At 39.2% G+C, this 121,439-nt stretch overlaps 2 protein-coding genes across 2 annotated transcripts; one reads left to right on the top strand and one right to left on the bottom strand.

Moving 5' to 3' along the window:
* The first annotated feature begins 8,888 nt into the window (after positions 1-8,888).
* Positions 8,889-77,261, top strand: CSTF3 (cleavage stimulation factor subunit 3). The gene is made up of 21 exons (XM_080816664.1): positions 8,889-9,093; positions 24,096-24,197; positions 24,320-24,415; positions 59,243-59,275; positions 59,666-59,763; positions 61,268-61,334; positions 61,417-61,451; positions 61,541-61,667; positions 62,802-62,879; positions 63,629-63,791; positions 65,957-66,066; positions 66,437-66,553; positions 66,811-66,885; positions 68,882-69,025; positions 69,666-69,768; positions 71,527-71,596; positions 72,802-72,997; positions 74,470-74,623; positions 75,291-75,385; positions 75,527-75,587; positions 76,015-77,261. The coding sequence occupies exons 1-21, from the start codon at positions 9,067-9,069 to the stop codon at positions 76,215-76,217; spliced, it is 2,154 nt and encodes a 717-aa protein (XP_080672790.1). The 5' UTR covers positions 8,889-9,066; the 3' UTR covers positions 76,218-77,261.
* A 5,244-nt stretch (positions 77,262-82,505) lies between these two features.
* TCP11L1 (t-complex 11 like 1) lies at positions 82,506-119,338 on the bottom strand. The gene is made up of 10 exons (XM_080815833.1): positions 119,136-119,338; positions 115,465-115,652; positions 103,645-103,777; positions 102,206-102,326; positions 100,894-101,114; positions 95,157-95,293; positions 92,359-92,555; positions 88,725-88,906; positions 86,993-87,165; positions 82,506-83,830 (listed from the first exon to the last, which is right to left on the bottom strand). Exons 2-10 carry the CDS (start codon positions 115,625-115,627, stop codon positions 83,628-83,630), a joined length of 1,530 nt encoding a protein of 509 aa, XP_080671959.1. The 5' UTR covers positions 115,628-115,652; positions 119,136-119,338; the 3' UTR covers positions 82,506-83,627.
* Positions 119,339-121,439: the final 2,101 nt, after the last annotated feature.

Genomic DNA, 121,439 nt, shown 5'->3' on the forward strand with positions numbered 1-121,439 from the left:
CTCAGCTGGTGATCATGCTTCCTACTTCACCAGAAAATGGAAGTAATTGCAAGGGAACTTCCCAAGACTCTCACCAACACACCTAACCATGTCTCAAGATCCACACTCACATACTCAACTTTTCCATCTGTTGAGTTATTTATGCTTCTTCTATCTCAAGACAGTCCTTCCATGTGTAGCATTCAAATTCCCTTCACCTCTCTTACCCCCACAACTCTCCCTTTTATCTCTTAGGTTTACTTGCTACTGTATCAATCCCACCACTATACAATTTTGCTGTTAACTCTCCCACTATAACAGAAGATAAATATTACACTTGGTATAAACTTCTAGTTATAAGATAAACGGCAGGGAAGTAATGTACAGCATGGCAACTACAGTTAACAATACTATATTGTACATTTGAAAGTTGCTAAGAGAGTAAATTTTAAAAGTTCTCATTGCAAGAAAAAAATTTGTAATTATGTGTGTTGATGGATGTTAACTAGACTTATCGTGGTAATCATTTCACAATATAATACACGTAGCCATCATTATGTCATATGTCTATAATACAATATAATATGTGAATTACATCTCAGTACATTAAAAAAAAAAGAAGCATCAGAAAGAAATATCCTTTTGGAGGGGCTTTAAAAGAAGGGGAAGTGGTTACTAATGGAATGGCAGTGAAGATAAAGAAAATGAGGTAGACAGAAGTAGTCTCTCGTAGGGAGGCAGCCTGATGAGACTCCTGACAGAAACTGACTTTTTAAAAAATTCTTATGGGCTCTTTTCTTCACAAGGCAGATTGTACAAACAAAGCAAGATGCAGAGGATGGACCCTTTCCCCCCCAGTGAATTCTGTCTACTTACTAAAAACTATCCATAGTAAACAAACAAAACAAATGAAAATTTCTTTCTCGACTGATTGTTCTAGTAACTACTGTTCTCCCTTCCCTTTCCTTGCTTTATTTTGCAGGAAAATCCCTTCAAAGCTGCTCTTCGATTCCTCTCTTCTGTCTTTCTTAAACCTACTTCATCAGGTACTTGCCCCCATAACTCTTTCAAAACTGTTGTGGTCAAGGTCATCAATAATCTCTACATTGCTAAGTCCAGTGGAGAATTCCCAATCTTTATTTTACTTGACTTAGCGCCTGGCTCATGGTTGATCACTTCCTTTCTTTTTTTTTTTAAGATTTTATTTATTTGACAGACAGAGATCACAAGCAGGCAGAGAGGCAGGCAGAGAGAGAGGAAGGGAAGCAAGCTCCCCGTCGAGCAGAGAGCCCAATGCGGAGCTCGATCCCAAGACCCTGGGATCATGACCCGAGCCGAAGGCAGAGACTTTATTAACCCACTGAGCCACCCAGGTGCCCCTTTAACCTGCTTTCTAAGTAGGCTCAGTAGATAAGGGAAAACTCTTCATAAGAATGCTAGTAAATAAGGGTGCCTGGGTGGCTCAGTGGATTAAGCCTCTGCCTTCGGCTCAAGTCATGATCTCAGGGTCCTGGGATTGAGCCCCACATCGGGCTCTCTGCCCAGCAGGGAGCTTGCTTCCACCTCTTTCTCTGCCTGCCTCTCTGTCTACTTGTGATCTCTGTCTCTGTCAAATAAATAAATAAAATATTTTTTAAAAAAAAGAATGCTAGTAAATATGTAAAACTAATCATATAATTAGAAAATGATAATAAAATAACCTTAAATTAGCAAGTCAAAAATTATCAATTAGTGTAAGAACCATGAGGTGAATAATTGATGAAGAACCTGACATCTATGTGGTTCCAAAGAATTACTTTCTAGTTGTAAGAAGACTATGATAGAATCAGACTGTCTCCACCTAATCCAGTATAAAGGTTTATGTTATTTAACGGATTTAACCACACCTGCAACAGGAAACTCATGGGATAACTTCATAAGGAAGCAAGGACACAAATGCATAGGTGGAACATGCATTCTAAGACAACTAACTGGGACACCTGGGTGGCTGAGTCAGTTGAGCATCCAGCTCTTGGTTTCAGCTCAGATCATGACCTCAGGGTCCTGGGATTGAGCCTGGCATTGGGCTCCATGCTCAGTGGGAAGTCTAATTGAGGATTCTCTCTCTCTCCCCTCCTCTGCTTCTGTCCTTGCTCACAATTGTGCATGCTCTCCTTCAAATAAATAAATGAATCTTAAAAAAAAAAAAAAGACAACTAACTGGCTTAATCTCTTCAACAAATCAGTGTTATGATCAAAGGAACTGTCCTAAACTAAAAGATGTAAGAAACAGAAAAACCAAACATAATGTGTTGTCCTAAATTGGCTCTTGTTTTAGGTAAACGAAATGTGAAGAAGGTTTTGGGACAATTGGAAAATCTGAATATGTACTAGGTATTAGATGACATCAAGGAATTATTAATTTAATTAGATGTGATGATATTCTGCTGGCTAGATAGGAAAATTTCCTTAATTTTTGAAAGATGCAAAACACAGCATTGATGGGTAAAATATCATATTGCCACTAATTTATTTAAGACTAGTCCTTCATTAAAAATTACTCTTTGAGGGGTGCCTGGGTGGCTCAGTGGGTTAAAGCCTCTACCTTCGGCTCAGGTCATGGTCTCAGGGTCCTGGGATCGAGCCCCGCATCGGGCTTTCTGCTCAGCAGGGAGCCTGCTTCCTCCTCCTCTCTCTCTGCCTGCACCTCTGCCTACTTGTGATCGCTCTCTGTCAAATAAATAAATAAAATCTTTTTAAAAAATAAATAAATAAATAAAAATTACTCTTTGAAAATGGAATTTGTATTTGGGACAAGGATAAGATTGGACTCATGCTGCCTAATGTACACCAGAATAAACTCTAAATGGATCATAAATCCAAATGTAGGGTTGCCAGTTAAGATATAGAGTTGCCTACATTTGCTCCTTGATACATACTTATACAAAAAATTATTGTTTATATGAAATTCAAATTTAACTGATTGTGCTGTATTTTTATTTGCCAATTCTAGCAACATTATCTAAATGGAAAGAATGAAATCATAGGAATACTATAACCATGAATGAATTTATTACCTGGGAATGGGGAAAGCCCTTCTATCTTTGTCCCCAAATCCAGGGCAACAGGATTGATGAATTCCAATACATAACAATTAAACCGATTTTTTTACATAACAAAAAAACAAAAACAAACAAACAAAAACCCCCACCCAACCTCCTGTCACTCCACCAAAAAAAATCCTTAAAAGCACAATTAAAAGAAAAACAAGAAATGAAGATGAAATATTTGCAACCTATACAACACTCAAAGAGTGAATCTCTATAACATAGAGAGCACTTTTTTTTTTTTTAAAGATTTTCATTTATTTATTTGACAGAGGGGAGAGGGAGAAGGAGTGGGAGAAGCAGATTCCCTGCTGAGCAGAGCCTGACATGGGGCTGGATCCCAGGACCCTGGGATCATGACCTGAGCTGAAGGCAGATACTTAACCAACTGAGCCACCCAGGTGCTCTCAGAGAGCACTTTAAAAAACCAAGACAATAAAGACCAAAAATAAAGAGAAAAATGGGCAAAAACATGAACAGACAGATCTGAGTAAGAGGAAATGATCCTTACACATATGAAAAGATTATAGTCTCACTTCTTAAGAAAAAAAAAAAAAAAGGAATGCGAATAAAACTGTACTGAGATACCACTTCTTACTGATCAGATTGGCAAAAGTCCAAATTTGCAACACACTGTTGAAGGAGCTATGGGAAAAATAAATACAGGGACCTGGCACAATTCCGGTGGAAGGGGGTATGGTTAGATCTAATAAAATTACATGTCTATTTACCCTTTGACTTAGCAATCTCGCTTTAGGAATGTACCCCTAAGATACATATCCAGAAATATAAAAAAATATATGTACAAGATTACTTGCTGAAGCATTATTTGTAGAGCAAAAGAATGGGAACAACACAGATTTCCATCAATAAGGTTGGGTAAAGTTTATGGTAATCCACACAATGGAGTACTATTCAAATGTTAAATAAACAAAAAAGAATGATGAAAATCTTTACTGGTAAAGTAGGGAGTGACCTCCACAACACATTAAGTAAAAAAAAGCAAATGTATACTTGGAGACCTTTTGTGTAAGAAAAAAGGCAAAATATAAACCTGCTTATGTTTGTAATAAGAAACACTGGAAACTAATAAAAATGATTACCTATAGAGAATGGGAATGGGTTTGGGTGGGTAGAGGGTCTAGAGATTGAAGTGAAATTACTCTGAAAATAACTCTTTACATAGTTTTGGTTTTTTTGTTTTTTTTTTTAATTTTTTTTTAAGATTTTGTTTATTTATTTGACAGGCAGAGATCACAAGTAGGTAGAGAGGCAGGCATAGAGAGAGGAAGGGAAGCAGGCTCCCCGCCGAGCAGAGAGCCCAATGCAGGGCTCGATCCCAGGACCCTGGGATCATGACCTGAGCCGAAGGCAGAGGCTTTAACCCACTGAGCCACCCAGGCGCCCCTTTACATAGTTTTGATTCTTGAATCATGTGATGGGGTTTTTATACTTAAAAATAAAATTACAGATAAAAAGATCCAACATTAAAATTGAAACAAATGAAACAGTTGAAACTAACTGTATGTCAAATTGCTCACATAAACTCAGAGAGACAAGAATTATTTCAAGTGACTTTTGTACTAGGCACCCTGACTGAACATCCTTAATATGACACAATATAAGGACAAAAAGAATTTTAAAGAAGACTTAAACATCACTCAGAAAATGTATTGATACTGATATTTTAGTATTAGTATTTTACACTAGAAACTTTTAATTTTTTGTTTTTTAGTGATCAACAATTTTATATATTACTCAGTGCTCATCAAGATACGTATACTCTTAATCCCCTTCACCTATTTCATCCATCCCACCACCCACTTTCTTGTAACCATGTGTTTGTTCTCTGTAATTAAGTGTCTCTTTTTTAAGTTGTTCCTTTTTTTCCCTTTGTTCATTTATTTTCTTTCCTAAATTCCACATATAAGTGAAATCATATGGTATTTGTTTTTCTCTACTGATTTATTTTGTTTAGCATTATGCTCTCTAGATCCATTCATGTTATTGCAAATGGACAGGTTTCGTTCTTTTTTTATGGTTGAATACTATTCCATTGTGTGTGTGTGGGTGGGTACCACATCTTCTTTATCCATTCATCTATTGATGAACACTTCAGCTGCTTCCATAATTTGGCCATTGTAAATAATACTGCAATAAACATGAGGGTGTATATATCCTTTAGAATTAGTGTTTTCATAAATACCCAATAGTGGAATTACTAGATCATATCATAATTCTATTTTGAAATTTTTGAGGACCCTCCATACCATTTTCACAGGTGACTACTTCAGTTTGCATTTCCACCAACAGTGCCTGAGGGTTCCTTTTTCTCTACATCCTTAACAACACTTGTTGTTTCCGGTGCTCTTGATTTTAGCCATTCTGACAGGTGTGAGGTGATATCTCATTGCAGTTTTGATTTGCATTTCCTTGATGATAAGGGATGTTGAGCATCTTTTTGTGTGTCTGTTGGACATCTCTGTCTTCTTTGGAGAATTGCCTGTTCATGTCTTCTGCCCATTTTTAAATTGGATTATTTGTTTTTTTGGTGTTGAGTTATATAATTTCTGTATATATTTTGGATACTAACCCTTTATCAGGAGGTTGTCTTTTAGTTTTATTGATAGTTTCCTTTGCTGTGCAGAAGCTTTTTATTTTGAGGTAATCTAAAAACTTTTTAATATATTTTGTAAGGACCAAGAGTAAGAGAAATGAGATACAAATGTAGAATCAACACAGAAAAAAAGATAATCTGTTAAATTTGAATTGGAAATCAATAAATGAACTCATAATTTAAAAAATACATTTACTATCTCTGAACTCTGAAAAGGCCTAGAAACAATGGCACCCAGGAGCAAAGAACATCTATTGCCCACATTTTGTTTCTATTACCATTTCCAAAATAAAGGAACCAACGTACCTGGGAGAAATAACTGAGTCTAGGTCTGTGACAGGGAGGGTACAATTCTGTAACAGGGAAGTGAATCTAAGATATTTTGTACCAGTAAGTCAGGAAGTTTTCCAAAACTAATGGCAACATGTCAAAAAGACATGGGATCCAGTCACCCAGTATAAAGGGACTAGTACTGGCCCCAGAAGAATAATGATTACAATTGATTGAAATAACTTAAGTCTTAAAAAACTCATAAATCCACAATGATACTCAAAGAGAAAAATCCAGAAAAAAAAATTCATTTTCTACTACTTGAAGGAGGTATTAAATCAAAACCTTTGCTTTGAAAATTTGTCATTAAAGGGAAAAAATTAAGCAGTTACCCAGTTTTTACATGTTAATGAGGAAGAGTTCTTTTTCACAGAACTTTCTATTAATGTAGAAGGAATAATAGAATAAAAAAATTTTATTTAATCACCAAGTATTTCATTATTAATTCAAGAAAGATTTATTAGTAGATGACCAAACCATGGTGAAAATTTGTTGGGGAACAGGAAATTAGCATGTGCCAACACCTTACTCTGCAATTACCTGCTCCTTAACTACAAAGGGTGAAATGTACCTAAAGGAGACAACTGATAGTCACCACCCAAACAAGTGATCAAACTTTGCACCAAATTAGTAGTTTGATGTATCTCCTGACATAATACAAAATGAAGTACATAGCTATACCGTGACATAGTCTCGACAAAAAAAATTTTTTTTAAGATTTTCTTTATTTATTAGAAAGAGGGCACAGAGGAGAGTGAGAAGGAGAAGCAGACTCCCTGCTGAGCAGGGAGCCTGACATGGGACTTGAGGTGGGGCTGGATCCCTGGATGCCTAGGTCATGGGGCTGGATCCCAGGACCCTGAGATCATGACCAGAGCCAAAGCAGCCGTTTAACTGACTTAGCCACGCAGGTGCCCCTTCTTGCCAGAATGTTTAACCTGAATCTTATCATTCTTTTAGGGCATACTTTGGGATATATCCAGAATATGGGACATTCCTAGAGAAAACCAGTAAGGTCTCATAAAAAGCTCAAAAAATAAAGAGATGAGAAGACTATTTCTAGAATAAAAGCAACTGAAAAAACAAAACTACTAAATGCAATGCTTGAAACTTTATTGGATCCTGATTTGTAAAAAACAAAAACAAAAACAAAAACCTCCAAAAAGACATTTTTGGGATACTTGGGAAAATTTGACTATAAACTGAATCGTAAATAATGTTAGGAAATAATTATTTTCTTAGGTGTGATAATGATATTGTAGTTATGAAGGAGAATGTCTCATTCTCAGAAAACATAAACTGACTTATTTTTGGATGAAGTGTCATGATGTTTGTATTTGCTTTCAATTATTTTGCAAAAAGCGTATTATACATGTAAATACATACATATAAAGCAAACGTCAAAATGTTAGTCACTGGATCAAGGTGTTGGGGATATAGGCATTCATTGGATTATTCTTTGAACTTTTACCTCTTTGAAGTTTTTCATAAAAATATTAGGAAAAAACAGCATTTGAGTCCAACTTTGAAGAATAGAACACAAATGCTATTCTTTGGTGTGTTTGTGAATATTATTCTTAAAGATTTATTCTTGCATTAATCAATCATGGGCAAACTCAGAAAACAGATAAAAAGGAAAATTATGTGACACCTGATCTGGAGATAACTGCTTTTCATCTTTAATATTTTAAGGTAATGTGTGTGTGTGTATGTGTGTCTCCTATATAATGTGCATTATTTTTGCATTCTTTTTCAGGTAACAATATCATGGATTATCTGTCAGTCTTTGTACATTAGCATCAGTTTACTGGCCCCATAACATTCCATTGTAGAGATGTTTCCTAATATATTTAATATCTTCTATTGCTGGGTGGTGCAATAAACATTTACATCTTTGTGTTAACATACATCTATTATTCTTCATGTGCCTGATTACTTGGAAGGGTAAGAATTCAGGCTGTGGAAAGGGTGGTGGAAATACATATGCAGAAGCACGGAGACAGAAAAGAATAAGGTGTGTATGGGAAAAGTTTAGGTTTACTTTGGCATGCAGGCCACTATCCGCGAGAGAATGAAAGCAGACAGTATGACGAACTTGCACTGGAAATTAGTTTGAGAAGAGACCTGTTCTCACTTAATCTTGGGCTATGCTACACACGCTCTGAGCACTTTTACGTGCACACCTTATTTAAATTGCGGGTACTACTGTTATTCCTATCTATTGGCAAAGAAACTGAGGCACGGGCAAAGTTAAATTGCCCATGGTTACAGATCAAGTGAGAGACGTAGCCAGGATTCAAACGAATGGAGTCTGGCTTCAGAGTCTGACTGCTTTTACCTCCACTTTGCATACGAAGAATCATGGTGAGATGCTGAGCTTAAAACCCAGTACTTACAGAGGTTAAAACCTTAAGACACAATAGGAGGTAGTGGCAGTACATATTAATATGGGCTCGATCTGTTCTCTTATCCCTAAGAAGCACAGAAAGCATTAGCTTAGACCACAGAAAACCTCGATATATTCCCTATCTCTAAAATATAGAAGGCATTTAAACTTAGCATTGCCCTAAAACGGCCAGTTTGCCTGAACTAAACTGATTGGCAGTCAGGCTTCAACAGCGAAACACCAGGGTCCACAGCTTGATAATTAAACTCCAAAAGGCGCGCGAGCCTCCAGGCTAAACAGTTTCCCGCCTCCCAGCCGGTTATAGCCAGCTCAGCAACAGCGCCCCTAGCCCAGGGTCGTGACGTCAGCACAGGCTTTGGGCCCGCTTCTGGGTTCTCTCTGCATCTGCGCGGCCGAGCAACTGGCGAGTTGCGACCTTAGCTCCGCCCACTGCCCCGGAAGTTAATGCGGAAGCCACACCTCTCTTCTCATCCGGCTGGGGCGCAGCCATTTTAATTCATATCTGAGTGGGCGGTGGCGTTTCGTGTTGGCGGTCTGGCTCCGCTGGGCAGGGGGTAACTTTACTGGTTTGGGGTGGTTTTTAGTTTAATTTCTCTTTTCTAGCTTCGCATCGCGGGCCAGTTCTCCCTTTCTAGTCAGCTGAGGCCATGTCAGGAGACGGCGCCCCGGAGCAGGTGAGGAAAGAGAGTGGTGGGGCCTCGTGGCGACCTCTTCTCTTCAAGTCTGTGTTCGTCCGAGTACTCCAGCCATGTTCGCCTGAGGAAGGAATCGGGGTCTAATGGACCCGGAGAACCGGGTATAGGACAACGTGGGACTGGGGAGCAGGGGCTGACTGAGATCTGAGATCTGAAGTTATTTTTTTGGCTTCTCTGCCTTAGGCGTTAATAAGAACAAATATTTAATTTACACAATAGCCAGGAAGCTGCTTCGTCCTGTTTAGTTAGGTTCATGGGACTACTCCTGTGAGATACCTTCCTTTGATACCATTTTGTTTTGTTACTAGGGTGGTTAGGAATTGATTACTTTAACGTGTAGTTGCTGTTTTCGGAAAAACTTGACAGTGTTTCCTCTGCCATTTCTCCGATATACCAAGAAAGAGGTTACCACTTAGAGAAATAATCGGAGATGAAACTCATCTGGGGAAATAGTCTCTTGCCAGTGCGAATGAAGAAGGAAGCAGTGTAGGGGAAGAGCATGGTTTTGCCGAGATTCAGGAATTGTGTGGCTTTCTTCTGCTTCCTTCTTTTTCTCTTTATTCTGTACGCATTTCATTTTCGTTTTTAAAGCGACACAAATATTGCAGAATTTGATAAATCGGAAATGAGAAATTGGTTTTGGCCACTGTAAATAAAAGCGTCTGCTTTAGTACTGGATGTAAGTGACTTATAAATACTGTAAAAATCAGATATTTAGCAAAGTGATTTGTTTCTTTTGCTTTTTGTTCAGAATTTGGGTAAATACTACCTTTTAGTTTGAAAGAGGAAACCGATACCTTATGAGAGATGTCATTCCATTTGTTTTTCCGATTTAAGTCCTGGTATGTTTAGGTAAATAGTTTTTAAAATGGAGGCTAGCTAGACCTGCAGAGCCTCAATTTCCTGAAATTTCCCGTTGCCGTGGTAACGAACTACACTTAGGTTTTTGTTTTTTAAATTCCCAGCTTAGAAGGTAGAGGCTGTTTTGGAGGTTGACAGAGATGAGGCAAAGTTGGAGTTCCTCTTGAATGGTCTGGGTGACTGTAAATGTCATTATGTCGGGAAGCTTGCTAAATTAAATTTTGTGTTTGCTCGTTGACTGATTTCAGTACTGAAAGCCCGTTTACATTTTACATGCTGTCACAATGCCCCAAAATGCAAAGCCTCAGGTCTCAAGATTATTTTACCAAATCTGTTTATGTATACCTACCGTTTTTCTGAGATGGGCTCATATTTTGTCACTTGAAAGCTGAGGAGTAGTGATGTCCTAAGATTTTATTGAAAGTTTCCAGAACTTGTTAATTCTTAAATTTATCTAAAATTATAAAGACACTGAAATGTCGTGACCTTGAATATTTCAGAACTGTGGTGTTTTATTTATTTTTTTTTTTTAAATATTTTATTTATTTATTTGACAGAGAGAGAGAGATCACAAGTAGGCAGAGAGGCAGGCAGAGAGAGAGGGGAGGGAAGCAGGCTCCCTCCTGAGCAGAGAGCCCGATGCGGGGCTTGATCCCAGGACCCTGAGATCATGACCTGAGCCAAAGGCAGAGGCTTTAACCCACTGAGCCACCCAGGCGCCCTGAACTGTGGTGTTTTAAATGGAAGAGGTGGTGGTGAAAATTTACAGGAAGAGAAATTAACGTAAAAGTTTTACCGTGCAAAGTTTAGTACATAGAGAAAAGTTGGAAGTGCAGTGAATGCTAGCAATGCAATTCTTCACCTAGAATCAGCAGTTGTTAACCGTTTTTTCCCTACTTGTTTTTTCTCTGCATACATACTTATTTGAAAGTAAGTTGACACATTTCAGCCCCTTAAATTTCATCATTCTTTTTTATAAGGACATTGATGCAATTATATAACCATACCGTTTTCTCACCTAAGAAAATTAATAGTAATAACGTATCATTTCTGAATCCCAGTTTCTGTTCACATTTCCCCAGTTATCCCAGAAATAGGATTCATTGGATTTTCTTTCTTTTTTCTATATTTTCTTTTACTTTATTTTATTAGAATTTAACCTGGGTTTACATGCATCATTTTGTTGTATCTCTTGAACAGTCCCCCCACCCTCCTTTTCTCCCGGGGTTATTGTTTGTCTGAAGAATCCAGGACAATTTTCTAGTAAAAACTTCTCATTTTCTGGGTTGATTTGATTTTTGGGTGTGTGGTATCATTTAACCTTGTCCCTTTATCTTTTGTTATTTCCTGAAAGCTTTGTGGTTGCTTAGGTCTAAACTGAGAGCTCTGATAATATTTGTCTTAAATATTTTTGAGTAGAATGGTATAATGTTACATCAAAAGGCACTTCATGCCAAGTGGTTAGGTTGTTCCACTATTAGTGATGGTTAAGTTTGATTATTTGGGTAGGGTGATGACTCTGGGTTTTTTCATTGTGAAGGATTATTTTCTCTTTTGCAGTTAGTAATCTGTGGCTTGATTTTGTGTTCCTCAATAACCTTTTAACTAGTTATTTGTCAATTAATAATTCTTGAATAAATCAGTTATTACATTGGAGGTGGTGAATGGTGGTGTTCTAAAAATTCTACTTGGTCTTTCTGACTGGCTCGTATTTTTCTGTAAAGAATTTTTTTCCTTTTTTTTTTTAAAGATTTTATTTATTTTGGAGAGAGAGGATTATTTTTCCCTTTGCAGTTAGTATTCTGTAGGTTGATGATGTGTTCCTCAATAACCTTTTAACTAATTGGTGACTGTTTAGAGGAAAGAGCTCCTAAAATGAGCTGAAATGATAGACAAAAAGAGACTAAATACAACTGAAGAATCATAAAAAAAATCAAAGCCACTCTGAATGGGGCGTTTGCTTTGGAAAGATGCCAAAGAATGTTATGGACAAAGAATATGGCAGGATAGTTGTAGATTTCTTTTATTTAGCGTCATAACATTGAAGCTCAAAAAAAAAATTTTGGTTGAACAAACCTGCTGGTATCTTTGTATTCAAAAACGGATGGTCATTACTTTCTTGGTACTGAATCTATAAATTTGTGCCCTCTGAAATGGGGAAATGATTGTAAACAAGCAGGATGGCTTGCTAAGATTTATTGTAGTCTTTTTTTTTTTTTTAACTCTTGTGAGGAAGTTCCATTTTTGTATAGAGAGCTATTTAATTTACCTTGGCATTTTTCATCAGTATTTTTTGATTACTGTTTTTGCCAGTTCGGTGATGACAAAACTATGTGCTTGTAGGTTCCTCTCTACTTACTAATGAAAACACATCTGGTTCATGTGTGGAATTATGGCTATATTTTTGTCTTGTGTGTGTGTCTGTGGATATATTATCTGTATACACACACGTTAGTGCTTGGTTCAACTTTTTTTTTTTTTTTTAAGATTTTATTTATTTATTTGACAGAGATCACAAGTAGGCAGAGAGAGAGAGAGGAGGAAGCAGGCTCCTGCTGAGCAGAGAGCCCGGTGCAGGGCTTGATCCCAGATCCCAGGACTCTGAGATCATGACCTGAGCTGCAGGCAGAGGCTTTAACCCACTGAGCCACCCAGGCGCCCCGCTTGGTTCAACTTTCGATCGTGTTCTTTTTTAGCTCCATTTTACCTTGTGCAGTACCCCTACAGCATTTAGCTGTTGTGTGGAGTTCCTCCACTGGGTTTGTATGTGAGTTGAAAGGACTGCTTTATTTATTCATCCTTGCATCTAGGAATTTAGGAAATTCTGTTTTGATACTTAAAGGTGTTCAGTAAATTAATGGATGAATTTTGCATTTAGGCTATATGAGATACATTAGAAATTCCCATAGAATTTAATTTTGGGAGGACAGGTGCATAAATAAGAAAAAAATAATTTGGGCTTAAGAGTGGGTTTTTTTTAAAGTTTTAAAGAAGAGGGAGAGTAATGTGTTCAGCCAGGCCAATTCATATGAACCTTTAAATCCCTAAAATTGTTTCTGCTCTCATCTTTTAGAAATAAGACTTCATTTTTAAAACAACTTATAACCGACCTAGGATTAGGAAGGCCTATGTTGTAAACAGTGATCCTCACTTTGGAAAATTTGCATAACCTGAAGAAGCATAATTATCAGTAGTTCTTAATGAGGGGAACTTGGGACCATAAATCATTGTTGTCTTTTGGTGAAAGATAAGTTTGGGACAATGTGGAAAATAATGAAAAATGTTCCCTGCTATATACTTACTAAGATGAAAGATGAACGCATACAGTGTTGAAACACAAAACCTGGTTTAAGGTTTGGTTGGGTAACCATTCCTACTTACTAGCAGTTAAAAGATAATGGTATTATCAAAACAGTTTTTTAAAAAATATTTTACTTGTTTATTTGAGAAAGTGCATAAGAGAGAGCATGAGAGGGGAGAAAGTCAGAGGGAGAAGCAGACTCCCCGCGGAGCTGGGAGCCCGATACGGGACACGATCCCAGGATCCCAGGACTCAGGGATCATGACCTGAGCCGAAGGCAGTCGCTTAACTGACTGAGCCACCCAGGCGCCCATCAAAAACAGTTTTAAACCCAAAGTGGAGGGGTGCCTGGGTGGCTCAGGTGGTTAAGTGTTTGCCTTCAGCTCAGTTCATGATCTCCAGGTCCTGGAATCAGCACCATGTTAGGCCCCCAGCTTGGTGAGGAGTCGTCTTCTCTCTCTGCCTTTCCCCCTGCTTGTGCTGCCTCTCTCTTTCTCTCCCTCTCTCAAATGAATAAATAAAATCTTTTTTTTTTTTTTTTAAGATTTTATTTATGTACTTGACAGATCACAAGTAGGCAGAGAGGCAGGCAGAGAGAGGAGGAGGAAGCAAGCTCCCTGGGGAGCAGAGAACCCAATGTGGGGCTTGATCCGAGGACCCTGGGATCATGACCTCAGCCGAAGGCTTTAACCCACTGAGCCACCCAGGGGCCCCTGAATAAATAAAATCTTAAAAAAAAAAAAAAGCCAAAGTGGATTGGGTGGGGGTGGTAAGGGAGAGGGCCAGGTATATATATTAGACGATGTGTTGTTATTTGGGCCCAATTAGTTTTATCAGTTTTTAACAATCTTTCTGTAATAGCCTTTCCTACTTTTCCTCCTCCTCTATGTTACTCGGTATAACAGTTTGGGGCAGCCAAAATTGAGTTCATCTTTTTTGTTAATATTTCGACCATGTAGAATACTCTAGTTGGTAATAGTTGTTCCTAAGAGAGACTGATCTGTGTTTATATAAGTATTGATTTTCCTTAGAAGTACAGTAGAAAGTTGCTGTGTTAAGAGAGATTGCATTCCTTCAGCATTAAGAATGTAGGAGTTTCAGGAATACAGCTTACATCCCAGATAGACTTTCCAGATTTGCAAAATCTGTGTTGAGGTGTTTGTACCTATTAAGTGGATAATTGCCAAAAACAGTTCATAGTTGTAAACTTTTCTGCCATTGTCTCTAAATCTTTTCTCTGTAGATAAGACCTGCCTGTGAATTTGAGTCTTTTTGTTTTGTTTTGCTGGGCAGTTAGTAATGGAGTGAGAATTGATGTAAAAATGGATTTGAGTTAACAGATTTTTAGATTAATGTATAGTTTATAATCAGTATATACTGAATAAAGCCAGGAGGACAAAACTATGTCCTAACTGATGATTTGCTAATGTTTTATTTAGTTTATCTAGTGAATTAATATCTTGGCTACTTTTGGTCTAAAGCCACATTTTTTGGATTCTAAAAGATTCAGATTTTTATTTGTAGTTGCAGCTGTTTGTTTCCTAGGGAATTAATAAGCAGATTTAATAAGTACATATGATAAGTATCATTATTTGGGCCAATAATCTTTAGCCTGTTTTTTCTTGAGTTTTGAATTGTTTACATGTTTAGTAGATTTTTAGTCTCTGGAAGGGCTGAAGGGATGATATGCAGAATACATAATCAGATTCATTTACCAAAAACAATCTGGTAGAGTTCTGTTGCACTGGTAAAGGAACACACATAGGACTAAACTGGCATTCAGTCCTAATGTCACCTGTCACATAAACTGCTTTATTCTCTAGGCATATGAATCATCTCAGTTACTACTTGCAGATAATCTTGCAAAGTGCCACTCTCGTCTATTTTTAATTTTGAATAAAGGTTAACTACCAAGGGAGACTAAAGACTTCACATAGATAGTATAATTTATGCAGCTTTATTAATGTTTTAGGGAAAACATGGAATGACTTAGGTCTGATGCTACTTTATTTTTAAAGAAACAACTTTTGGAAAATGTATGTAGAGAACAGATTAGTTAGTGTCTGTCCAAATGGAGTCTGTGGCCCATTGTATCATAATCACTTAGGTGCTTTTATACAACTATAGGTGTGTACATCTTAATTTCAGACTTATTATGACAGATTCTGTAAGTGAGACTTGAGAATCTTCACTTGAAAGAAGTACCACGGGTGATTTTTATGTAAAACGTGCAAACCACGTAGAGGTTGAAGATATCTGAACCTTAAAAGTTGTTTTTGAATACATTCTTGATAAAATAAGTGGAGGAAAAACTGCAGATTATTTGAGGATGGTTAGGCTTTTGATAGTATTTTGTGGTTTTCCTCCCTGGAGTATATTTAGTCAGTCATTACCCTTAATAGTGGGAAATATTCATTACAAAACCGTGTTAGAGATTCATCCTCTAGTTCTGTTGGCCCTGGTCAAGAACTATTTATATAGGTTTAAATCTTTTAATTTACCATCTTCTCCCCTGTACTTTTGTTTATCCCTTGGATTAAATTTTCACTGATTTTTAATTTAGGTATGACCTCTAGCATCACACCCTCCCCATTTACCACAAAAATAGCTATATTCGGAGGAGAACTACCTTTTTTTTTTTTTTTTTTTTTCCTGTGAAAGTTGCACTTCCCTGGTGGGGATGGGAAAAATAAATTAGATTATTTTATTCTTTCAATCATTAATCATTTTTATCATTTCCCCCCCTCACACCTGAGTTAACTCACCTCCTAATGTTAGTTAAGCTGCCATATAGAAACTGGTATGCAGTTTCAGTAAAGTTTAACTTAGAGTTTTTCGGAGGCTACATGAGCTATCCACAATTAAATGAAAAGTGCTTTTCCTTTCCCATATAACTAGAGTTATGAAGTATAGTCATATACTTCATAATAAGTATAGTCATATACATTAAGTATATGACTATACTTCATAACTCTAGTTATATAGTCATACTTCATCCGAACAATATACTGCAGTAGCTTGAAAGCCGAAGCAGATAATGTCTTCTATTCAGCCAGACATTTAAGTGTCACAAAAACATAAAGCTGCCGTTGTGTTCACTAACTATTTTTTTGTTTTGGAAAATATTCTTAAATAAAGTTATTTTTAAATGAACTAAAATTTTTTTCTCAATTTTACTATCTCATATGATAGTATTGATAGATACAGCCACATTTTAAATTTTTGTTTGGTTCTTCAGTTTTTAAGAATGTAGAGTAATTTTTTTACAAAAAGTTTGAGAACCATTGAAATGCTGTGTAGTGTATGTGAGGCCCTTGTCAAATTCTGTTTCTCTGGCTGGCTTCATATAACAAAAGATTAATCATAAAAAGTGAAAAAACCCACCTAATGGGAGGAACTTTTTTTTTTTTTTTTTAACTTATTTGACGACAGAGATCACAAGTAGGCAGAGAGGCAGGTAGAGGGTGGGGGGAGCAGGCTCCCTGCTGAGTAGAGAGCAGGAAGCTGGTCTCTATCCCAGGACCTTGAGACCACGACCTGAGCCAAAGGCAGAGGCTTAACCCACTGAGCCACCCAGGCGCCCCTGGGAGAAACTTTTTATAAATCTGGTAACAAGGGACTTGTATCCATAATACAAAAGACTCTTGCAATTCGGCAATGAAAAGATAACCCAATTAAAAATGGGCAAAGAATCTGAAAAGACATTTCTCCAAAGACAAATGGCCTATAAGAACATCAAAAAAATGCTGAACTTCATTAATGATCAGAGAAATGTAAATCAAAACCACTTTATACCCAGTAGGATGATCAGAATCATCAAAAGACAAGTGTTGGTGAAGATCTGAAGAAATTGGAACCCTCTTAACACTGTTGCTCGGAATGTAAAATGGTTCAGTCACTTTGGAAAACAGTCTGACAGTTCCTCAGTGTTAAAAATAGAATTATCGGGGCGTCTGGGTGACTCAGTGGGTTAAGGCCTCTGCCTTCAGCTCAGGTCATGATCCCAGGGTCCTGGGATTGAGCCCCTTATCGGGCTCTCTGCTCAGCAGGGAGCCTGCTTCTCCCTCTCTCTGTCTCTGCCTGCCTCTCTGCCTACTTGTGATCTCTGTCAAATAAATAAATAAAATCTTAAAAAAAAATAGAATTATCATATGACCTATCAGTTTCACCTGTAGGGAGGGGTGTGTGTGTGTGTGTGTGTGTGTAAAAAACACAAAATGAACTCCACTCAAAAACTGGGAAACAATCCAAATAGCCATTAGTAGATAAATAAAATGTAGGATTTGTGGGATTATCCGTATAGTGGAATTTTACTTGGCATTAGAGAGGAAAATACTGATACATGATGAAACATGAACTTTGGAAACACTCAAAAGCTAGAAACAATAAAATCTAGAAACAATAACATATTGTACAATACCATTTACATGGAATACCTGCACATCTATGGAGACTGAAAGTAGTTTGGTCGTTGGGTAGGGCTAGGGCTTTGGGAAAGGTAATGGCTGTTAGGGTGGTTCTTGTCGGATGATAAGATGTTTTTAAAAAAATTACTGTGAATTGTATACTTTAAATGAGTGGCTTGTATATTATTATGTCTTTTTTTAAAAAGCCATTATAAAAAAGAAAATTTTAAAAGGTCAGCATGTAATGGATTTACCCTTCCTTCATACTTTTAGCCAGTTTTACACTTGTTACTGTTCACAGAGAAAAAAATTAGTTGTCATGTTAGCAGTACCCTACTACTAGAAAAACAATTCTTAGAACAGATGCTAGAGATAGGTACTAAGTAACATTGTGTCTCTGTACAAAAAAAAAAGTACATCATCTATTCAAAATTTTTCTGGGTTTTGTACCCATTTGAAATAGTGTATATTGGTATGTATCTTTGTATACGCCATACAGTTGTGTTATTTTTCTGGGTTTTAAAATTATGCAAATCAAAGACATTCCCACAGTTCACCTGATACCATTGGTAATGCATGCCTTGGGAACTAGTCCAGCTTTTGTTCTGGTCATTTGGTTTGGAGTTCCAACCTACTCCCCATTAACATTCCCTAAAGAATGATAGTGGGATGATAGTTTATTCCAAAGACAAAAGCTGGATTTTTATAGACTTTCTTTTTGAAATAAGTTTTTTGGGGATCTGTAACCATGGGACAGCTGTTCTTTGGCTATACTAAGCAGAGTTCTGACCTCATTCCATTTCAAATGAATACTGGAAACTTGTCCTAAATTTTCTTAAACTGACCTATTCCTCTGATCCAGCAGTAAATTTAGGAAATAGTAATATAATTCCATTCCTTTTTTCTTTTTTTAAGGAATTTATTTATTTATTTATTTGACAGAGAGAGAAATCACAAGTGGGCGGAGAGAGACGGGGAAGCAGGCTCCCCGCTGAGCGGAGAGCCCAATGTGGGCTTCGCTCCCAGGACCCTGGGATCATGACCCGAGCCGAAGGCAGAGGCTCAACCCACTAGCCATCCAGGGACCCCTACTATTCCATTCTTTATGGAGGGCCAGTCCCCTTGTGGAATACTGGAAAACTGCTCAGATTTCCTTTGCCCTATAGAAATATGCCCAGGCAAGAGAGCAAAAGAGTTAATGCTGTTGGCTACCCAATTGGTTCATGATGATAAATGACTTTTTGTTGTAGGAATTAAATGTGGCCATAACTACCAGAGTATATTCTGGGCCACTTTGGTTAGCTTCCTTGTTAATTAATGCACTTGATTGAGAATTATCTATATAGTTTGTTTTACGAACATTTAATTACATCCTTGGTAGGGGAAAATAATTTAGGAGTGTAACAGATGTTAAAAAGAGCTGAGCCGTGGTTCTTTCAGATTCTAACTGGATTTTGGGTAGAATTATGTAATTTAATTATATTTCTTATTATGAATTGGGGTTATTATTTAATGAGTGATTAATGCATTTTTTTAACATCTGCTATCCAGCATCCTTTGCCTGGGTTCATAGGTCCATTGTAATCCCATCCCCCAGGTGTCTGGTTAGAATTTTAGGGGTTCTGTGAAGTTGGATGGAGGAAAATATTTTTACTAATCTTTAACTGAAATCGAAACTTTCCGTCTATTAGGAAGGTAGGCAAGAAACCACACTGGCAGTGTTAGCAATAACTAACTAGACATAAATATTCCAAATATCATTGTCCTCATCACTAGACTCATTACTAGATCGTGTTATTTAATGTTAAGTATCTATTACTGTGTAAAATTTTGTTTAAAAATATTTCAGTAATTTTATTTCAATATAATTGGTTTCCTTTGAAGTCTCTCACAGTTCTTTTTGTGTATTTAAGAACAGTATTCTGAGAGGGGTCCCTGGTTGGCCCCATCAAGAGCATGTGACTCTTGGTCTTGGGATTGTGAGCTCAAGCCCAACATTGGGTGTAGAGCCTACTTTAAAAAAAAGAAAAAAAGAAAGAGGCTCTACACCCAACATTGGGTGTAGAGCCTACTTAAAAAAAAGCAAAAAAAAAGCCTATGGGCTTTTTCTGAGAAAGAGCCCATAGGCTTCAATAGACTATTGGAAAGTTCTAAGGCAAACAAGAAGGATTAGGAAGCCCTTGGAGAGCTGTGGTTTTCACCTGAGGCTGCACATTAGAACCATCTAGGGAGTTTAAAAAAATACATAGTGATAAAAAAGTAAAAGTAGTGATGGTTCACCTTGTTCCAGAGATTCTCATTTAATTGATTACATAGTGGGGCTTGAGCATCTTTAAAATCCCCTTAGCCCCAGGCGATTGTAATGTGCTGCTGGGGTTGACAGTCACTAAAGCAGTGGCTTTAGCAAGGAGACATTTATACTTCTTGCTGTGATTTTGCTGGTTGAATATTAGACACTGTCTTTTGAGTTTTCTCTCTTCTTTTACAGATTGTGGTATACGTTACCTAATTTGATAGGTTAATTTTCAGCAGATGGATCTTGAGTGTATAAGACCTCCCATCAAACTGCTTTGAAACACTAGTTGTTAGCATTGATTAACTAAAGCAATTCAAGTATAGCTTAGCTCTTTTTTAGTTCCTGACTTAAAGTTCCTGTATCACACTTCTTATTTTATCATTAACATTTCATACTTGGTATCTTATAAACTAAGATCCTGGTTTTATTTTAAAATATTTTCTTAAGTTTGTTTTTTTAAGAAGTGAGTAAACTCTTTGGAAGGAGAAGACTTTGTTGTTGTATCCCAAAGTGTCCCTTCAAGAATGTGTGGCACATACTAAGCATTGAGCAAATATTTCTTGGGTGAATAGTAAAAATTAAAACAGTAGAAGAGTATATACATTGTGAAGGGAGTGTTTCCATGAGTCTGTCTCTGTCTCTTCCCAGCTCATCTCCCAGTTGTTTTTTTTTTTACACCCAGTATTATGGAGATAGTTCCATGTTGCTATCTATAGACCTTCCCTGCTCTGTTCTTTTTCGTGACTACAAATCCCTCAATTTATTTAGTCAGTTCTTTTATATGTGATTATTTTAATTATTTTTAGTTTTATGCAACAGCAAACAGCTGAGTAGTAGTTCTTCAGTATACATCTTTGTGCATGTGTACAGTGGAAGCTGCCAAAAGTGGAATTCAGGGTCAATGTTCATGTTAAGTTTTGATCACATTACTATTTGCCCCCACCAACAGTGTGAGAATGTCTTGCCAGTGTAATGTTGATTATAAAACACTTTGGATCTCTGTCTTATGGCTTACATTTCTATTTCTTTTTCTGTGAACTGTTCCAGTACATTGCCCATTTTGTGAGTTGCTGATCTTTTATTGACTGTACATGAATAAATTTTGTACTCTGCCAAATATGTTGGCTATTTTTTAGGTTTGTTTTTTGACTTTGATAATTTTTCATGCACAATTTAAACAGAATTAAGTGTACTCTCTTCAGAGGCTTCTGAAAAGCCTTAGATCCACTTCAATACGTTTTCCTCTAGTTCTTTTTTGTTGTTAGTGTTTAAATCTCTGACCCATGTGAAATTTACTTCGGTAGAAAGGGTTAAATAGGAATTCAACTTTATTTTGGTAACGTTGACTGTAGTTACTCTAATAGACGGTTATACAGTTATTCTAACCCCGTACATTGAATAAGCCACTATTCTGATTTGAAATATCACCTTTATTTGTTCATTTTCCATATATCATTCTCTTTTTCAACTGTATGAACCAGTGATTCATGAACCATTAGCACACCATTTTGCCATGTCATTTTGTGTTTTAATGTGTGGTTGGGACCAATAGTCCTCCTTTATTAAACTTTTCCAGTTTTAGTTTCTTGAGCTAGCCTACTTATAGAGCTCTTTTTTTTTTTAAAGATTTTATTTATTTTATTTGACAGAGATCACAAGTAGGCAGAGAGGAAGGCAGAGAGAGAGAGGAGGAAGCAGGCTCCCCGCTGAGCAGAGAGCCCAATGTGGGCTTCCCTCCCAGGACCCTGGGATCATGACCCGAGCTGAAGGCAGAGGCTCAACCCACTAGCCATCCAGGGACCCCTACTATTCCATTCTTTATGGAGGGCCAGTCCCCTGTGGAATACTGGAAAACTGCTCAGATTTCCTTTGCCCTATAGAAATATGCCCAGGCAAGAGAGCAAAAGAGTTAACGCTGTTGGCTACCCAATTGGTTCATGATGATAAATGACTTTTTGTTGTAGGAATTAAATGTGGCCATAACTACCAGAGTATATTCTGGGCCATTTTGGTTAGCTTCCTTGTTAGCTTGATCCCAGATCCCAGGACCCTGGGATCATGACCTGAGCCAAAGGCAGAGGCTTTAACCCACTGAGCCACCCAGGCGCCCCTAGAGCTCTTATATATTAGTAAAATATGAGTTTCATACAAAATTACATTGGTCTTTTTTTTTTTTTTAAGATTTATTTATTTGTTTGTTTGACAGAGATCACAAGTAGGTGGAGAGGCAGGCAGAGAGAGAGAGGAGGAAGCGAGCAGAGAGCCCCATGCGATCCCAGGACTCTGGGATCATGACCTGAGCCGAAGGCAGAGGCTTTAAACCACTGAGCCACCCAGGTGCCCCTACATTGGTCTTTTAAAACGTGTTTTTCTTTCTAAATAGTATGTATACTTATCAGTGGTAGACACTGATTTATTCCAAAGAAGAGTGTACTTCTCCCAGGTATATTTTTTTCCCTAAACCCACGACTAAAATTTTTTCCCATCTGGAGTTTTGACATTTTTTTTTTTTTTAAGATTTTTTTATTTATTGATTTGACAGAGACCGTGAGAGAGGGAACACAGCAGGTGGAGTGGGACAGGGAGAAGCAGGCTTCCCGCTGGGCAGGGAGCTTCAGGCCTGCTGCTTCATCCCAGGACCCGCAGGATCATGATCTGAGAGAAAGGCAGAAATGTTAAAGACTGAGCCACCCAGGTGCCCCTTGACATTATGTTTCTATGAGTTGTTAATTGCCACTGAAAAAAATAAAGCTGTTAGGGGCAGTGCTTCCCTCTCTGTCTCCTCTTAAATACTATTCTGTATTGCCATATAGATTTCAAGAAGTCCTGTAAAAAGACAAAACACAACTTTAAAAATTAACATTTATCTGACTTAGTTGAATATCCCTTTTTTTTCTGGCACATAGTGGTATTCTTTTTTTTTTTTTTTTAAGATTTTTTTTAATTTATTTGACAGAGAGACAGCCAGAGAGTGAACACAAGCATGGAAGTGGGAGAGGGAGAAGCAGGCTTCCCGCTGAGCAGGGAGCCCCGTGGGGGAGCTCAATCTCAGGACCCTGGGATCATGACCTAAGCTGAAGACAGATGCTTAATGACTGAGCCACCCAGGTGGTATTCTGAACAACAGTTTGAGTAGTACTTATATTTTTGCCTCAGGTGCTGGCTATTTTAGGCATTACTCTTTTTTAAGATTATATTTTTATAATAAAAATGAAACTCACCCACGCGTGACCACTAAACATTTTAGTACGATCTTATAATGTAAATTTCTTTTTAATAGTTGTAGTGATGCTGTACATACAATTTGTGAATCATGTTTTGAAAACCTTTACATTAAAATACAATTTCCATGTCATTTCATGCTTTTTCTTTTGTGGCTCAGGATGAATGCTCTATAGCAGTGTTTCTCAAAATTGGTCCAGGGACCTGGGAGGTTCCTAAGACTTTCAGAGGATCTGTGAGTTCATAGTTTGATAATAAACTTAAGATAATTATTTTTGCCCTTTCACTCTTAATCTCTTATGAGAGTTCAGTGGAATTTTTACATGATGTGATATCACAGCAGATTGAATGCAGAAGCAGACAGAAAAATCCAGCTACCTACCTTTAAAAAAATCAGACACTAAACAGATTTGCAAATATATAAAATAGGGTATTCTCACTGAATTTTAAAATTTTTTTGCATAAAAGTATGTTAACATGTAAATAATTTTTTATTGTGCATGGATAAATATTTAACATTTTTGTCAGTTTTAATTTCTGATGTAGTAAATATTGAAGTAATCACATAGACAAAAGCTTTTCGGCATACTCAGTAATTTTTAAGAGTATAAAGGGGGTCCTGAGACCACAGTGTTTGAGAATGGCTGCTTTATGTTTAATGTAAAAGATGGGTTTGCTTAAATTTAATAATGGCTTTAAAAGTATGTGATCACTGAATTTTGTTTTTATGCAGGTGACTTATAGCATAGTATATATAGATTGTAGAAAATGCAGGCCTCTTTTGTAAAAGGACATTTTTATGCTTTGTATTGGGGACTGATAACTGTGCTTGGATTAAATTAGGCATGAAACTTTTAAAACAGTAACATCAGTTCCTTATTTTTCTTTCCTCCAGGCAGCTGAGTATGTCCCAGAGAAGGTGAAGAAAGCGGAAAAGAAATTAGAAGAGAATCCATATGACCTTGACGCTTGGAGCATTCTCATTCGAGAGGCACAGGTTTAGTGATATAGGATTACATTTCCTTCTCTATGGGTCCAATCACACTACTTGGTTCTGCAGTAAATAATATTTTCATAATCTTAACATTGTAAATGCTGTTTATTGGTTTTCAATTTTAGAATCAACCTATAGACAAAGCACGGAAGACTTATGAACGCCTTGTTGCCCAGTTCCCCAGTTCTGGCAGATTCTGGAAACTATACATTGAAGCAGAGGTTAATATTTTATTTTATTTTTTCTTATATAGCATCTGATGGGAATTGCAGCATACACTAGAGTGATAGAAAACAAGTTAGGAACATAGATAGCACGACTAGGACAAGGAGGATTTAAATGTCTCTTGCCTTTATTTTGTAAAATAGGTTTGAAGGAGTAATTAAAATGAATTTTTGAAATTTGGGTCTTTACAAGCTGATGATTGTTGCATTTTGGAGTTGCAACAACATTAAAACAGTTTCAATGGTATTGGAGTGCTTTAGCCTTTTATTTACTTGTCATGTGTCAATTTATTGCCTCCTGTGTCATTTATTTAGAACTCATTTCTTTTTATTCCTACTTACAAACTAATATGAATGGTATTATGAGAAAATACAGAAATATTAACTTAGTTTCATAGGGTATATTGAGTGGTGAAATGAAACATGTTAGGTGAAAAATTATCTCAGGTTTTAATTTTGTGAAAATGCATGGTTTGTCAATAAATGTAAGCATTTCGGTAATTTAAAGATAAGGTTTTTTAATAGGATAAAGTTTACATTATTCAGGAATAAGCTAATGTGATTCAAATATGTGTAATCATAATTTACCCAGTGATACTTCTTTTTCTTGCTTTCTAACTGTCTTAAAATTTTACATCAGGCATGTTTATTTTAAAGAGTAAGGTCCTCATTCTTGATTATGATTAGAAGGGAAATGTTCATTTTTGACAACTGGAATTAGCAGTCAAGATGATAATAAAGCGTTAATGTATTGATGCCAGTGGCACCAAGTATTCATCTTTCAGGTTATAATTTATTGGGATGGCAGGGGTGAGATGGGAGTAGTATCCACATTACAGTGAAAATTCTATCCATTTCTCTTTATAACTTATACTATGAAGTATTCTTATTTTGAATGTTAATTTTATAATCTAAATTCTCAACATTATCAAATACACTGCAGCCTCATAACATTTTCCATAATGTCTAAAATTTGGTAATATATGGGTCTGTTTTGGACCTATTCAGAGCACGTTAGTCACCAGTAGTACTAAACAGACTTCGCAACACAGTGCCGCCTGTGATGTGTTTCTCATAATGGACCCAACCAACACCCAGTTTAAACTGAGGCTACAGTGTACTTACTGTATTTGTGCTGTAGTTTATAGTGTATTACTTTGGGAGTGGGAGGGAATTACTGGACAATAGCAGGAACATTGTGTGTGTGTGTTAAATTTTTTGTGTGTGGTTGTGTATGTGGTGTGTGTGTTTGTATGTGTGAGAGATTGTACCTTACATGGAGTTTGGTTGTGGTTTTGGCCCAAGACCATATCCTTAAGGTTTCATCACTTATCCTTTGGGACCATTTCTTTCCTTAATATATTTAATCATCAGAGTAGACTGGCGTGGAATTCACCAGGTGAGTGAGTAGGCCTGTCTGAAGTATGCTGAACCCAGTGCTGCTTTGTAATACTCATTAAAGCAAGGAACCTGGATCACCTGTACTTGGTCTGCATTCCAGTTTGATTTCACAAACACATTAGCTTATATGCAAACTCATCAGAAATGAACATAATTGATACATAATAGTTTTTATATAATGAAACAGTACTTCCTTTAGTTTTAGATATTTCTCAAATGTTCAGGTATTTATTCATGCATTTTATTATAGCATAAGTTAAACTGAAATAGGCAGTTAGATACTCCATTCTGTGAGTATGAACACAGTATGTTTCTCCCATTTCCTAGCTAAAATACCAACTGCATTCGAAAAAAGAATCCTAAGACCAGATGTTATTTCAGGGGGCTGAAAATTGTCTACATAACAAGCTCATTCCATTTACTGTTTCAGAGCTGCTAGCAGTTGCCCAATTTATTTAATTGGTAATATTTGCAGTTATTTCACACACATACACACACAAATATGAATGTATGTATAAAACATCTTTTGAGAAAAATGGTAAAGAATATATATTAATGTGTGTTTTGTAAAATTGACATTTTTGGTTTAGGAATTAAAATGTTAAATTGCTGATTCAGAAATGCATATCCTGAGCTGTGTTTTTCTCTTTCCTGATTTGCTCTTTATCTTTTTATTTTCACATTTTGTACTTTGTTTAGCCTGTAAGAGGCTAAAATTTTCTTTGGTCATAACACCCATTGTGGCCTTTAATGTTTCTGGAGACACATGACCTATTTATAAAACATTAAAATCTGAAGTAATAAGAAATGTTTCACATTAAAGGTAATACTAACAGCGTTTACATAACTTCTTTGTATGCACTCTCAAGAAAATAAAGTTTTTTTAATACATTCGTTGTAACTCGGTACTTCGTGGCGGGAGAAATATGTTTCATTTATTTATGGTCAGCCAAACCACTGCATATGAGTCCTAATACATTTAGTTCTTTTCAAATGAAAATACATACATCACTGATTACAAGAGATAATTTTGCTTCTGCTAAGAAATTTGTAAATCTTCAGAACAAAGTAGCAAAAAGTGGTTTTTTGGGTTTTTTGCTTTTAAATTTGAAACCTCAGCATCAGTTGCAAATGAGAGTATAATATAAACAATTTTTAGTGAAGAAGCTAATGACACTAATCTGATATTTTTTATATTTGCCAGTGTATCAGCTTTTCTCTTCAGTGGCATCTGCAGGACCTTGCTACTTGTGTAAAATTAAAAGGATAGCTCATTACCTACTTTTAGTTTTTTTGCTAAAGCATAGAAATTGTTGGAGATGAAATTCTCTGATGAAAGGACATTTAGGACCAACATCTTTGTACTTATTATAATTACATAAATTCAGAATTAGGCCAGATTACTTTCGTGTTTCATATGTTAATTGTATAGAAACATCAGATACAAGTGGAATACCCAGTCAGAGCCTCAATGCTTTTTGGAGTAGTCAGAAGGGTTACTAAATGTCACAAAATTGAGAACATTTATGGCTTTGCCATATTCTTTTTGAAGTTCTTTTTTCCCCTTGTGGTTTCTGTAGCTTTTCATGTAGCTAGGTAATCAGTGTGACAACACGTAAGATACAATATTTTACTGGTAGAAGTAATTTGTTTTGAATTGGGCCACATTCATAAGAAATTTTCCTACAAAAGGATGATGATTTTTATTGGTAGCTGAAGGAGAAATGAAGAAGGTAATGCTGCTGGTAATAGCAACAATGTATTTTGCTATCTGTGAAAGCTGTAATTCTTTAATAAAAGTATGTAGAGAATTGATTGCTTTTTATTTAAAAGATTTTGAAAACTTGAATCCTTATAAAATGGGTTGTAAAGTATACATTTCAGTTTCTCAAAATAACCTTTCTACTTGGGAAAAAATGACTCTTAAAAATACCTTTCCTCTTGGAAAATGGAAGTGAACTCAGCATGGAACATGAGTGACCTAAATTGAAATAAACTTCTCCACTGTCAATACTGTTTTAATTCCTCTAAGTAGCAGTTCAAACTACTGTTATAATGTTTTGTATATACTGAGCAATGTGATTTTTTAAATGCAGATAAAATTATTGCATTATCATATAGATTATAATTTCTTTTCTTTACTTCAGCTTGCAATCTCTTTTTTAAAAAACCTGTACTCTTTTCTTATAGATCTGCTCTTTTCCTGTTTGTAATAAATGTTGGTCCATGTCTGTGTGATTATTCAGATTGTACTCTAAACCACAACGTGATCTTTAACCTTTAGTTTCTCAAATGCATGTATAAATGTAGTGTAGGGGTGTAAAAAAAAACAGGAATGATTTGCAAACACAGAACTGAGTAGTCATATATCCGAAAGTACTTTGAATAATTATACTATTTTTAAAACAAAGAAGATATTTGTGTGTTTACTATTAAAAGTAGCAAACTTTTATTTCGGGTTTTATTGAACTACCTCGTCCATATTCCCTTCCATTATTGTAGCATAGATGTTTAGGTTTCTCGCTGATACTAACTTGATCTATACATTTTTTTTTTTCCCTTGAGGCCTTTTCTCTTTACCCAGGCAATGTATAATAAAACTACTTTGCAGAAAGATATAGTTAATTTAGATAATATTTCTTTTCTTAAAAATCTTATTTTCTATTCTTTATCTTCTAGATAGTTTAGTATCTTGTGTGAAATGTAGTGATTTATTTTCGAGCAAAACCTTGTACTAATCAACCTAATTGCTTGTATATTTCTATTTCTCCACTTCATAAAGCAAAATTATAATCTTTGTAGTCACTGATAAACATTGAAAATGCAATGTTCATCTTTTTTCCTCTGGAAAAGACTCAAGTTTTTAACCCAGCTTCTTTATATTCTACTTTATTTTGTGTAATAAGACTTATGGTATATTCTGAAAATGTGGAAAAGGCATCTCTATCCAGATTTTAATAAAAAGCACACATACTCTAAAATTTATGGAACAAAAAGGGCTCTTTGGTCATGCAGTTGTAGTTTCCCTGTGGATAATGCTCTAACCTAAATTTCTTGGGCATTTGTGGAATAACAATACTTAATATATAATACCTAATAGTGTTATTTTTTTTCAAGTGTGGGGCATCGTACAAGATCTTAGGGGACTATTTTGGTATATGACCCACTTCCCCTATTCCAAGAGGTATTAATTAAAATTATGCTGCAGCATGGCATCCATGAATAAACACACATAAGCCCTTTCTAATATTATAGAGTAAAATCTCCATAATTGGAAGTACAACTAATCCTAACAGAAAAGCCTTTTGAGGGTGCTCTGCATTTTTGGTTCTAACTTGAGCATAAGGAAACCAGGTGGCAATTAATTGACTTTCTCTTAAAAAACAAGCAAAAAGACTTCTTAAAGTCAAAGGCTCAGATATTTTCTAATGGGTTCATTGTTTTTGTTTGTTTAGTTTGTGCTTTCAACTTGCAAACAGCTCTTCCTTTTTGAATGAGTCTGGTTCAAGGCACTTCCAAGAACTGAAGATTTCTAAAATATACTGGTGATATCTATTAAAAAGCTGTATTTTAAAATGTGGACAAGAATGCATGTATTTGCTTGTAAATAATTAAATTTTTAAACTTTAATTTTTATTACTAAACAGTTGTGCTCTTAGCAACTTTGGAACAAAAAACAGTTGGTTAATGTAATGGCATAAATTGAAGTCTGTGTAAATTTTTTCCCCCACATATTCAGAATCCACAGCAATTTCAACAAAATTGTGAATATTTGCTTTGAATACAACTTGTTGAGAAACTAAACGACTTTTCTAAGGCTCAGGGAAGCATAACCTGGGGTAAGTTTTACCAACTTGTATGCTAGGAGACCCATGTGACCCCCTCACCCCACAAGGAAAATTTTTCAATTTGGTAATACTAAGTGATCTAAATCAAAACAAAAATCTAATGTCAAAGACAGGATTGAAATGTAGTTTTGAAATAATGCTTTGAAATGTATTAAGGCCAATGGAATAGTCCCAAACCTTTTTTTAAGCTTTCTAATACTTTTATTTATGTGATAGAATGTGTTCAATTATGACCTTTTTTTAATACAAAATTTTAGTTTTGGCATATACAGATAATATTATTGTTAGTCTTTACATATGTCTATATGGGGAATAGTTTTTCTCTTCTAGTTGTGTGGAGATATAATTGGCATATAATACTGCATAAGTTTAAGGTATGCAACATAAAGATTCAGTACATACATAATATTGTAAAATGATACCCACAGTATTAATACCCATCACCTCACATTGTACCAAGGGAAAGAATCTGGTAATGGGAACATTTTCTGTAACTTTTTCATGTTGAATTTTAAGAAAAAAAGAGTATTGACCCTTTTGCGATAATGATTTTCTTGGAAATTTTTTTTATTCAACAAACTGAATATGCAAGTATTGGATATTTAAACCCCAAGAGGACATTAAGTTTAAATTCATAATTCATAGCTGAAAGATAAGATGAGTTAGTTTAGCCAACTCATATGTGAGTGAAATAAATCAAGATATTCCTTAGAAGAAAAGTGTAGAAACTAAAGTACTATAGGATCACCTGGGAAACTTTTAAACCCTGCACGTTTGACAATTAGCGTACCATTAATGCTGACTCAGTCACCACAGGATGGGCAGGTGGAAACTCAGGTGTTCTGGCATCTAGTTTGGGGAGTTTTAGGCTTAAAAAGGCAATAATTGAATCTTAACTGCTCTGAGTGTGTTTCATACCTCACAGAATACTACCTATATTTGAACTATAATGTGATTCATTAGTCTCCTGGCTTGCTCTTTTGACGACACTGTGATAGATCACTCAATATATAATCAAACTAGAAGTAATCTTCGAAGTGTCTGTTGGTGTACGTGGTAGTATTCCCGACAGTATGGTGACTATTTTTTTAGATCTGCAGGCAGCGTTGTGTTTGTTTATTAATGAACTTCGACAGTTTTGTAGTTGCTGACTTTATTTGTGGGTTTGAAACCCAATTTTCTAACTCTGTAAACTTGTTTAAAACAGTATAATCATCGAAGTAACAAACTCTTGAATCCCATGTGTTCAGGGAGGACCACTTTAGCTGGAGAGTATGGCTTTAAATCACTGCAGGGTGGTGTTTTGTTTTTTGGGGTTTTTTGGGGGGTTTTTTTGTTTTTTTTATAAGTAACCCTTAACCCTTCAGAGTCTTTTAAACAAGAACACTACCACATCTTACTATTTTCAGATTATTAGCCAATATCCATGCATTTAATTAGTACTTGACTATATATACTACTCACTCATTCTTTGGGGGGGTTGGGAAATGGAGTGTTCCAACAAAGAACTGGTCATTATTTCTAGCTATTTTTGTAGTAAGGTTTCTGAATTTTTCACCACATAGAGGAGTGTATTATTTCTTAACCATTTTTAACTGTTTCCTTATTTTAAAAAATATTTTTTCCCTCAGTGGCTTTTGGCAGCTTTTAAATCAAATAAGACTTTTTTTGAAATACTAATTTTATTATTTCCAGTCCATAGCTGTCCTTAGGAGAGTTGGCTCTTTTCATCTTAAAATTGAAAATTTTTGCATCAATGATACTTGTGGAAGAGCTGGAGTAATACCTAAATTTCATTAAACTTAAATGTCAAAATCTCATTACCTTAACAAACTATCTCATGAAAGTGTAGACAGTATTGTAGGAGGGAGCTTAAAAGTATTTGGGGGAAGATTGTCAACAAAAAACGTTTTCTGTACTATACATTTATTTTAACTTCTTCATCTACCATTTTTTAAACTATTATTTAACTCATTTAATAAGTGATTTGGGGTTTTGTTTTCTTAATTAGGATATGTTAGTAGGTGAGAAAATGCATAAACATCACTATTTAGATTATCATTTAGAGTGGAAGATTCAAATTGCATGCCAGTCACTGGGATTTCGTGATTTAATCAGCTTTATTGTGGGTTGAATAGTAAGAGCTTTGCTTTTATCGGTTATAAACTGCCATTTTGCTTTTTAAACTTGTCTTTTGAAAATATTTTAAACTTAAAGGAGAGTTTAAGGACAATACAAGAACTCTTAACATGCTTTGCCCTGATTGGCCAGTTTTTAATATTTGACATGCTTTATCAATCCTGTTTTTCCCTGAACCATAGGAGGTTGGGTTGCATACATCACAACCTTTAATACTTCAGTGTATTTTCTTTTCTCCCCCCCTTTTTTTTAAGAGGCAGGGAGGAGCAGACAGAGAGGGAGAGAAAGAATCTCAAGGAGGCTCCATGCTGGGCCTGACATGACTTGAGCCAAAATCAAGAATTGGTTGCTTGACCCACCCAGGTGCCCCATTTCGGTGTATTTTCTAATAACAGATCTTCTCATATATAAACATTTAAAAATTCTGGGATCCTATCATTAATCAAACTTTAATCTATAGTCCATATTCTACTTTTATTATTATTCTAATCATGCCCTTTATAGCAATTTCCTAGTAAGATTAGCATCTTTGAAGTTACTATATATAATTGTCATTCCTCTTTAGTCTCTTTTGATGTTGAACTGTTCTTCAACTTTAGCTTTCGTATTTCCTCATCAGATTCAGGTTATATACATTATAGCTGAGAAGCTGTAAATGATTGTGTGTCCTCACTATCTCATCCAGAGGCACATGATGTTCTTACTGGTGATGTCCATGCTGACCATTTTCTCCATTGAATAGTCACTATTTCTCCTTTTGTCATTAATAAAATAATGGGGATATACTACGACTGTAAAACTCCTGTTTCTCATTCAGCAACCACCCACTTCATTTTGAAATTTTAAACAATTTTGTCAGGAATCATTGATGTTTTTCTTCTGATAGATTATCTAGTTTTGTGTGTGTGTGTGTGTGTGTGTGTTTATTGTTGAGTGTAAGTAGGTACTCTATTCAATAGACTCAAACTTCAAGTTTATTTGAGAACTATTGGAAAGTACCAGCTTTTCTTTACTTGCTTCCACATTTTTTTTTAAAATAGTAACTGGTTTTAATTTTTAAAGATTTTGTTATTTGAGAAAGAGACATGAGCTGTCAGAGGGAGAGGGAGAAACAGGCTCCCGACTAAGCAGGGAGCCTGATGCAGGGCTGGACCCCAGGAAGCTGGGATCTGAGCTGAAGGCAGACGCTTAACCGAGGCTCCTCTCCACATTTTTTCTTTTAAACAGTAGTTAGTGAGTTAGAAAAATGATGATTCACAAGATTTCAGTGGTTTATGATTGTAGCAAGTTTTCCAAATCTCATATCTCATACTCTATCAGTAATGCCTTTAAATTCTGTCATAAATCACATGGGGAAGATAACATTTGCTCCTCAACTCATAGGTTTATAAAAACTTAACTAGTTTTATGAGAATCACTGTAGGCCACAGAAAATTAGTATCTTACTGATTTATTAGCCAAGTGGCAAGTTATTTCAAATAAGTATATATCTATATCTATATATATATATATTTTTTTTTTAAGTCATCAGGTCTTCGGCTTTAAAATAGGTTAGGAAGTGAGATTAAAAAGTTGTCTAGAGGGGTGCCTGGGTGGCTCAGTGGGTTAAAGCCTCTGCCTTCGACTCAGGTCGTGATCCCGGGGTCCTGGGATCGAGCTTCGCGTCGGGCTTTCTGCTCGGTGGGGAGCCTGCTTCTCCCTCTCTCTCTGCCTGCCTTTCTGCCTACTTGTGATCTCTCCCTGTCAAATAAATAAAATCTTTAAAAAAAAAAAGTCTAGAAAAGTTATCTAGATAAGTTTTTCATTGTGTTTGCAAATGCTATATTTTTAAAGTACTTAAATAATTTCTTTGCTGCTTGAGGCACAAATTTGAAAGCTAACACTTTAAAGGAAATAATTTCTCTATTAGCAATTAAAGATTACTTAAACCATAGAAGTGGTATTTTCCTAAAAGCCGGCTGTTTGATTGTAAATTTGAATTGGTGAGTTCACAGTATAGTGAGATTTACATTTAAAGAACAGACATTCCAAGTCAAAAGAACATATTTACAGGTGTCTGCAACACAGTCCTTTAATTGTAGGGGTGGTTATTTGCTTTGTGTCTCAACTGCAGTAGTACATTTATCCCTGATTATCTGTTACTGCAACAGTGGCATTGTCAATTTTTGGTAGTGCAGAAAAGATGTTTGAAGAATTGGTCATTTCTTGAAAGAAATGTGGGAGATTTGTAGGTTATAAAGGGTAGTATGGAGAAATAGAAGTGGCACAGAATTTGAAATCCGGTGACCTAGGATTTTGTACTTTAAGCTCTAATAATTGTTTGTTCATAAGAAGGTTCAGGTTATTTATTTATTTATTTTTAAAGATTTTATTTATTTATTTGACAGACGGAGATCACAAGTATGCTGAGAGGCAGGCAGAGAGAGAGGAAGGGAAGCAGGCTCCCTGCTGAGCAGAGAGCCGAGCAGAGAGCCGGATGCGGATGCGGGGCTGGATCCCAGGACGCTGGGATCATGATCTGAGCCGAAGGCAGAGGCTTTAACCCTCAGAGCCACCCAGCTGCCCCAGGTTATTTATTTATTTTTAAGTAGGTACATTCCATGCCCAATGTGGGACTCAACCCCATGACTCTGAGATCAAGAGTTGACAGAACCAGCTGGGTATTCTCCCCTTTTCAGATTTTTATTATGAAAATTCTAAAATAGAAAAACTGAAAGAATAACATGAATATTAAATACCTATAGACCTTCTACCTTGACTGGATGTTATGTTTTGGCATACATGCTTTATCTTTCTCTGTTTATATAAAAAATATTTTACTGCATAACCACAATACCATTATCACACTGAAAAAGAACAGTGGTGTTCTAATATAAGTTAATATGCAGCTCATGTTTACATTTTTCAGCTGTCCCAGGTTTTGTTTTCTCTAAAATTTCCTGTTTCTGTGATAAGATTATTTGAATTTACCCCTTATAGTGTTCCAATTTTTAAACTTTCTTTTTTATTTCTTAAGGGAGAACATGCATGTGAAAAGGGGGTGGGGAAAACGAGGGAGAGAGAGAATCTCAAGCAGGCTCCATGGTCATTGTGGAGTCAACGTGGGGCTTGTTCTCACAACCCTTGAGATCATGACCTGAACTGAAATCAAGAGTCTGTTGCTTAACCGACTGAGCCATCCAGCTGCCCCGATAATGGTCCTTTTTCTCCTGTGCTTTGTGTTTAAGTTAAATTTACCACACGGTTTTTCCATTTCTCAGTTTCATCTCTTGCGTATCTGAATAGGAAAAACTAATGTGAATTCAAGTATTGTTTCCAGTAATCTATATAAAAATGGAAAAGTCCCATTAACTCTTCTAGACAAAAGTTGTTTTTAGAAATGTAATGTTAGTAAGGTGGGAGTTTTTTATATTTTTACCAAGAGGCGACTTATTTTCTAAATTTAAATACATTTGTAATAACAAAGTTTTTGCGATTCTTACCTAAAATATGCATGGAATTGAACTGGAGTTCTTAAGTGAAGCAATGTTTTTCCATTTACATTTTCATTGTAGATCTACAAAACTACTTTTATGGAAAACAAAAATCTGTGGACATTACCTAATGAAGATATTTTTGGAGGTGAAAGATTTTTCTAGAACAAATTTTTATAAGTGAAGAGTTCAAGTTACATTTTAAAAATTCATAGTTGATTTTCAGTTGTATCTTACTATAGTGATTTTTCCTTTATTCTGATTACTGGCCTCAATGGTAATAGCTCAAATTTAATATATTCTGGCATTGTGTTTAGTACTTTATATGGGATATTTGATTAACCAGTTTACCTTTTGAGGTATGTGTGTATTACCCCTCCTTTTTTTTTCAGATGACCACCTTTTCTGAGATTTAGATTATTTAAACAACTTTGTTAGCATCAACAAAACTCATGTTTAAAGTGGGAAAGAGGTTTATAGTCAAGTGTTCTAATTCTTGGGTATGAGCATCTAGTTCTTTGAAAAATAGATTATGTATAGCCACTCAACAACCACATAAATTTGTTAAAAGTGTTTTAGAAGTTGGCATGGTACCGTAACTTCCATGCAGCTTCATCTTACGGTTTGTAACATCTTCTAAAATTCTACTTTGTTATTCCATGTATTTTTACCTTTCACAGTTTTTAAAAAGTTTAACCTTATGGATTTTGATATAATTTCAGATAACAAAGGAATTCTGAACACTAACAGAAATCTTACTATTTCTGGACTTTTAATTTGTAAGGACACAGTCTTTAAAACTATATTCAACATTAATATGAGAATAGTACATTTTACTTTCTATTTAATGAGCAGTGAGTTTTATTAGGATGGAATTTTCTTAAATCAAGACCAGAATTTAGGATTTAGTGAAGAATATTAGCCTTTGAATATCTGCTTACTATACAGTTAACCTTTTCTTTCCATAGAAGTGTGGAAGTCTTGCAAAATAAGTCTTTCTGGTAGGATAGACTATTTTATTAGAGAGAGAGAGAGAGTGTGTGTGTGTGTGTGTGTGTGTGTGTGTGTGTGTTTGGGTTTTTTTGGAGGGGAAATCTTTAAAGTACTTGAAATTATGGGGGGAAAAAACCATGAAAACTTGAAGTCAGAGGGGCACAACATGTAGTGCTCTTTTTTAAAGTTACGAAACTTTCTTTAACTTTATTTTTAAAAGGTTTTATTTGACAGAGACAGAGGAAACACAAGCAAGGGGAGTAGGAGAGAGAGAAGCAGGCTTCCTGCTGAGCAGGGAGTCGGATGCAGGGCTCAATCCCGGGACCCTGGGATCTTGACCAGAGCCCAAGGCAGATGCTTAATGACTGAGCCACCCAGGGACGCCAAGAATCTTAACTTCTGTAGTTAATGGGAAAGTCATAGTTACTGAAATTGAGCCAAAATTTCCTGTTATTGGTAATTTATAGTTTATCAGACTTAGAAGGTTAAATATTTTTTTTATAAAGATTTTATTTATTTATTTGACGGACAGAGATTACAAGTAGTCAGAAAGGCAGGCAGAGAGAGAGGAGGAAGCAGGCTCCCTGCTGAGCAGAGAGCCCAATGCGGGGCTGGATCCCAGGACCCTGAGATCATGACCTGAGCCGAAGGCAGAGGCTTTAACCCACTGAGCCACCCAGGCGACCCTAGAAGGTTAAATATTTTTGAGTACATCTCCAGTCTACGTCACTGAATACTGTAATATCTTGTTTTTCATCTTCCTAATACTCAATTGACCCTAAATAAATCTATGAAATGTAAAAATTCAAATTATTTGCCTATAAAATAATTTTGCAGTTTTAAATTTCTCATAATTGAAGAACTGTAGAAATTCACTTCAGTGTATACAGTGATGTTTATTCTAATCCTTTTGAATAGGGAGAAAAGTATAACTGTAGCTTAACTTCTAGGAAATTATGTGCAGATTAAAATATGCAGAATTTTATTAGCAAACCCTTTGGCAAGTATTTTTATATGTGGGTTCTTTAAAAGTACCCTGAATTAGTGGATATTTACTAGAATGAAGACTTAACAGATGTCTGTTGATGTATTTGCCTGGGTTATATTCATTAAAATTTCCCAAAGTTTTATACTCTTTTTCTGTAGTACAATAGACTATTGAATTTACAGATTCTCAGAAAGTCACTGGGTATATTTTCATAGGTTTTTATGTGGCCTTCGGCAAAATACATGAAAATATCTTATTTCAGGTAGGTCCTGCTTTCACTTCATGTATCAGGAGAAGATGGGGGAATTAACTTTCAAGTTAATTCTAGCATAAATGCATGCTAGATACCAAGATGCTATGAACATCTCAGTGAACAAGTTTATAGTTTGCTGTAGTAGAGAAGCTACAATATGGCTGATAGGTGCTATGATAGAGAAAACAATATGGGAGGTTGGTCCAGGAAATGTAGAACAGCAAGATTTCTAAACAGGCCTGAAATTTGTGAATCCCTGCAAAGGGAACCACTAGTGCTGAGGCCTCAACAGAGGCAAGAAAAAAAGAACATTGCTTTATTTGAGCAGTTGAAACAGCTTGATAGTTGGTAAGCTGAATTTCACTTCTAGTCCTTCCCACTATTTCAAACAGATGACCAGATGACTTATGACTATTACTTGAAATATTTCTTAGTTACAAAAACATATGAGCTCTATAGTTAATAATTGCACCCAAGCTGTTAGAAAATAGAACTAGAGAAAAAGCCTAAATATCTAAAACTTTAATGGCTAAAATAGTAAGGTGAATGTAATTTTGCTCTAGGAAAACAGCAAGTTGAGAGAACATAATTCTGGGTTCTTGTTTTAAGTCACACCTACATAAATTTAGATGTTAACTGAGTGGAAGTTTCCTTTTCACTTTTCAAAGAAAGATACACGCTGGTTAGAAATTCTCTTTTGGTTTCATTAATTTTTACTTGGCATTTCAGACTTAAGAGAATTTAAGAAGCTATGAGACCTTTTATTCCCTGAAATAGTCTTCAAATAGCTTGAAAATGTAACAATTGGCCAAATGTTCTTTTGGGGGGAGAAAAAAGCCTTTTCAAAGGTAGAAACTAGTTATTTTTTTTTTTTTTTAAGATTTTATTTATTTATTTGACAGACGGAGATCACAAGTAGGCAGAGAGAGGAGGAAGCAGGCTCGCTGCTGAGCAGAGAACCCGATGTGGGGGCTGGATCCCAGGACCCTGGGATTATGACCTGAGCCGAAAGCAGAGGCTTTAACCCACTGAGCCACCCAGACACCCCTGAGTGCTTGCTTTAAACAGTTTGGTTTCTAGAAAAGTTTTCACCATAAGTAAAGTGTTTTTACTAAATGCCAGTCCTAGGACACCACATACCAGTGTCTAGCTTATTCAGTAACATAGAGTTTCTAGATTGACTTATGTGCAGGAAAAAAGATTGCTCATTTGTTTTATGAACTCTATTAATGAAAGAAATTTGAGACTTTACTACCTCAGTTTGGTTAAACATGGAGTTTAATGTGCAAGTGTGCACATCAAGGGACAGTTGAACCAAAGGGACATTTAACCAAGATTTTTAAATGCCACTTACACTTAACTGAAACTTACTTTGAGGAAAACCCTGGAACTCATGTCCTGAGGTCTTGTGAATATTTTTGGAATACATAGACTGGCTAAAATGAAGAAAAAAAGCACAACAGCTGGTTTCCAAACATATTTTTGGTAAATCTGTACCAGTTTCTAAGCTTTCAAATTTTCGTAAAGTCCAAAAATTATTAGGGTGGGAGTATTGTCTACTTAACAGCAGTATGTTAAGTTAATAAGGAGGGGAGTATTAATAATTATATTGATGTGATAATTATCTATATATATTTTAAAGATATTTATTTATTAGAGAGCAAGAGAGGGAACACAAGCACAGGGAGTGGGAGAGGGAGAAGCAGGCTTCCCGCTGAGCAGGGAGCCTGATGCGGGGCTCAATCCTAGGACCCTGGGATCATGACCCGAGCCAAAGGCGGCTGCTTAACGACTGAGCCACCCAGGCGCCCCGTTTTAGAATGGTATTACATGAAATAGTGTTTTTATAACTGTAAGAGTAATTGAGGATTATACTGCAACTTTGATCACTGAATTAATGAGTTTTGGTTCTTGATTGGGTTTGGCTGCTTTCTGGAACCTTCAAAACCATTACAATAACCAGGGTTCTCTTCCAAGTGGAATTTGGTATAGCAATAACAAAATTCATACATTTTAACTGAGTTCATACCTGTAAATTTTATGTATAAACATCAGTTATTAGTCAAATGCAGGTAGGTTGATTAGTTTTTAATTAGTCTGAGGGATAAATACTGGGATACCAGATTCAGTATAAAATTTTGTGCTTGATAACTGGTAGATAATTCATGTAGTAAAGTCTCTTCGTCACACTGGCCTCCTTAAATGTTCTAGACATATTCCCACCTCCAGGCTTTTCTTTACAAATTAGCTCTGATGTCTGCTCTAAAGATATAGCTGCTTAAGTAAATCTTTTGCTTTCTTCAAATCTGCAAGAAAAAGTGTTATCTTCACTGAGAGATCGGCTATGGCTACTGAATGAAAACTTGCCACCCCATTCCCAACTCATCAAAACTCAAATCTTTCCTCTATTTTTTTCACCTATAATACTGTGTTTATAATTTCTCTTTTGTACTCTGTTAGGTTTCTGGAACTGAGAATGATGCTTGACATACAGTGGTACTCTAAATATTTGTTGGATGAAAAATTACAGTGGGAAGTAAAATTGAGATTATATTGTTTTACAACTTGAATTTCAATTTTTTAAGAGATTTTACTTATTAGAGGGAGCACAAGTTTGGGGGGAAGGGGCAGAGAGAGAGGGAGAAGCAGACTCTCCTGAGCAGGGAGCCCAATGTGGGCCTGATCCCAGGAGTCCAGGATCATGACCTGAGCTGAAGGCAGATACTTTAACCAACTGAACCACCCAGGTGCCCCTTGAATTTTAATTTCTAAGAATCAGAGTATAGTACCAATTTATGACAAAATGTATTCTTTTTTATAAAATTAAACATCTAATAGCTTTTACTGTTAACAGGTTAAAAAAGGTGTTCTTATAGTTTATCTAAGAATGCAAAGGAAATGTTTTTGTCGGATAGCCTGAGATGATTAGGTATCATAGATTAAGCTTTATTGCTATTTAGAATTATCTTGATGTATGACACAAAAGTGTTTTTAAAGAATTACTCAAAGGGTATTACTAATTTACCTACCATTTTGAAGTAACTTAAAAAAATTGCTTGTGATTCTGAAATAGTTGCAGATAAAACTTTAAAACTTGGTATAAAACAAATTCCTGGCAAGTTATAATAAAGTTTTGGCAGTATTATATTGGAGTGAAGTTTCTGAGACATTTGTATGTGTATATATATGATTAAAACTTGAGTTTTCACATGTTGATTTATGAAATTTCACAGGTGGTTTGTCAAATTAGTAAAGCATAGACATTCTAACTCCCCATCCCCTTTCACAACTTTGACTAAGAAATGTGTACACAATGCCAACATCTGATTGATGAGTGGGAATTCTTTTTGCAAAAACAAATACTGTAGTAAAATATTAAATATTGAAATATATAAAGGCCTTTTTAATCCATAAACAACTTTATATAGATTTATTTTTAAAGACAAATAAATATAAAAGATTAACTACCTTAGCTTTCATCTTTAAAAAAAAAAGCTGTAGAATTCTGTGTTAAATACTAGTTACCATTTTACTTTTTGTTCTTGTGATTTTCACCCAAGCTTCACTTACTTGGGCATAGCAAACATTAAACTCAAATTGCTGGATTCGTGAAGTGTTTCAGAGAACTGAATTACACTTACTTGGGAATTCTGTAATATATGGTTTGTTTAATTCTATATATATTTTTTTAAACTTTGGGATTCAGTGTTTCCGTGAACATTGGATTTTAAAGTTTTAAGTTACTTTTCAAGATAGTTTGTATGCAATTTTTTTCCCCAAGTTTTTTGAAAGCTAGATGGTATGCAGCATATTGAAGATTTGGGTAGTATGGTGAACTTCATTACTCAGATCAGCTCTCACTGAAAGCAACTAAGACTGCTGGACTGAATTTGATAAAAGCCTGATGGAAGAACTGATAGTAAGGATTTGCCAGGCCAAAACTAATTGGGAAACAAACACAGAAAAACAAAAATAGGAACATTGGGAGATAAGCAGAATACCTCAGTTGTTTTTATCCTGAGAGTCTTTGCCACACTAGGAGAACACAAGCTGCAACTGTTAATGCTTCCAAGAGCTCAGGCAACAAAAATCGGAGCCCAAGTCTGCTCAAGATATTCTTCCCCTTTAAAACTGTGTAGGTAATACTCAGGATGACAGTGAACCAGAAAAAACTCTGTGCTATCAGCCTAACTTGAGGAGACTGAGGACATTTACTATGATCCTGACCAGAGTGGAATGGGGAAGTCCTGATACGATACAGCAGAATTGGCCCTTGAATGGATTTGTGGTTAAAATAAACAGCACTTGGGTGGTTCAAAACCAAAACAAAACCCCATTAATGTAGGGTGGACTCAGTCTGAGTTTAGGATCTTAATAAACCAGTAAGTTTACTCAAACCCTTTCTGGAAGAATGTACTTTATCAAAAGCCATAAAAAAAATCTCCGCAAATATTTTTCCAAGGAGAAGGGTTTCAATGATTAAAAACAGCATGTAAGGAAACCACATACAGCAGAAAAAGATCAGCAAAGACTTCAGTTAAGGTTGAATTGAGTTAAAACAGATTAGGCACACTGAAGAGAGACTTGAAGAAATCCAGATTAGAGCTTAAGAGACCATGAGATAGAAAATATGAAAGAGATTAAGAACCACAAAGCATAGAGTGAAAATGTGTCTAATTGAAGTTTCAGAAGTAGAAGAGAGATTGGGCAGAAGCACAATTTGAAGAGCTAAATACTAATTTTCCAGAATTCAGGATGCTCAATGGATCCCAAATAATATTTAAAAGAAAAAATTTCCACCTAGATACATGAAAATGCAACCATAGAAAACAAGACCAAAAAAATCACAGCAACAGCTATCTACAAAAAGACAAATGAGCAAAAGATTGGCAGGTTGATCAACAACTTACCAACAGCAGCAATGGAAGCCAGAAGACATTGGAATTGGCACTTCAATTTGCTAAGAGAAAATAGTTGTCAAAGCTCTATATCCAGAAAAAAATCTTTATGGAGATGAAAGAAATTCTAGGCAAGATCAATAAAACAACATCAGCATCGTCAAAGATACATACTTTTGGACATTTCCAATTACATAGAGAGTTTCCTCAAGCTTAAAAAAATACATATTAAAGAATTTTAAGTAAGTATCCATGAGGTTACCCTGAATATTTGTTTTCTTGATAAGTTTTCTCCCCCAAATTCATTCTGTTGTAATGAAAGTTCTCTTGAGTGGGCCTTTATTAGAATTGTAGTTAATATTTATTTTTAGTTTCATTTTTTAAGAAGAAAGCAATTATGAATTTTATGTTTATCTCATAAATTTGGTAAATCTTATTTGATTGCTTTAGTGCCAAAGCTTATAAAGTTTGTGTAGAACAGTGTTAAGTGTTGACTTTCAGTCATATTTTTATCCATTTCTAATCATTTAAATAGTAGTTAAGTATTATTAGTACCTGATAAAACACTCTAAATAATCTTGAATTATACCAGTATTTTATTTCATTAGTTAATACCATTTTTATGTTTGAAAATTAGGAGTTAAATTTTTATGGTAATACTTCTGTACTTTATCAGTTTGTGATAGATTTCTTTTTAAAATGCTTAAATTCTAATAAGTGTTTGGAAGTTGAAAAAGTAATTCTTTGCCTTAAAATATATTGTTAGTTAAATAGTTAAACAGTATTATACATCTAATTTCTGTCTGACTGGCTCAGTTGGTAGAGCATCCAGTTCATGTTCTCAGGGTCATGAGTTCAAGTCCCATGTTGGGTGAAGGGCTTACTTAATTTAAAAAATGAGTGAAATAGGGAGACTAATTTCTGTGTGCATAATACATATCCCATGTCTTTTGTACATTTTTAGAGTATTTGGAGGGTTTGTTTAGGGGTTTAAAGTACATATATTTTGTAAAAATATGGTTCAAAAATCCAAGTTACCAACAAGGCCTACAGTAAAAGGTTTTTCATCTGCCTGTCCTTGAGCCACCCATCTTCTCAGTGAAATATGTTCAGCCTATGTTTTTCTCCTGTACTTTTACATGAATAATTGCCTCTTATGTTTTGTACTTGCTTTTTTAAAATTATTTAAAATGAATTTTAAAAGTAATTTTTTTTTTACAAATGCTTTTTTTGCTTAACCCATCTTCTACTAAGGGATATTTAGGTTCTTCCCAGACTTGTTGTAATATGAACATTACTGCATTGAACGTTGAATGTCTTTTTTTTTTTTTTTTAAGATTTTACTTATTTATTTGACAGAGAGATCACAAGTAGGCAGTGAAGCAGGCAGAGGGAAGCAGGCTCTCTGCAGAGAGCCTGATGTGGGGCTCGAACCCAGGACCCTGAGATCATGACTTGAGCCGAAGGCAGAGGCTTTAACCCACTGAGCCACCCAGGCGCCCCCGTTGAATGTCTTTCTATATGTCATTTCCATTTGTGTGAATATTTTGTAGGTTAAGTTTCTAAATGAGGCGTTGCTGAATCAAAGAGTATGTGGGATTTTTTTGAATTTTCTATATCCAAATTCCCTTTCGCAGAGGTGGTAGCAATTTAAAATCCCATTGATAATCCTTGGAAAACTTCACTTACTCACATCCTCTTAATACAATATATTATTAGACTTTAAAACTTTCGCCAGTATTTATAGGTAAATAATCTCTGTGTGGTTAATTTGCATTTCTCTTATGAATGAGATTGAGCATGTTTGCATGTTTAAAGACTTTGGATTTCTTTTTCTGATATGATACCCTTACCACATTTTTCTGTTTTGCTTTTTCTTATTTGCAGAAACATTATATATTAGGGGAGTTAAGGGATTCTTCACCATTTGCTATTTAAAAGTTGAAGTAATTTTGACATAATAGTTAAATAGTATATTCTCTTGATTGCTTATGTTTTTCTCAGGGACAAATTGGAAGAAATGATAAATATGCTCTGAGATGAAAAGCCAATATTTTTCTTTGTTATTTTGGTGTTCTTGACTTGCTCTCAATACTTTTCTTTCAAATACATGTTTTGTGCTTAGCTTTTCATTTAGTTGATCAACCCTGTAATTTCCCATTTAAATCTTACATTTACAAGTTATTTTTCTCACATGTCTTGAGCTTTCTATGTTCTTGCAACTCAACATTAGAAAGACATGAGAAAACTCAAATACCCGAATGTAATGATAATAGTTTTAAATAGATTTTTTATTTTGTTTTAATTTATTTATTTGACGCAGAGAGCGCGAGCATACAAGTAGGCAGAATAGCAGCTAGAGGTTGTTGAAAAAGGAGTCTGACGAGAGGTTCCAACCCAGGACCCCAGGATCATAGCCTGAGCCGAAGGCAGATGCTTAATGACTGAGCTACCCAGGTGCCTCTTTAGGAAGATTTTGTAAGGGTATACTTCTTTTGCTAGTTACTTGCTTTTTTCCCTTAAATTGATTTTACTATAAAATATTTGTGAAGAACAGTCTTGATTCACAGTATAAGTTTTCTTGAGCTACTAATTAAAAACAAACATCAAAACCATGAAGGCACTTTTAAGAATCATGGAAATCATTTTGAAGTGAATTTTATATTACATAGATTATATTAGTACTATTTAACGTAAAACTTGTTGATTTATTTAATATTAAACATTTTAAAATTAGTTTTCCCAGTTGTTGAGGTAACTAAACACTTATAAAGTCTGGGTTTCCAACATGCCTCCCCTCCTATCTAACAGTGTATCTCAAATATAGCAATTTGGAAGTCCATCCCGACATTATTTTATGCCTTGTCTGTGTGCATTTTGTTGGATGAGGGCATAGGGGTGGGACAGGAATGGTCCTGTCCCAGGCTTCTGTCCTCCCTTAGGTTTAGGTAGTGGTTAGAAAAGGGCTGTCAGCTCAGCTTCTTAGAGACTCTGAGCAGTAGGAAACTTACTTTCCTGTTACTTCTTATGTGTCACAAACTTTGATAATCTGACAGCTGCACTAACTTGTCACGTAAAGCCCAGACAAAAATAGACCTGTATTAGAATCCACTGGGAAAAATGGCCATCTGTTTGTTAGATGACAGGAGCCTCCAGACTTCATTTATAAGCTAAAATATTATCTTGATCCAGAGCTTCCTATTTAGCTTTTTTCCCCCTTCAGCTTTCTTTACATTTAAGTGAGCACAGTGGGGGTCTATTTTGTATAACAAGAATGCCACTATAATCCTTTGTTCTTATCGCCTGAAACCTTAATGGCAGCGTTCCATGTAGAACTTGAGCTTAATTTTTTACTTTTGGTGGTATCACTTTGGAAAATGTCCTCACAAACATGTATTTGGAGGAGATAAAATGTAAAATATAAGCCGAACATTTCAAACTATATAAATTGCAGGAAAATAGGGCATACTTCTCTTAAGCCTTTATAGGCTTGCTTAGAGAAAGTCACTTAGGAACTTATGAAGTAAGGAAAAAAGTTTTCAAATTTAAGTACCTATTAGGTTATTTCATAAACATTTTGGAGATAATAAATACTTAAAATTTTAAAGTAGGACTTAACTCATAAACATAGAACCAGAATTTGAATTTTGGAACATATCCATCATAGAAGAAGTTGATTCAGGTCTCAATCTTATTTCTTTATAATTGGTCAGTTATGTCTACTTATTTAAACCTCACGTCGGAGCCCCAATTTCTCATCTTTCAGGTGGTTATTTGAAGCAGTGTTACATTGGAAATAAAAACTTTTAAGAGAATTAATGAAAAAATTGATTTGGGTATTTGCATGGAATTGTCTAAGCCATGTGAAAAATCTACTTTCAAAATCCATATTAGCATTTTAGTCCTTAATCTATTTTATAAAATTGTTACTCTAAATTGATAGTATAATATTCTTTCTAAACCATTTTATGGAGGTTGGGTTTTTCAGTTCAAGTTTTAACAAGAATTATAGAGCTCATAGCTTTTTGTAAAAGTTACACGTTTACATTTTTACAGTTCCATAGATATTTAAGTTAGTGTAATATTAGTTCCACAAGTAACTTCAATTTAGCAACTGTTTATTGACTGTTCTATGTTGGGAACTACTCTAGGTGCTGCACAATAAACTAGTGAAAGTCAGTGCCTTTGTGGGATTTTTTTTAATGATGACTCATTTTCATATGAGCCAGTGAAATACTGAAAAAATACAGTTCTTATAGCAGGCTTTCGTATACAGTTTTCACAAAAGCTAAATATGTGGGTGAATAAAAATTTTGGAATGAAATGGTTCAATTTTAAAGGTCAAGTATAATGAAGTGGCATCAAATAAATGGAAGTTAAGAGGAAAGAGATGAGAGGAATAGTGAATTTGTCATTATTTAAAAGGGAAAATAAAACCTATATTTTTCTTTTTTAAAAGGGTAACACAATACATGTTTATTACAGAAAAGCTAGAAAAGTTTAAAGGGAAAAAATCGTATTGCTATTACCTTACTCCACTGTTGGCTTCTCTATATGTACCTATGTGTAAAATCTTAAGACTTTTTATAACTTAGGTTTTCTACATGTGTTACTTACACCAAATTGCTTTTAAGCCAAAGTAGTCCATTCTAGATAATGTGTTATGTAACCAGTCCTTTATTGTACATTATATCATTTTCCGTTTTTTTGCTTTATAAGAAACTTAACAAATACGATTTTACCTTTACGCATTTATAACAATTTCTTCAGATTGACTATTTAGAATTGCTATTTCACTATCAAAAGTTGCTGCCATGATCTTTCAAATGAGCCAGGTAAGGGCCTTTTAAATCGCTTCCAAATTTTAGTAATAATGGCCACTGTATAGTTTGCCCAGGAATAGAGAGGAAAAGATTAGATAAATGTACAAATTTGGTGGAAAAGATGATTGGGAGATTATTTGGTTAGCACATATTTAAATGCAATATGGAATTAGGTCATTTTAATAACTATGCATGTAGGATTGAGAAAGCTAGAATTGAGTCATACAAATGTTGATTTGGGTGTTTTTTTAATGAGAAGGATATGAAGGGCAGAGTTGCAGAACTTAATTATAATTTCTGATCTAAAATTAAAAGTGTTTGGGGGCGCCTGGGTGGCTCAGTGGGTTAAGGCCTCTGCCTTCGGCTCAGGTCATGATCCCAGGGTCCTGGGATCGAGCCCCACATCCAGGGAGCCTGCTTCCCCTTCTCTCTCTCTGCCTGCCTCTCTGCCTACTGTGATCTCTGTCTGTCAAATAAATAAAATCTTTAAAAAAAAATTAAAAGTGTTTGAATAAAAGCACTGATTTAAAAAATGTAATATTTTAGGCTGAGGCATGCAGTGTAAGTTTTGTAGAAACGGGATTTTTTTCTACGTTCATGAATCTGTTGATAAGGAAATTGAAGAGTAGGCAAGTTACTCCAAAACTAGAGAAATGTAATCCACTAAATTTATTCCACTTTTTTATGGAAGCATAATCTTGTTTTCCAGAAATGATTTTAGGGAAGTCCAGATGATGCATTACCCATGATACTACATATCTAGTATCAGTGTTATACTTGATTTAGCAATGAAAAGCATATATAAAATGAATGGAAAAATGGAAATGAATGGAAAAAATTATGATGTCATTGAAAATTGGCAAGCAAAATGGTATACTGTTATGAGTTTATCAAAATGGGAAGGAAATTGATTAGTGAAACTAGAATGATTCACAGTAAGGAGTGACTACGGCTTTTATCCTATGATAATTATTTTTAAAATAGCAATTCTCAATTTGTGAAATTGCATATGTAGTGAGAAATACATTAAGAGAAGAAAGAATTGTAAAGAGTTTTAAGTAAATGGTTTTCCACTTCAAAAATTTTCCCCTTTAGAGGCACCTGACTTGGTCAGAAGAGCATGTGACTTTTGATCTTGGGTCCTGAATTTGAGCCCCATGTTGGGTGTAGAGATTACTGGAAAAAAAAATTACACTCCACATGTTTTTTAAAAAGTTGTATAACTATACTCATGGAAGATTAACTCAGCAAATGAATGGAGTAAGATACTTTCTAAGGTGATACATAAAGTTCTTGTAATAATGCTAGAGAAATTATATTACTGAATAGTATTTTTAAGTTAGCCTGGAAGGGTTTTCGTTTTATTAAGAGGGCAATTCATAAAAGTTGAAAACTAAGGTAGCATAGAAAACAGTATAAATAGATTGGAAAGAAACTTAGATGTTTGAGGGAAGCAAATCAGTACTTCTGTTTAAGCATTACTCAGGGTGCATATTTTGGAATCGATACTGTTTTTGCGATCAGTAGCTTATAAAATTGGTTTTTTGACATTCCTACTAGCTGAAAGATCTCAAACGATTGTACATATTTCTCTTTCTCAGTTTTAATGTACTGGGGTTTTTGAGGGGGAGGGTTAGAGTGAGAGTGAGTGGGGGAGGGACCAAGGGAAGGGGGAGAGAGACAGAGACAGAGAATCTCAAGCAGGCTCCACACCCAGCATGGAGCGCAGGGCTCAGTCTCACAACCCTGAGATCATGACCTGAGCAGAAATCACGAGTGGATGCTCAATTGCCTAAGCCACCCAGGTGCCCCTAATGTAAGAATTTCTGTCCCACAAGGCAGATTTGAAAGAATGATGGAGAGGTGGCATAATGGTGCTGGAGTAGCAAAACCATTTGAGCCCATTGATAATAAGTGATTTTTGATACTTAAGACCAAATTACTTTTCTCAAAAAGTAAAATATCCTGCTGTATTTTCCTTACTCAAAATTTGAAGGATATTCTTGAAAAATAATGTTTGGCATAGTGTTGACAAAATATTTTTTCCTGGGAGCAAAGAATTTATAGACATTAAGTAAAACAGAGTGTGTCTATAGATGTCAAGTGAGGGTTGTTGACAAATGCCCTGTATGTGGGGCAAAATCAAATTTAGTTGAGGGGCGCCTGGGTGGCTCAGTGGGTTAAAGCCTCTGCCTTCAGCTCAGGTTATGATCCCAGGGTCCTGGGATCGAGCCCCTCATCAGGCTCTCTGCTCTGCGGGAAGCCTGCTTTCTCCTCTCTCTCTGCCTGCCTCTCTGCCTGCTTGTGATCTCTGTCTGTCAAATAAATAAATAAAATCTTAAAAAAAAAAATAGTTGAAAGTTTTAGCTTTGGTCGTTTTGGTTGAAGTCAATTTTGCCTGATTTACCTATCACTTATTTAACTTTTTTAACTTTGTAGGCCTGGCTGAGAATTTCAGAGCATTTAAAAATGAATCTAAAATAGAGATGTTTATAACCAGAGAAAAATACCAGCAAATTACTCAGAAGAATTCACTGCCCCAAATCAACTATGATTTTCTCTCCAACTCTTTACCGCAGTAAAATTGTGTTATAGAAAATGTGTTATGGAAATACGTAACTGAGACAACTCTCAATTCTCCCACTGATAACAGTGTTGTGTGCATTTCTCCTTAGTTTATGTTTCTTGCACTCTAGAGTTAGGGGTGGTGGTGAGGAGGATAAGTAAATGGGTAAACATACCAAATGTGTGTGTATTTTTTAAATTCCACTTTTAAACTAGTATATTGAAGATATTTCTATTTAGTATTATAATTCTACATCATTGCTTTTGAATTTTATGTATATATGTATACACCATTCCATTGTTTAGACAAAGCATAATTTAGTCATTCTGTCTTTGGTCATTTAAGGTTCCAAATTTGTGTATTAGAAGCAGTCTTTTCAGTGAACATCCTCATACATAATATCTTGCTAAAGAGCAATATAGAGTGTAGTTGTTAAGAGCTCAGTTGTGCAGTCATGGGCAATTACTGAACCTTCTCGGTTTTCTCATCTTTAAGAATAAAAATAGTACTTTATTTACTTGAGTGGTGTTTTAGGATTAAATGAGTTAATATGTCTAGATACTCTTACTAGAATAGTGCTTAACATACATTAAATATTTAATAAATGCTGCTAGTTTTAGCAGTATTTTGTATTGATTTCAACTTCCAACAAGTTTAATTCTTTCAACTTTTAAATTTAAATTTGTAATAGATAAGCTACAAATTTTATTACCACATCCATTGATCTTTTTTACTCCCACATTCCTTTTGACCTGTGGCATATCCTACCGTTCACCAGTTCCCTTTCTTAGAATATTAACTACCTAGATGGGATTTTGTCCTTTTTCTCTTATCTTATGTACTCGTTAGACTTCTGTTCTTTTTCTCTGCTTTAGGGAATATACCTGATGTCTTAGGCATTATACACTCTGGTATATATATGTAAGTTCTTTTAAAACAAATGACTAGAATACAGATTCCTTATCCCCAGTCTAATTTGAAAACAAATACCTTATCTCCTAAGTTGTTTCTAGTCAGGTACCTTTGTATGGTCATCTCATATTAAATCTAATAAAAAGTAAACTTTACAACACCTACCATAACATTTTTTATTTTTATTCTCATGAAAAAATACTTCTGTTGCTCTTCCCTCTATATTACTGGTTTTCTCTTCCTATTTCCCCTCCCCCAAATTCAGGCTACTTAAGGATGACAGCAACAGCCTCTTAGCTATTATTCTGTCAGCTAGGGCCTGCTTGCTTCATCCCATAGCATTAACGCCGCCACAGTCTTCCTCACCTGCACCTCCCACCCTACTCCTGATGAGCCATTGTTTATGTTCCTTATTGGTGACATCCAATTTTTTGTGCATCAGATTTAAACGCTGCTTAGCTTTTTAGGCCTTTTGTAGTGGACCTCTACTACAGTTAGCCATGCTGCTTTCCTAGTACATGTTCTTTCTCCTGTGGATTGTCTTCACTGTTCCACAGAAAATTCCACAAACTCATGTCATTGATTTATACAAACCTTTTCTCTCATTAATGGCCTGGATTTCACCTGCTCAGTGAAACTTTCCTTGCTAACTCCAATTTGCATAGAATTCATTTTCCTCTGAATTTTATAGGACATGGAACATATACAAAATAAAGTTAGTCCTCTGTTCTTTCCAGTAATTACTTTTATATGTCCAAGTAGATTATAAGCTCCTTAATAGAGCTCAGTTTCCTGTTCTCATATCCACTTCATAAATTCTATGCACACACTGGATGCTCTTTTTTTTTTTTTTTTTTTGACTTGAGAGAGAGCACGTGCACGAGCAGGTGAGGGGAGACGGAGAAGCAAGCTCCCTGCTGATCAGGGAGCCTGACAAAGGCAGGGCCGGAACCCAGGACTCTGGGATCATCACCTGAGTTGAAGGCTGATGCTTAGTCAGCTGAGCCACCCAGGTGCCCCGAGGATACTTTTTAGTTAGTTCAGAAAAGTGGAAGGTCAATTAATACTTAATTTGGTTAGTATGAAGTATTGAGATGAATGTAAACTTGATCTAGAACTGAAGATAATCATATTTTTGCTTAGCATATTTCTTTTAAAGATTTTATTCATTTATTTGACAGAGTACACACAGCAAAGCTGCAGGCAGAGGGAGAGGGAGAAGCAGGCCTGGATGCAGGGCTTGATCCCAAAACTCTGGCATCATGACCTGAGCCGAAGGCAGACACTTAACTGACTGAGCAACCCAGGTGCCCCTGTTTAGCACATTTTAATTTCAATCCTAATGAGACTATAACAGTGGTCTATACTCTCCACTCAGGTTTAACATATTTCTGCGACACATTTTAAGTGCTTGGAGAACTGAAATTTATGGGACATAAACAGGTTTATTTAAATCTATATATGTGTATGTTGGCATACATTTGTAACTACATTTAATAGAAAAGTTATGTTATAGGGGTGCCTGGGTGGCTCAGTGGGTTAAGCCTCTGCCTTCGGCTCAGGTCATGATCCCAGGGTCCTGGGATCGAGCCCCGCATCAGGCTCTCTGCTCAGCGGGGAGCCTGCTTCCCCCTCTCTCTCTGCCTGCCTCTCTGCCTACTTGTGATCTCTGTCTGTCAAATAAATAAATCTTTAAAAAAAAAAAAAAAGAAAAGTTATGTTATAGAAATAATACCCTATAATATAGGGAAAAATAGAAGTATAGATGAACAAAAATTTAACTACCTAGTTTCTTTATTTACCTGGCTCCTTCACTAAAATAGAACTCCATGGGTTATAAAACTTAATCTACCACTATCTCCAGTGCTAGAAAAGAGCCTGCCTCATAGGCATGCCATTATTTGTTAAATAAAAATGAATTTATTTGAAGACAGCCCTTCGCTGATATTGGGACTGGGTGGTGGAAAGGAGAATGTTTTGCAGCTACTCCAACAACTTGAAAACTGTTGGTCTATCTTAAAGTGTCATTCTTCGATATTTCCCACATTCCTTAAAAACTACTTTTATTCTGTAATCTTCCAAGACTTTTTCTCAGGATATAAGATTGGAGAGCAGTGGGAAAGAGTAAAGGATTGGAAGATAGGGTTTATAATTAGGATGCCATTTGCTTTCAACTTTCAGGTTTAGAGCCCCAAACTTTGGATAATTAAGACAAGCAGGATGAGGCAAATTCTGTAGCTCAAACTCAGTTTATATTGTCTTAAATTCCACAAAAGTGCATGTGTTTTACTTTGAAAAAGATGTGGGGAACAAATTAGGAATGCAGGTTTATAATTAATTCATTTATTCATCACATTTATTATAAGCAACTGCCATGTAAATTCACTTGAGATGAGGCCTAGCCCTGCCTCTGCTGGGTAGCCCCGTAGTGTCTTAACACAAGCACTGGGCGCTGGGCTGGCTCAGTTGGTAGAGCATGAGACTCCTGATTTCAGGTTGTAATTTTGAGACCCACGTTGGGTGTAGAGAAAAGTAAAATCTTAAAAAACCAAACCTAAGCACTGACTTTTCTTAATTGGTTACTATGTAAAAACCTAAAAAAATTATGTAAAGATTTCCTTTTAGATTTTTTTGCTTATTCATAGTTACCCTGTCAGTTGGGTTTATTTGTTAGATATGTTTTTGAACCATTTAAAATTAATTTTACAATTATTAATTCTTATAATTGACAATTTTGCAAATAATGTTTTTTTAAATATTCTGAAGTTATGAGATCTCTTCTTTTCCCAAGGTATAAGAAAAAAAGTGAATTTGATGAAATAGGTCAAAATGCTATTGATATATACAGGTTTATTTGATAAGAAAAATGTTAGTTTTATAGGCATTTACTCCAAACTTTTATAAAATGTTCAGTGAAATATGAAAAATTTTCCAACATTGGCCAGAAAAAACTAATTTAATTTTGAACAGCTAAATATTGGAGCTCCTTTAGATTTCCATATAAAAATGTTCCAGGTAGGGGCATAGTTAATCTAACCTGTTAAAAATGTATGTTACCACAGTTAGTCAAAGGTTTATTAAACTTTTTTTCTCTTCTGACCCAGTTTATATTTTGCAAAATTAAATAATCTGCTATAAGTCATCATTGTGTCCAATAATTACCCAGAGGATAGTTTTAGTTCCAAAAGACAACATTCAATAAATGCTTGGGAAATAACTGCGGAAATTAAGAAATGACTAGAAATGGGAAATGTTCAAAAGTGTTAGGGATAGATCTGTGTTTATTCACTGTTATACTTGTTTTACCCTGCCCCAAATAACCAGTAACCCCAATAACCCCAAATTCAATTAAATTTAAAGTTTAATTAATCTTGATAGTATTCCACTTATCTCTCTTCCCCCCTTTATAAAATAAAAATGATTCCTAGGAAGTTGACACTTAGAAAATTTTTATTCCTGGGACACCTGGGTGGCTCAGTTGGTTAAGTGTCTGCCTTTGGCTGGGGCCATGATCTGAGAGTCCTGGGATGGAATCCCACATGAGGCTCCTTGCTCAGTGGGGAGCCTACTTCTCCCTCTGCCTGCCACTTTCCCTGCTTGAGTGCGCTCTCTTGTCTCTGACAAACAAATAAATAAAATTTAAAAAAAAATTTTTTTACTCATGTCCTTCCACAGCAACTTTTCATGTATTGGTAAAATTCAAATGATTTATCAAAAAAAGTAATACTGTAATTATATGATAAACAGTAGATATGTCAGAGGAATATGTATTAGAAATTATCCTTAATTTTTTCGGGGCACCTGGGTGGCTCAGTGGGTTAAAGCCTCTGCCTCCGGCTCAGGTCGAGATCCCAGGGTCCTGGGATCGAGCCCCGCATCGGGCTCTCTGCTCTTTGGGGAGTCTGCTTCTTCCTCTCTCTCTGCCTGCTTCTCTGCCTACTTGTGATCTCCGCCTGTCAAATAAATAAATAAAATCTTAAAAAAAAAAAAAGAAAAAGAAATTATCCTTAATTTTTTCTTATAATAACCCTTTAAATTATAAAAATAATATAAACACGTTAGAAATTTTGAAAAAATCATCATTTCATCACACTGACACATAAGTTATTCATATTTTGGTATAAATCCGTGCACTTTAAAACATCTTTGCATTAGGATAACTTGGGATTCCTGTTAAAAAACATAAGTCACACTTCCTTTTTTTTTTTTAATAATATTTATTCATTTGAGAGAGCGAGAGCACAAGCGGGGAGGAGGGTGAGGGAGGAGGAGAAGCAGATTCCCCAGTGGACAGGGAGCCCAATGGGGGGCTGGATTCCAGGACCCCGGGATCATGATCTGAGTAGAAAGCAGACAACCAACTGAGCCACCCAGGCCCCAGAAGTTCACATTACTCAGGTGATTGCACATTAAATTTGAGAGTTGGAAACAAAAGAAAGGTAATTTTTTAAGAGCCCCTGTTAGTTTCATTTTAAAATTACATAATGTTACTTTTATTATTTATTTTTAAGTAAACTTTACTCCCCAATGTGGCACTCAGACTCATGACCCCAAGATCAAGAGTTCCATGCTCTACCACCTGAACCAGCCAGGTGCCCCCATAACATTACTTTTAATAGATATGAGCAAGTTCTAGTGAGCTTTGTAAAATTATGTGTATGTATATAATGGGCTTATTAAATGGAGGCATTTTCCATTGGTAAATGACAGATGCAAGAGTCTTTGATGTAAAATTTAAGGCAGTATCTAGAATTTACATTATTTTCTTTTTTCTTTCATTATTTTAAAAATTTAAACCAAGATTATGTTATGAGGTAGATTCCTGTACAAGCCTATATAACTGCTAAATATTAAGAATATTTAACTTCTAGGTAAGATGTTTTCATGCAAATACTAGTTAGTAACACCTAGGATAATAATGTTTTAAAGAAAAATGGACTAGTAAGCAGGTTGTTCACATGTTCTTGTGCTGGTTTTTCACCAATGTGGAATTTTTTACCAAAATGGAATTTGAGTATGATCTGCAGCATAACCTTTGCTTTTCTCTCAAATGGGGTCGATTATAACAACATTGCTTTTTTGGTTATTTGGTTTATATAGCTCTATTTAAAGAATATGTAATGAAAAGTTTATACTCCTTTAGATCACAATTTTGTTAACTGGTATGATTTATACATCTGGAATATCTAAATGCTTTCTTTTCAATCCTTGGAAAGTGTTTATAGGACATGTTATTATCATTCCTGTTTTATAAGTGGGAACACTGATGCTGTGAGAAATTCAGTATTTGATACAAAGTGATGAAATTCTTTTCATTTTTATCACACTGCTTTACCAAAGCAGGTTGACGCTTTTAAAATTTGAATGTTTAAAAAGTAAGATTATAGCTGCTATGTATTAACATTATAGCCATCAGTATAGGCTCTAGAGAGGGGCTGTTGAATATTTATTGGTTGAATTAATAAATGATAACCAGTGACCAGGTATTCAAGACCAGAGAATTCTACAGTTTTTCTACAAACATATTGAATGTAATACCAATTGAAGCAATAAATAATGAATCCAAGGTAGAGGACCCATTCATGTAGAAAAAAAAAACAACAACAGATTTTTTGGCTTATATTCTTACACAAAAATAGACTTTTTAAATTTAAGTCCATAAATGAAATCATATATGTACAGTCTCTTTTTTCTTGTCTCTATTCTTCTTTCTACCCTTAGAACTCTGCCTGCTATAACCATTATCAATTTTGTGTGTATACCATGTTATCTCCACACCCATAAAATCATCTACAAACATAGATATGTATAAGTAGATTTATTTTTGATCATTGTTTTGTAAAAATGAATTCTACATGCATATTTTAATCATTTTTCATTCTGTAAAATCATAGGGAAACTCTCCCAAGTTACCTGTTACATATAGCTTTAATTCATTTTATATGGATATATAATATTCCATGATGTGGATGCACCATAATTTCTTAAACCATTTTCCTACTGTTGGACATTTACTTTGTTAACTGTTTCTGCTGCTGCGAAGTTAGCATAAATAACTGTGTATAACATCATTGTATCCTGCGTGCTTTTGTTTCTGTGGGGTAAATCTGAGAACAGAATGGCTAGGTCAAAAAGTATACTTTTTATTTGAATAGATTTTGGCAAAGGCTTTCCATAAAGGTTATAACAATTCATATTTTCTTGAGCAGTGGATGAATTCCCTTTCCTCATACCACTTCAGTAGTGTTAATACCCTTTTTAAGCTTTTACCATACTGATTGGTATAAAGTGATATCTATTATTTTGTTTTTCCCATTTTGGAAGTTTGTATGTATTGCCACATTATTTTTAACCATTTGCATTTTCTCTTCTGGGAATTGCCTATTCATATTCTTTGCCAGTTTTCTCTATGAGTGTTGGTTGTCCTGGCCAATTGTGAGAACTGTATATAATTTGTCATCTGCATTTGGGAAACTGATCACTTGAACTTAACTTTGCTCCCACTTTCAACTCAGCCTGTTCACCTCTACTGAGTCAAGCAGGGGAATGCAAGGAAACCTCAGGTTTTATGGCAGCCTCAAAGAAGATGGCTGGTGGAGAACTTAAGGCAAAAAGTAAGAAACGGACCCATGAAATTATTTGGAATGCCTCAACTACCTTTCTACCCCCAGAGGGATGTTGACATCAGCGTGGCTCCAAGAAACCGAAAAGGAGGAAAACCAGCAGGCTGAATCCTCCTCCTCTTGAGCAAAGATTTCTTTTCGGTTCTATTCCCAAGGACTATGAACAGCCTATTTGCTGTCTACACCTGCTACATAGCTGTCATGGTAGAGAAAGGGTCAGCTACCCAGGTCTGCCAACACTGAGCTTCAGTGAATAGAAAAAATAGCTACACCTCTAAGGATCCAGCAACAAGAAAGTGCTAACTGAAACTGTTGGGACAGGCCCCTAACAAAGCAGAGGACTGACAATAACTTCAACAAAATGCTATGAACACAGCAATATTGAAAGTGTAGTATTTAAAAAAAAAAAACCAAAACCCCATTATTTTTGAACTACTATAGCAATAAGTCAAATGGAAGAAAACGGTAACATGGAGACCTAAATTATTGGCCTGGAAAATATAGTGGAAGAAATAGTTTTAAACCTGGACCAAAATTCAAAGACAGGGTAAAAATAATAGATTTTGAGAATAGAACAACGAGATCCAGTGCGTATAAAAGGAGTTCTAAAAGGAAAAAAAAAAAAAAAGAACAAATGGAAAAAAGGCAGTAATTTTTTAAAAAAATTCTTGAGCCGGAAGATACCTGTTTCTGTAACTTGAAAGGGCAAGCTGAATTCCAGGCAGAATTTATGCTAATAGAATAATAAATGGCAATTACTATGTCCTCACTTTACCAGGCAGCATTCTAATGGCTTCACATTAACTCAGAATCCTTATTAATGGCCTTGCAAAATAGGCACTATCATTCCCATTATTCAGATAAGGAAAAAAGAGGTTAAGTGGGTAGTCAATGTAAACCCAAGAGGTCTGACGCCAAAGCCTGACTGAGCTGGCTCAAAGTGCAAAACTTAGGCATATTCTCTTAAAATTTATGAACTCTGAAGATCAAGAGGAAATTTACAAGTTATGAAGAGAAAGAGCAAGTCGTCTGCAAAAGAAAGAAAGTAAAATTTTCATCTGCATCACCTTAAGGCAGGAAAGAGAAAAGGACCACAAGCCAAGATGTCTCAAACCAATCAAATTATCCACCTACCATCTGATGAAAATACTCAGAGAAAGGGATAGCTAATAATATTTAACCTTGGTCTTTGCACATGTTATTCCTCCTACCTGGAATAACTCCTCCCTTTCTTTACTAGACTAACCCCTCATCCTTAACATCTTCACCTTTTCCAGGACATTTTTTGCACGTCCCCAAGTCTGAGTATTATACTCCCCCTAAGTGTACCCATAGCATCCCGTATTTCCCCCATTTTGGCACTACTTTTCTCCATAAAATTCTAAGTCCTCTGAGGACACAGACACTATGCATGTTTTGTTCACTGTGGTAGCCACAGTTCCTACCACAGTACCTAGAATATAGTAAGTTGACTGGGTGACTAAAATGTAATTGTAGTCAAAGTTAGCAAATCTTTTTGCTCCCATACTCAGATTGTTCTAGCTATTCAAGGAAAATAAAGCTTTAAGTAAAGTTTGTCTTTAGTAGATATATGAGGCTTTATTCAAGGATGCCTTGTATATATTTCTGTATCTACCTTGTGACTATAATTTTACAAATTCTGAAATAAAATTTCAACAACTAATTGTATAAAAAGCTGTATGTGTAGACTCAGTTTATATAAGGCATATTTATAATGCATAATTAATCCATGTCATGCTCAAAATTCTCTTATTTGTTATTTTGTAAAGCAGAATTAGTCGGAAAGTGTAGGGATGAATTTGCAAGATTAGTCAAACTCTGGCATGGTGTTTTAATACTCTAGAAACAATAATGTTAATTCTGTATTTTTCTCTATTTCTCTTTAGATAAAAGCTAAAAATTATGACAAGGTTGAAAAGGTGAGTCCTCATAAACATATTTTCAATTTTATGCAGAAGTGTAACTTAAGACTTCACACACATAGGCAAATAAAGTAAAATCGTAACAATTGTTGAATCTAGGTAGTGATTATATAGGAGTTCATTGTACTTATTCAACTTTTTTTGTATGCTTGAAAATGTTCATAATAAAAATTTTGGAAAAGAAAATGTACTCCACTGGCAAAAGTCATCAGAATGATTTTGATTATCTAAACTGAAAATAGGAGGGATTTGTTAAATTTGCCATTTATCTGTAAGAAGATAAATTCATGAAAAGAGCTGAATTTATTTTTTTAATATTCCATTTTGCCCATGTACATGTGGAATTTTTTAATAGTGGATTCTGATAATATTTTCTTGTATTTATAGCTATTTCAGAGATGCCTTATGAAGGTTTTGCACATTGATTTATGGAAGTGTTATCTTTCATATGTTCGAGAAACCAAGGGTAAACTGCCAAGTTACAAGTAAGTTAAAAAAAGATCTTAAGAAAACAAGTCCTCTCTGGGCACACAGTCAGTCCCACATAAACTCACACCTTCTTTTAACTCTGGGGCAACTTCAGAAATTCAGGGTTCTCTGAGAAGTCAGTAAAACTTAGAACAAGTGCTTCAAAGAAAGTCTTATCCTGGAGAATTGAATCACCCAAGCCCTTCTATTACAAAACACTACATTTGCAACACCAAGTCACTTTGTTGGCAGGCTTGTTGTCAAACTCCACAGAAAGCATCTTACTACTATGCAGTGTGCTGCCTACATATTCAGAGGTGTCTTTGACAGTTCTCTTGTAGCGTAACTCCCCGTGATGACACACCCACCTATCCATCCTCATGAAAACTCAGTAATGGACTTTCTTAAATAGTTCATCTTTTGTATTACAAACAGGAAAGTTATTTCTGTAACTAGAATTCTATATTTCCTTTTCCTCATTATCTTTTATTATCTTATATTGAAGAGGAAGTTCTTTCTTCCTAAATTTTACTTCAAAGCTAATACATCTTCAGACATAACTTACCTCCTTAATCAGAGAACCAGATATTTCCACATTTGAATCTGCTACATGCAAGATTAGGCAGTTTAAAGGATACAAGGTTAAGTGAAACGTGGGCTTTATCTTTGATAAGCTCACAAACAGTAGGCAAAAGAAAGTACATAAATTAATGACATCGACAAACTAAACATAAAAGAACTGCTTTATGTACTTACAAAGATATCTTTATATTTTTGCTTATACAGAGGTCCAAATGCTGTTTTGATCATATGATCAGAAGTTATAATTTTTTTTTAAGTTTTTATTTTTAAGTGATCTCTACATCCAGCATGGGTCTCAAACTCACAACCCCAAGATCAAGAGTCAATACTCTACCAACTGAGCCAGCCAGTTGGTGTTAGATATATTTTTTAGTTGTAGATAAATTTTAGATTTAGTTTTAGTTTTAGTTTTGTTTTAGTTGTAGATATATTTTAGTAACAAATACTTGTTTTTAAAAAAACATGTCTTTCTGGGTGCCTGGCTGGCTCATTCAGTAGAGCGTATGACTCTTGATCTTAGGGTTATAAGTTTGAAACCCATGATGGGTGTAGACATCACTTAAATATAGAATCTTTAGGAGGGTGGCTTGCTGGCTCAGTTGGTAGAGCATGTGACTTTTTTTTTTTAAGATTTTATTTATTTGGCAGAGAGAGAGACAGTGAGAGGGGGAATACAAGCAGGGGAGTGGGAGAGGGAGAAGCAGGCTTCCTGCTGAACAGGGAGTCTGATGTGGGACTGGATCCCAGGATCCTGGGATCATGACCTGAGCTGAAGGCAAATGCTTAAGGACTAAGCCACCCAGGCGCCCCGAGCATGTGACTTTTGATCTTGGGGTCATGAGTTCAAGCTGCACGTTGGATGTAGGGATTGTTTAAAAATAAAATCTTAAAAAAATAATTAAATCTTAAAAATAAACATGTCTTTCACATTTATTTCAGAGAAAAAATGGCTCAAGCATATGACTTTGCACTAGATAAAATTGGAATGGAAATTATGTCTTATCAGGTAGAGTTAAATTATTTCCATATTTACACTTAATATATTGAAAATATCAAGAAAGATACTGACATTTTACTTTATTTCTTAGATTTGGGTGGATTACATCAATTTCTTAAAAGGCGTGTAAGTATTTTTATAGGTTTTTTTTCCTTCCATGTGAACAGTTGCTTTAGCTACAATATAATTGTGGGCATTTTTTTATCCAATGCCAGGGAAGCTGTTGGGTCTTACGCAGAAAATCAGAGAATAACAGCTGTCCGAAGAGTTTATCAACGAGGTTGTGTTAATCCAATGATCAACATTGAACAACTCTGGAGAGACTATAACAAGTACGAAGAGGTAAATTAGCCAGAGTAGTTCATTATTATAACTAAGCCATTTTTAATTTTTATGTACTTGGATTTATGGATTCTAGCCTCTCTAGTATAAGGTACCTGGTTATTGGTGCTACACAGGTCTGTTTTTATATTGATTGTAATCAGAGAACTACTTCTAATGTTTTTGTAAGGTTTTCTAATATTACTGAATTATTTCTCAGAGAATACCCTGGGAGAAATTATAATTCTTACAAAACCACTTATATTCAATGCTTAACTGTATCCAAACAGTCATACATACACATTGTCATTCATCGCTTATGAAATGGGACCTTATTAGAATTGTTTCCAGTAGGCATGTTTAGTTGCATTGCAAGTCTTTCATGTAGTTACAGTGCTGTGATTTATCGGCTTGCAGTGGAGCTGTAGTCCAAGATCTTTGTCTCACTGGCATATTTTTAACTAGCTGAGCTAATCAGCTTATATATAGGAACATACATGCCAAATAAGCTGTATCATTACAAGTTTCTTTTATATCTCTTGTGATGAGGAAGAACTATGTAGGGTGTTGAAACTGTTCTCTTGGGGTGCCTGTGTGGCTCAGTCCTTTGGGCGTCTGTCTTCAGCTCAGGTCATGATTGCAGGGTTCTGGGATTGAGTCCCGAATCAGGGCTCCCTGCTCAGCGAGCAGTCTTCTCCCTCTCCCTCTGCTCCTCCCCCTCACACATGCTCTCTCTCTTCTCTCTCAAATGAATAAGTAAAATCTTTAAAAAAAAAAGTTACACAGACCTAGTTAGAAAAGGGATTTTAAAGCAAAGTGCTGGCTATTCAATCTGATGAATCTGTATAGCATTTTTTTATTAATAGAATTTTATATGAAATAATAGACCCTTTCCAAATCATTCCTTATCTTTAGAAATTCCTGACGCATGGAGACTTACTACACCCTCCTAACAGATATAAGCAGATCCTCCTTGATCCCTGAAGCATGTAATGTGATTGACCTTTATTTTATTAACAAAATGTTTTAAAATATAGAGTTTTAAAATGTTTTAAAATATAGAGTGATTTAGTAAATGCACAAATTAACTGTATTGTACTAATTTTAAAACATACTTAATTTTTAAATAATATACATTTCTCTTTGTTTTCCTAGGGTATCAATATTCATTTAGCTAAAAAAATGATTGAAGATCGGAGTCGAGATTACATGAATGCTAGACGTGTAGCAAAGGTATGGAATTCCAACAGATTACTTCTTTTAATGAGTATGTTTAATGTTTAATGTTGCTCTTGGCATTTTCAATTATTAGCAGTCTTAACCAATGACAATTTCATCATCTGAGCAGATATATTTGAAATGAAATGCCTCTTTACACACATGTTAAAGGATAAAAATAGAACAAATCACGTTTGGAAGAAACTTTTTAAAATACTTGACCAGGACATGGAGATAAGGTTCTACCTGCAATTGATGAAAAGTTCTGTGCTTTCCTTCTATCTGCTCATACATACTTGAATACTGTAATACTTTGTGGTCTCATAGCTCTTAGGACCAGATTTTTGTCTTATGTGCATACCTTTCCATTCATTGACACTATTAAGAGGCAGGAAAGATAGCCTAGTAATACAAACTATTGAAATTTTAAAAGACAATTTCTCCAAAGATGGCAGTAGTGATGCCACCAGATCATCAGTCATGTTGATCTGTCAACTCCTCTGTCCTGGAGAGTGACCTCCTAGATCACCTGTAGAAAGGGCCCAGAGGTGTTCTGTTCACTCAGGCCTGGGGAACCTGTTCTTGGGTAAGTCATCCTCTGTTATCTTTCTCTCTGTTCTTTAGTAGTTTTTAGATTATATTAACAAAGTGGTATTTGGGGAAAATAGGCATTTTGAACAAAGTAATCCAAACTGATCAATTCCATTCCATATATCTGAGTTGTTCCGAGGCTAACCACAGAATTCTAAATGCTTGTTATCTAGGAATATGAGACAGTAATGAAAGGTTTGGACCGCAATGCTCCCTCAGTGCCTCCTCAGAATACTCCCCAAGAAGCCCAGCAAGTGGATATGTGGAAGAAATACATACAGTGGGAAAAGAGCAATCCTCTTCGTACAGAAGATCAGACGCTTATCACAAAAAGAGGTAACAGGATTAACCCTCCTAGGATTCCAATTACATATATGTTCAGCCACTTGATATTATCCCATAGACTATTTTTTGCCTCCAGTCTTTTTTTTCTCTTATGTTCTTCAGATTCAGTAAGTTCTATAGATCTTTCTTCATTGATGTTCACTGACCTTTGTTTTATCATATCCAATCTGCTGTTAGATCCATCCAGTGAAGTCTTCATCTCAGATATACTTTTCAGTTCTCTATATTTCCATTCTAGAAATTTTGGAGAGTGCATGAGTGGCTCAGTAGGTTAAGCATCCAACATCTCAGCTCAGGTCTTGATCTCAGGGTCTTGAGTTCAAACCCCCATTGGGCTCCACACCCAACATGGAGTCTACTTAAAAATATATATTGCATTTTTTTATAGTTTCTTTTTTATAGTTTCCATTTCTCTGTTGAGATTCTGTGTTTATTAACACCTTTTTCTTTATATCCTTGAACATATTTATAAGAGTAGTTCTGAAGTTCTAGATGTCATCATGGAACTGGTTCCTTTATCTCTTGACTGTGGGCCACATCTTCCTATTTTGTCAGAGTCTAGATGTTTAAAATTTTTCTTTTGGAAATTATACAGATGTACAAATGATAAATTGTGAAGACTGGGTTCTCTCATCTTCCTCTGAAAAATATTGAGTTTTATTTTAGCAGGGAGTTCAATTATTGACAGATCACCTAGACCTTGTTAGGATGGATCTATTTTAGTTTTGCCTTTAATTTTATGGTAAATCTCTTTGTCCTGGGACAAAGTCTTTACTCCTTAAACAGAGTGGGAAGTTCAAGGTGTTTGCCCAGAACTTCTAACTTGATGAGACTCAAATTCTAAACTTGATCTCCATTACAGAGGGCAGCTGCTAAGAAACCTATTCAGCTCTTTTAGCCTTCCAGCTTTGCTTTCCACTTGAGCTCTTTGTATTCTTCTGTGTGTAAGTATATTTTAGAGGCCAACTAAAGATTTGAGGGCATTTATGCTCAGATGTTCAGGCACCATTCTTTGCTGGGAATTTTCCCCCTTAACTTTCTACCTATTCTCATAGCTCAGAATGCCATGTTACTTCCCTCAAGCTAATAAGACTTCAGTATTTGACTTGAGATCTAGCTATCCCAGAACTGTACACACAGCGATGTGTCCCTGAGGGGAAAAGTCATATTAAATATGGATCTTACCCTGTGTGGTTCTGATTTTTTAAGGGTTCAATGTTTTTTGGTTTCTGTCTTGGCCATAAGTTTCTTTTGATCAATCTCCCATGCCTTGAAATAGTTTTGGGGTTTTTTTGTTTTGTTTTGTTTTGTTATTTTGGTTTATGATTTTTATTTTCAGGAGAGTTAGTCTGATAGAAACAACTCTGCTACTGTCAGAGCTAGAATTTGGAACTTTAAACAACTCCTCAGTCTTGTCTTACTCTTATCTGTAAGCCTTTGCAGATAGTTTCCTTTGCCTACACTATCCCCTGTTCCTTTCTGAGCTCCACTTACTCTCTGATCTGACCAGATTCTTTTTCTTCCTCAGGTTTTGCTTTAGATGTCAGTTCCTTAGGGAAGCCTTTCTTGAGTCCCTAAACTATGCAAAGTTCTGTTGCTGCAGGGTCAAGAGTACACTGTACTTTCCTCATCATAATAGTTATTACATTTTATAATTGTCTTCATGATATCTTCCCAACACAGGGCAGACTCCCTGAATATAGAAAGTCTTTTTTTTTTTTTTAAGATTTTATTTATTTGTTTGACAGAGAGAGAGCACAGCAGGGGGAGCAGCAGCCAGAGGGAGAGGAAGAAGCAGGCTCATCCAGCAGGGAGCCCAATGCAGGACTCTGGGATCATGACCTGAGCCGAAGGCAGATGCCTAGTGATTGAGCCACCCAGGCACCCCTTGAGTATAAGAAGTCTTAGTCACGGATACATTCAGTATCTCTCACATTCCCTAGCATATAGTTTGTGCTCAATAAGTACTAATTTGATAAATGATGGATGAATGGATGGGGCTTGTGTAGATAATGATGCCAGAAATCATTACAGCTTTTATTTCTAATCATTCATAATCGAGGGCTATTTTAGCCTACTAAGTTAGTAATGATGCTTGTACTGATAGTTTCATAAATAATATTTTTTAAATTAAATGTTGTGAATGTCTTCCCTAGTTATGTTTGCTTATGAACAGTGCCTGCTTGTACTCGGCCATCACCCTGATATTTGGTATGAAGCTGCCCAGTATCTTGAGCAGTCAAGTAAACTGCTTGCAGAAAAGGGGGTACGTATTCCTTTCCCCATCTTTGGCCTTTTCATAGTTTTAATAGAGCAATAATTTGCTAAAAATACACTAAATTTTGGTAATGAAGTATAGGTATTGAAAATGTTAATCTTACAATATAAAGCTTAGTGACATTGTTATATGTGGCTACCTTAGTCCGAATTAAAATATAGGAACTGTTTTTAATCTATTAAAATGATGAGCCTTTTAGAATACTTGAATGATTCTTCTGTGTGTTAAGAAGTCTTTGGAATTTTTTTAGAATCCAGAAGAGCATATGTATCCATATGTATATATGTGAGTGTCTGTTTCATTCTCTTTCAGCTCTATGAAAATTATTGAAGAGTGAACTTTCTATTTTTTCTCCTAGGATATGAATAATGCCAAATTATTTAGTGATGAAGCTGCTAATATATATGAAAGAGCTATAAGCACTTTATTAAAGAAGAATATGCTTCTTTATTTTGCATATGCAGATTATGAAGAGGTAAGTAACAATATTTAGAACTTTCTTATAATTGGATTTTTTACTGCAGGACTAAATTTTTTTCTGGCTGCTTCTTTGCCAGGCATATTGCTTTTGGTAGAGATGATGCAAAATGAACAGTTATTAGTCCTCAGCTCATTACATATTTATGTTCAAAGCAGGTGCCATTGTGGGGTACAGCCTCTAAATTCCTCAGAGCTCGAATCCGGCTTGTTTATGACTGTCTTCTTATATCCACTTCTTCTCTACCACCCTAGAGTCGCATGAAGTATGAGAAAGTTCACAGTATATATAACAGACTTCTGGCAATTGAGGATATTGACCCAACCTTGGTGAGTAACATTATGTCTCTTTACCATCTTTGCAGGCAGCTTTAATAAAAATTTTTACTTTACATATATTAAAACTCACTGGTTTTTTGGTATAGTTTTATGAATCTAGACCAGTAACATTGAAGTCATGGGACCACCATCACAATGAAGATACAAAACACTTATATCACCTCACAGAAATTCTCTCAAGTGACTCCTTCTTAGTCAATTACTGATCTCTTCTCTTCTTTCTTTATTTCCTTATTTTCTTTAATTTATTTTTAAAGATTTTATTTATTTATTTGACAGAGAGAGAGAGACAGAGATCACAAGTAGGCAGAGAGGCAGGCAGAGAGAGAGGGAAGCAGGCTCCCTGCTGAGCAGAGAGCCTGATGCAGGACTTGATCCCAAGACCCTGAGATCATGACCTGAGCTGAAGGCAGAAGCAGCTTAATCCACTGAGCCACTCTTAAGTAGGCTGCACACCCAGTGTGGGTCTTGGACTTTCAGCCCTGAGATCAAGAGTCGCATGCTTTACCAACTGAGCCAGCTAAGCACCCCCTCAAGTTTTTTTTTAATGCAGCCATAATAAGCAGCTATATCCTGAATTCTGCTCCATAACAGTGGTTTTCAAAGCCCTGAGTTTCTGTAAGAATGCAGTGAAGCTCTTTGATCCAGAGGGCAAGGCACCAGCGGGTGTGCGCAGCTTTAGAGTCTCTTCCTGAAGTCAGATCTGTTCTGCTTTTTGGTTTATTTGTATTGGGATTCCATTGTTTTGATTGCTTGCATTTATTCATTATTTTAAAATTCACTTAGGGGGGCGCCTGGGTGGCTCAGTGGGTTAAAGCCTCTGTCTTCGGCTCAGGTCATGATCCCAGGGTCCTGGTATCGAGCCTTGCATCGGGCTCTCTGCTCGGCAGAGAGCCTGCTTCCCCCCCCCCTCTCTCTGCCTACTTGTGATCCCTGTCTCAAATAAATAAATAAAATATTTTTTTAAAAATTCATTTAGCGGAGTCTGGTTGGCTCAGTCATTGTCTGCCTGCCTTTGGCTCAGTCATGATCCCAGGGTCCTGGGCTCGAGCCCCACATCGGGCTCCCTACTCAGTGGGAAGCTTGCTTCTCCCTCATCCATTCCCTCTGCCTGTGTTCTCTCGCTGTGTCTCTCTCTGCCAAATAAATAAATAAAATTAAAATAAATAAATATAAATAAAATTCATTTAGTGAACCGTTCTGTGCACCATGCTAGATTCCAGAAGTACAGTGACAAATTAGAGAAAATCCCTCTCCTTAAGGAACTCATAGTTCATTCATCTACTCATCCATACATCTATCAAAACTGGGTAACATAGTTTGACATCATGAAAACTGGGTAAATCAGGACTCTACTCTTAGTCCAGAAACATTTGTTCATTGAACAAATACTACATATTTATCATGTATTGTGCACTCTTTGGTGCTTAGTATAAAATGACTAATAGTTTATCAGTAAAGTTACATTATATCATCTTTGGAAAAATAGAGCTAGTGGGCTTTTAAAGCAATACACCAAGAAAATGTAAAGTTAAACATATACTATTAAACATGCTTTTATTAGATTAAATCTTGAGTTTCTAGGTGTTGGCATTTATTAATGGAATGTTTTCTAATGGTTTTACTTTTATTACCTCCTTAAAATTTAATTGCATACTCAGGAATTAGTAGTGATGATTGTACAACCTCATGCATATACTAAAAACCATTGTGCACTCTAAAGGGTGAATTTTGTGGTATGTGAATTATGTATCAATCTTTAAAAATTTATTTTCATTAAAAAATTTAATTTGCATGCATCTTTAATACCAGAAAAAAATTGCTTGTGGACTTAAAGAGAGCACTATTTATAAGCTTACTTCCTGATATCTTGGGTATTCAATACAGGAAACATACTAGTATAAGAATAAGGTGAGATTGTTTTGGATGCTACAGGGATCACATTCTGCCTAATCTGTAGAAAAGAAATTCCTTTCTTTTTGCATAGGTATATATCCAATATATGAAATTTGCAAGAAGAGCAGAAGGTATCAAATCTGGAAGAATGATATTTAAAAAAGCAAGAGAAGATACCAGAACCCGCCACCACGTCTATGTTACTGCAGCACTCATGGAGTATTACTGTAGTAAGGTAAGTGATGAAATAAAATAGAAAGGTAAAATAGTGGGGCGCCTGGGTGGCTCAGTGGGTTAAAGCCTCTGCCTTCGGCTCAGGTCATGATCCCAGGGTCCTGGGATCAAGCCCCACATCGGGCTCTCTGCTCAGCAGGGAGCCTGCTTCCTCCTCTCTCTCTGCCTGCTTCTCTGCCTACTTGTGAACTGTCTGTCAAATAAATAAAATCTTTAAAAAAAAAAAAGAAAGGTAAAATAGTTTCTTTCATCTGAGATACATTAAAAGAAAAAGAAAGGTAGTCTTAGTTTCTGTCCTTAAGTTTTAATTGCTCTGTATCATAAAGGAAGTCTAAGTGTATCTGTGTAAAATTATATGGAGTATCATCCAAATCCCCACTGTCTCCTAATTGATGCCTTATTAAACACCTTGGTTTTGAACACAGCAGTTTTTGCTTAATATGATTTTAATTTCCATTTTTTTTTTAAATTTTATTTAATTGAGCTGAAGGCAGAGGCTTTAACCCACTGAGCCACCCAGGCGCCCCTTAATTTCCATTTTAATACTTTATGTAACTTGCTTAGGTGTCATAGTTTTAATATTGTTTTGAGTATCTTGTCGGACATTTCATAGAAATCAGTACATTCCTTTCTACTTCCAGGACAAATCTGTTGCCTTTAAGATTTTTGAGCTGGGTCTAAAGAAATATGGAGACATTCCAGAATATGTCTTGGCCTATATTGACTATCTTTCCCACCTGAATGGTAAGTCAGTTTTAGATCTATAATGGCTATGTAATTAATACTAAACCCTCAGTATCATTCTCTGAAAATATGTTGCTGGGTTTCTTTTTTCTTTTTCTTTTTTTTTTAAGATTTTATTTATTTGACGGAGAGAGATCACAAGTAGGTGCAGAGAGAGAGAGAGAGAGGAGGAGGAAGCAGGCTCTGTGCCGAGCAGAGAACCCGATGCGGGACTCAATCCCAGAACTCTGAGATCATGACCTGAGCTGAAGGCAGAGGCTTAACCTACTGAGCCACCCAGGCACCCTGGGTTTCTTTTTTTCTTAAATGTATTATAATTCTGTCATCACACTGGAACCAGGCACTTACTAGGCACTCAGGAAATATTTGTGGCCTAACAACCATAAATTTGTATTTGAGTAATGGTAGATGCTTTTGACTCTGCAGAATGGTCTTTAATACCTCATCAGTGAAGTCCCATCACCAGTAGGATAAAGCCACAAATTCAGACTTGGGAAAAAGAGTTGTTCATGCTCATCTCTTATTTCCTGGGTCGGGGGTGGAGGAACAGACAACAAATATTTAGCCACCAAAACTCAAAGATGCCCAAATAGGAAAGTGAAATGCTTGGAGGCTATTAGGGAAGAGATTTCAAAAAGAAACATTACGTTTATTACCATCTTTATTTCTCTACCCTGTTGTAATATTAAGATCCGACCTTATACCCAGCACAGGGCTGAGGGATTCATATAATGAATACATATGTATATGTCTCATTTAGTCTAGTTACCCACAGTCCAGTACATGTAATTTCTTGACTAGAATGATCTGGTGTAAAAGTTGGTTTAAGAAAGAAATGTACAATTATGTGCCATTTAAATGAGTTAGATATCACAGCTATCTATCAATGCTTTGATATTTTTAAAATATACAGCATTCTTTATACCTATATAGTAAAAAAGAACAAAACTTAAAAACAATTTGGTATTTTAGCTGAGTGATTTTATACTCTGGAAAAGGACTTTAACTCCAAAAAATGAGAGTGGAGCATTTAATTAAAAATAAATTTTCTCTTATAGAATTAATGTTCATTGGCTGCCTGTGTGACTCAGTAGGCTAAGCATCTGCCTTTGGCTCAGGTCATGATCTCAGAGTCCTGGGACTGAGTCCCGCATTGGGCTACCTGCTCAGCGGGAGTCTGCTTCTTCTTCTATTCCTCACTCTACTCATACTCTCTCTTTTTCTCTCACAAAAAAATAAAAACTTAAAAAAAATAAAAAGATAAAAGGCCAGTGGGATACCTCACACAGATACCAGTTATAAATCGTCTGTCATAAATGCAGTACATATAGGAGGGCCATACTACAGGTAAATAAAGACCTGGCTTCTAGTTCCAGCTGTTACTAACAGTAAGCCAGATCAACTCAATTGTTTTTTAAGATTTTATTTGTCAGAGCGTGCTCATAAGCATGGGGAGCAGTAGGCAGAGGGAGGCAGAGGCACAGGTTCCCCACTGCGCAAGGAGCCTGATGCAGGACGGGATCCCAGGACCCTGGGATCATGACCTGAGCCAAAGGCAGCCACTTAATGGACTGAGACACCCAGGCATCCCCAACTCAGTCGTTTTGAACCCCAGGTTAACTCATCTACAAAAACTGGGGAAATAGTTACCTTTTTGCAGAGGATTTTGTGAGAATTAAACGAGATGAAGCATGTGTAAATACACTGTTCATTGTAAAATGTAATTTTTCAATATTTAAAATCTTTTTTGTATCCTAGAGGACAATAATACCCGAGTTTTGTTTGAACGAGTCTTAACCTCTGGAAGCCTTCCTCCTGAGAAGTCTGGGTAAGCTGTTGGGAAAACTTGTTGGTTGGGTTCTAATGGCAGTTATAATACTTGAATTGTGATGTGTGGATGAATGTTTGTTTAGAAGTTTCAGAAGAAATTTCCCTTCTCTCTTGAAGCTTAATTTACAAATACCTGCCTGTTTGATTTTTTTTAAATGTTTATATACTGAGTAGAATTGAGAGAGGTGTTAGCCATTTATTATTAAATATTTTAATATTCTTCCTAGTTTACTATGCCCTAGAAATTGATATAAACAAATAAAATTTCTGAAAATTTTACCATAGTTGAGGGCAAAAACTCTTACATATTGAAAGTTTGTTTGATATATTACATCCCTGGTTTATGCTTTTGACTGTCAGTTTTATCAGACAGGAATATGGTATAGTGGTACAGTGGAAATAATAAGGCTTTGGAGTCTTGGGTTCAAATTCCAGCTTAGCCGATGATACCCTAGATACATTTCATAACCTTTCCAAACCTTAGCTCATCAAATAATAATGTCTGCCAACACAGGCTTTTTATAGTAGTCCCGTTCCTGGTATGCAATAGGCAGTCCGTGTGTTACTTGAGTACAAACATGTTTAGTGACATTTGAGTCTCAGAAAATTAATTCTGGCTGTTAACAACAGTTCTGAGATACAAATATGTCCCAAATAATCCATGTTAATGAGAAAACAAAAGGAAGCGTGTTAGATTTTAGAATATATTTTTATTCATACATTGAGTGAAGACTGTATTCCACATAATAATTCATGCCACTAAACAAAATGGTGAAGCCACATTACCTAGGAGAAATTGGAAGTCTGTATATGTTCCTTTTTCAGCTCTTCCACCAAGAGTTTACCCTCTTTAAGGTAAATGTGTCTCTTACCACAAGGGGATAGGAAGATGTGCTAAATAAATCTAATAAGAAAGCTTAAACACACAAATGTGCAGGATGAAGTGTTATCTATAACTTAGTTCTAAGTACTTAAGCAAAAGCAAGGTGAAACCAATATGGGCAAAATAGTAACAATGATTAAATCTAGGTAATGATGATGGTCTGTTGGTATTTGTTATACTGTCCTTAAGTTTGGAAATCTTAATTTAAAAAAGAGCTTTTTATAATTAAAAAAAGGGATGAGCGAACTTCAGGCTTTTTTTGTGAATGGACTCCCTATTCCAAACCTAGAATAATTAAGTACTGATTATATTTATTACAGAGAAATCTGGGCCCGATTTCTAGCTTTTGAAAGTAACATTGGTGATCTAGCTAGCATACTCAAAGTGGAGAAAAGACGGTTTACAGCATTCAAAGAAGAGTATGAAGGCAAAGAAACAGCTTTACTGGTGGATAGATATAAGTTCATGGACTTATATCCTTGCTCAGCAAGTGAACTAAAAGCACTTGGTTATAAGGTACGTACTTGGGATCAAGAGATATGTAGTAGCCCTACTTGCCCCATGTTTTAGAATAGTTTATGGATACACATCCATTTAAAGCAAATTCTGAACTAGAAATTAGTTTTAGAATAGATTTTCAGGAAATGGGAAAAAAGTTCAGGGCTTTTCCTTGAGTTTTTGAAACATTAAGTATCAAAAGTACTGAACAAAATAAAAGTTAGAGTGAGGTTTAACAATTTCAGTCTTCCCCTGAAATCACCAGTGCCCTGTATCTTTCTGCTGGGCACATGAAGGTATCGTGGAAGGAAAAAAAAATGTCATTTTGGGTATTACGTTTTTTTCTAATAGTTCTTAAAACTGATGAACGTGTTTTGACAGATCTTAAACCAAATGTAGCTTCTGTAGGTATAATGAAGAAACCTCACAGCTTGTTAATAAGTCCATAAAGTTCCCAAGGGGATTTTTGTATTTTAACATAGTACTTCAGAGGGTTCTGGGGGAAATAAGCTTATCTGGGAATGGAACTCATCTATATGGACAACAGAATCATAAGAAATCTCGCCCTCGAACCTGTTCAGGCTAAGATTAATGTTTATGTAGCTCCAGAAATAGCCCTTGCTGAGAAAAACATTATTCTATTGTTTCTTGATTTTTCCTGTGTCATGAAAACAAAGACCAAGATGGAAGTCTAAAGGGAAGCTATAGCCACAGATCCTAGATTGGGTCCCTTTAAGCCAACCAGCATTAGGATACTCTTGACCATCATTCTCCTCAGGAGCCTCTTCTGGCCTGCGTCTCGCTGGTTTGGTGTGTGAACCAGATTTAAATGGGGAAAATGACCCATAATTGAAGCTTCAGACCTTTTCATTGATGGAAGCCCTAGTTCTGTGCCAGTCCCAGCTTCCTGTTCTGTAACTACTCTGACTGCTCAGGGATCAGGAAATTTAGCTTCTAGTTTAACTTCTCAATGAAAAGCAAAAGACCTTTAAGACCACCTATTAGCAAGGACTATTTCAACTTTGCCAAGATGAAAATGGAAATTAATGAAAATAGAGCTCTATTTCCAAGTTGAACTACTTCTTAAATATGAATTCTCCATCTTCTATTTCTATTTCAACTCTTTTTATTTGGGGGGAGAATTAAATATATTCCCATGTGTATAAAATGTGAGGGGGAAAAGGAAAAAAGCCATCTGCAGTGGGCCTACTTATTGAGATTTGCCACCATGAGGTGGCATATGAGCAGATTCTGAGAAAGTGAGATGTTCTTCTACCTCTGTGATGGCAAAAGGGTCTCTTTTGGTTCTGGACAGGCTGACTGACACCAGTGCTTGCAGCAGAGGAACTTCTCTGTTCTCTGTTCCCTCTCAGTTCTCTTTCTGTGGTTTGAACCCAGTTATTCTCAGTGTATCCTCAAGATTGTAGAGTTGCACAATTATATTCAAGTCCCTTTTTCAGGTTTAGGATTCTTCTGTTCTGCATTTTCAGGATGTCTCCCGTGCTAAGCTAGCAGCTATCATTCCAGACCCAGTGGTAGCTCCTTCTATAGTGCCTGTTCTGAAAGATGAAGTGGATAGAAAACCAGAATACCCTAAACCAGACACTCAGCAGATGATTCCATTTCAGCCACGACATTTAGCACGTAAGCCATGACTTTTAGACCCAGTACTGAGACCTCTGTGTGTTGGTTCAAATCCAGAGGTGGGGGGGACTGATGTGACCTTTCCATTGCAGGTTAATTATTAGACTCAGGGTCATTATGACAAGTGACTTGGCTGTAATCTTTGCCACAAACTGAGTTAAGAATGTCCTTAAAAACAAAAATACCCTCAACGATTCAGATTCCAGCAACCAGTTTGGGCAGAAATGCTGCTCCCTACAAATTACCCGTACAACTGGACACTCACTCTGGCGATGCTGTCTGGTATTACTTACACTTACTAATGGGTAGTAGCGCCTCTCAATCCTATTTGAACAAGGCCCTTATGATTAAACATGCTGTTGAGTAACCGACTTTAAACAGGATTGCCGCACACATGACTTACGAGGCTTAGAAATGGTCTTTGACAAAAACTGACTGACATCCCACCCCTGGATTGTTTACTTTTCTGCCTCCCAGCGGCCGTGGGGGTGAGAGGGCGCTCTCCCTCCACTTTAGCTGGTCAAACATGTGAAGCACAAAAGGCAATTTAAAATGTTCAGAACAAAGCATCACAGACCTAGAACTCTCTATATAGATTACTTGTGATTTATTTTAGCCCTGTGTAGAAATTCTGCCATCCTGATTCCCCCTTCTCCTTGTGTCACAGCACCCGGCTTGCACCCTGTTCCCGGAGGTGTTTTCCCAGTGCCGCCTGCAGCCGTCGTTCTAATGAAACTTCTCCCTCCTCCCATCTGCTTCCAGGTTTGTTTACTATTATTTTCTTGATAATACTTGCTCTGTGGCTTATAATACTTGTGTGCTTTTTCTTGTCTTACAGAAAATGTAAAGTGTGATTTTAACTTGTCAATTATTGGGGATTAAAATTTATTTGTGTCAAAATAGGGTCCTTTTGTACAAGTGGATGAACTGATGGAAATTTTCCGAAGATGCAAGATACCAAATAGTAAGTGATGAAGGCTCCGCTTTAGGGCCGAATTCACTCCATCTTCTAGGCAGGAGATCGTTATTCTTTGCCCCTGAAGTTTCCAAATCCAGCTAGCCATCTTGCTGTACCCTGAAGCCTCAGAGCGATCAAACCCTCTTTGGTACAGAGAGGCTCCTTCACATCTAATCCCACTGAGTAAAACATCCCCAAAGCGGGTCTTTTCTATTCATGGGAACACGCACAAGGACACTGGGCTTCTGAAAGTCCTTGTAAGAGCCGCTGTTGTCTTTTCCTCTAATTATGTAGCATCCCTACTCTCCTCCCTTGCTCTGCCAGTAGCAGGTTCTGAAACCAACCGCAAATGTCTCAGGTAGGGCCTGCAGAGTCTCTCCCCAGAGCGGACTCTGCAGCGCCCCCAACAGGCCTTTCCGTGTGGTTTGCGCAGCTGTTGAGGAAGCCGTGCGGATCATTACGGGCGGCGCCCCGGAGCTGGCGGTGGAGGGGAACGGCCCGGTGGAGAGCAACGCCGTACTCACCAAAGCGGTCAAGAGGCCCAACGAGGATTCCGACGACGATGAAGAAAAGGGAGCCGTCGTCCCCCCCGTGCATGACATCTACAGAGCGCGGCAGCAGAAGCGAATTCGGTGAGGCGGGCTCCAACCAGCCTCTGGAAGAAAACTCCAGGATTCCGTTTTTGCCTCTTAAGTCGTATGTTTAAAAGAGACAATGCTTTGTTACAAGGTTCTTGGAGACAGTGCTTTGTTACAAGGTTCTTGGAAACAAAGTTGTATTGTCATTGGTGCCTCTATCATATGGTTCTTGAGAAAACAACCAACCAACCTGTGTGAATTTTAGAATATGGAACAGATCTGTGCTCTAAGCAAAACTGGGTTTTCAAAAATGTGAGAACAGCACAAAATGGCAGAACCACATTTTGTTCCCTCTTCAAGGGTGTCTTGTGTGTGCCGCTTGAAGATTTGTGAGTTTTCAACAGTTTTATTTTAAAAACTGGATGGCTTATGATTGTAAAGCATTTTATCACATTTTCTGAAAACAGTTCTGTTTGCTTATGTAGAGTCCTGCCTTATTGTTTGTTTTTATTTATGGCAGAATGTATGGAACCGGTTTTGTAGTTTAAAATTTTAAAACAATCCTTTAAAAAAAATAAAAGGATCTCAAAAATGTCATGCCTCCTGCTGCTTCCATTCAGAATTTATTTAAAATAGCTACTTATTCAGCCAATAGCTTTTAAAAATAAATGCCAATACAAAGAAAAGTCATCTTATATTTACTCTATGTACACTTACCTACTTGTCCTCTCCTGGCCTCAGTGCTAACTGTAAATAGAGGGATCTGATTTTAAGAGACAAATTAAACATTTTAGAAATCCTCAAATATGAATGTTCTTTCCCCCAGTCTGAGGCAGATATATTACCTTTCATGTCTCTTAAAAGCAATGTGTGGGAATTCCTTTCACCACCCACTGTCTTGTTCTCACAAATGTATTTCAGAAGGTACTCCATGCTCAAGAACATGTTCTTCAGGAGATACGCGCAGATAGCATTAAATTCTAGTCCCAAGAATTCGGTTTCATGCTTTGTTAGCAACATTACCTCCTCTTGACTCATTTCTAGAAAAACTACTAGACACAGAACTAGTTGAGCCTAAGGGCTGTGATTCAGAATAAAAGCTAAAAGGAAGGGGGAAAAAAAGGAAAAGTATTACAGTTATAAAGAAACGTACAAATTGGGTATGCAATTTAGAATTTGAATTCAAAAGTGATTAAATACATTTTAAAATCAGCTTCAAATACTTCTACAAAACTCTTGCTTTTAATGGAAAAGACGTTATCTTTAATCTTTTTCTTGCATAAGCTTATATGTAGCCAGGTAATTCTGACAATTCAAAGCATGTGTCTCCTGTATTTTTCCCATTAAGGCTAAAATTTTATCCTATAAACAAAGTCAGCTGGCTCTAATTCAGATTGTATTATCCTCTCAAGTATTGCTTTTAAGCTATGTAGCTTTTTCTTAATATGATTGTCATCAAAACAATCTGAAAGGCACAAGTAGTACCAAATAACTTCCCAGGAATTAAAATACAGAGGTGCAGACTCTCTGAAGTGTTATCTTTGGGTAGTGTTTCTGGGTTTTCTTTGTTTTGTTTCTAATTATTATTAACATATAATGTATTATTTCTTTTGGGGCAGAGGTCTGATTCATCAGTCTTAGACAATTCACAGCGCTCACCATAGCACATACCCTCCCCATTGTCCATCACCCAGCTACTTTGGGCAGTGTTTTAAAGACAAATGGCTTCAAATGCCTGTAATATCTGAATGAACGACAAAACAAAGCTATGTGAATGCATGAAAAATGATTTTTTTTTAGCATCGTAATAAAGAGAAAACACATGCACACCGACCTTGATGAAAAGTGCCACTGAGCAGCCGTTGGGGCATTATAATTGTTCCTACTCCATTTATTTCTAAGATTTTTTCCCCCTGAATGTCGTTTGATCTTTAAACACAAAAGGATTATTTGTTAGGAGAAACCATTTTCTAATGTTCTGCTATACATATATGAATGTTCAGATTTTAACACGATTCTGCGTATTTGATCATTCCTTTTGTAGACACAGTCGATCAAGCAGCATGGTGTTAGAAATCTGCACTTACTTTTGGAACTCTAATGTGCGGATGCTCGTACAGCCAGTCCCACTTGTCCAGGAACTCTCCTGTGTCCATAGTGCTAGACCCAGAAATTTCCAAAAGATATCCATATTTTTCCTTTTTATAAAAGCAAAAGCAAGGACATTTTCTAGAGAATTCTAGAACTCAGTAAGATGAAAAGACTCTTAAAAGTTTTAAAAGTTTTTTAAAGTCCTTTCTGAACAGAATCAGTCAAACTCTAGCCTTTAGCACTGAATTTCACATGAGAGGTTTTATCTGTGTTGCTACTCCTAGTAAAGTAAAAGGTAGTAGCTACTAAGTAAATGTAAAACTCAACAACCAAATTTGTACCATTAGAAAAGAATGAAAAGATATGCTTTTGTCAGCATATTAACCTTGACAGTAATTATAAATTTATTTGGTAATTTTATAACCCTCTATTGGCCTGTGCTTAGCATGTAAAACCAAGAGTTCATTTACACAACAGTAAAAGCATAGTTACCATGTTCATAAATTTTTTACAATATTTCAGTTCCCAAAGCAAACTTCCTTAATGTCGGTAGTCCTCTTACCTGACACTCAGCAAGTGAAGTTCTACTTACTATTTTTTTAAGTGAAGTTCTATTTAATAAAAATTTCAGAAGTCCTGACAGATCATTTATACGAAGTAACAAAACCCCAGTACCATGTTCCTGATCTAAGTAAAATCTTACATATTTGACAAAAGGGTCAGCTTACCAAGCTTTGGGAATGAAAGACAAGAAAAACAATTCATCCATTTTCTAAATTTTCCTCCCTGAACCCTGACCAGAGTTCTGCTTTGAGCACGACGAAGACAGTACTTCAGAAAGCGGAGGCGACAGGAATGAAAACAACAGAAATGAAGGTGCTTCTTCAGTTTCTGGGGTTGCTCTTTAAGTCAGGAGTTACTCTTAAACCATTCTTGGTGTTTAGTTCAGAAAAAAACTTAAAAATGGTGAAATGTGGCTGGTGCTACTAACATCAGACACATCTGATTTCAAACCTAAACCAGGCCTACACATGAGTCCTAGTTCTTAGGTTCTGAAGGCAATAGAAACAGAAACCCCCAGTGGGGCTGGGAACAACTAAATCCTGCCTGTTTAGGTTCCAGACACTTACTTTCCAGGGCTCTAGCTCTTTCAGAAGGGATCAGTGAGCATTTGACAAATTAAAAGAGCTTATTGAGCTTACAGACTAACTCCTCCTCCATCCCATCAAGCTGTCTTGAGCACTACGAACGAAATAGTTCTAGAATACAAAATCCAGTATTAAGACACAATTGCAAACATCATTGTGGTTCTTTATTTAGATTATGTTTTCAGTGAGATAAATGCCTTTAAATAGGAGTTTCATAGCCAATCATCTGCCATCCTTCATTTGTTCACTCATGCAATCGTTTAGTTCAAATAATACAGAGGTGAGAGTGGGGAGGAATCGGTGGGTGGCGATGGAAGTAGGGAGAGGAGCAGCGGGAAGACCAGCTTTAGTACAGAAGAGATGACAGAAGAAAGCACAAATCCCAGGACAGAAGGAAACCCTTCTGTCCAGCCTGCAAAATGCACTGACTGGAGGGAAGCGAGGCACAGACACAGGTACACCTACGCGGAGAGGGTTATATGCTCTCCTCAGTTGTTAACAAGGCAATTCATAGTCCTTTCCCTGTACAAAGCATTCTAATATCCATTCTCAAATGTAATCCTCACAAGAAGTATGAGTGAGTTGTTTCCCCGTTTTACACATGAAAATGCAGGAGCCCGAGGGACAATGGCCCACACAACTAGTATCTATCACACAACTAGTAAGAAGGCAACAGAGGAGGGACTCCAACCCAGACGGTCCCCTCAATCAGGAGCTTTGTGCACGATCCTACTGCAGTGTACTTAATCACTCCACTGAGACACATCACAGAACGTCAGGACTGGAAAGTGGTTTAACGATCAAGTCTATTCCTTTCATTTTACATGTGTTGGAAATAGGTCCTGATTTGCTCTAGTTAGTATGTAACAGAAATGGGGTCAGAACTCTGGTTTCCTGGCAGCTCCCAGTCTCTGCACTCTACCACCCGGCCTCAAAATGAAAATTAATGCAAACGTTCTACACAGAAAGCAGAGCATGCCAAAAATCCCTGGACATCAAAGAGCAAATATCTCTTCCCTTTGTAACTCAGCAGGAAAGGTGGTGCACCAACACCTCTTGATTCCTGGGAATCGTGCGGTTTTAGAGAAATGAACATAAGCACCTCCCCAAAAACAGAACTGCTAAATAACCCATCAATCGTCAGCCAGTATCTGCACGTTATAAGCCTGCTGTGTCAGACTTATTCATGACTTTTCTTCCAAGAAAAAAGCTCTTATGCACCTGCTTACTGCGTTCAATCAGTAAGACATCCTTAGCTGAAGTATACTTTCAGTCGGGTTATATGGTTACATAAACAATCGCGTTGTACAGCTTGCTTTAAATGTAATGAGATTTTCAGGGGCGCCTGGGTGGTTCAGTGGGTTAAGCCTCTGTCTTCGGCTCAGGTCATGATCTCAAGGTCCTGGAATCGAGCCCTGTATCGGGCTCTTTGCTCAGCAGGGAGCCTGCTTCCCCACCCCACCTCCCCACCCCACCCCCGCCTGCCTCTCTATTTGTGATCTCTGTCAAATAAAATAAATAAATAAATCTTTAAAAAAATAAATAAAATAAATGTAATGAGATTTTCAAAAAACACCTAGGCTGAGAATCCATCCACCCAACCAAGAGCTGACAAAGTAGCAGTTACTGCTCTAGACGTTCATTCATCCGTGAGACCATCAGATCAATCGAACACAGCTGCGATGATGGACCGGCCTCTCAAGGCGCTCAGTTCTATCCACAGTAAAGCACTACCGCCAAATAAACCCAGCACTTTCCTAAAACACGCTTCTTTCCACAAACCTGTTAGGTAGAAAATCATGTCAAATCCAATCAGAATGCATTATATAGAACCAGTTCAATTCTGAAGGATAATTTCTGCTCCAAAGGATAGGTATCTTGGAGGGAGAGCTGGGGGGTGGGGCATGGATTACAAGGAGATGCTCAACAAACATTTCCTGAGGGACTAAATGAAGTTTCCTGGCCCTTAGTGATAATCCTATGAGATTCCAGGAAGTGGCTCACTTATCTTCAAAGAACAACAAAATTCAATATGAATATTGTGATTCTGAACTTTGCCTCCTTCATTCTTGGCCCACCTGGAGAACTCGGCCAGTGAACACTGAGGTAGGGGTGGGGGGATGCGGGGAGAGGAGAGTCTGTGCGGGTCCCTGTAAAATATGCATCAAGATTTCAAATGGTACAAACTTAACTCTATGAATTTAGGAACCCATGGTGGGGGGTGGGAAATCTGGTAAAAAGCAAACCCTTAGAAAAGGCAGCAAAAAAAAGAACTTTAAAGATTTAGGAAGAATGACTACAGGAAGTGGTCATCCACCCCTTCACCCAAGGAAGAAGGGTAAAGCTCCTCCCCTTCATCCTTGGCTGAGGCAGGACAAGACCCCAAACACTCAGAGGCTGAGGCAGGCAAGAGAGTGAAAGAGTGCTAGGGGGGAGGGCTGCCACAGGCTGGAGGCTCAGTCAGTAGAGCATGTGATTCCTGAACCCCGGGTTGTGAGTTCAAGCCCCATGTTGGGCGCGGAACCTACTTAAAGCGCACTTGGGCTTCTCAGCCTGGGGGGGTGGGGGGCCCACATGACCAACAAGCATGGCTGCCACAGAGCAACCTCAGCTCCAGAAACAATTCCAGAAGCGACCTCATTTGAGGACATACTATAAAAGATGTGATTTTGTCCTTTTAAAGTTCTACTTAATGAACTTCTATTCGCTTCCAATGAAACCAAGGAAGATTTGTCCTTGAGTATAAATTTCATAGGACTTCTGACCACATAACACAGCATACTTTTCTGACTGCAAGTAGAAAACACTATTAGAACATAGTTTGTAGCATAGATTTGGAGAAATCACAGCCCCCCCCACCCCAGCACAAGCGTACCCTCTCCTGAAGCGCGGTACCACTCGATAGTCACAGAGCAAACGTTCCTCTGGCGGGAGGCCACCACGCCTGGCTCCGGCCCCACCGCAGCCCCCACCGCTTTAAGGGATTCCCTGCATTATTTTGCCTTGTGCTGTTCCTGCACTTGGAGTTCACACCCAACTTCATGGCTCTGCTTCTGATAGAGTGTCCCTGTCTAAAACACGCACGTACACACACTCACACGCACACACACTTTTTACTTTTTATTCTAACAGAGTGGGTCATCTGTGAGAACCCAGCCACCCTTTCAGCCACAGGATAGGTATGTCAGGAATTCCAGTCGCTGAAGTTCCTCAAAAAATACTGCTCCCAAACCAGGGATTTTCTAGGACTTCCTTTACCCCCAGAAATAAGTGAGCTTACACTATACTGTTTTATCTGAAAACACTTTAAATCTATTTCTGAAATTCAAATCTAATCAATACATCTGTGTATTGTATCAGCAAATTTTTCAGTAAAAACTCCAGACACTTGTCTTTTAAATTACACCAACATATATATGGTTTAAAAAAATATTTCTCCTTAACTTTCAAAGCTTAAAAGTCAAAGAATTTCCTTTCTCTAGATCCCAGAAATCATAACTGCTATCATCCAGGCTCAGAAACAATTCTGTATAAAAGAATAAGCTTTTTAAAATCAATTAACTCCCCTCTAGAACAAAAGGGCTCTGGAGCTCTGGCTAGGCCAGGCAGGGAGAAAGCAATCAAAGGGGTACAGGGAGGCAATAAGCCTTGGTATAGCCCTTCCAACACAAAACAGCTGGTGGGGGGGATGGGGTGAGCGAGGGTCGGAGCCAGGCATGGAGGGAAGAGTGAGGGTCGGTGCCAGGCAGGGGGGAAGAGTGAGGGTCGGTGCCAGGCAGGGGGCAAAGTCTCAACACGGTCATGGCTTGGTCTCTCATTCGCGGGTGGCGGGCAGATCCTCTTGGGTGTCTGAAAGGAAAACTACCCAGATGGTGGAAGAGAGGCCCCAACCCCCCGGGAAAGACAAGGCAACTGTAATCAGGACAGAGTCGGGTGCAGACACATGGCTGTCAACCGTTTAAAAGCGGAGTGCCACCTCAAACGTAAGAGAACAAGAAGCTTCTTGATTTGTAAACTTGCACTCATAAATACAAACCTTCAAACTGGAATTCAGGGCCTTTTTCAACAACCCTTCTCAAGAGTGATACACAGTATTCTTCCCTTTGGAATCAGGGCTGTTACACAGAAATGTACTAAATAGCCATTTTCCAAAGCAACAGTAGAGTCGAGAATAGGTATTCTGTATCGAGAGGCTAATACCGCCGCTGCCGCCGGAGAGCGCAGGCGCGTCAGGATCGCACAAGGATCTTACTGAGGATGGCATCGTAGTAGGGACTGAAGACCATCTTGTTATAGTTGACCAGGCGGACAAATTTAATAGCAACTTCCTCCAGCTCTTTCTGAACTGGACCCAATCCCCCAGGCACTGTGGGCAGTGGCTTCTGATGGCCTGAGGCAAGGTAGCTTTCTAAGAAGATCAGGATTCGGGAATCTGTGATAGAAAAGAAGGCAGCTGGTTGCTTCTGGTTCAGGGTGACTTTGGAAACTTCTGGTTATGCTTCGGTGTTTAGCTTAGACATGCCTTTTCCGGGGAAGTCTTCCCTGCCCACCCTGTGGACCAGGTAGCCACAGCGTGGGCTCTTCCAACACTCAGCCCCTTTAGAACATTTCCCTTCCTGCTCTAGACCACTAGGGTAAAAGCACGCCCCCCCCACCGCACCCCCACCGCACCCCGCACCCCACAGCGCAAAGCCTGGCAGGAGACCTGGCCCCAGGAGAAGCTCAAAATCCATTCGGAAAGGAAGAATAAATGTATGAATCAATAAAAGGAGACTGCGGTGTTGACAGGCTGAGGAGAAAGACGGCCGGAGACCACCACGAGCCCCTGCTGAAGAGCACATAAGAAATGGGGCAGGGGGGAGGTGGGAGGTAAAGCAGGAATTACAAGTTCAAAAATGAAAAGAGAAAAAAAGATTCCAGCATCATGGGCTTGTGAGCTTTTCCCACCAAGCCCACATGCAAGCGGCGTGAACCTCCCTCTGTAATGCCTCCAGGGGCAGGCCATGGAGCTGCAGGCATCTGCGAACATGTACTACTCTGAGGAACGATACAGGCCGATGCTTTGTAAGGCCCTCCTCTCCAGGCCGCTTCTGCACTGTCCTCATCAGCCGAGAGAGCACCAAGCCACACTTCTAGCAGATTTTCTCAGAAAAGCAACAGGGGCGTCTATATTAATCAGGTTCTTTCAAACTGCACGCCCTCCACTTGCCCTGTGGGACCCTCCCTGGTGCACATGGCCTTTGCTCTTCGGACCCCAATGCACAGTGACAGAGCAACTGCAGACCGGATGGGTCCCCTCACCTGTGTCCCCAAGTTAGTTTGGTTTTCTAAGGTTCTCAGAGCTGGAAGCCTCACGCAGAACTGGAGATGCTCACAGCATCCCTACGACCCAGGGCTGGTTTTTAGCCCCAGGTCTGTGATCAGCTGTTACTCAAGCCCAGCACTGCAGGACACGGAGCCCCTGGTTAGCCCGCGGGCTGTTCACCGCCTTCCGTGCCTCTCTACCGCGGTCACTAACACTAATCCGGACGGTCCTTCTCTCTGCAAGAGCCTCCTCCTGAGTGACCCACAGATGACACTGGGAGTGATGTAGGGCTGGGGGGAAGTAATTTGGAAAAAAACGTCGATCCCTGGAACTTTTTCCGTAAAATATTACTTAAGGATAGAAAGGAAGTCACTGAGTTAGAAGGAGACTCAGGTCACTGGTTCAGCCTCTGTCCAACCTGAAATCCAGTAACCGCAGATTATTCAGCTTTAGCTTGAAGCCTGCTAACTATTCACTACTGCTATGCTGCACGCCTACTCACTTTCATAAAGTAGCTAAAGAATGACTTCAAATTTAAGTTATACTAAAGAGAAATAGGAGTTCTTAAAATTAGATGAAAAAAATGTTTTAGAGATTTATTTGAAATGTTTTAGAGATGTATTTGAGAGAGCGAGTGAGCAAGTGCAAGGGGGGGGGAGGCAGAGGGAGAGGACAGATAGCATCTCAAGCAATCTTCCGTGTTGGGCACGGGGCCCAACTCGGGGCTCGACCCCACAACCCTGAGATCATGACCTGAGCTGAAATCAAGAGTCTGACATTTAACAGACTGAGCCACCCAGGCACCCCAGAGGAAAAAAAATTTTTTTTAATTTTTAAGTAATCTCTCTACCCAACGCGGGGCTTGAACTCACAACCCCAAGATCAAGAGTCACGTGCTCTGAGCCAGCCAGGCGCCCCCAAATTAGGAACACCGTATTCCTCAATCAACCAGTGAACAGAATTTTCCCTAGTGCTATGGCTGGGATGAGGAAGAGTAACAGCCAGCACAGAAAGCTATTTACCAGCAGCTCCTCTCTAGAGAGTACTTGCAAGGGGCTGGGGTTATTCTGATAAGTGCTTTATGCACCTAATGCCCTGTGGCCCTCCCAGCAACCGCACAGGGCTGTCGGTATTATGTCTTTTAGAGATGAGGAGCCTCACACATCGGGTCACGCGCTCTGGCCACAGCACCAGTGCTCTTGAGGAAAAGCCCTGCACTCCTCCCCTCTCATGGAACATCCCCAGCACATCCGAGCTCATCAGGGCAGTGCGCCAAGGGCAGGGGCTTCCCCCAACCAGCGATACTCTGCAACAGCAGCAGAGTGTCCCACTGCTGTACTCCGTTCTGACACTACGTGGAGGGAGTGTCACACCCCAGGGGCCAGGGGCTCAGTCCCAGGAGGCTACACCCTGCCCCCATTTCAGAAGCTAACCAACCGCAACCAGTAGGTCCCCAGGAACCCCCCAGCTACAAATTGGAGGGTCCCATGACCTCCTCCCCTTTGGATATTAATTATTGGCTAGAATAGCTCACAGCACTCAGGGAAACATCTCTGTTTACTCGCTTATTACACAATAAAGGATTTGGATACACATGAAAACCAGAACAAAACACACAGAATCCTGAGGGCAGGCGCTTTTGTGGAGGTGTGGGTACATTACCCTCCTATTACGTGCAGAACCCAGACGCCCCCCGAACCCTGTACTTCTGGGATGTTTATGGCAGCTTCAGCATGGGCATTTCCAGTGCTTCTCTCCTCTCTTGGAGGGGGGTGGAGGAGGCTGAAAATTCCAGGCTTCTAATCCTGGCTTGGTCTTTCAGAGCCCACGCAGAGTTGCCTCATTAAAACAAAAGACACTCCTATCACCCAGGAAATTCCAAAGGATTTAAGGGTTCTATGTCAGGATCCAGGTCAAAGACCAATCTTAGAACAAAAGATGCTCTTAAGTGCTCTTATCACTTAGGAAACTACAAGAATTTTAGGAGCTCTGAGCTAGGAAGGGGGGGGTGGTGTGCAGAGACCAATACTTCTATTTTTTATTACCTCACAGTGCTGGAGCAGGGTTCTGAACAAAGCCTGTGATTCCAAAGTCAGAGTCCTCAGAACAATGACAGCTGCCCCGTCACTTGTCCAGAACTCTGGGTTGCCCTCACCGTGGTGATTACTCACTCTCTCCTCACTCATCAGCACTCATAAGCTACCAAAACCTAGGTTTCTTCAGAGGGGCCGGCCCGCCAGTCCCTCCAAGGGCACATCCCTGCTGCCCGTCTTCCCCCCACAAACGTACCCATGATCCTGCGAATGGGGTCGTCAGGACTGGCGACAGCCTGGATCTGGCCCTTGAGCACGGCCTCCTTTTCCGTGGTGAAGGGGGTGAGCCCACACAGGGCCAGGCAGCTGCTCACCTCCAGGCAGACCTTCTCCCCAATGGTAGTCAGGGCATCCTTCAGATGGAAGGAGCTTGAGTACAGAAGAGAAGGGAGGGAGGATAGGGCCGGTAAGCAAAGTGCGCATCCACCCAGCTCAGGCCAAGTAAGAGCCCGAGCCCTGGTAAGAGTCATGATCTGAGTCAGTGCACGGACTGTCGTCTTCAAAGAGAAAGTCTAGGACTCTCTTCCCTGCCGTCAGCCTTCCAGGCTGCGGACACCTGACTAAGGAGTCCCTCTCTCTCTCTACTAGAAAGGACAATGGAAGGGAAGGGCTCAGACTATACCAGCGCTAACAACCCCAAACCCAACTTCTTGCTAGCATCTGTGTGCTGAAACAATCCTGAAACTGCCTTACGAGTATCCTGAATCCCACTGGAGTACCACGCAAGATCCCAGAATCAGGGAGCTGTGGGACAGAACGGGAAGAGAAACTTTTCATTAGATATCCTTCTGTCCCTTTTGATTTGTGAAATATGGGAAGGTATTAACTACTTTAAAAGAATAACACTGAAATCCCGAAGTTAAAAAAATGAGCACCTTGATTTTCCAGAGCCCTTTGGGCTCTCCTGGAGTATCTGTGGGGAGTCCTCTTGCTGGTGGGTTTCCTGTGAGGCCTTTGTTCTGGGCCTAAACCCTCTGTACAGCAGGAGTCATGGGCACAAATGAGTGAGCCCAGGGACTCACTGCTGGTACCAACTCTGAGAGTACCAACCCGAGAGCCAGGGTGGACACCGCAGGGCTGGACCCCTGTATGGAAGCCCCACACAGGGCCCCTCATCGGAAGCTCTAAACAGTAGACAACCAGGTCTGCTGGGGGGTGGGGAGGGATGGATGATGGGGGACAGACCTCAGTGACGTGCCAGGGCCTCAGCTCAGCAAACCCCTCCCGGCCTCAGCCAGCCCGTGCACGCACCCCCTCAACACACCCAGCGCAGGCAAGCTCTGTGCGAACTCAGCAGGAAAAGGCCTCCGTTTTGTAAGGATGAGAATGTCTGGGGACATCCTCCTCAAGGAATCCTCTGAACTGGGCCTGTCAGAGGCAGTATTTACTTCGAACCAGTAAAACATACCCTGTGGGCCGTGAACCCCATGGACCTGACGGGCAGGAGCAGAAATTGCTTGTGGCCTGGGGACTTGGGGGGACGCTGCCCACTTCTTAGAGGACCTTTCCCAGGGCTGTGCCACCCAAACTCTTAGGGGGCTGTGAGAGCAATTCAGTGGGCAGCAAGCAGTATTTTTTTTTTTTTAATGTTACAAGAATTTGTACTAAGCATGGTTTGGGTTAAATTTCACTTTGTGAAGTTTTTACTCCGGTTACAGGTGCGCTTGAAGTGTGTACTAGGTCACAGCAGAAAATGAATTTCTTACTGTGGGTCTTGGTCCTAAACACATGAAAGCCACCCTCCTAGAGCCTCGCAGACCCCAGAATCGACGCTAACGCCGTACCTAGGAACCCAAATCAGTTCTGCTGGGGGGAGTTTCCTCTCTGGCCCTAGAGCGGCCCCAGGGACCCCCCCAGCACCGGGAGACCCCGCTGCCGTCTGCTCTCCGCCACGGCTGCCTCCCAGCCGTCCCACAGGGGCCACTTACGGCAGATGCGTATCTGTTAGCAGAATCTTCACGATCATCTTGAGTTTCTCAGCAAAGTCGGCCTGGCTGGAGATTCCTGGGGCTGCCATGCTGAATGTGACCAGCAACACGGCTCCCAGGACAGTGAGGTGCTCCAGCTGCAGCTGGAGCTCTTGGAAGCGAGCCTGGTCCATCAAAACGGTCTGTAAGGGATGCGACAGAAATCATCCCTGAGCGGGAAATGCAGGCCGGCCAGCAGGGGGCGGTGGGGCCACAGCCCCACATGTGCCTCCACAGGTTCCCTCAGAATTTTCCAGTCCTTTGAGAGCTTAAGGGAGTCAGGCGTGAGTCATCCCTCCCCTCAGAGCCGCTTTCTCCCTAGGAAGGCTGCCCTAGAGCCCACTGAGAACCAGAGGCAGACCGCCACTGAAACGCAGGATAACCTCACACCAGTTTCTTCAGCTGCCTGAGCCCTGTGCAGACCAGGGATTCCTGCCTCGCAGGAATGTCCTAAAGATGGAAGGCCATGGATCTAAAGTGGGCTGGCGGAGCCAACACTCAGTAACTAGGAGTTCTATCGTTAGACAGGAAAGAGTAATGAGATACGGGGCTAGGGTGACCAACTCACCCCGGTTTGTCCAGGGCCGCCCCAGCTTTAAAACTGGAACTCCCAAGTCCTGTGACCACTCTCCCTGCCAACACCAGTCCAGAGCAAACCAGGCAGCTAGGCAACCCAGCCAGAGCCCCGGAGGGAAGGAGGGGAGAAGCTGCTGGAAGGGAGAGCCTACGTGATTCACCTTGGTGTCCCCCTCACTATCTAGCACAAAGGAGGCCCCTCAGAGTCAGCAAGTGAGTGAAGAAAACAAAAAAGAAACTGAAAGTAGAAAAAGGAGGAATGACAGAAAACGAACCAAAGCCACCCAGAAAGCAGTGAGTGAGTTTCTCCGACTGCATCCCCCATGGCAGACACCCGTGAGTCCTACCAGGTCAAAGTGCCCTGAGTGGGATGAGGGAAAGAACACTGGAAAGGCTGACGAGATAGCCCTTCTGATGGGAGTTTCTACAGGTAACCCAAATAAATGGGAAGGGCCAGTCTTGCTATAAGAAACTGGCACACCAAATCAAGACATTAACAATTTAGGGTCTTAGCCTAGAGTTCTTCTCAAGCACTGAAAACTATCTTTAAGATTCAGGATCCTGGGGGTGCCCCGGTGGCTTGGTCGTTAAGCGTCCGCCTTCCGCTCAGGTCATGATTCCGGGGTCTCCCTGCTCAGCGGGGAGCCTGCGTCTCCCTCTCCAGCTCCCCAGTGCGTGTGTGCTTGTGTTCCCTCTCTCGCTGTGTCTCTCTCTGTCAAATAAATAAATAAAATTTAAAAATCTTTTTAAAAAAAAGAGTCAGGATCCTCTGTTAAACAAAGATGCTTCCTCAGACTCAGCCTCTTCCCTGACTTCACCATGTTACATAGCAGCATCCTGGCTTTGTGTGGGACTGGGGTTTAGGGTACAAAACATTTCCAACGATCAATCCTGAGGGTAGACATTGGTGTCCAACGAAAACACCATCCTCCCCACAGCAGTATTTTAAAAGAAATGTCAGGCTGTGAACTGCCCTCCAGGAGAGAACATGTCACCATTCGGAAAGGGGCTTCCCCTGCCCCCTCAATACCACACCCTCTTTAAAGCCTCCTTTGGCACGAAACAGGGAACTCACTGGCAAGAGTGAAGCCGTGGGCTTACAGCGTCTTCAAAGGAAAAATAAGGAACTTAGAGGAGAAAGATTTAGAGAAGTAGCAGTTTCTGAGGCTAGAGATAAAAAGCCCGAATGCTCTCAAAAATGAGGTAGTCTACACACCAAACCAGCAGGTTACAGACAAAAATGGGGGAAATCCCTTGTTTATCATTTTCTTAGTAAGAAGTACTTATTGTGAAAAACCTTTATGGTTGGTTTGTTTGTTTTTATCCTGCACATGGAACGGGAAGTAGTATTTTTTACATAAAACTGAAAAGCGACATCACTGTTACGGTTTTAATCAAGTCGTGTAAAAACAGGACAGCAGCTCAGCGGCACACACTGGCAGGCCCGTGCACCGCTGGGGGATGGGAAAGTGGTGCGGCTGCTTGGGATGCGGGGGTGGGGGTAGACAGTTCTCGGGGAAAACTCGGTTCCTCCGAGTGTGAAACTTCAAGTCACCACGTGACCCAGCAATTCTCATCCTAGGTATTCACCCAAGAGTACTGCAAACACATGCCCCCCTGCTAAAACCTGTACACAAACGTTCAGGGCAGCACAGTTCACAGTAGCCAAAAAGCAGAAACAACCCAAACATCTGTCAACTGATGAATGACTCAACAAAATGTGGGACATACGGTGGAGTGTTGTTCGGACTTAAAAAGAAAACGCTGACCCACACCACAACACAGGTGAAGCCTGAAGACAATCTGCTGAGTGAAAGAAGCCAGACACAAAAGGACAAACACTGTAGGATTCCATTCATATGAGGCACCAGGAGTCGTCAGACCCAGAGACATGAAGAAGAACGGTGGTTGCCAGGGGCAAGGCGGAGGCATGAGGTGTGTTTAAAGGTATTTAAAGAGTTTGAGCGACGCCTGGGTGGCTCAGTGGGTTAAGCCTCTGCCTTCGGCTCAGGTCATGATCTCAGGGTCCTGGGATCGAGTCCCGAATTGGGCTATCTGCTCAGCTGGGAGCCTGCTTCCCCCTCTCTCTCTGCCTGCCTCTCTGCCTACTTGTGATCTCTGTCTGTCAAATAAATAAATAAAATCTTAAAAAAAAAAAAAAAAAAGAGTTTGAATTTGTGAAGACGGGAAAGTTCTGGAGAGGACAGTGGTGATGGTGGCCCAATGGTGAGAATGTCCTTTATGTCCTGAACTGTACACATAATGATGGTAAATCTTGGGGTGCCTGGCTGGCTCAGTTGGTGGAGTGCACAACCCCTGATCTGGGGTTTGTGAGTACTAGCCCCACACTGGGTGTAGAGCTTACTTAGAAAACTAAAAAGGGGCACCTGGGTGGCTCAGTGGGTTAAAGCCTCTGCCTTCGGCTCTGGTCATGATCCCAGGGTCCTGGGATCGAGCCCCGCATCGGGCTCTCTGCTCAGCAGGGAGCCTGCTTGCTCCTCTCTCTCTCTGCCTGCCTCTCTGCCTACTCAAATAAAATAAATTCTGCCTGTCAAATAAAATAAATAAAAAATCTTTTAAAAAAACTAAAAAGAAAAAAATTTATATATTTTGCATTATGCATATTTTACGGTTAAAAAATACAACTTCCAATCAAAAAATGACGTACTCATACATATGACGTGGATGAACATTATGCTCAGTCTAAGAAGCCAGACACAAAAGGCTGATAGTGCAGGATCCCTTTATACGAAATGTCGAGAAGAGGCAAATCCATAAAGACAGGAAGTAGATTAGTGGTTGCCACTGGGGAGGGGAGTGGGGAAAGGGCACAGGGTCTCTTTTTAGGGTGATGAAAACGCTTTGGTCCTCTAACTGTAAATTGATGAAAACCCACCGAATTGTTCAATTTAAAAGGGGACATTTTCTGGTAAAAGAACTGAAACATCGCAAAACTTATTTTTTCAAAGTTCTGCCACACAAAAAGAAACGAGCAGTTAGACCGCTCTGCAGCACCTACTTCCGGGAAAGGTCTCCGCAGGTGGTCCCATCTCAGAAGCTTCAGGTATGCATAATTCTGGACAGCCACAGGATTGGGCGTGGGGCAGTCCACAGAGCCGGCCGCCCCTCCCCCAGCTGGCAGGGCGCTTTTATACTTCTGATTCATAAGGTCCTCTGCGGCTTCTTCCAGCCACTGGGTGACAAAGTCCAGGGAATCTGTGAAAAACAAGACCACCCACATTACCATGACACTCAGGAGGGACGCTTCTTGGAATGGCTTTCCGGAGGATCATCCTGAAGGGTGTGGTATATACAGAGTCGGACTTTGGAACCAAACAGAACTCAGTTTAAATCACAGTATTGCCATTACCAGCTAAGGATGATCAGATTTCTCCTACAAAGAGTTGGACACCACCACCTGGTAGGCAGTTCCGAGGATTAACAAGATAGTGAATACAAAGCACACAGCCAGACCAGGCCACCTACAGCCGTCCCTTAAACCGTGGTCCTCGCCCCCACCCCGACCACCGCAGGAGACAAGGCCGGGGGCTCTGAGGACTCCAGCTCAGGGAGATGCAAAAATTCTTGCCCAGACACAGGAGGAGACACAGGCGAGAGTCTCCCAGTATAAAGTATCCTCCACATTGAAAATGAGGCCTTTTCCTTGTCTGGATCTGAGTCTCCCATCAAGCTCGTTTGCTTTCAACCTCATGGGAGGGGAGCTCTGCCACCCCTAGGACGCGGCTTCTGTGGCATCCGGAGCACCGCCGGGAGGATCACGAGTATCTTTCATCTGCCTCCGGGTGCTCCCTCCTTTTCTAAGCTGAGAAATGCACCAGGGATTCTGAGGGGGCACAAGAGAAAGACGAGGTTTTTATCCACATGATGGGCGAAGAAAATCCCTCTGACAGCTCCTAGAACATACAGGAAGCATCTGTATCAACGCACGAGTGGCACAGAGGTCCTGGCGGGCAGCCGTGCTGTCCCTTTAGCCTTCTGCAGGCGGCACGCTCTGTAGTCCCCCAGTTTGGACATGTGAGGAGCAGAGGGCGCCTGACCGGTACAGGGGCCGCAGCAGCACCTCCTCACCAGGCCCTTGACTGCTGGCACCGGACTCTCACACTAAGGCTCTCTGGCCTGGAAAACCGGCAACCTGCACACCTCCTGAGGGCAACCCTGGCGAGAATATCAACCAGGCGGTCAATCCATTCTGGTCAAAAATTTCTCAAAATCGAGGTCCAGGGGCACCTGGGTGGCTCAGTGGGTTAAAGCCTCTGCCTTCAGCTCAGGTCATGATCCCAGGGTCCTGGGATCAAGCCCTGCATTGAGCTCTCTGCTCAGCAGGGAACCTGCTTCCCCTTCTCTCTCTGCCTGCCTCTCTGCCTACTTGTGATCTCTCTCTGTCAAATAAATAAAACTCTTAAAAAAAAAAAAAATCGATGGAGCACCTGGGTGGCTCAGTGGGTTAAGCCTCTGCCTTTGGCCCAGGCCATGGTTTCGGGGTCCTAGGATAGAGCCCCGCATCAGGCTCTCTGCTCAGCAGGGAGCCTGCTTCCCTCTCTCTCTGCCTGCTTCACTGCCTACTTGTGATCCCTCTGTGTCAAATAAATAAATAAAATCTTAAAAAAAAAAAAAATCGAGGTCCACATCCATAAACTAGAATTAAAAAAATAGTGGCTCACGGCAGGAGGGTATGCACAGTAAGGCCCACGCCCCCAGCCCACGCCTTGTGTATGTGCCGGGAACAGCAGCCGCTCTTCTCCGGGTACGGTCTCCTCTGCTCGGCTCTGTCCTGACCCCTTCCCGGCCAGCTCGGCCTTCTCCGTCTGTGGCGGGATGAGCACCTGCTCTGGCCAGCAACACAATCTAGCCAGAGACCACCATTTTCTTTCTTAACCACCCCAGTTAGTGGCTAACTCATAATAAATTGCATCCGGGGGTGCTCAGTTGGGTAAGCATCTGCCTTCAGCTCAGGTCCTGCTCTCGAGGTCCTGGGAATTAAGCCCTGCTCAGCGGGGAGCCTGCTTCTCCCTCTCCGTTTGCCTCTGACCCAGCCCCCGGCAGTGCTCTCTCTCAAACAAATCTTATTTTTTTTTCAAGCTTTTATATATTTATTTGACAGTGAGAGAGAGAGAACAAGAGCACAAGCAGGGGGAGTGGCAAGCAGAAGGAGAGAGGGGTCATCAGGGATCATGACCAGCCAAAGGCTGACACTCAACCAACTGAGCCAACCAGATGCCCCTCAAATAAATAAAATCTTAAAATAAATAAGTAAATTGGATCCAAAGACTGTAATTAACCAGGACTATCAGCTGTCAATCCAGAGAACCCCCCCAAAACCATCCTAGAAATGCAACACAGCTTTGCATTCTATAGTCCTCTGTACTCCTGCAGTCATCTGAGAGGCTTATGAAAATGAGACTTTTTCTGGGTATAAAACCAGAAAGATTTTCTGCCTATAGAATGGAGGCAAAGTAAAATTTCTTCCTGTACCTCTGAGAGAGGGGCGAGTGAATTAAACAGTCACAAGAAGTCTGTCATGTTTTAAAAGGCCAAGCACACGATTTACCCCAAACTGATGTTTTCATTAAAAACCTAATTTAGGACTTCTTGGTTTTTTAAATTTCTTTTCTTATATTCTACTTCCATTTCTCTTGTCTGTCCATCGTCACGTCCAAAGTCTGGTGCTTTTCGATCTTGAAATCAGAACGCTCCCATACAAAATTTGAGTTTTATTTGGCAAACAGTGTCGCTGTGCAACCAGCTACGGCCCTGAAATGGAGAAAGAGTGCAGGAGCCACAAGGCATTGGACGTACTTGGCTGCTTCTCCAAAAGCTGTTGAAACTTCTTCCTTTCGTATTCCACGGACTGCTGCATGAGATGCGGCCTAATGCTAGTGATGGCAAAGTTCGCCATGTCCACTTTCATGAGGTCCAACACGGAAAACATTGCCCTGAGAGAAAAGGAAGAACAGCATTTAGAACTAGGCACATGTCAAGGAAGCACTGTCTTGGAGGAAAGAAGGCGGCAGATTTGAGAGACGCTTTGCATCTCAAAAAGGGCAGCAAGTAGATTAAGAAAAACAGATTTAGCGGGGCGCCTGGCTGGCTCAGCCAGTAGAGCATGCGACTCTTGACCCGGGGGTTGTGAGTTTGAGCCCCATGTGGGGCAAAAAGATTTAATAAAAAATAAACTTAAAATAAGAAAAATTTAGAAAACACAAAAATGTAAGTAACAGATTAAAAAGACTAAGTTTTTAAGCTGCCTTCTGTCCCCCACTCCTCCACGGCCTACCTGCAAGCAAACACAGCTCCCCCACTGCCTGTCTAGGCTGGAACTCGCTCCTTGGCACTGGGTCAGCCCTCCTGGAGGCACAGAGGAAGGACAGCCAGGACCCGAGGTCAAGGGCAGACACGGGACCACCGTCGGTCTTCACTCTCACACAGGCTAATTCACTTTCCCAGCAAAGAAAGAGAAAGTACTCTCTCCTCTCTCCCCCCAGGATCTTCGTTTCAGGGCCCACTTTCTGTTCTAGTTTTGCAGCAGAACTACAAGCCCGCACTCTGAATGTGCCCGACCGGCAGACCCGACCCGACACTCAGGACGCCTCGAATCCTGCCTGTCAGGTATCATACCTCTCTCTCCAGAGGCTGGGAGTTGCTAAGGGACCTATTTGCTGAAGGTGGCTGAGAACCCAGGTACAGGCTTGGGTGTGGCCCCACATGGAAGGAAGAACAGGGTCAAATGTCCTGAGTCCCCCTGACGCCCTCTGGGACTGACCTAACACTGTATGATACAATGACCTTACGTGTGGGTGTTTATGACAGAAAAGACACACAGTCTGAGAACAATTCGTGGCCTTTCCCCTGCCATCCTGTCCACCTCCCAAGTACGTGGGACAGTCCCCTTTCTCCAGGGCACATTCTGCCTCTCCTCTGAGCACTCCTTAGTGATTCCCTAAATCCACCTACTGCAGACCAGTGACGGCCGGAAACTGCCCACTGGCAGCCACTGACTGGAGTAGCCCACCAATGCGTTTGTGCTCCCAGCGTGTTTTCACATTTCCAGCCTCTCCTGAGAAATGAGATCTGACGACGTGGGCCCACATTCAGGTGCCTCCCTTTCAACAGTGTACGGACTCCCATTTTTTTTTTGTTTTTTTTTTTTTAAAAGATTTTATTTATTCATTTGACAGACAGAGATCACAAGTAGGCAGAGAGGCAGGCAGAGAGAGAGAGGAGGAAGCAGGCTCCCCGCTGAGCAGAGAGCCCGACGCCGGGCTCGAACCCAGGACCCCGAGACAATGACCCGAGCCGAAGGCAGAGGCTTCAACCCACTGAGCCACCCAGGCGCCCCACGGACTCCCACTTTTGCAGGCTCCCCGGGCCTTCTCTTCTCAGTAGGAATTTGAGTTTAGGTTGAGTTTGCTGCAAGTTATTTCCCCAGAGGACTCACTTCCTAGGAACTCCTCACTTGGCCTTATTAGAAGCTCTTTCTGACTATTCTAACATTTAGCACCAGGCCCACTGCTTGAGAGATGTTCAGTAAGAGCCTGTTGCATGAATAAACACATCCATTTTTAGGAGTTTTTGGTTAAGATCTTTTTTAAAAAATATTTTTATTATTTGTGAGAGAGATGGAGAGGTGGGGAGAGGGAGAGAGAAGACGAGCGGGGTGAGGGGCGGAGGGAGAAGCAGACTCCCCGCTAAGCAGAAAGCCGGACAGAGCTTGATCCTGGAACACCAGGACCATGACCTGAGCCAAAGGCAGACGCCCAACCGAGTCACCCAGGAGCCCCAATAAGATTTTTACTTTTAAGTAATCTCCACACCCAGCGTGGGGCTTGAACTCATGACTCTGAGATTAAGAGTCACACACTCTACGCAATGAACCAGCCAGGTGCCCCTTTTTGGGAGGTGTTTCAATGTTTTCTAAACCCTGAGGTAACTTCACAATGCAGAGCACTTTTATACGAACCAAACACTTATATAAGGATATCAAGAAAGCTGAAAATAAGGGGCACCTGGGTGGTTCAGTTGGTTAAGTGTCTGCCTTCAGCTCAGGTCCTGGTCCCAGGATCAAGCCCCACAACCAGGCTATCTGCTCAGCAGGGAGCCTGCTTCTTCCTCTCCCTCTGCCCCCCTCCCCCCACCCACCACTTATGCTCATGCTCTCTCTCAAATAAAATCTTAAAAAAAAAAAAAGCTGAAAATAAAAGGAACTTTTGGAAAGCAACTTGGTAATATGCAGTGAGAATCTTAAAACCGTTCCTATCCCCTGACACAGGAATCCTATTTAAGAACTTAGGGGCGCCTGAGTGGCTCAGTCGGTTAAGCATCTGCCTTTGGCTCAGGTTATGATCCTAGGGTCCTGGGACTGAACCCTGCATCCGGCTCCCCGCTCAGCTGGGAGTCTGCTTCTCCTTCTCCCTCTGTTGCTCCCCCTGCTGTGCTTTCACACCCTAAAGAACTTATAGTTAGGAAATAATCTAAAATATAGAAAAAAGTTTTATGTGTAAGGATGTTCAAATCAGGATTAAACAGTAATTATATGTACCCTAATTGTCCATCTTAATAGGGTAATAGTTACCCATATCTATGCAAATAAATATCTTGCAGCCATTGCAAATACTTATGGGGAGTTTTAAGAAATAATCTACATTGGTTTTACAAAAGGGATCCTGTGGTGTTGGAACTGCCCAGGACCCTGAATGCAGTGGTGGATACACGAACTTACACAGGGATAAAATTACATAAAAATTAATATACATACACAAACGCATTCAAGTAAAACTGGAAATCTGAGTGAGGTCACTGGATTGTATTCATATCAACAGTCTAGTTGTGATGCCCTGCAGTTTTGCAGAAGGTTAGCTTTGGGGGACACTGGATAAAGTGTACTGTATTATTTCTTACAACTCCACACGAATACACAATTATCTCAATGACATTTTCAATTAAAAAAAAAGTGAAATAGTTAGGGTATGTTTGTTTGTCTATTTATTTAAGATTTCATTTATTTATTTGAGAGATAGAGAGGCAGCAAGAGAGGGAACACAAGCTGGGGGAGTGGGAGAGGAAGAAGCAGCCTTCCCGCGGAAGAGGGAGCCCAATTCGGGGCTCGATCCCAGGACTCTGAGATCATGACCTGAGCTGAAGGCAACACTTGACGACTGAGCCACCCAGGCGCCCCTACTTAGGGTGTAAGGTTTATAGAAAAAGTCAGGCCCGCAATGCCCGCCAGGAGGACTTCTTAGAGTCAGCTCAACATTTGGGCTCACGAGGTCTGGCATCATCTAGTCACTCAGGTGGCCAATAAGGCAGCAGCACGCAGGTTACAGTAACAGCTGAAAGAAGACAGATGTGTGGGGGCTGCCCGGCTAACATATTTATGTATATATGTGTGTTAATAGAGTTTGTAATAATTCTACGGCATGGCTTCTAATGTCTCCAGTAGGGACATGACCTGTTATAAAAGCTACTCCCCTAAAGGACTCCCAAAGTGTGGTGTCCCAGTCACTACGTACGGTTCATTATCATTACTTTCAGTCCAGAAGCAATGTACCTACCAATCAGAGTCACTTTCCCCACAAGCAATATGGCAGGGTAGCATTTTGATGCAGAACACCTTTATCTGTTTACAGGAAAAACAGAGCTAAGCAGTTGGCCAAAAGTCAAATTCTCATGCAGCATCATGTCAATTGTTTGTCAATAATATTATCATAAAAATTATACAAATTTGGGGTGTCTCAGTTGGTACAGCATGCAACTCTTGATTGCAGGGTCAGGCGTAAAAGCTTTAGGTGTGGAGGGACGCCTGGGTGGCTCAGTTGGTTAAGCAGCTGCCTTTGGCTCAGGTCACGATCCCAGGGTCCTGGGATTGAGTCCCACATCCAGCTCCTTGCTCAGCAGGGAGCCTGCTTCTCCCTCTGCCTGTGCTCATTCTCTCTCTCTCTCTCTCTCTCTCTGACAAATAAATAAATAAATAAATAAATCTTTAAAAAAAAAAAAAACTTTAGGTGTGGAGCCTACTTTAAAAAAAATTATATAGGGGCACCTGGGTGGCTCAGACTGTTAAAGCCTCTCAGGTCATGATCTCAGGGTCCTGGGATGGAGCCCCATATTGGGCTCTCTGCTCAGCGGGGAGCCTGATTCCTCCTCTCTCTCTCTCTCTGCCTGCCTCTCTGCCTACTTGTGATCTCTGTCAAATAAATAAATTAAAATCTTTTTAAAAAATTATATAAATTTGATCATGATTATATATGTTTAAAAATAAACACCCGAGCACCTGAGAGGCTCAGTTGGTTAAACGTCTGCCTTCGTCTCAGGTCATGATCCCAGGGTGGTCCTGGGACAGAGTCCCGAATCGGGCTCCCTGCTCAGCGGGGAGCATGCTTCTCCCTCTGGTGCTCTCTGTCTCTCTCATGAATAAAATAAACCAAAAAAAACAACAACAACAACAAAAAAAAACTTTAAAAATAAACACCCAAAAGACCAAAGGAAGTTAATATGAATTATATGTTAGTTAATAGAATTATATTCATGTTAAATTTCTTTAATGTCTTGGTTTTTCGTTTTTAAGATTTTTATTTTTTAAGATTTTATTTATTTGGCACAGAGAGAGCGTGCACACAAGCAGGCCACTGAGCAGAGAGCCCAATGTGGGGCTCAATCCCAGGACCCTGGGATCCTAGCCTGAGCAAAAGGCAGACACTTAATCAACCAAGCCACCAACATGCCCCTTGCTTATAATTTTATTTTTAAGTAATCTCTACACCCAATGTGAGGCTGGAACTCACAACCCGGAAATCAAAAGTCACACACTCTAGTGACTGAACCAGCAAGATGACCCTCTTTTTTAATTATATAGAAGAATGTCCACATTTTTGGGAGACACCTACTCAAAGGTATAAGGGTAAAATGTCACAATGTCTGGAGGCACCGGGGTGGCTCAGGTGTTTAAGACATCTGTCTTGATTTCCGCTCAGGTCATGATCTCAGTGTCGTGACTGAGCCCCACAACAGGCTCCAAGCTATCTCCCTCTCCCTCCCCACCACATTCCCTTTCAAATATGTAAATATTTAAGACAAACAAAAAACCTGGGAGATCTGTGTAAAGGATACATGAGTATTAACCGCACTGTTTCTTTTCCTTTTTTTTTTTTAAACTTTTTTGTAAGTTTGGAATTTTTCAAAATAAAATGTTGAGGGACAAAAAAAACAAACAAAAAAATCAACATGATTAACAGTGATTTTGCCTCTAGATGGTAAAATTATGGATGATTTTTTTTCCTTCTTTCTACTTTTCTATATTTTACAAAATGTTTGTTATTTTAATTTTTTTTTTTTAATTCACATGTATCTACACTTGAATTCTAAATTTGAAAACAGGCTCTGATCGAACCCTGCATCCACTCTCAGCACGGAGTCTATTTGAGACTCTCTCCCTCTGCCCCTCCCCCCACTCCAAGATGAATAAATCTAAAAAGGAAAGAAAAAGAGAAAAGGCTCTGTATTTTAAGCACACTGAAGGTGGTTAACATGATTCCTATACCTGAAAAGGGGCACTATTTCCTTAATATCCTTTAGTTTCTTGACTTCCTCATCTCGAGCAGGTGCACAGAGGGTCCCCATCATGCCAATAATGAATTCTGCCAGCTTGGAAATGTCTAAGGCCCCATTCTCTGCTTCTTGCTTTATCAGATCTAGATCCAAGACTTCTGTTATCTGGTTTCTCAGTCTAGTGTGACCAGGCAGCAAGAAAGATAAGAGAGTCTACAAAAGAGCACAGCTAAGTTAAATCAAAGTTTCTTAGTCAGACATCATTTTTTATTATATGCAAAGGAATTCACAATGACCCAAATAAGGGCTTATCAATTGTTACTGTAATACAATTGTTACTGTGATACATATTTTAACCTTTTATTTAACAGTGGATAGTGTTTACAAATCATTTATTTATTTTTAAAATAGGCTCTATGCCCAACACGAGGCTCAAACTCACAACCTTGAGATCAAGAGTTGCGTGCTCTACTGACTGAGCCAGCCAGGTGCCCTGTTTACAACTCATTTAGACTAGTTATTTAAGCTTCCATTTAAGGTTTATGCAGCAGTCCCTCAGATAAAAGATAAACTGTTAAAAGTGAGAAAAAACATAATTAATGTGAGCTTCTGAGCCAACATAGATGTCAATTTCCAGATACACTTCTTTGATACTACTGATAAAGGTATTTGCAAAAGAATTAACTTCTACATAATGCCTTCTCTATTCCACAGACTGAATCATTTTTTGGCCATTATAAATTGAACACATCCACACCTATTAATTTTTTTTTTATAAACCACCTATATTGTAAAATAACTTTTGTTTTCTTTAAATAATTCTTTCTAAAAATATGAACCTTCAGGGGCACCTGGTTTGCTCAGTCAGTTAAGCGTCTTAAGTCTTGGTTTCAGCTCAGATCATGAATTCAGGGTCATCGGGTTGTGAGATCGAGCCCCATGTTGGACTCCTTGCTCAGCGCAGAGTCTGCTTGATTCTCCCCTCCCTCTGACCCTGCTCCCACATGTGCTCTCTCGCTCTCAATAAATCAATCTTTAAATATTTAAAAAATACATACACACAAATACAACTTCATTTACAAAAGTAAAGCCTTCAAGTTATCACAGCTTGTTTCAAATTTTTAAAAGTGCATTGAGCTAAAAATAGTCTTTTTTTTTTTTTTAAATAGTCTTAATCCACATTTCAGCAAGTACAAGTTTTAACTTATCCTTCAATTTCTTTTGAGTCTTTTGGTGCAGTAACACAGAGAAGCTGACTACTCCAAACACACCAGAAAAGCACCACAACTGGCTCTTTGCCTCACCTCTTTGATTTCCCCAACAAGTTTGATGGCATGGTCATATGTGGGAGGGTCTTCACTTAGCTGGACACTCAAGCAATCCCAAAAAGCTTTATGTACAATCTCCTTCACTCTCTTCTCCAAACTGGAAACAAATGGAAAAAAAAAAAATAAGCCAATAAAATATGTGAGCCTCGAATCACTTCCAAAAGCACAAATTCTACAAGTTGAGGGTGAGAAATTTTAAAAATAATTTGGATGAAGGAAAGATTTCCTGGATATACTTAAACCAAGCACATACCTTATTTTCAGTTTAGTGATTTATTTCAATAAATACCTCACTGGACAGAATAACTTTCAACTCATTTGACAGATTAACATTGGCCCAATTAATAGCATATAACAGTGCCATAGGCTAAAAAGCATATTGAAAAGTTCAGAGCTGTTTTAATTTTCCCGGAAAACAGCAAGTTCCTTAAGATATTTATGATTAAGCATTTTAAGATAACAACTTGGCATATATATAGGCTGAAGTACTTTATTTACAGAAAATATCCTATTCCTATGTGATCTGTGCAATACTTGCTTAATTAGGTACCGAACTCTTACCACTAACATATAACATCTCATTAAAACCAGTCTCTGGGGGCACCTGGCTGGCTTGGTCAGTAGAGCATGATCTCGGGGTTAGGAGTCTGAGCCCCATGTAGAGTGTAGAGATTACTTACAAATAAAATCTTCAAAAAAAACAAAGTCTTTATATTGTGAGAGCAAAACAAGTAGTTCTTCATTATTAATGTGAAAAAGTACTATCTTTGCAGAACACAGAAGAAAGGTCTATAAAGTCATAAAAAGCTCATGTGTGTGACACCATAGCTTGGCAACCCAGCAGTCATTCCTCCTCCAGTGTTTATCACGACACTTGCACAGTTATAATGGGCAATGATTTTTCTTTCTTATGACAATACATTTTAGAAAGTACACTTTACACTCAAGAGTTTTAGATTCAATATGATGTGTGCCAGGTGCTATGGACGTAGAAAATAATGTACAGCCCTTGTCTTTGTAGATTACAATCTGGTGAAGGACACAGTAAACCAACAACTATAGTACGATGTCATAGTCACAAGAAATGAATGAAACAATACAATGAAAACACAAGATAGAAAAAAAAAAAAAAAGAAAACACAAGATAGGACAGCTAAGCCCTATGCAGTAGGGGGAAGATGACATGAAAGGTGTCCACAGATTTCCTAGACCTTTTATTTATGATCAGTGGTCCTGAGATCCATTTCCAAACACTAGCGATTCCAAGTACAGACATACTGAGGGGTTTTTTTTTAGCAACAACATACAAAAGGAAAAAATACATTTGAATATGCTGACATCAAGCGGAGAAGACCTTTCCAGAACTGGGAAATGGCAGAATTCCACTAAACAAGGTAACTCAGTAACCGCCTTACCTGTCTTCTGGTAATTCGACTGGTTTAATCCGAAAGTCTCCATTTACTACAATTTCATGGGCTAGAGCCATGTTAGTGACTCCTTTCGCTGTCTCTAGAAGTTCTTCTACTGTCACAAATCGAGGAGGACTAGCTGTAACAAAACCCAGTGTAAGAGATTTGCTTCTCTAGATTAAAATTTCCATAAAAGTGAGGAGAAGGCAGTGGTTCTGGTACCAGCTAATAATTTTGGTTATGCCAAATTTATGAATTTATGAAAATACTCTGGCAATTTCAAACAACAGAACTTTACCTGTTTCATTTTTTTTTTTAACCTAGAAACCTAAAAACAGAGACCACTTCCAACATTGAAAATAGCAGGTTTTTTACTTAAGGCTGGTCGGTGGAAATGATTAAATTAAACTGAGACTTAGGTAAGATTTTTAAGTCACAGACTATCAAATTGTCCAAGAAGCAGAGGGGTGTTTTCTAATCTCTTTGGTTTTAGCCTATCCTAAATTTAAGAAAGGAGACCCCAGATCTAGGATTTCCTCATTTGTTCCCATCATCGGTTTACATTTTGTGCCACCACTAATACTGCGCCAGGAGCGAATTCCCCCAAATTAAAATTCAATCAAGTAGTTTAGCATATCAGTTGCTACTCAAAAAACTAAAGCTACTACCCTGTATGTGATAGTAAAAATGTTTTGAAACCATAATTTGAAAAGCACTGACCTAGAAGATAATTAAGAGGGTATATTAATTTTCTGTAATGGGGATAAGACCTAGGCTTAAAATGAGATAAATAATGTCACTGGTTTGCACAGGGTTTAGCAGTTATAAAGATCTTCTTAGAGGGTGCCTGGGTGGCTCAGTGGGTTAAAGCCTCTGCCTTCGGCTCAGGTCATGATCCCAGGGTCCTGGGATCGAGCCCTGCATCAGGCTCTCTGCTTAGCGGGGAGCCTGCTTCCTCCTCTCTCTCTCTCTCCGCCTGCCTCTGCCTACTTGTGATCTCTGTCTGTCAAATAAATAAATAAAATATTAAAAAAAAAAAGATCTTCTTAGGTTACTCAAAAATTATTTACCTTCCTCTTTTACTTTTTTCTTTTGCTCACCAAAAAAAGGAACTAAATCTAAGAGCTGGTCATATCCTATCTGGTAAAAATCTTTATTTGGTCACATAAGGGGAAGTTGGGAATACTCAACAAAAAGTCTTTTCAACGTTTCCACAGAATAATAATAAAAATACTAAATAAATAGGCAAATAAATAAATCTTGCTTCATGAATATTAGCAAAATATAATATCCAAAAATCAAAGCCCAGATAAAAATTTTCAATATTATTAAGATGTCAATTTCTGCCAAATTGATCTATTCATAAAATCCAATCCCAGTAAAAACCCCAGCAAGTTTTTTTTGTTGAAAATGCCAAACTGATTCTAAAATTTACGTGGAAATGCACAGGACCTACAGAAATGAAAACTATTGTAGAAAAGAATAAAGTTGCAAGATTTACACTAACCGATCTCAAGAGTTACTTTAAAGCTATGACAATCAAGACAGTGTTTTTTGGTATGAAGATAGATCTACGGACCCAGTGAGGAGAAGAGAGAACCCAGAAACAGACTGATACACACACACATACATACATATACATGTGGTCAATGAGGCAAGACTAGTTTAGCGAAACAGTGCTGGAACAATTGGTTCTCAGTATATAAAAGAATGACCCTCAACCCTAACCTCACATGATAAGTAAAAAGGAACTCAAAATGGACCACAGACCTAAATATAAGAGCTAAAACTATAAAACTCCTAGGAGAAAAGATAGGTGAAATCTTTACCTTGAATTAGGTAAAATTTCTTAGAGTAAGAAAAAAAACTCAATATATTAAGAGAAAAAAATTGATAAATTGTGCTTTACCAAAATTTAAAACTTTTATTCTGTGAAAGACTCCTACAAAGAAAATGAAAAGGCACGTCAGATAGGACAGAATCTATGTAAAATACACATGTGATAAAGGACTTATATGCAGAATACAGAAAGAACTCTTATAATACAAAAACAGACGACAACCAGTAAAATATAGGCAAAAGATCTGAAGAGACATTGCTCCAAAGTAGATACACAAGTGGCTAATAGGCCACGAAGAGCTATTCAACATCATTAACCATCAGTGTGAGATAACAGAAAATATGCACATTGGTCTCTGCCCCTGGTTCCTGGCACAAGACTCCTAAAATCCTTCTTACTTCCTAAGTGATAAGAACACGAGGAGCATCTAGTTTTAATATTTCGTTTTCGACCCCCTCACTAACAGCAGGCTGCAAAAACCCTTGTTAATTCCGAAGCAGTAAGCAGAAGGAACACGTTTTGTTCTTTTGAGGTGACTCTGAACGAGCTCGAGGACGGCTTCTGGATGGGGGCTGGTCACCAGAAAGACCACGCCAGGATCAGAAGGCTGGAATTTTCAGTCCTATTCTCCAGAGAGGTTAGAAGGGCTGGAAATGGAGTTAATAATTAATCAGGCCTACATGAGGAAGCTTCTGTAAAGTCCCAATAGCAGGGCGTTCAGAGATTTCCCAGGTTGTCCAACACAACCATACTGGAAAGGGTGATGCTCCCCAACTCCACAGAGACAGAAGCTCCTGCACAGAGGGAACCCCCACACTTCACCCCAGGTAGCTCTTCATCTAGCTATTCATCTGTATTTACCTTAAACCAGTGAACCGAGTCGCCCTGAGTTCTGTGAGCCACACTAGCAAATCAACAGAATCCATGGAGGGGTCGGTGGAATCTCCAGGCTATAGCCCACTTGTCATCAGAAGCACAGATGACAACCTAGGCTTGTGACTGGTGGCCAAAGCAGAGGGACTGGGGGGGGGGGGCAGTATTCCTGTGGAACTAAGCCCTTCACCTGTAAGATCTGATGGTATCTGTGGGTAAACAGTGTCAGAATTCAGTTGGAGTGTAAGACACCCAGCTGGTGTGAAAATTGCTTGGTGGTGGCGGCAGAGGGGAACCCCATACATCTGGTAACTAGAAGTGATATACTCTGTGTGAGTAGTAAAAGAGACACCCAGGAGAAAAACCCAGGAGGAAGGACTGGGTTTTGCCCCCACGCAGGTAGAAAACTGTAGGTTTTTCCTTTTAGATTCAGGGAAATGCAATTAAAACCACACTGAGATACCACTACACACCTACTGGAACCGCCAAAATGAAAGACGCTGATCATACCAAGTCTTGACATAGATGCGGAGCATCTGGAACTCTCTCATACATAAACAATGGGAAAGAAAAATGGTACCGTCACTTTGGAAAACTGGTTCTTGGTTTCTTATAAAGTGAAGCATAGCCTTACCACATGACCCAGCAAATCCACTCCTAGGTCTTCACCCAAGAAAACTGAAAACATATGGCCATGTGAAGACCTGTACTCAAATGTTAATAGCAGCATTCTTCCTAACAATCAAAACCTAGAACTAATCCAAATGTCCATCAACTGCAGAATGGATAAACAGATTGTAACCTTACACCAGAATACTACCCTGTGATAACAAAGGAATAAACTAATACATGCAAAGACACAGATGAATCCTAAAAGCATCATCTCAAGTTAACAAGTCAGATACAAAGACTATATACAGTATGATTCCATTTATTTGAAATCATAAAAAGGGCAACATTATAGTGACAGAAAGCAAGTAAGTGGTTGCCAAAGGCTGGAACTCATTATATGAGGCCAGCATTACCCTGACACCAAAACCAGACACTACAGGAAAAGAAAATTACAGGTCAACCATCCCTGATGAACATAGATGCAAAGATCCTCGACAAAATATGGCAAACCAAATTCAACAATACATTAAATGGGTCAAACGCTGTGATCAAATGGTAGGAAAGATTCACTGTCCAGGGACATGGGGATTTGGGGAGGTGATGAAAATATTCTAGCAGAGGCACCTGGGTGGCTCAGTGGGTTAAAGCCTCTGCCTTCAGCTCAGGTCATGATCCCAGGGTCCTGGGATCGAGCCCCACATCGGGCTCTCTGCTCCACGGGGAGCCTGCTTCCTCCTCTCTCTCTGCCTGCCTCTCTGCCTACTTGTGATCTTTGTCTGTCAAATAAATAAATTAAATCTTTAAAAAAAAAAAAAGAAAAAACGTTCTAGCAGCTCATAATTGTGGCAGCAGTGACACAACTGTAAATACATTTGTCAAAACTCAAACACATACTTAAAATTCAACTTCATTATATATAAATTATACCTCAATGAAGTCGATTAAAAATTTAAAGGCACTGAGCAGGAATTTGCTATACGCATACTGATTATTAAATTTGTTCAAGCTAATATTTTCTCTTGCCATTTATCAGAAAATGGAACTTCCACTGTGGCATATCAACAGCAAGCATCAGAAATTATTAAATTCCAGGGGCACCTGGGTGGCTCATTGGGTTAAGCCCCTGCCTTCAGCTCAGGTCATGATCTCAGGGTCCTAGGATCGAGCCGAGCCGTATCAGGCTCTCTGCTCAGCGGGGAGCCTGGATCCACCCCCACCTTCTCTGCCTGCTACTCTGCCTACTTGTGATCTCTCTGTCAAATAAATAAATAAAATTTTTAAAAGATTTTATTAAATTCCATAGAGCTCTTATCTTTTTTAAGATTTTATTTTCCTTGGGGCACCTGGGTGGCTCAGTGGGTTAAGCCTCTGCCTTCTGCTTAGGTCATGATCCCAGGGTCCTGGGATTGAGCCCCACATCGGGCTCTCTGCTCCGCGGGGAGCCTGCTTCCCCCCACCTCTCTCTGCCTGCCTCTCTGCCTACTTGTGATCTTTGTCTGTCAAATAAAGAAAGATCTTAAAGAAAAATAAAAGATTTTATTTTTCTTAAGTAACCACTACACCCAATGTGGGGCTTGACCCACAACCCCAAGATCAAGAACCACACGCTCCACCAACTTAAAGAGACTCAGGATTGTCACCAAGGCTTCCAAGTTTTGTTTTAGCCCTGGTTTTGCAAAAATCTTCAAATGTCTGATCATCTTAAACTAATGAAAAAAAAACAGAAACACACCCAGTTTTCACAGTAAATTTGCCATTTTTCAACAATTTGGGGCATTTGGGTGATGAGAAATAGACACTGTTCTCATGCTACCTGGTCATGAAACACAATGGACAGAGCACGTCAGGGAGAAATTCAATTCCCTCTAACCAAGACTCTTGAATGTGACCTTGAACAAGTCATTTAAACCTTCCAGGGCCAGAGACGCCTGGCTGGCTTAGTCAGCTAAGCATCTGACTGTTGGTTTCAGCTCAGGTTGTGATCCCAGGGTCGTGGGGTCAAGCCCTGCGAGGAGCCCCACACTAGGTGGGGAGTCCACTTGGGATTTTCTCTCCATCTCCCTCTGCTTCTAAATCTTTAAATCTTCCAGGGCCATTATTTACTAATATGCAAAAAGAAGACAACCGAAGGAATGTTCTATGAAAGAGGAGACTTCCAAATTACAGGTTAATATGTTTACAGGGTTTTAGGCATACTTGGGACAAAACCATTTGTACCAAGTGCAAAAGAACATTAGACACCAGTTTACAGGCACTGTCCAACTTAGGGACTACTTAAAATCAAACTTATTGAAATAAGTCAATCGGAGAAAGACAACTATCATATGATCTCCCTGATATGAGGAAGTGGAGATGCAACATAGGGGGTTGGGGGGGTAGGAGAAGAATAAATGAAACAAGATGGGATCGGGAGGGAGACAAACCATAAGTGACTCTTAATCTCACAAAACAAACTGAGGGTTGCTGGGGGGAAGGGGGGAAGGAGAGGTGGGTGGGGTTATGGACATTGGGGAGGGTATGTGCTATAGTGAGTGCTGTGAAGTGTGTAAACCTGGCGATTCACAGACCTGTACCCCTGGGGATAAAAATACATTATATGTCTATTAAAAAATTTTTAAATAAAAAAAATCAAATTTATTAATGAAGGGTACCTGATCAAAAGAGATAAGAGCTACAATTCTAAGATATGATCAGGATATGTTACGGATCTACACCCGTAGGAACTGTTCACTGCATACTAATTACAGGGTTGACTGTTTTGTGTTTGCAAATTCTCAAATGGCAAATGTCACCCAAACTATATAGAGAAAGTGCGGTGAAGCAAGGGTAAAGTTTATCCACAGAACTTAGTGCAGTGTGTAGAAATTGTTTGTTACTTTGTCCTCCTCACTAGACAGCAAGCTCCATGAGCAAAGAGACCATGGGGACCTGCTGGCTCACTGCTGGGTTCCTGATACACAGCATGCACTTAATAAATACTGACTGAACACAGACACACCATAATTCAAAGTCTAGTCATGAGCTTTAAAAATTTAAGAACTTAGGGGAGCCTGGCTGGCTCAGTCGGAAGAGCCTGCGGCTTGATCTCGGGGTTGTGAGTTCAAGCCCCACACTGGGTGTGGAGATTACTGAAATAAACAAACCAAAATGTAAGAATTTAGTACCATCCACTTATCTAAGGATGCCTGGGATACACTAATTAAATTCACAGGGGCGCCTGGCTGGCTCAGCCGGTAGAGCATGCAATTCTCATCTCGGGTTTGTAAATTCGAGCCCCATGTTGGATATAGGGATTATTTAAAAATAAAATCTTTAGGGGTGTCTGGGTGGCACAGTCGGTTGAGTGTCTGACTCTTAGTTTCAGCTCAGGTCATGATCTCAGGATTGTGAGATCGAGTCCTGCCTTGGGCTCTGTGCTCAGCGTGGGGTCTGCCTAAGACTCTCTCCTTCTCCCTCACCCCGTCTGTCCCTTGCCCACATGCACATGTGTGCCTTTTTTCTCTCTCTCTCCCTCGAAAGAGAAATAAATCTTCAAAAAAAAAAAAAAGAATAAAATCGTTTTTTAAAATGTAAGAACTTAGTGTCATCCCTTTATCTAAGGATACCTGGGATCTACTAATTAAACTCACAAAGACCTGATTTAATAAACCAAAAAGTTAAATGGAAAATATTAACTGGAATAACAATTGATGCTTTTCATCTGAATACAGCATCTTTCACTGGTCAACAGGTGATGAAACACCAACACAGAAGGTGCTTTGTGAGCAGAGAAGCATATGGAAGTAGAGAATCTCAGAGGGGACATTAAGTTACAGCTGACCGACGCTTCCTCTGAGGAGCTCTGTGTTTAAGGAACACATCATTGTTAGAATCAAACTGCCACTTCAGATTAGGGCCAACCAATTCTCACAAGCCAGCCATTTTTTTCTTTTTCAATATTCTCTATTACTACTAAAGGTTCTGCACTCAAATTCCAATGTGTATGGGGGCAAGCAGTTGTCACACACCAGCCAGGGGTCCTACAATTCCATTCAATCCTGACACAATCTACCTGCAGGTAGCGTCGGATCCCACAGGTTAGGGGCTGGGTTCCACAAACTGCCCCAGTCCCAAGGCCACAGTGTCACCTGTGCTATAGATCAGAGGTTCCAATGACTCCCTCCTCTTGTTCGCTTAATTTGCTACAGCAGCTCACAGAACTGAGAAACGTGTCACTTACCAGATCCTTGGTTTACTATAAAAGGCTAGAACTCAGAAGCAGCCAGATGAAGAGATGGTTGGGGCAAGGGAGGAGGAGCGTCCGTGCTCAGAGCACCGCACTCTCCCAGCACCACCACGTGCTCACCAACCCAGAAGCTCCCCCAACACAGTCCTCTGGGGTTTTTAATAGAGGCTTCATTATATAGGCATGATTGATTCCATCACTGGCCATTGGCAGGGCGCCTGGGTGGCTCAGTTGGTTAAGCGGCCGACTCTTGATTTCAGCTCAGGTCCTGATCTCAGGGTCCTAAGATCAAACCCCGGGTCTGGGTCCCTGTTCTCTCCTTGTTTGGTAGGGAATCTGCTGGAGGATTCTCTCTCTGCCCCACCCCCCCACCCCCATGGCTCCCACTTTCTTCCTCTCTCAAATCTTTAAAAAAAAAAAATCCTGGCCATTGACAATTGATTCAACTTCCAGCCCCTATCCCCAGTCTGCAGGTTGGGGGATGGGACTGAAAGTTTCAACCCTTGGGATGCCTGGGTGACTCAGTTGGTTAAGCCGCTGCCTTTGGCTGGGATCATGATCCCAGCCACCTGGGATCGAGTACCACATCCGGCTCCTTGCTCAGTGGGGGACCTGCTTCTCCCTCTGCCTCTGCCTCTGCCTGCCACTCTGCCTGCCTGTGCTCTCTTTCAATCTCTCTGACAAACTAAAAAAAAAAAAAAAAAAAAAAAAAAAATACTTTAAAATTAAAGAAAGAAAAAAGAAAAAGAAAGTTTCAACCCTCCAATTAATCATATGACTGGGTCCCCCCTAGGAACCAGCCCCCATCCTTGGGTGACCTAAATGCTTTCCAGAAGTCACCTCATTAACATAACAAAAGACACCTTTCTAGCTCTCATCACTTAGGAAATTCCAAAGGAGCTCTTTGCCAGGAACCGGCCAAAACCCAGAGTTTTCTTATTTTCTAATTCACAATATCACAGTTACCAATAGCAATTCTGCCCTTAAAATATTACTCTATTATAATTTGCAAGGCTAAAGGTTATCTTTTTGCTATTTACATTTTAATTTGTAGAAGTCTAGAAGTGAATTTACAGTTACTACAAACTCAAATGTCTGCAGTTTCTTTCATATTTTATAAATTCTTATTTATGCTCTAGGTGATGAGTGAGGCTTCCTGATATGGTCCCCAGACTATAGGGTCTGAGCTTTACACAGAGGCCCACAGCCCTGTGCCTACCTATTATTATAAGGAGAAAGAACAAGGAAGCCAGAGCAATATTTGAGGGCACTGATTTTATATATCGTTTCGGTATAGACTTCTAAACGAATTTAATGAAATTTTCCATGACTTTCTTCCTAAAAAAATGCATATGCACACAAATGTTGATATACTTTTCTGGCTGTTCCTATGACCCCTAAAAATCATGGGTCCCAAGATAAGTACTCTTGCCTTAAGGACATAACTACATACAGTCTCAGATAATATAGTCTAATGTTGGCTTGACATTAATTTGGAGTCATGCCAGTAGACTGACAGGATGCCAAAGCAAGGCCATCAATCAAAGAATGACTAAAGATCCACACCAATGATCCTCCTTTATCAGAAACTGTAGGTGATAAAACCATCATGTCAGCCATATACATCCCAATTACAGCAATCAGTCCTGGTATCTTTAAACCCAACAGATGACATGCCAGTAGTATTAACAATTAATATTTATTGAGCATTTACTAGGTGCCCCCATTGGGCTCTCTGCTCAGCAGGGAGCCTGCTTCTCCCTCTGTCTCTCTGCCTGCCTCTCTGCCTACTTGTGATCTCTTTCTGTCAAATAAATAAATAAAATCTTTGAAAAAAAATAAATAAAATCTTCGAAAAAAAAATTTTTAAATAAAAAAATAAAAATGAGAAAACAGGGACACCTGGCTGTCTCAAGTCAGTAAAGCATGGGACTCTTAAACTCAGGGTTATGAATTCAAACCCCTCGCTGGGTACAGAGATTCCATAAAAATAAAATCTTGGGGAGCCTTGGTGGCTCAGTGGGTTAAGGACTCTGCCTTCAGCTCGGGTCATGATCCCAGGGTCCTGGGATCGAGCCCCGCATCGGGCTCCCTGCTCAGAGGGAAGCCTGCTTCCCTTCCTCTCTCTCTGCCTGCCTCTCTGCCTACTTGTGATCTCTATCAAATAAATAAATAAATAAATAAATAAATAAAATAAAATCTTAAAAAGTAAACAAAAATGAGACAACAGAAGCTTTCTAACTATACATATTAGAGACCAGTATGACCAAAGTCATATTTGCTTACAGTGAGGTCTTTGTACACTTTGGGTGCTAGAAGAGCCTGACTCTTTTCTGCAAAAATAATTTTTTTCTGTAAGGCGTAACACATGCCTGATAGACTTATCAACAGCGTGTTTCCCTGAACCTACTGGTGTATCTATCAAAATTTACATGATACTAAACCACAATAAAATGGGGCCCATAATGTTTGCTAATAAGAATACTATGTTGAGGGGCACCTGTGTGGTTAAGCGTTGGTTAAGCATCTCCCTTCGGCTCAGGTCCTGATCTCAGGGTCCTGGGACTGAGCCCTGTGTTGGGCTCCCTGCCCATTGGGAAGTCTGCTTCTTCCTCTCCCTTGGTAACCTCCCCACCGCTGCCCCATGGGCGCGTGCATGTGTGTGCGCATGCGTTCTCTCTCTCTCTCAAATAAATAAGATCTAAAAAGGAAAAGAAAAAAAGAATACTTTGTTGAGGGGCGCCTGGATGGCTCAGTGGGTTAAGCCTCTGCCTTGGCTCAGGTCATGATCTCAGGGTCCTGGGATCGAGTCCCGCATCGGACTCTCTGCTCAGCAGGGAGGCTGCCTCCCTCACTCTCTCTGCCTGTCTCTCTGCCTACTTGTGATCTCTCTCTGTCAAATAAATAAATAGGGTGCCTGGGTGGCTCAGTGGGTTAAGCCTCTGCCTTCAGCTCAGGTCATGATCCCAGGGTCCTGGGATCGAGCCCCGCATCGGGCTCTCTGCTCAGAGGGGAGCCTGCTTCCCCCTCTCTCTCTGCCTGCCTCTCTGCCTACTTGTGATCTCTGTCTGTCAAATAAATAAATAAAATCTTAAAAAACAAAACAAAACAAAACAAAACAAAAAAAAAAACTTTGTTGAGGGGTGCCTAGCTGGACCAGTCAGTAAAGCATGTCACTCTTGTTCTTGGGGTTGTGAGTTCAAGCCCCACACTGGGCGTAAACCTTAATTAAAAAAAAAAAGAAAGAAAGAAAGAAAAGAAAAGATTACTGTGTGGACTAATAAATTACCTGGGAAGGGCTTTGATCATTTTAAAGGAAACACACCTGAAACCCCAAAAATGTTCATATTTCTTTCAAATATGAAGAACTACTGATTACCTCCACTTTAAAGAGATAACATCAGCACTGACATTCTTAGACTATGACACTCCCTCTTAAAACTTTCATTTTTGGACTCACTTCAAAAAGCTTAAGTATTCTTAATAAAAGACATGAGTTGGGGCGACTGCTGGGAATACTTGCGGAAATTACCACCTTTTCATCCGTGAGGCTGGCTCCCTGCCAGGGATCTGAAGTGACTTCACCGACCATTCAGCAAACTGAATCCCCTCAGCCTCGTGGGAACTAAGCCCCCAGGCAATGAATTTAGGGTGTGGTGGCCTCACTCACATTCAAAACTTATTTCTTTTTTTAACCTGCACAAGCACAGTCCTGGCTGGAACCTGCCTCAGACTTTTCAGACGCTTTTTTAAATTAAAGCTACAATTTGCACTCCACCCTCTTTCTCAGAGCACTTCAGAGAAAGTGGAATGCCACGGAGACCGCAAGAAGACAGGAATATTCCGGACAGGATCCTAAAATTTTAATTTCTCAAGCAACTGAAAACCCACAAGTTGGGGCACCTGGGTGGCTCAGTAAAGCATCTGCCTTCCAGCTCAGGTCATGATCTATGGGTACTGGGATGGGCCCGAAGGGCTCTCTGCTCAGTCTGCATCTTTCTTTCTTTCTCTCTCTCTCTCTCTCTCTCTCTTGCTCTTTGCCTCCCCACTGGGCATTTGCTCTAATAAATAAATAAAATTTTAAAAAAACACAAAAAAAGGAAACCCACAAGTGACTAGGCTGACAGTTGAGAAACTAGCTATTCTTAAATACTAGTTATCCCCAATGTTATATTATTAGAACCCAGTTCAGGGTCACAAAGTACAAGGAAGCCTAATCAAAATATCATCTCAAAACATGATAATAGGGTTTCTACCCAAAGTCAAATTTGCTTACAGTGAGGTCTTTGCACTCTTTGGGTGCTGGGAGAGCCCGACTTCACTGTTTTCTGTAGAGCGGCATCAGAACCTTTCACAGCATCTTCAAGGTCTTGCTCAGAATCATTCGATTTTGATTTTCCTGCTTCATTTATATTGGGCTTGTCAGGGTTTTCGGACATTCTCAATTAAGTTTAATTCACTTTCCTAGGAAAGAAAAAAAAAAGTGAACCAAATATTCTGGCTCTGTCACTAGTTAGTAGTACAACTCTGGGCAAATCATTTATTCTCCTTGGGTTTCAATTTTCTCACCTGTGAAAATGAATAGGCTTGTGAAGCTCTTACCCAGCTATCATATTCTACATCAATGATTAAATTGACAGCTCTAAAATGATGCTTGTGTGGGGCGCCTGGGTGGCTCAGTGGGTTAAGCCTCTGCCTTCGGCTCAGGTCATGATCTCAGGGTCCTGCGATCAAGCCCCGCATCAGGCTCTCTGCTCAGCAGGGAGCTTGCTTCCCCTCTCTCTCTGCCTGCCTCTCTGCCTACGTGTGATCTCCGCCTGTCAAATAAATAATAAATAAAAACTTAAAAATAAATAAAATAAAATGATGCTTGTGATTTACCAAATTTATGGACCTGTACCTCAGATACAGAGCGACAAGTTTGAATATTTTTGTCCCACTCCTAAGTACCATGTCAAAAGAAAACAGGACAGGACCTTACATTGTTGGAAGATACTACTCCAAGTGCCCGCTTCTATTTTAATCAAAGAGTGATTCAATTCGTCACTACTTTCATTCCTGAGAGCTGATATGAAAACTCTTCAGAAACCATGCTTTTAATCTCTGCTTTCATACACTGGGCTGATGAGCCGCTTACCTGATTCTGTTGTATGGATGACTAGAGATGACACATAGAAGGTAGAATCTTACAAGGCATGTAAGAATATGCGGGGCAAATATTTTTATTAACTTCTTGTCAGTGAGCAGGAGAAGATCGTAAGGAGGAAGTTGCAAACAACCACAATGTATGGGGTTGCGTGGGGTTTTCATTTTTTAAGTTGCTGGTTAGAACAGGAATAATATTTAACACATTGGTTTGGGCCAGTTTAAAAAAAAAAAAAAAAGGCCTGAAATTGTAGCCTCTTTTTACTGTAGAAGTTTTGTCAAGTTTTTCCTTCCCGAGGTTTTTCCCTAGAGTTCTCTCTTCCTAAGGTGTTTCTTTTTTCTTTTTTTTTTTTTTTAAAGATTTTGTTTATTTATTTGACAGACAGATCACAAGTAGGCAGAGAGGCAGGCAGAGAGAGAGGAAGGGAAGCAGGCTCCCTGCTGAGCAGAGAGCCCAATGTGGGGCTCGATCCCAGGACCCTGGGATCATGACCTGAGCCGAAGGCAGAGGCTTTAACCCACTGAGCCACCCAGGCGCCCCTCCTAAGGTGTTTCTAATTAAGGGAGAAGACAGACACAATGTTTCTGCATTCACAATACTGCAAATAATTAGAATTTGTACCATCAGCACTTGGAGATCACAAAACATTTTCATAAACACTAATTAGTCTTTATTATATACCTGGATGGTAATCCAGGGATCAAAAGAAATGTTGACTGCTTCCAAAAGGTCTGGCAGACTCTCTTTTGCACATTAAACAGAGAAGAATCACTTGATATAATTATCTGAAATTTCAGATCCCTCCATTAAATAAAATGAAGTTACTGGAATTGACATTTTCAGGCCTGTATTTTTTTTTCCAGGCCTGTATTATTAATATGAAGGTTGCTTTAATGCAGTTCCCCTTACCTTCTAACATCCCACTCCAGACACCCATCTCCTCTGTCCTAAATCCTATTAGGCTCTGGATATGCTCCAATCCAAAAGATAACATTGCCAGCATATTCTATGAGAAAGGACAAACACACACACACTTCTAATTTTATCCTCTTCACATGCTGAGAATGAGCTCAGAAAGGATGAAGTAACTCTTACTGCGCAGTGAGGAGGAAGGCATGCTTTTCTCCAACGCTCAGTTTAGTAAACAAACCCCATCCTTTTAAGATTCAGCTCAAGTCCTACTCCTCCCAGGACACTTCCCAGCAATGTCTGTACCTTTCCCTGAACTCTTGTTGGGCCAGTTACTGAACATCTGGCATGCATCCTTGCCTTAAATCCAATTCAAAATATACTTATTTAGGGGCCCCTGGGTGGCTCAGTCGTTAAGCATCTGCTTTTGGCTCGGATCATGATGCCAGGGTCCTGGGATCGAGCCCCAAGTCCAGCTGACTCTGGCTCTGTGCTCGGCAGGAAGCCTGGTGCTCCCTCTCCCACTCCCCCTGCTCGTGTTCCCTCTCTTGCTATGTCTCTGTGAAATAAATAAATAAAATCTTTAAAAAAAAAATCTATATCTTAATCTCTATCTATCTATCTATCTATACTTATTTAAATAGGTCTGGAGAGGGAAACATGCTCACAAGGAAACAGATTAAGCTTAAGTCTTGGTGGCATGATAGGAAACCACTAAGGGAACATAGCAGACAGAGATACAAATTCTGCCTGGTGGAAGGCTGGGATAACCTTCCTGAAAAAGGTGACATTTGAGCTGTTCTTTTGAAAAGAGAGGATTTCACCCAATTAAAAAATGTCTAGAGTGAGAGAGGAGGTGGAAAGGGAGAGCATTTCACTCAGAGGGCAAATGTGAAGGCACATGAAAATGAGCAGGAAAACTAGTGGCAGGTGATGAAGAGGGAAAGATGGGTTGGGGCGAGCCTGTAAAACTGCTAGTTTTATTTAAAACAGACACACACACACACACACACACACACACCTCTTCACCTAGATTTTTAACTTCTTCGTGCCCAGCACCAACCACATTTCCCAATATGCTCCATCCGTGTAAACCTATCTTCCAAACAGATGCCCCGTTAAGTATTTGTTGACAGCTGTGTCATCTCTGTGATGTCAGCGTGTGTGGGAAGGATGGGCGTTGGTCTCAGACGTACCTGGGTTCCAATTTTGGCTCTTTACTAGCTGGGGAACTTCAGTTTCCTCCTCTGTAAAATGCAGCTACCTACTTCTTTGATTTGGGGGACGATGAGACAACAGAATGTGCATAACAGCAGCTGGCACACCACAGGCTTCCCACAAATGGTAGCTGTAATTACTGGGCTACAGGAACCACGGATTGCTTACAGCGTGCTCATTCATTCAACAATCACCAACTCCGGCTCCGCCCGAAAAGGGAACCAAGGTAGGAGGCTCCTCGCACTGGCCCGAAAGACCTTCCATCCGAGCTCCACGCCCGGCCCAGGGCGCCACAAGAGACTCCCCAGCAGAAAGGGTCTCTCCGCAAAGGAAAGGCGCTCCGTCCACCGACGCCGGGACCCGCTCCCTCTGGCCCCCAGTGCCACTCACTCTCGGCGCCCGGATTCCGTTGTAAACAACTGTTCGGGCCGGCGAGGGAGTGGCGGGCCGGCTGCAAGCGATGGAAGAGGGGCGCGCTAGGACACGGCCTCGAGGGGTGGGACAAAGGCCGCCCTACGCCGCCCCTCGCCGCCGCCCCTGCTTCTCCCTCGCCTCCACCCGACAGCACGGGACCCGACCAGCGCGGACGCGGCGAAGAAATGCCTGGGAATGCCACCTGGCGCCCCCCGCGCGGGCCCCGCAGGGCTACCAGCCTCTGAGTCCCCTTCCCTCACCTGCCGCGGAGTTCTCCCTCCTGCCGCTCGGGCGGGGAATGAGACGGCCGCCGGCGCCGCGGCGGAGGCGCGGAGCGATGCGCGGCGAGCACGGGACGCTTCAGCCTCTGCCCTTCCGAGGCTGCATCCCTCGCCGTGCTGCGGGCGGTCCTCCGAGCCAGGCTCGGGTGGGTAGCGGCCAGTGTGGCCGCTCCTCAAGCGTCGGGAAGGAGGAGGCAGCTTTTTAGCCGGGAGGCGCCCGCCCCTCGTAGGGCGGCGCCATGTTTTCGTACGGAAAGGCGGGAGGCGCGGTCCGGTGCGGGCTGAGGGGGCTCGGTGGGCGGGGGCTCGAGCCGGGAGGCGCCATGTTTCCGTACGGAGATGCGAGAGGTAGGCTCCGAGTCGGCCGACGGGGCTCAAGCGGGCGGTGGCTCGGAGACAGGTCGTTCCCGCCCCACGCAGGGCGGCGCCATGTTTTCGTACGGAAAGGTGGGCGCCGCTACGAGAGTGTGAGGCGGGAGAGGAACACGTGGTAGAGCCTGCGCGGAGTCTGTCCAATGAAAGAAAAAGGCCGCTTATTCGCAACCTCATTCAAAAGCCTTCCCTGCCCGGGTTTTCAAACATCAATGTTATCCTCATATTTTGTAGCTGCACGTAGTTTATTATTCTACCTCATTTGGGCTGTTTAAAAAAAAAAAAAAGATACGCCAACCACCTAGATAGCCCAGCTTCACTTTAACGGCACAGATTCATTTTGGTTTGGGGGTCTTCTTATTTATCTAAGCGGTTGCTACACGTTGTCGATAGAGCCAGACTTCAGCCCGAAGAGACGCGAGGCAAGGGGACCGACTGTTCCCATGTGGGTTCAGTTCCGTGTAGGTAACATAAACAACAGTGAGCACTTTGTGCATTTTATGAACTGTTTTCTAGAAAAAATATCGTGCTAAGACAAGCCCGTTTGGAGCCTCATCTCCTTCATCACAGGTAGTGGGGGCCGTGATTATCTGGGCACTGGACTGGAGGCTGCTCCAAAAAAAAAACCAACCCACATGCTTTTCTCATCTTTTAGCGGCACGATAGCAAACTACGTGAACAGAGATCGTTTTTGTACCTAAAATTAAAAAATAAAAGCTATGTGATTCTTAACTGTTCATTTTAAAGATGCTATAAGACTGAGCATAAGTCATGCATGCCTTAATTAAACAAAATGGAGGTAATAATCAAGTCTCCTACCTGTAACCTATAAAACTTGTTAAAGTTAAATAATTAGAAAAGCAAGATGACATGAAATTAGTGCTTTCAAACACTACTAAATAGATAACACGTGGGCAGTTATTCCTAAAGTATTGAAGGCTGAGGACAGCACACCTTCAAGTCATTCACGAACTAGAACATTAGGTATTTTTTCTTAAATACACATGCACATTAGAGTCCCCAGATGAGGATTCACTTTAGGAGAGAAAAAAACAAACCCCTTAAGATACTCAACTAACTGGAATAAAGATTCATCAAGAAAACATTAAGGTCACATTGCAGAGTCCAGACTAATATACCATAGGGTCTCTAGATTAGTGTTCTCCACCCTGACTATTCCCTAAAATAGTCTGGGATGTGGGCCTTCTCAAAGGATCATCTGAAACTCTGCAGGTGATGCCAGGGGAAAACTGTTCAGCTTTCTAGCTGATTCTAATGTGCCGCCAGGCAAGAACCACCTCCCCAGAGAGATCCACCTTCCCTCCCCCCACCACATCCACACGCCTAGAGAGAGTCCACTACCTTCCTTGAAGGATTAATATAAACAATTTTCAGTTGCGGAGGGGATGTTGTTGCAGTATCAAATGTTGTTAGAATATCAAACCATTGATTTGACTTGTGATGGTTACTTGTTATCTTTTGATATATTTGATATATTTGGAATTGTTTCCTTTGAATATGAAAAACATTGACACCTTATTTGATTTTTTTGGCTGCAAGCACTAGAAACTCAAACTACTTCAAAATTAAGGGAGCTCACTGCAAGGCTACTTGGGATTTGGAAGGAGAAGGCCAGCAGCTGTTCAAGAGAGCCAGACTGTTCGATCATATCCCCAAGACACACAGGATGGTTCCCATCACACCTCTGCTCCTTGCTGCCATCTCCTGCACTCCTCTGAATCACAGACTGGTTTCTGTTTTCTTAGTTGTTTCTCCCTCCTACTTAGGATTTTTCTACATAGAATTTCCTTGGCCAAGCTGATTTTTGTGCAAAATTAGTCATTTGCCTATAGGCAAGCTGTCCTTGGATCAGTGCTTAACCCCAGTCTACCTAGCTAAGGTGATGGCAAA

This window comes from Martes martes (genome assembly GCF_963455335.1).
Source record: "Martes martes genome assembly, chromosome: 10".
Lineage (NCBI taxonomy): Eukaryota > Metazoa > Chordata > Mammalia > Carnivora > Mustelidae > Martes > Martes martes.

What these genes read in the sequence shown, in the direction of transcription:
- CSTF3 (XM_080816664.1), top strand. Translation starts at nt 9,067, where the DNA reads ATGTCAGGAGACGGCGCCCCGGAGCAG. An exon ending in CTTCCTCCTGAGAAGTCTGG is followed by an intron (nt 71,597 to 72,801) that starts GTAAGCTGTTGG and finishes TATTTATTACAG; the next exon opens with AGAAATCTGGGCCCGATTTC. An exon ending in CTCCTCCCATCTGCTTCCAG is followed by an intron (nt 75,386 to 75,526) that starts GTTTGTTTACTA and finishes GTGTCAAAATAG; the next exon opens with GGTCCTTTTGTACAAGTGGA.
- TCP11L1 (XM_080815833.1), bottom strand. Translation starts at nt 115,627, where the DNA reads ATGTCCGAAAACCCTGACAAGCCCAATATAAATGAAGCAGGAAAATCA. An exon ending in GCTTTTGGAGAAGCAGCCAA is followed by an intron (nt 92,556 to 95,156) that starts GTACGTCCAATG and finishes TGTTTTTCACAG; the next exon opens with ATTCCCTGGACTTTGTCACC. An exon ending in CCCCATTCGCAGGATCATGG is followed by an intron (nt 83,831 to 86,992) that starts GTACGTTTGTGG and finishes TTTCTATCACAG; the next exon opens with ATTCCCGAATCCTGATCTTC.